Source organism: Ascaphus truei, chromosome 1 (genome assembly GCF_040206685.1).
Source record: "Ascaphus truei isolate aAscTru1 chromosome 1, aAscTru1.hap1, whole genome shotgun sequence".
Lineage (NCBI taxonomy): Eukaryota > Metazoa > Chordata > Amphibia > Anura > Ascaphidae > Ascaphus > Ascaphus truei.
The window spans coordinates 410,995,560-411,139,738 of record NC_134483.1 but is presented as its reverse complement, the minus strand read 5'-3'; the positions used below and the strand labels follow the sequence as shown (position 1 = coordinate 411,139,738).

The following is a 144,179-nucleotide window of genomic DNA, read 5'->3' as shown; positions in this document are numbered from 1 at the left end:
ACTTTTATCTCTTTTCCAATTTCTTTGTTTCCCCTCATCATAGTCTTTTTTATCCCTTATAAACTTTTTCTGTTTGTTCATTTTGACTTCCTTACTTAGTTTCTCCATTCTTGAGATAGTTCTTTCCTCTAAGGTTTTATACTCACTAAGCTCCATAAAGGGTTCTAATTGATCTTTAATTTTGTTTATTTCTTCATCTAAGATCTCCAGGGTAACACTTCTGCGTTTAAGCAATAGTGCAATGAGCCCTACTGAACAGGTATCTAAGATGTTATTCCATTCATCTAGAAAGATTTTGCTATCTTGGTCGCTAGTGGGTGGTTTTTGGACCCTGAGACCCCTTGGAATTCTCTTGTGTTCTATATATTTTTTAAGAGTGAAAACTTCCCATTTTTGTCTTACTTCTTGATTAAGTAATTTTTCTAATTTAGTGAATTGTGTGTCTAAACTTTCAGTGTCTGGATCCATGATTTCATTGGAATCTTCAATGAATCCCTGGAATTCCATATCAAAAGTGCTCTATTGGTGAATAAAGCCATAATGGCTGCGGTAAGCTGCTGGTGGGTGTGAGATATGATCAAATGAATTAAAAAAGTGTGAAACCCTAACTCAAGCGCTAAACCTAGATAAGTGTGATTACACGTGAAAAACAAATACCAATTGTGGTTAACAAGAGGTCAAAGCTGCCATAGGTTTCCCACAAAGCAAATATCTCAATTTGCATAAAGGACTGTGAAAAATGAAAGGAGGATATCTGGCGCTTAAAGAGTCACTGTGTCCTTATGAAACAGTCTGATCTTTAAAGAGTGTCTCAAAGTCCAAAACTTGAAGTGGATGGCTGTAGCTTTTCTTCACTGCTGCTGTTCTTCAATACAACTGAAATTGATAAAAGGGTACACCATTGCGCAGTACTACTGATGTTTGATGTTAACCCCTTATTGCCAACTTCCCCAGTGTGGACTGAATACACTTACAGGAGTGCTTCTTTCAGGATACAGTGGAGACAATCTGTGCTTGATTCCCTTTCCGTTCTTTATACACCACGAATCCCCTGGGTGCTTCCTTTGTCTCTTGGGATTTCGTGATTCCCAGAATCACCCAAACTCCACGAGCCCCCAGACAAGGAATTTGAACAATAGCAAAGAAGGTGGTCACAAATTTATTAAAAAAACGGCTTCAACAAGCCTAAAAAAGGGCTGATTTGCCTGCACTAAAAACAAATGGATGTTTACTCACATGTACTCACATGAATACATGCGTGACAAAACTTCATAAGGATGCCGTCCGCAGCTTGTGTCTCCTGTGTTTTGCTCCGGATGAGAAGGGCTCTCTCACAGCATAACTTCTCCGGTTAGGTGTAATAGAGTCTCTCCCTCCACTGGGCTGCGTTCCGGATTGCAACCGAGGGTTCTGGCAGACTCCTCACCTCTCAAAACACAGATGCTGCACTGAACTGCTCACACGGGATCCTAACTCCTCCCACCCTAACGCGTTTCGTGACGTAGGCACGCCACATTCTCAAAGGAATGAGGAGTTACAACTGATCTCTCTTTAAATACCCTCTAGAGGTGATTAACCTTGCAAGTAATGAACTGATAAGTATCACCTGTTGGTGTGCACTTGTCTGCTACTAACCAATGTGTATCTAAGGGAGTTAACACCTTGGGATTCAAATACAGCATGTTCAGCAGACTTACACTTACACGTGATATAACAGACTTACATATACATACATCATAATAAAATCTAAACTATTCCTAAAACGGACCAACCCTATATGAATGAGGCCAAGGGCATTAATGTAAAATAAAAAGGGCATTATGATGTATGTATATGTAAGTCTGTTGTATCACGTGTAAGTGTAAGTCTGCTGAACATGCTGTATTTGAATCCCAAGGTGTTAACTCCCTTAGATACACATTGGTTAGTAGCAGACAAGTGCACACCAACAGGTGATACTTATCAGTTCATTACTTGCAAGGTTAATCACCCCTAGAGGGTAATTAAAGAGAGATCAGTTGTTACTCTTCATTCCTTTGAGAAAGTGGCGTGCCTACGTCACGAAACGCGTTAGGGTGGGAGGAGTTAGGATCCCGTGTGAGCAGTGCAGTGCAGCATCTGTGTTTTGAGAGGTGAGGAGTCTGCCAGAACCCTCGGTTGCAATCCGGAACGCAGCCCAGTGGAGGGAGAGACTCTATTACACCTAACCGGAGAAGTTATGCTGTGAGAGAGCCCTTCTCATCCGGAGCAAAACACAGGAGACACAAGCTGCGGACGGCATCCTTATGAAGTTTTGTCACGCATGTATTCATGTGAGTACATGTGAGTAAACATCCATTTGTTTTTAGTGCAGGCAAATCAGCCCTTTTTTAGGCTTGTTGAAGCCGTTTTTTAATAAATTTGTGACCCCCTTCTTTGCTATTGTTCAAATTCCTTGTCTGGGGGCTCGTGGAGTTCGGGTGATTCTGGGAATCACGAAATCCCAAGAGACAAAGGAAGCACCCAGGGGATTCGTGGTGTATAAAGAACGGAAAGGGAATCAAGCACAGATTGTCTCCACTGTATCCTGAAAGAAGCACTCCTGTAAGTGTATTCAGTCCACACTGGGGAAGTTGGCAATAAGGGGTTAACATCAAACATCATTAGTACTGCGCAATGGTGTACCCTTTTATCAATTTCAGGTGTATTGAAGAACAGCAGCAGTGAAGAAAAGCTACAGCCATCCACTTCAAGTTTTGGACTTTGAGACACTCTTTAAAGATCAGACTGTTTCATAAGGACACAGTGACTCTTTAAGCGCCAGGTATCCTCCTTTCATTTTTCACAGTCCTTTATGCAAATTGAGATATTTGCTTTGTGGGAAACCTATGGCAGCTTTGACCTCTTGTTAACCACAATTGGTATTTGTTTTTCACGTGTAATCACACTTATCTAGGTTTAGCGCTTGAGTTAGGGTTTCACACTTTTTTAATTCATGTACCATTTCTGTTTACACATTTTAGCAATGACCATATTCAGAGTTTTCAGTATAGTATTGCACAAAAATATTTATTGTCTTCAATATGTTACAAGTCTTGATCAATGCATGTACAATACACAGTGAATTACAATAACATTGTAGAAAAAATAGAACCATAATTCATGTTACTCAGTAGTATTCCTCCTATTCTGTATTGTAAGAACTGGGGTAATCGTCAGTAAGCAACGCACCAGCTTTCACTCACTGTAAAGGGGAAGTTTGTCTATCACTAACTTGCAATAACCAGGTTTTCACTATATTTCACAGACCATATTTCAATATGCTGAGAGGCACTGCTTTCTCCTTGATTAATTCAAATTGGGGCTTAAATCTTGCCTGGCTAGGAAAATATATTTTAACAGCATATCAAATAGGGCCTGTGAAACGGAATATTTCAGATTTAAAGTTAGTTTTGTTTTTTCTACAGGGGAAAAAACACAATTTAAATGTTGTCAATTAAAATTAGTAGGAACCACAATTTACCCGTATCAATGACGTAAATGTGAATGTCATGGGAGACCAGGTTATTTACCCCTTTTTACCGGGATCATACATTGAGTAAAACAAGGTAATTAAATAAATTGTAATTTATTCGACATAAATTCGCTTACACGCAATGACATAAAAAAAAAAAGACAAAAAGACACACTTACTTTGGGAGTATAATTTATATAATTTATAAGATATTTCACATTGTGGTTTGTAATTTCACTATTTTGCACCATATTGTAATTATTATTATTTATTTTTAGCGCTATATACACCATTTTTTCTTTTAGTCACTGTTTTGCCAGCACAGGTGTAGCAGCTTTAAACTAATTATTATTCATTGGTATTTTATTTTAATTAATAATTGTGTGTAAGTCACTATAGATATACTGTATATCACATCCAATTATGAGCACGTTATTTCACTCACGATCACGGAGAAATATCAATGTGGATCTCGTTTTTAATGATCCTCATACAGCTGAGCCCAAGGTGGCGGATTTTCAGCCAATATTGGCACAATTAGAAAAAACTCTAGTTGCAGAAAGCCGGCAGTGGTGGGAGGTCACAACCTTAAGCAAATACCTAGAAAACCACCGAATTCCACGAGGACTTAGTGTCCAAAAAGTACCAACTGTGGATACACAAAATGTACCATTCATGAAGGAATGGAACAACACTCTAGATCAGTGTTCATTTTCGCTGATGAAAATGTTAATACATCAACGCAAAAAAACGCTGATACAACCAGACAATGAAATTGAGGAGTTAAAAATAAGACTTGACCCGTATCTAAATAATAAAGAATTTCTAGATATGGAACCCACAGTTAAAAAGAGACTAGATCAGATTGAACTAGAAATAGTTGGTACTAAACAGAGTAAATTCTTTAGAGATAAAAACGATTACGATACGGGTCGTCAGAGAACCTGGAATAATAAAAAAAGTAAAGATGAACAAATTAAACAACAGGAACAACGGAATAGTAATCCGTATGTGGGGACCAAGCGAAGTAGGACGGAGAAGAGCAACCCTACTTCCAGCAATAATAATAATAGGTCAAGGAAACCACACCAATTACCTCTTATACCTATTCCAGTTCCCATCCCTCAACCACAAAGGGCATTACCCCAACATGATACGAATCAGTATCTTAAACAGAAAAGAGCTAAAGAACTATATGACGCACAGATAGCATCTACATCTAAAATTGAAGTAAATTTGTCTAATAACAAATATCATGTGCTATCAGAAATTGAGTCAGAAAGTGAACCTGACAGCGCGTCATATACTCCTTTACCTACACCAGGGGTAAAAACCAACTTTTCTTTTTTAGAGTGGAGAAAGGAAAGGGAACACATCTTTCCCCAGGTAGAAATAAAGAAACCCAGTCTAGAAATCCAGCCACCCATGAATTACAAAAATAGAAAAAATGCACCAGAGGAAGAAGAGGGGGTACTAAAAGAAATAGGCTAAGTAATAGCAAGACATATCAAAACATTTTTAACCTTAGTCGACATATCCTGACCCCAGTAGAAAGAAGAGTGTTGGGTAAGGGCCTTACATTTGCACCAATATGCGGCCCCAATAGCTTCAACATCCACATTGATGTACATAAGTTTGCACGAAAACTGGCACTTAAAAAATATTTATTAAAGGATGCAGTCACCAGACAACTAGATCAGAAATCTCCGAACGTTGATTCAATCAGATCACATAACAATTTTAAAGTAAAGTCCACTTTTTATCCTAAATTTGCCCAAGGCCATCTGGTCAACTCCTTTGTGGAGATAGTAACCAGAGAATTGGAAGAGTCTAGCAGGACATATAAAATTCATAGAGACAATTTCAATACTAATGAAAAACTAGCCTTGCAACAACTGGAGGATAATAAGAGGATAGTTATAAAACCTGCTGACAAAGGGGGAGGTATAGTGGTGATGGATATTGAATATTACCTCCAGGAGTCAATGAGACTGCTTAGAGATACAGCCACATACCTCCCCCTTCCAAGTAATCCTCTCAACCAGTTTGAAATTGAACTCACTACATTGCTAAACAAAGGCCTCGAGGAAGGAGCTATAATACAACAAGAATTGGAATTTTTAGATATACAGTTTTCACGTACTCCTATTTTTTATTTTATCGCAAAAATACACAAAAGCATTACACAACCTCCTGGCAGACCTATCATTTCAGGTATAAGATCACTCACTTCTAATTTATCTTTATTTATAGACCATCACCTTCAACCCCTGGTTCATCAGGTCAAATACTACCTGCGTGATACAACACATATACTTCAGATACTTAGAGATCTGAAATGGGAGCCTGAGTACACTTGGGTAACAGCGGATGTTACATCATTGTACACTACTATAAATCATGCGAAAGGTTGTCAGGCAATATCACGCAGGTTAGAATTAGACGTCACTATATCACCAGCACTTAAAACATTTTTAGTAGATAGTATTAATTTTATTTTAACCCATAATCACTTTCAATTTAATTCACAATTTTTTTTACAGATCTGTGGAACGGCGATGGGCACAAGGTTTGCCCCGAGCTATGCAAATCTCTTTATGGACAGTTGGGAAGAAGATTATATTTGGAACAACTGTCCACTCGGGGCTCACCTTGTGCTCTGGCGCCGTTTCATAGATGACGTCATATTTGTGTGTCAGGTAGCCAGGAGCAGCTTGAATCGTTTTTTAAGTATTTAAACTTTAACGATAGGGATCTTAAGTTCACTTTTAATCATAATAAGGAACATATAGAATTTTTGGACCTCGATATTTATATTTCAGATAACAGAATAGAAACAAAAACATATTTCAAGTCGGTGCAGGTTAATAACTACCTTAGGGCAGATAGCCAGCACAATCCAAGTTGGATCCGGAATATCCCTAAGGGTCAACTCACCCGTCTGAAGCGCAACTGTTCAAATCCTGGGGAGTTTGCGCTTCAGGCAGATGAGCTTAAAGACAAATTCCGGGATAGAGGTTATCCAGAGCATCTACTTGAGGAAACGTCTCTACAGGTAGATAAAATCGAGAGGACCACTCTGATAGAATATAAAAGTAAAAAGCAAGCAAATGAGTTAGAACAGGCATTTGTCACCCAGTACAATGAGATGGCGCCAAAGATTCGACATATTCCTAATAAACATTGGCCTATGCTCCTTTGTGACAACGTATTATCTAAATGCCTTCCAGAGAAACCAAAAATTATTTTTACTAAGGCATCAAATATAAAAACACGTTTAGCTCCTAGTTGCCCCCTAGACAACTCAAAATTAAAAATAGCCAGTAAAAGTAAGGGCTTTTTTAAATGCACAAAATGTACAGCTTGTACTTTCAGTAATAACACTAGAACCTTTAAATCAAACATCACTGACAAAATATATACTATAAAAACATTGATAAACTGCCACTCCACCTTTGTGATTTATTTATTACAGTGCCCATGTGGCTTACAATACATAGGTAGGACTGGCAGGTGTTATCAGAGAATTATATACGAGCATATTTATAATATCAGACGTGGTTTACTTACACATAGTGTTTCGCACCATTTCAGCGTGCACCATAATAAAAGTCCCATTGGATTGAAATGTCAAGCCACAGAAACTGTACAAGCAAATTGGAGGGGGGGTAATCGATTACATCAGATCAGTCAGCGTGAAGCCTACTGGATCTATGAATTGAAAACCCTCTCACCTAATGGACTCAACATAGATTTCGATCTAGGTGTCTTTCTTAAATAAATATTTATTTTTAGATTTATTATATATATTTATATTAATAGTTTTATAAAATTAAGTATTTATATATAAAGTTTTTAAAACTAGATTTTAGATATATAGTAATCAAATAGTATTATTAGGTTTTAAATTGTATTTAATTATATACAATTAAATAATTTTTATAATTTTTATATTCATTGAATGAAGACATAACTATATATAGGTATCAACTGCATCATTTGCTATTTTGCACAAATTGGGTGCCAGAATGGTGCAAAACTGTGTAACATCAATGGAGGATATGTGTAATAGGTTTTAATATTGATGTAGAATCAATTCAATGATTGTCAGGACATTGTAGGTATATGTTTTTGTAGTGTGTTTTATGTTACATGTTGTATTGTGTGTATGTTAGGCTGCTGTTTTTAGCACACAACATGACTGACAGGAGTGTCAACCAATTATGATCGCCATAAGTTCAATTTGAGAGGCATTTTATTTCAACCAATGTTGTATCACCTGCCATTATATATGGTGCGCATGAACTGTGCTAAAAACTATCCCCTGAAGAAGTGTGCATGTGCACGAAACGTGTTGGGTCTTTGAGAGAATTATTTTGCCAGTGAACTCTACCAGGAGCAGACCCCTGCAGAAATCCTCAGTCTCAGACGGCAGGAGAGGCAAGTGCGGCAAGCGGCAAGCGGCTCCGCCGAGCGGGTGACGTCATTCCGGTCACAGACGGGAGACATCGCGAGAAGTGGCCTGCAGTGACGCTCGGCCTGATAGTGATCAGAAGAGGCAACTGCGGCCATTACGGGAGCACCACGCACTCAAGATCAGCTGCTAACGGACAGAGCCTCTTGTATACCACTGCCTGTTATCTCTGGATTCCTGTAAGTAGGATTCCGGTTTTACACACCGGATCCTAGACCTGCTCCGTCAGTTCACTGACATTTTAGTATTAATGTTTAAATAAAATCTCTGTTTTATAGTCAGCCTATCTGTCAGCGTTGTAAGTGGTTGTATGTTTGTGTTTGTGTGTTATTTGTTATATTTATACAGTGTCACGCTATGATTTCTCCCTTTATCTCCCTTACATTATATACCACGGTTGCTGCTGTGGAGCCTGCTGTCTAACAACTGGATCACCTTTACTGGACATTGCAGCACATCTTTGGACTCATTTATTTTCCATTTGGACATTGAGGCGCCGGTCGGTATTGTTTTTTCTGTGCTTTTCACTAACTGTGTTTGGGTTAGTTTTTTCGCAGAAGCCGTACCATATTTAGTTAATAATTTATAAGATATTTCACATTGTGGTTTGTAATTTCACTATTTTGCACCATATTGTAATTATTATTATTTATTTTTAGCGCTATATACACCATTTTTTCTTTTAGTCATTGTAGAAAAAATAGAACCATAATTCATGTTACTCAGTAGTATTCCTCCTATTCTGTATTGTAAGAAATGGGGTAATCGTCAGTAAGCAACGCACCAGCTTTCACTCACTGTAAAGGGGAAGTTTGTCTATCACTAACTTGCAATAACCAGGTTTTCACTATATTTCACAGACCATATTTCAATATGCTGAGAGGCACTGCTTTCTCCTTGATTAATTCAAATTGGGGCTTAAACCTTGCCTGGCTAGGAAAATACATTTTAACAGCATATCAAATAGGGCCTGTGAAACGGAATATTTCAGATTTAAAGTTTGTTTTGTTTTTTCTAGTACAGCAGGGGAAAAAACACAATTTAAATGTTGTCAATTAAAATTAGTAGGAACCACAATTTACCCGTATCAATGACGTAAATGTGAATGTCATGGGAGACCAGGTTATTTACACCTTTTTACCGGGATCATACATTGAGTAAAACAAGGTAATTAAATAAATTGTAATTTATTCGACATAAATTCGCTTACACGCAATGACACAAAATACAGACAAAAAGGCACACTTACTTTGGGACTGGAGTCGAAAACTAGACTTTCCTAGGTGCAGGGAACTCTTTGGGTGAGTTTTACCCTGACCGGGACTTAGCCTGGAATCTCCTGGAGCCCAAATTAGCATAAAGTTCCACACGCCACCGCTACGTTCTCTTCTGAGAACTTGGTCCCTCCTGACCGCGAGTTACTCGAAATCTCCTGGAACTCAAATCGGCATAAAATCCCAGCCGTGTCCGCTACGATCGTTTCTGGGAACTTGGGCACAAAAGTCGGGACTTAGACTCTGGCGGGCAGGCTTTTCAGGCTTGAAATCGAAGCCGGTTGCTCTGCAATTCACGCGGAAGAAACTTTGAAAAGCCCGCCCACGCTCTTACTACCGGAGAACTCCGAGTTACACACGCCACCTTCTCTTCTGAGAACTTGGACTTTTTTGACTGCAAGTTATCCCAAATCACATGGAACTCAAATCGGCTAAAGCTCTCAGCCGCGTCCACTACGGTTGATTTTGAGAACTTGGCTGCTAAAATCGGGATTTAGTCTCTGGCAGGCAAGCTTTTCTGGCATGAAACCGAAGCTGCTTGCTCTGCTATTCGCTCAAGAGCAACTTTGAAAGCTCACCCGTGCTCTTACTACCCTCTTACTACCGGAGAACTCCAATTGGCTCACAGATTCTTATAGTATTCTGAGTTTCATTCAGAAAACTCAGCAGCCAATCAACAAGTGGGAAAATTCCCCAGCAGCCAATCAGAGCCAAGCTGGCTAGAAAAGCCGGGTCAGCGGGAAATCTGAAATAGCCAAGAGACATGCGCAAGCCTGCCACCTCTCTCCCTGGCTATCTCAATGCCACCCGCTGGGCCGGCTCCACCATGTCTGGCAGAGCAAGTGGCAGACCGGAGGACTACCATTGATCTCCGGACCTGGTACTCCACCTTTCCCTGCTGACCAAATGCTATTCTCACCTCTGGGCATCTTCTGACTGCTTTGAACTCCGATGTCCAGCAGACTTACCGGCACTGGGCAGTCTGGGCTGTGCTGAAGCAGGGTACCCTAGTGGTGAGTCTCGCTTGTGTTTTCAAGGGTAGATATTGCCGGACAATGTGCCTACATGTATCCGAGAATCAGGCATGATTCCTGGGTACATTTATGGGGAAATCGACAACTCCGGACCCCAACCTCCTAGGCACATTCTGTCAACGGTTCCTCCGCAAACCCCCCTATTGAAACTCATACCCTAGCAATCCCTGCTTGCTGGCATGCCCGGAAAGGGAAAAACACAAAAATACTTTTATTACATACAATACATTGGCATGGTACAAAGTTACTGGGCCCAAGAGCTGACTCTCTTGGACCCTTATACACGGATCAGGGGTAACCACAACGGGCTCTACCTATATTTGAGAGCCTGGTTACCCCCTACTGTCACAGTAAAGTTTTGATAACTTCTTTTGAAGTGTAATACACTGTCATAAGGGTGTGATGATAAATAATTATGTATGTTAAGTGGCAAGAGAACAAATATGTTTTATTGTTTATAAAATGTGGGCAGAGCAGTATTACTAAATCTGTAATTACAGGAACTGTACTGTATGTACAGGTGTTTGAACAGAAACAAAACATTTTCATGCATCATACTGTACTGTAAATGATTACTACAGATTAGTTACAGACATAATAAGCATAACATTGTTACATTAATTTTTAATAGGCTTACTGGACCCTTTGGTTAAGAAAAAGGGGAAATAGATGAAAGGGTAATTGTAGAGTGTTGCCAAACACAACATGGAGAGGGGTTAGGATGTCAGGAGTTTATGTAAGAGAACACTTTCAAAGCTCACATTTCAAACACGAGTGCTACAAGAATATGCTTTGTAGTGTTCTGAATGCAATGTTTTATACCATAAACAATGAATTCACTTCTTCAGAGCTTCCCAACTTGCAGCCCGTAGGCTATATCTGGCCACCAAAGAACTTTGCAGCAATCCTTTGGCGATCTGCATCTGCTTATCAGACCTTTTAGTGCCAGAGGGACCGCAGCAGCAGAGTGCCACGACCCCTCTGCACAGGTCACGATCATGTGATTGCTGAAGAGCAATCACATCATTGCGATGTCACATCTGTGATGAGGAGGGTCCTCCTCTTCTGTTTAGTTCACGTTCACCTCTTCACGGATATCCCCTCGAAACTGTGTACATTTTAGAAGTGTGTATTCTTCCCCTCAAAAAGTTAAACTAAAAAACGAAACTAAGATTCCGATAACTACTTTCTTCTAAATGGCAATTTTTTTATTTATTTTTTTTAAACAACAGGTGAAGCTCACAGGAGCAATATACTGTATGCAGCCCTATGCCCTGTATGCAGACAGTGTTCAAAATTGTGTTGTCTGCATGTGAGAGAATGTCTGTACGAGAGAGACAGAGAGAGCATGCTTCTGTATGAGAGAGAGTGAGTGTATGTGTTACAGTCAAGGTACCACTAACCCCTGAAGCACTACAGACAAACAGGAAGGAAGAAAAAACACAACCAACCCGCCAACAAAAAAAAAAAAGAAAGAATTGATGAAGCATTGGATGACAATGATTTTTGACAAACTTGGAACCATCTTGATGCAAAACAGAATAACAGACATTTGGCCATTCAAAATGGTAACATTTGGAAAAACTATTTTGAGGACCTTTACTAAGAAATCCCAGAATAAACCCTGAGACAAAATCAAATCCTCACCAAACAAACAACACTAGAGAACATTATAAAATATAACTAAACCCCCCTGGTTATGCCAATTACAATCCGGGAAATAAAACAAAAATCTAACTAATAAAAACTAAGAAAGCCAATGGACTAGATAGTATTCTACACGGGGATGCTGAAGTACAGCAAGCCAGTGATACAAAAGCTCTACTCAAAATGTCAACCTGGTCCTTACTACTGACTACTTCCCTGAACGGTGGAACCAAGGAATAATAATTCCTATTCACAAGAAAGGAGACAGGCTGGACCCATCCAATTACAGAGGCATCTGTGTCAGAAGCACCCTGGGGAAACTGTTCAACAGCATCTTGAACAGCAGAATCCTCACATTCCTGACAGAGCAGAGTGCACTGAGTAAGTGCCAGACAGGCTTCCTGCCAAACCACTGCACAATGTATCACATCTACAACCTACACAGCCTGATCAATAAGCACGTCCACAACACCAACAAGGGCAACATCTATGCTTACTTTATGGACTTTAAAAAGTCCTTCCCTTCCACTACATCTGGCATCCAGTCTATTGCTGAAAATACTGGAGAGCGGAAAAGGGGGGAGAACATACTGTACAACACCATCAAAAGTATTTACTCCGAAAACAAATGCTCTGTGAAAATAAATAACAAAAGGACAGACTTCATCCGTCAAGGCCGTGTAGTTAGACACAGCTGCAGCCTGAGTACCACACTTTTTAAAATATACATTAATGAACTGGCACTAGCCCTATAATCCTCCATGGCTCCTGGGCTCCCCTTGGCTGGCACAGAGATTAAGGCTCTACTATACACAGACGATCTGCTCCTGCGCTTACCAACAGAACAGGGCCTGCAACAGAACCTGGTGATACTGGAACAATTAAGCCAGACCTGGGCACTCTCTGAATTTATAGAAAACAAGAATAGTCGTATTCCAGACAAAATCTAAAAACTACCCCCACAAATCACAATTCACAATGAATGACAATACACTGGAACAGACAGCGAGCTACACATACTGTACCTTGGTCTAACAATCAGCTCATCAGGGAGAACCAACCTGGCCATACAGTAAATACACCAAAGGAAAAGTCTTGCCGATAATTCTATGCAATAAGGAAACAGATGTACCACCTCAAACCGTAGAAACTGTTAATTACACGTTAAGTACCGCACCGTGATCATAGTAATACTAGTTCTTTCATAGGCTTATGTAATAACTATTATTGCAGAAGCCTATGATCAAAATAACATTAACCAGTGTGATGCCACTTGTATCAAGGTATACTACGGGCACCAAAGGGGTTAATACAATTAAAAAAAACTACATACCCCATTGGCCACGTTAGGGGTTAGTAAAGCATTGTCATGCACTACCATGCCATGTACTAACCACTAAGGTACCCAAGGGGTTAACCACTCTTGCAACCCTCGGGAGGCCTATCCACCCTCCCCAGGGAAAATACCCCCTTCACCCCCCCCCCCCCCAACAAACCTTCCTCCCTCTAGACTAATGGTCAATAGCCCGATTAGCCAAATGTGGCTAATAGTGCTTTTGTCCAATAAAATAAAAAAAGTAATGTAAAAAAAAACCACACTACATTTAAAATACATTTAAAATACCTGTTAACCGTAAAACCATTGATTATCGCTGTGGCTACCTGGGCCATCTCAATGGGGGCTAGATAGCCCCATTGGCAATCAATGGTAAACTGCATTTTAAAAATATTCAGATACATAACTTACCCCCTTGACTACCTTAGTGGCTAGTAAAGCAATGATTTTGTAACTGCTAGGGTAATGAAAGGGTTAACCCCTCCTGCCAATACAAGGAGGTGCAATTACCCACAATGGTGGAACTACACCCATCACCCTCTCCCTTCAGTAATGGGCAATAGCCCTATTAGCTAAATGTGGCTAAAAGGGATAGTGCCCATTCAGAGTATTAATAATAATGGCCCACCTATCAAGCTTCCATATTTGGTATTCATATATTTTTAGGGTATACAGGGAGCATGTAAATGTGGTCATCTCACCTTCTCTTCTATACTGTACCTACATCTCTAACTTTCTGTCCCTTCTTCTTCCTCTTCCCACAATATTTCTCTCTTGTAGTCCGATAAGTAATTTTTTTCTAATTAGCACCTCATCTCCAGATGCTAGGGTGAGTCAGTGCAGACATGTGGCTAATCTGATTCTTAGTGACACAGAAAAATTATTTATTTTATTTATTTATAAAAAAAGGTTCTACTAGCAAGAAATACATTGAGAGTTATCTCCCGTTTTCAACGATGTCCTGAGCACAGTGTTCTGTCCCAGGGTTACTGTGAATATTGAGTTGAGACAGGCATATTACTCAATTCCTTCTACTATACAAAATGGAGTCTTCATTTCCGAAGTATTTATTAGGAGAACAAACATAAATAAAAGGGGGGAAACGTTTTGGGAATGTATAAAAAATAAGTAATAGGTAAGAAACAAAGCTCTCTCACATGGAGAGCATTTGGGGGAATCTTAGCAGAGGCCACAATCTCTAAAAAGGAAGAACTGCAACACAGACTCAGAAGGAAACAGTTTAGTCTGAACCAAGTGAAAGGAACTGCCCAAGCCAGAGGGGTGGAGGGAGGGGGTTGCTTAGGCAACAGATAGAAAGCAGAAAGATCTAAACAGGAGACAGAACACTCCCCATCTGGTATCATTAGATACCACTGTAAAAAAAACATGTGGACATATAAAAAAAAAAAATACAATAAAGCAACAGTTTTAAAGTCCATTATCCACATTAACAACATGGTACCGGCCGGTACCACTTAGGCTTCAAAGTCCTTTTTGTGCAATGGGTGCAAAGGTATGTGCACTAGTCAAGGAAGTCTTGGTACTCCTTAATGTCTATTTTAGGTGCCACAGTCAAAAATGGGTCGATTGTTCTCATTTTCTGGAGTCCAGGTGATACATTAGAAGAATGGTCTCTGTAATGAGCCTGATAAAGGTTTTTGCAGTCCCATGTTTAGTGGTTTTTACTTCAACTTTATGGACCTTTCCATCTGCACTAGGAATGGTCTTGACAATAAGACCCATTGGCCACGTGTTTCGCTCGATTTGTTTCTCTTTGAGCAAGACGATGTCTCCTTCTTGAATGTCTTCTTTGTTAGACTACCATTTGTAGCATTGTTGGAGCGTGACAAGATATTCATGCCTCCAGCGATCCCAGAATGTGTTAGCAAGGCACTGCACCTGCCTCCACTGGCATTTATACATGTCCTTTGAATTAAAGTCTCCATCCGTGACAAGAATACCTCCCACCTTCTGCGTGAGGAGTATAGCAGGAGACACACATACCCAACAAGCTCTGAAAAACCCCTACCATTACCACATAATATATATATGTATATAAGCAGTGGTTGACAAATCACCAAAAAATCTACTCGCCACACAAAAAAATCTACTCGCCACCTAGTACCAAACGTGTGCTGCTTGGGCCAATATTTACTCCCCCGGGGGTTAAATCCACTCGCCCGGGGCGAGCAAATGTATAGGTTTGTCGAACACTGTATATAAGTGTCAAAAGGAGTACTAGCGGGTTTCTGTGTGTTTATTAACTGTGTGCAGCTGGTCTCAGCTGCTTTTCGGAGGGCAGTGGCCCCTCCCTCAAAGGTTTAAGCTTGCCCCTCCCCACTTTCCAAGCTGGCAGGTCAGTTTCATTTTGCCAGGTTACGGCAGATCCAATGTGATCATTCTTCCTGTAATTATACAGGTTAATAAGAATTTTAACCCAGGGAGTGTTAGGACCTGCTACGGTCATGCCTTGAAAGTGGCAGCAGGCTTAAGACACTTTGGCCAAAGGGTTAAACAAAATTACCCTTTTTCAAGAGATATATAGGTATTGCACTGTGTATTTTTGTCACATTGAAAGTAGCTTTGGGCATCTTTGTTGGTTTTTTGTTGTATACATTTAGCCACGCCCACTGGCACTCCTTTTGACACTTATATGCATATATATATTATGTGGTAATGGTTGGGGTTTCTCAGGGGTATCAACAGACCGGTACAACACAGGTGCACTTTACAGACTGTACCTGCCGGGCGCTCCAGCACCCGGTCTGCAGAGACTTCAAAAAGGATACGCCGATCCACGATCTCCTCAGCGGCGTCCCTCAAGGGTGGTCCCTCCCAGATAATGTCTCTCTCTTGTTGGTGAGGCCTGGTCCCAGTCCTCTCCTCAGGGATTGCAGCGTCCGCTGTGTCCCTAAACTATCACTGCAGAGCTAAAGTTCCCTATTCTAGGGCATGTCCCTGGAGCTGCCACAAACTAATTGAGTGACTCAGGGCCTATCTGGGACCTAGGGGGTATGCTGGCCTAGTGCAGAGGCTACTTGCCTCTCTGCACAGACCCTCTGTCCCCTATCCCTGCCTGGCACACATTCCATCACTTCCTGGCTGTGCACTAGTTGTATATCCTGGGGCATGAGAACTAGCCATTCTATTGGCTCCCTGACGTCACATGGTGGTCATGCCTCTGAGCACTCTGGGGCTTGTAGTCCCCGCCTACCCTCTGTAACATTGGCGCCACGTGCGCCTAGCGTGATACGCATGCGCGTCTTGGGTAATGGCCCCTGCGAATCCTGATCACCACCGCTCATGCGCTAGATGCAATGCCGCCGCCAACACGTCTGCGCATGCGTGAGCCTCGAAGATGGTGGTGCCCTCAGCCCTACCCCACCGGGGGCCCCCGGTGACGCACCCACCTCTCCTCCGCCGGCACTAACACTCCTGCCAGCTACCGCACACCTGCGCGCCCACAAAGCAGACGTCCCCCCCCCTTTTCCCACTGTAAGTTAGGGATCCAGGGGGCCTGGCTACACAAGGTATATGCAACACTCTTTACTATGGTCCCACAGTATCCCCCACAATAACAGTACAGACACAATAATAACCAATAGGTGACAATAACAACGTAATTGTCCCCCCACAGTAGTGATGGTGCCCTGGGCACCTAGAACCCGTGTCCAGCAGAACAACCCCTTCCCAAATGTACAGATGAGGTCAGCGCTATCCTGCCACGTTTAGTGTTGGCGCATGTGGGTACCTTCTTGGGTATTTGAGTACACCAGGGTATTCTTGATCCCATGATGCAGGGCCTCTGACGCAATCCACTCGCTCCTTACTTCCAGTAGCACCGCGTGGCCGTTCCACCAAACAAGGGGAATCCTCCACTGCAGCTCCGTCTGCGTCGTTGGATCTCTTCTCTGCACACTAAGGGGGCAGGTCCCTCACTACCGGCCAGCCCTACAACACTCCACTACGGTGAAGGGGAAATGGGTCTGGCCTAGTCCGGGGGCTTGACTAGCTCCCTGGACACTACCTCTCCCTTTGCAGGCTCTGCCAGGACTGAGCACGCCGCCTCCAGTCCGCGTAGGAAATCCTGAACAGCCAGGACCTCCTCTTCCTGCAGCGCCAGCCACAGATGGCCGCTGCCTTACACACAGTCCATATGTATGTGGCTGGGCCAACCACATGTATAGATAGCAGCTATGCACACCATAAGAAATATTTAAGCAAAATACTTGCGTTTGGAGATAGTACTGGTGCAACCTGTCTCAGGGATAACCTGTCTGGTGTAATCCAAATGTACAGCAATGAAGTGGGAGATCCAGGGTACTACAGATTTTTGCAAAGAAATTTATTTTTTCAGTGTGTGCCACTGAAAGAATAAATTTCTTTGCAAAAATCCGTAGTGCTCTGGATCTCCCACTTCATTGCTGGGCCAACCACAACAGGGCCGCTGCAGGTCACACAAACCCTCCCGTGCAACGGGACCACTGCCAGGGAGGAGACAATATAGGGGACCCTGATACATATGTATTGTTTTTTTATATATATATATTTATATATATATATATGTATAGCCATGTATCCTCTTAGCTACTAATCTACCCTGCCTAACACATATGCCCTGGTACCAGTGCTGGCAGCATTAGGGTTAATCTGTGTTTTCCCCTGCAGTAAGCAGCTCCTTTGAGTGACAGGGGGGGTGGAACTAGGCCTGTATCTATCAGGGGCTCAGACCTGGAACCCTCCTCCTGGGTACAAAAGGGGCTGCACAGCCTAAATTTAATGGTTCCTTCCTGGTGTTCTTTGGAGCTGGAAGCGTGGAGCCAGGGCTATGGCCACCTTCCTTCCCCTCCCTCAGGCGAGTTGGACAACTACCCCTTATTCTACCAGGGAATAAGGGAGATGAGGATAGACATCTGGGGCCTCAAGCTCCCTGTGTTGGGTCCAGGGACCATCCTAACAAGTGTACCGGTTGTATGTTGTATTCTGTTGGAAGAATAAAGACTGTTCCTGTTTTATATACTATTGCCTGAGAGTGCAGTTATTCAGGGGGAGTACCCTGCTTTCCTGCAGGGACTGCACCCAGTTCTGCTGGGGCCTGCGGTGAATGGAGGCGCTGCACCGAGTAAAGAACTAAGCAAGAAGCCTAATGCCTCTCCTGTTCGTCCCCACTACCACCGGCGGATGCTCGAATGTGCGGAAAAGAGGGATTAAGCGAGTGAGACGCAGGGGAGAGAAATACATGTGAGGCGGCGGGGGGCAGGGATTGAGAGAGACTGGGGTAATTGATGGAGGGCGGGAGAGTGAGAGGTGAGACAGAGTGGAGAGTGATGCATGGGAAGAGGGAGGGAAATATAGGGGGCCTGTGAGGTGTTAATTGGGGGGTGGAGGGGGCTCACGAGATGTGAAATGAGACTCAGAACACTGCTGACGGAAGAGGATGGGGGGGACCGGTCAGAACTGTAATCCTGGGTCCCAGGAAATCTGTCTGCGACCCTGTCCACAGGGGGTTATTTGTTCAAGAGAGCTATTAATAAGGCAAGGGAAAAGAGGGGCACCTAGAATACAGTAGATGAAACCTAGTTCTACAAAAAAAGCCCTTAAAACATGACATACAATTAGAGACAAATGAGTAACAATGAAACAGATGGTCTAAAAAGTTTGGTAGTGCTACAAATAAAACATTAACAGTTCAAACCTAAGAGTTATAGCGAAGTATGATAAGAATCTTAAATGAATGTAATAATATGAAGCCAGTAAAGACATTAAATTAGGAACGGAGATTAGTGCCTGAGGTTATCTATGTACTAAAACATTTTACAATGATTACAATTGGGAGACAACAGACAGACTATTATCACTCGGGAGATATTTGTTAGTACTCTAGAACAACAACTATTTGCTCATTTGCATGTCATTTCCCAGAGACTGACATTTACTGAATAGCCCATTATAACAATACTCTCTCAGATATGTATGTATATCTTTATTTATATAGCGCCATCCAGTTACATAACGCTTTAGAATACATGTTACTGCTCATATAAGGATACCCAATAAGAGTGAAACTATGGAAAAGCGAGAGCGTTACAGGTATGTTGTTTCGGTAGCAATCTGAGTTGATTTCAGGATGTCACAGACGTGGGTACTATCATATCACAGACAGGATAGTCCTGTGGATAGAATGGTTTCCCTAATTCACAAAACTAGTAATTTCCAGGCGCATAAGGTATCAGTATATCCCCATCTGCTACAGTTCTGAAGTAAGAAAATGAGCTGTAGAAGTACTTTATAGGAAACCGATTGGGACCTATGCTAATAGAATCATAGGGAACTGTTCTGGTAGCTTTGATAAGTGACTTATCGACAGTTTTGAGCACTTCTCAAGCAAGTATGCATGTGTAGCTATTCAGAAAGATTCGGTAACATGCCAAACCATCTCGAGAACTGCTTCTTCCCAGATCGATAGCACTCTTGCAATCTGAAACTGAGCGCTACTGTAGCTCAAAAAGTGTTCAAACTCGAATTTGTTTAAATAGCAAGCCATTCAGGTAGCTTCGTTATGCATATTGTGGCTGCAACTCGCAGGTTCTGATCTCATGGGATCTGCGATGTCACTGAAGAAAAAAAATATTCTTACTACATCGGATTGAAGCCGTGTGTCTACAGAGCATTAATACCAGCTTTGGAGACCCCCAGCTTCCATCATATGTAATAAAAATACATTTACAAGCAGCTTCGTTACCTTAGTGGCTAACCTCTACGGTAATGAAGGGGTTAAATATCAGTTCCCAGTTTACTGGGCGTAGTCAGGGTGGGTGAAGGTGGTATTTAGCCCGAGGTGGGTGTTTAGGCCTACCAGGTGGTTGTAGGAGGAGTTAACTCCTTCATTACCTTTGCAGTTACTACCGCTAAGGTAATGAAGGGGTTAACCCCTCCCATTACCCACCCGGTATGACTAAACAACCACCGTGGGCCAAATACAAACTTCAACCTCCTACTCTACCCCCAATAAACATTAAAATGCAATACAACAACCAATACTATGCAATACACCCATTGATTGCCAGTGTGGTTACTTATGTTCTCAATAGGAGCTAAGATAACCCCAGTGGTAATTAATAGACACCCTACTACCCACCCCCTACTATCCACCCCCTATACCCTCAACAGCCCTCTCCCCCCCCCATAACACATACAGTACAGTAATGGGCAAAATCCCTATTATCCAGATCTGGATAATAGCGCATGTGCCCATTAAAAATAAAACAGTACCCAGCCAGCTTATAGGAAATTCAAGCAACTGAGGATCATGGACTTCTGCGCATCATGCTGATGAGGATCATTGTGTCGTGGGGCAATAGTTGGTGCTGTAGTTGAATGAAGGGGGTGAATTTTCATCCCGGCAAAGGTAAGGAACACATTGATTGTATTTTATTTAATTGTGTATTTTTTTTTTTAGGATGGCCATTGACTGGCCATATGTTTAAATACGCCCCTTTCAGGGTATAGATAAGCAAATTGACAAGCAATGCACTTTTTAGCAAATGTTTGTTTATATTAAAATGTCTTGTCTTTTATTTGGTAGTTGGTTTTTTTGTAGGTTGTCTATTCGTTGTCATTGTGGCATTCCATGCCCATATTGGGAGCATGATTTACTACAGTCATATCAAAGAGTTTATTGGCAAGTGTAATATATTGTACTGTTATGTCAATGTTATTTTGCTGCTTATTTCTTTTGTTTTCCAAACAAATGGGCAAGCGTTCTATTAGGCCAGGCCTGCACAACTCGTAAAGTGAGAAGGGCCGAACTGCTAAAAGGAAAAAAAATTGGGCCGCACGGGTAAAATCATCATCATCACCATCATCATCTCTCCTCCAGCACCTCATCATCATCATCGTCATCGTCATCGTCATCGTCATCATCATCATCATCATCATCATCATATCTCCCCAGCACCCTTCATCATCATACTCATATCTCCCCCAGAACACTTCACTATCAACCTTTGCGATACTCCCATCTATCTATCATACCCCCATCTCTCCCCTCACCCACACACATAATACTCCCTCTCCACATCAAACACACAATACCCCCCTGCACAGCACACACATCACACACACCCCTGCACCTCACATCCCTCTCCCCTTGCACCTCACATCACTCTCCCCCCTTGCACCTCACATCACTCTCCCCCCTGCACCTCACATCACTCTCCCCCTTGCACCTCACATCACTCTCCCCCCTTGCACCTCACATCACTCTCCCCCCTTGCACCACAAATCACCCCCTGCACCTCACATCACCCCCCATGCACCTCAAATCACCCACCCTTGTACCTCAAATCACCCCCCATGCACCTCAAATCACCCCCCATACACCTCAAATCACCCCCATGCACCTCAAATCACCCCCCTTGCACCTCCAATGACCCGCCCCTGCAACTCAAATCACCCCCCTTGCACCTCAAAGCACCCCCCTTGCACCTCAAATCACCCACCCTTGTACCTCAAATCACCCCCCATGCCCCTCAAATCACCCCCCATGCACCTCCAATGACCCCCCCTGCACCTCAAATCACCCCCCGTGCTCCTCAAATCACCCCGCTTGCACCTGCAATCACCCCCCTCCTGCACCTCCAATCACCCCCTGCACCTCCCATCACCCTCCCCCCTGCATCTCACAACACCCATCACCCTCTCCCCCCCTACACCTCCCATCACCCATCACCCTCCCCCCCTGCACCTCACATCACCCTCTCCCCCCCTGCACCTCACATCACCCATTACCCTCTCCCCCCTTGCACCTCACATCACCCACAGGGCCACCAACAGAAATCATGGGGCCCAGGACAAATGAAAGGAGCAGGACCCCCCCCCCCCGAACCCATAGCGCACCTACCACGAAAAAATATCTTTAACCGCGCAACTTTTACTCAACTGCTTTCTTATTGTGATACAGAAAAAAACATTACATCTCCCACTCCTCATACCTCACCCCTCCCCTCCTCATACCTCCCCCTCCCTTTCCCTTCACCCATCCTCCCTCTCCCTTCACCCATCCTCTCTCTCCCTTCTCCCCCCTCTATCTCCCTTCTGCCCCCCCTCTCTCCCTTCTCCCTTCTCCCTCCCTTCTCTCTTCCTTCCCCCCCCCTTTATCTCCCTTCTGCCCCCCCCCTCTCTCCCTTCTCCCCCCCTCTCTCTCCCTTCTCCCCCCTCCCTTCTCCCCCCTCCCTCTCCCTTCTCCCCCCCCTCTCTCCCTTCTTCCCCCTCTCTCCCTTCTCCCCCCCTCTCTCCCTTCTCCCCCCTCTCTCCCTTCTCCCCCCTCTCTCTCCCTTCTCCCCCCCTCTCTCCCTTCTCCCCCCCTTCTCCCTTCTCTCCCCCCTCTCCCTTCTCCCTCCCTCTCCCTTCTCCCCCCCTCTCTCTCCCTTCTCCCCCCCTCTCACCCTTCTCCCCCCTCCCTCTCCCTTCTGCCCCCCTCTCTCCCTCTCTCCCTTCTCCCCCCTCTCTCCCTTCTCCCCCCTCTCTCTCCCTTCTCTCTCCCTTCTCCCCCCTCTCTCTCCCTTCTCTCTCCCTTCTCCCCCCTCTCTCCCTTCTCCCCCCCTCTCTCTCCCTTCCCCCCCTCTCTCTCCCTTCTGCCCCCTCTCTCTCCCTTCTGCCCCTCCTCTCTCCCTTCTCCCCCTCTCTCCCTTCTCCCCCCTCTCCCTTCTCCCCCCCTCTCTCTCCCTTCTCCCCCCTCTCTCTCCCTTCTGCCCCCTCTCTCTCCCTTCTGCCCCTCCTCTCTCCCTTCTCCCCCCCTCTCTCCCTTCTCCCCCCTCTCTCTCCCTTCTCCCCATCTCTCTCTCCCTTCTGCCTCCTCTCTCTCCCCCCCTCCCTCTCCCCCTTCTCCCCCCACCCCTTCTCCCCTATCCACCCCTTCTCCCCCATCTCCCCCCCCCCCACGAGCAGCCCGTTTTACACCTTCACCCCCACCCCCCACCCCTGCAGCAGCCCATTTTTTACACCCCACCCCTGCAGCAGCCCGTTTTTTACATAACCCCCCCCCCCCCACCCCTGCAGCAGCCCATTTTTTATACACCCCCCCCCCCCCACCCCTGCAGCAGCCCGTTTTTTACACCCGCCCAACCCCTGCAGCAGCCCGTTTTTTACACCCGCCCCACCCCTGCAGCAGCCTGTTTTATACACCCCACAACTGCAGCAGCCCGTTTTTTAAACCCCCCCCCACCCGCCCCTGCAGCAGCCCATTTTTTACACCCATCCCCCCCTCACCCCACCTCTGCAGCAGCCCGTTTTTCACTCCCATCCCCCCCCTGCAGCAGCCCGTTTTCACTCCCACCCCCCCCTGCAGCAGCCCGTTTTCACTCCCCCCCTGCAGCAGCCCATTTTTCACTCACACCCCCCCCTGCAGCAGCCCATTTTTCACTCCCCCCCTGCAGCAGTCCTTTACACATTCCCCCCCCTGCAGCAGCCCGTTACACACTCCCACCCCCCCTCCAGCAGCCTGTTACACACTCCCACCCCCCCCTGCAGCAGCCCGTTACACACTCCCACCCCCCCCTGCAGCAGCCCGTTACACACTCCCACCCCCCCCCCTGCAGCAGCCCGTTACACACTCCCACCCTCCCTGCAGCAGCCCGTTTCACACTCCCACCCCCCTGCAGCAGCCCGTTACACACTCCCACCCCCCCTGCAGCAGCCCGTTACTCCCACCCACCCCTGCAGCAGCCCATTACACACTCCCACCCCCCCCTGCAGCAGCCCGTTACACACTCCCACCCCCCCCTGCAGCAGCCCGTTACACACTCCCACCCCCACCCCTGCAGCAGCCCGTTACACACTCCCACCCCCACCCCTGCAGCAGCCCGTTACACATTCCCATCCCCCCCCCCTGCCGCAGCCCGTTACACACACACACACACACACCTTCGCTCAGCACATCACCGGTACTAAGCCCCGCCCATGGCTAGCTATGACCTCCAACCAATCCCTTCTATTCTAAAGCCCCGCCCCCCGGCATCCAGCTATTAAAAAAAAAACTCACGGCTGCCGCATCCTCCTCATGCTGCTGCCCCCGCGCACCGCCGCCAACTCGCACACCGCAAAAGCCAGAGGAGGTGGGGGAATCGCCGCCATTTTTTAAAAACTTTTTTTTAACTTTTTTTTTTAAGTTTATTTAATTAACTAGCACCCGGCCACAGTCATCGTGGGCCGCAGAGAGAGGCCTGGCGGGCCGCATGCGGCCTGCGGGCCGTATGTTGTGCAGGCCTGTATTAGCCATTTTTGGCTACTAGTGTTTTTGCCCTTTTATATGTGTGGTGATGGGAGTAGAGGGGGTGGGGGAGGGGAGTAGTTGCCCCATGGAGGGTGGTTAGACCTCCCGGGTGGTTAGTGGGTGGGGTTAATCCCATAATTACAATAGCGGTTACAAATCGCTACAGTAATTAAGGGGTTAGTGGCCAGTAGTTTGCTTTTTAATTTTAATGTTGCTGTGCACGGAAGACACGAAGAACGGAGATGAAGACAAGTGTGGCCTTCATCCTGGCAGGGGGGAGTACAACTTTAATTTAATATATGCTGGCTGGGTTATGTTTTATTTTTTATGGCAAATGCGCTATTATGTATATCTGAATTATAGGGATTTGCCCATTACTGTTGAGGGTGGTGGTGGGGGGTTGGGGGTAGGGGGCGTGGGTAGTAGGTCACGTGACTGGGTCATTTAAACTATACAAAGATACCGGCATCCCACATGGGGCCTATAACTCTGGAAACAGGGCGTCCCCGAGGCTGAAGTTAATGCGTCTCAGCTCCGGAGACCCCCTGTTTCCAAACGTTATTAAAATCAAATAAAAACAGTCAGATTGCCAGTAAGAGCTATGCAGAAAGATGCAGCTTTCTCTGTGAAACTCTTCCAGACTGCTGGGGCAGAACTTAGAGAAAAACTGAGCTAAAGACACTGCTATCCCGAGCGGTATTGGCATTTTCCTACCTCACAGTTTCTGACTTGCAATAACTCTTTCTGAATATCGTGATAACACAAATGTCATACCGTGAGGTAGGGTCAGTTATAACATCGAAGCTACTAGAATAGGCCCCATAGGCTCTTATGTACAATGGTAAGAAGGAGGTTAATGCATAGTTAGCTATGCAATACCATCCATTCATGAGAATGGAAATTACTGCATAATTAACTATACACCATCAAGCGTCTCACCATATTTTATATGGGTCAAAAAAGAAATAGATTCGAGAAAGCAGCACAGGAACACAGCAGGGCTTGAAAATAGCTGGAATAGGGCCAATCTATTGGATTTATCTTTGAGTGCTGGAAGGTAAACTGCACCCAGTACTCACATGAGGAAATCCAGGGTTGTGCTACTCCATGCGCCATGCTACAGGTATGTGCTCGCTATCACTATTAGCGATGTGTCAACAAGAGCATGCTGCATCTTTAACAAATCCTTCAATGACTCATCATACAATAATACGTGACTACTAATTGATTTCTTCCTGCATGCAAGCGATATGTTATTTAAAAATCCATAGAAGGCTTAGAGGAATCAGAGTACTCTTGAGATTTTACGAAGACTAACATCTAGCATCATTTATATAGTGAAAACCCGTATGTGGAACTTTTTGGGGGATGCTTAGTAATGAGTGGTAGTGTTTCATGAAGATCCCAATTTCAATGCAGGACTTTGTCAGTGCCATTAGATCTCTTAGAAATGTTCCACTTGGTGCAAATAATAACATTTTGTAAAATAAAACATAAATAAATGTAATCAATATTAAAGCAAAAAAAAAATGATTACTTTGACTTCTCTGAAAAAATTATTTTCTTCAAAGATGGTAAAAAGTCAGGTGCTTTCCCAACCACTTATTTACAAAGCAGACGAAGGGGGATTAAAAAAAAAAGAGTACTCTTCCGGTACAAGGCCTCGGTAAATAAAAAGTGGCATCATACAAATGGGAAGAGCTAAAGTGACTTAAGTCAAGCCGTTCCCAAATCTTCTATCTTTTTGTTTTCTCCTCAGAAAACTTTTATTACAGTTCACTGCATTCACCCATCCCTCATCTCATCTATAACAACAAAGATTAAAGCTAATATTACGTCTGCACATTGTGCAGAAAGAGGCAGCCAGACTATTGTCTGGATTAAGTCAGAGAGAGTCTGACAGGCCCACATCTTAACACCTATATTTAACCCTTAGAGGATTTAGGCCTAATTACCCATACACCTGTATCAACCTAGTAGAAGTCTCTGATCTGAAAGGTTGACCTACACTTTCCTTTCATCCTACATATATAGTGGAGATCTGGTAGACTGACAGTACATATGGGAAAATTAGGCTGCATTATTTATTTATTTATTTATTTATTTATTTATTGTGTTATCAGTGTTAATGGAAAGTGAAGTGGTTAAAGGTGAACCAGTAATGTAGTAAATACTTAACTAAAATAAAGGTAAAAATTATATATATTAAGAAAAAAGAAAAAATACACAATACATTTCATGCAGTATTATGCATTCTGGCGGAACAGTATTGTATAATATACACAACACTGAGAACGTTTCAGAACATGTACATGTACACCACAGAAGACATTAAAATTACATTTCTGTAGAGCAGTGCATAAAGTGTGAGAGTGCAATAATATAAATAAGAATAATAATTAAAAAAAAAAAAGTCCAAGAGAGATTTCTCATTTTATTTATCAGGCCATTGAAAGATTGCAAGTACTTTCTATTGAAGTTTAGCCACTAATTTATATCATACATGTGGGACAAAGGCAATAAAGTGGTTATTCTCTTGAACTAAATGTAGAGGCAAAGCCCTCTCTAATCTGCTTCCTTACTACATCTCCTCTAAGGCCTCGGACATGGTGCCTCGGGCCGCGCTGATCCGCGCTCCTGCTCTGCCTCGCCTGCTCAAACTGGAGCTTTTTTGTGTCCTGGCAGGCGAGGCAGTGAGCGCGCTTTGGGGGCGGGGCGGAGGCGGGGTGGAGGCGGGGCGAAGGCAGGGCGAAGGTGTGGCGGAAGCGGAACGGAGGCGTGGTGGAGGCGGGGCTAGTCCCTCACTCCCATTGGATGTGAGCGGTCACGTGACCGCTCCTCCGCTCCCCTGACCGGCAAATTTTAAATTTGCCTGTCTCCTCAAAATATCTGAGCCTCTGCACGCATGCGGAAGCGGCTGCTAAAGCCGCGCTGATGACAGATGCAGGGGGTAAGTGCATCTGCTCAGCGCGGCTCAGCACGGCCTACTGTACTATGTCCCAGGCCTAACATGGACACGGGGATACAGGTTGAGTAAACACGTGATTGACAAGCACTCCCCCATTCCGAGGCCCAATGAAAGGAACATTCTTAATTTCCAAAGAAACTAAAACAGCTAAATATTTACTATGAGTAGGATTACTAATGTTTAAGGAAGATCGTTACAGGATTAAAAAAAATTTAAAATGTTTTTTTTTTTTGCAATCTAACTGGAATCACTTTATACATTTAAGTGAAATATATAAGATACAGTTTTATGGGGGGGGGGCAAATACATTAGAGTACGTATGCTACAGGAACAATATGATCCTTAGCAATGTTCCTTATGCTGAGGCATTAAGTGATTACCTTTTGTCTATCAACACCACTGGACAATTGGCCATCAGTAGCCACCTATATGTTTGATGTATCTATGGGTGTATCCTATATGTTCTTAATAAATGTATATCTGCATACAGACCAAATGAATGACAAAGATCATGTAATAACACTATAGGTGATATAGCTATATATACAGTAGTTATAATAATAACGCTGTAGGTAAAGACGCAGTCTCTGATAGCTGATCACAAAACAACCTTTTGTATACAGTCTAACTATGTAATTGTCATCTTCAAACAAATATAACCATGCTTGAAGCAAGGATTTGACTGCTTTTCCTTCTGAAGTGAATCACATGCTTCCAGTAAGAGGGCTTAGCACAGCTCAGGAAAAAGGGTGAGACTAGAACTGTAGGTCTACAATGTATTGTTTCTAAAACAAAGAAGTGATTTATCATAGTGTTTTATCATATTTATACATAATCTTTCGACTTGCTTTTATACATATTTTATGTTGATATATATATGCCACTCATTGACACCTTGTTTATATACAGTAACTTATTTAATTAATTATTTTGGGCTTTAATTAAGTAATAATCCCCGAAGAACAGGGCATTATTGGCCAATAATGCCCTGGCTGGAAGAGTTGAAGGTCCGAGGCGAAGCCGAGGGACTTTAACCCAGCCAGTGCATTATTGGCAAGTAATCCCCTGTTCTGAGGGGATTATTACTATTATAGGCTAAATGTAGGCATTTAAAAAAAAAATCATATAGCCAATACTCCCCCCTCCGCCCCAACCCCCCCCCCCCCAATCGCAGATCAGGTCCCCTAAGATGTTCTGGGGTCTGGCTATATGTCTCTGTGTGGTGCATACCTGCTGGCAACAGGAGGGCCTGAGTCTCCCGTGATGACATGGGGGACAACAGGAACAGGTTACTGGGGTGAATGCCTTCGTTCTCGTTCAATGGTGCAGCGCCTCCATCTGTAGTAAGCCCCAGGGATGCGGGGTGGAATCCCTACCACAGAAATCTCCCTCCCAGGGATAGAGAGATTCCAGTCTCACACAAGGTTATCGTTAAAACCAGCAGTCTCTTTATTCTCTTGGGCAGTAGCAGCAGCCGACAGGTACAGTGATGCACAGTCCACTACTGTTCTCCCTTGTGATGGTCCCTGCCACCACTCTGGACCAAAGGGCATCCAGAGTGGGGCTAGCCCTTCCCTCACCCCCTAAGCTGGATGAGAGGTACTTGGTCCACCTCACTAACTATAGCTATAGCAGCTCTAATCATGAGCTGCTCACTCCTAACACTAACTCACTCAGACAGAACTCCTCTAAATAGGAAGTGACACTGCTCTATGAAGCCTCCAGTAGGCACCGCCCCTGTGTCTCTTGATTGGGCACAGGGTCACGTGACCTCCCTTCACTTACACAGCCCAGTGTCATAAGCAGGGAAAACCCATGACAACTCCTGGCAATCTGCCCTTAGCAGAGTTTACACACAGGAGGAGGATAGAACTATATCTCCGTTTCTTACCAGGGCTACACTCTCCCTCAGGTGAAAATCAAATGGTCCCCACTTGGACCTAATTTGATGGACCATTGTAACACCTGTATGCCCGCAGACCTGGCCAGTCCCCAGTACTGAGGTGGGTAAGGGTATAACATGCACCCACAGCAGTGAGGGCGTGCCCGGAGTGTGGTAAGTTGCGTTGCAGGGCCTGGTGAGAAAGGGTTAACGTTATACTTGCTGAGTCCGGGGTGCCAGAGGTCGGAGGTTTAATGTCCAAGAGCCAGAGTTCAGGGGCAGGAGAGAGCAGCGTGGTGATGTCCGAAAGCCAGGGTTCATGGGCAGGAGAAGGCAGCGTAGTCGAGTCCAAAGAAGAGTCCAAGGGTAGCGAGGTACATGTAGTCCAACAGAGCCAAGATCAAACAAAAGGAATCCAAACAGGGGCAGGGGCAGGGACAGGAACCAGAGCTGAAACAGACAAGGGAGCTAGGCATATACACTGCACACACAGGAGCTACAGGAAAGCTATGCAGAGCAAGAACTGAGAGGACAGAGTGGGGTTATAAAGGAAGAAGGGCCAATAGGAGTGAGGGGTGGAGCAGAGGTTTGTCTGGGTATTTGCAGGGGTAGGTCCGTGTGAGCAGGGGAGGAGACAGGGAGGTAATCCAGCGCAATCACCTGCAGCTGACGGGGGGCGGAGCCAGTGGATGGGGATGGCTGATAACTGGGTCAGGTGCGCGCGCCTTCTGTAAGGCTGTTATGTGCGCGCCTCGACCATGTGCCTGGGCGTGCGGTGTGCATCACGGAGGAAGGACTCGGCATGGAGGAGGTGAGAGGCAGAGGGTTAGGAGGAGCAGTGGAGCTAGGTGCAGTAAGGGCTGGGGTGATGGAGGCATGCCGAGGGGCGCGTGTCCATCGATCCATCACAAGCGATCGGGAGCGCGCGCGTTCTGTGAGGCTGCCGTGCGCGCGCCTCGATCGTGTGCCTGGGCGTGCGGCCCGTGCCACGGAGGAATGGCTCGGTGAGGAGGGGAGAGAGAGTGAGGAAGCGGGGAACCGGGGCAGCTAGCCGCAGTGGGGCCTGAGGTGACGGGGACATGCTGAGAGGCGCGAGTCCCCCGATCCGTTACAGTACCCCCCCTTCAGGATTGGACTCCGAACGATCCTCCCAAGGTCTATGAGGAAATTTCCGATGAAACTGTCTGAGGAGAGCTGGGGCATGAATGTGATGAGAGGGTATCCAGGAGCGTTCCTCCGAGCCATATCCTTTCCAGTGAACGAGGAACTGAAGTCTGCCCCTGGACCAACGAGAGTCGAGAATGGACTGGACTTCGAGTTCTTGCTGTCCTTGTATTACGACAGGATTGGGTCTCTGAGGGCGGTCTGGAAAATGGGCATTTTGGATAAAGGGTTTTAGCAGAGACACGTGGAATACAGAGGGTATCTTCATGGTAGGAGGAAGCAAAAGTTGATACACAACTGGGTTGATCCGTTCGAGGACCTTGAAGGGAACCAAGAATCTAGGAGCCAGTTTCTAGGAAGGAGTCTTGAGCTTGATATTCTTAGACGATAGCCAACTCTGTCTCCAGGTTTGTATTCTGGGCCCACTTGACGTCGCCGATCTGCTTGCATCTTTTGTCTTTGAATGGACCCTTGCAAAGCTTTTAGAATCTTTTTCCAAGAATTTTGTAGATTGGAAATGTGAGAATCTGCTGCGGGAACACCAGAGGGGAGGGAGGAGAGGGGAAAACTGCTGGGATGGAATCCATAGTTAATGAAAAAAGGCGACTCTTGCGTGGACTCGTTCTTCAATGAATTAATAGCGAACTCAGCCCAGGGTAATAGATCCACCCAGTTGTCTTGAGATTCTGACACAAAGCATCTGAGATACTGTTCCAGGGTCTGATTCATTCTTTCCGTCTGGCCGTTGGTCTGTGGGTGATAACCCGAGGAAAAGAGAAGGGAAATGCCAAGTTTCTGAGAGAATGCTCGCCAAAACTTAGAAATTAATTGAGTACCTCTGTCTGAAACAATAGAAAGTGGAACACCGTGTAACCTGAAAATTTCCTTAGAAAAAATGTCAGCCAAGGTAGCGGAATTGGGGATACCCTTGAGGGGTATAAAATGTGTGTGCTTGGAAAACCTGTCCACTACCACAAGGATCGTATTCATCCCTTTAGAATTTGGAAGTTCCACAATAAAGTCTATGAAGATATGCTTCCAAGGCTGTTCCGGAATGGGAAGAGGCAGGAGGAGACCAGAAGGTTTGTGTCGGGCGGATTTGCTCTGGGCACAGACCGGACAAGCTCTGGTGAAATCGAAAATGTCTTTGTTCATTTTAGGCCACCAAAAGTTCCGTTTGATAAGATCTACTGTCCTCTTGAAGACTGGATGACCAGCAGATCTAGACGGATGTCCCCACTGTAGTATTTTATGGCAAAAATGTGGAGCAGCGTACAACCGTCCTTCTGGCACCTTAAATCTCCTAGGAATATGAGCCTGGGCTTTATTAATTTCATCCAAGATATCAAAGTTATAGGTGGAAATAATACACTTAGCGGGGAGAATCGCCTCTGACGATTCGTTAGATCCGTCCTCCGTAGAGAACTGGCGAGGCAGAGCATCGGCTTTGATATTCTTGGTGCCTGGGATATAAGAAATCGTGTAATTGAACCGAGAGAAAAACAATGCCAAACATGCTTGACGGGATCCCAAACGACGAGCCCCCTCAATGTACAATACGTTTTTGTGATCGGTGAGAATGGCTACTGGCTCCTTGGTACCCTCGAGGAGATGTCTCCATTCTTGGAGGGCTAATTTGATGGCCAGAAGCTCACGGTTCCCGACATCATAATTTCTCTCGGCCGAAGAGAACTTCCTGGAAAAAAATCCACAAGGATAGAGTTTTTCTTGTGGGGAAGATTTCTGATCCCCCTCTTGCCCCCACCCCTCTTTCTCCTCTCTTCTCTCTTCTATCCTTTGACTTTTCACAGAGAGATACACAAGGAAGCGGCCGCTTCCCCAATAAGACTTGAAAAAGATACTTGGATCTCACCTAAAGAAAGTAGATACATAGGAAAAGAAGACAACAGTACAATGTTTATGTTTAAATGCAATGTTTAATCTTATCTCTTCCTATGACTGTGAGTTTGTATCATTAAAATGGAAACGTTTACTGTACGATGTCTATCTCTCTAAAAACAATAAAAAAAATTGAAACAAAAAATAAAAGGCAGATCCTTTGTAGAGTAATACTCACAAACATCATAAAATCATAAAGCTCATCGTATAGATGTCACAAGACTTGAGAAGGTAGATGCTGGACCTGAACGGCTGATATTTTCAAGCAAGGTAAGCATGTATTATTCCTCCGTCTGACCGCAAATCCTCAAAGCCAACCAGGCTCCTTCTTCATGTCCAACTAAATAGAAAAGAGCTGGATATAAGCTTCAGGAAGAGCACCGTAGAGAGTCTCTGAGATATCAATTATATAGCGGGACATAGTATTGGAACGGGATACATGAAATATAGAATCAAACAGTGTAGGCGCCGTTAAGAGGACTGAGAGAGTACATTATGTGGGGTTATATAGGAGACCTACCTAGCTAACCTGTAAAGTGCAAGGATATTACCCTTCCATGGTTGCAGGATCACAGGTCTTAACCAGTTCCTCACTACTGAAAGCAGGTGGGGAGCTGCATGTACTCCTGCTGTTAACCATTGCCTCATCTGCTGGATTTATGCTTGGTCAGCTGATACTGTTGATTGGGCTGTGTGTCCCGTATGCATCCCTCAAATCACGCGTGATAGCAATAGAAAAGAAAAAGAGGATCATAGTGGCCGCAAACCCCAAGGAACTAGGTATTTGAAGGGGGGGGAAAGAGAAAAATCGCCTCCCACGCGTTTCGCACCAAACAGGCGCTGGAGTACCGAGTGCGGAGAAGCTCACTTATTATACTCTCCCCACATCGTCAAACACACATGACAGTACATGTTTTGCTTGACACAGAGAAGGTGCCTGCTTGGCTTTGAGGACTCGTGGTCAGACGGAGGAATAATAATGCATGCTTACCTTGCTTGAAAATACCAGCCATTCAGGTAAATACCTTCTCAAGTTTTGTGACATCTCTATGATGAGCTTTATGATTTTATCATGTTTGTTACAAAATCAAAACATTTAACTGCCATTATTATGGTCCTGACCTAGGAGAAGCCTGTTTAATTGTATTTTATGATTGCTTTGGTTTTCATTTTATGATCCTGATAAATAAATTGAAGTAAATTGAGAAGCTTGCATTGCATTTTAAACTAGCTAATAGCTGTATTGAAAATTCAGTCCAATTAAAAAAAATGCACCATATCTACAATAAATTACTCTTAATTGTTGCATTCACACGGGATCTCCAAATCTGCATTTAACCCCTCCTTTTGGTAATGTGCGTAGGAAGCTACTGAAAAAGAGGGATACAGGCAACAAAATATGGTCTATTGCAAGCTGTGTGGGTATTTGTGCTGCTGTTTAGCATTTTTAAATGATCCCTAGTATTCATCCAGAACAGCTCACAGTCACATTGGTATCTGCGGGGCTAGGATTCGTGACGTCCAAGGTAACCGAGTTCCCATCTGGTTCCAATAATCCCAGACTCTATACAACTCTTCTTTTTGTTAGTAAGTGTTCAGATTTTGGCAGCAGTTGTGTGCTTGGGCAATAGTACTGCAATAGTACTGCATGTGCATGTGTTTTATTTTCTCCACGTATCTGGAAGGCGTCTATTGTACCTGTCTTTCACACAAAAAAAAAAAAAAAACATACAATCCAGCATTAAACGAGTTTAAGTGTTCCCTTCTCCAAGTCATCCCTGCCTCTTATTTTACTCGTCTGCCTATACATTCTCCAAACATAAACCTTCTTCCCGAAATGGAAGAAAAGAGAGGTTGGTGGGATTCAGAAGCCACCAGCAATGTAATTTTAGAGCTGTAGAGCTGAAGCCAGGAAATGGTTAAGAAACGCAATTCTCCTTCCTATGCCTTGAAGGCAGAATCTTTTTGATGTATGTGCTTGGGGTTGGCAGGGGATCCGCGTGTGCTGGGTTTGCTTTGCCTGCTCTCCCTCTTTGTTTTGAGCAAGAGGTGGAGATTATCCATCCCACCCAGTCAGAGGTCCGTGACAGAGCAGATCAGATGAAGTTGTGATCTCAGCCGTAGTAGTTCTGTGCTGGTGGTGAGGAAAGCTGGCTGGAGAGAAGGTGACTGCCTCTAGTTCTCATGCTTATACTGTATGATCTATCATACACATGCTCTCGGACCTCTGCAGACCTGTGCACTATCCTGGGTGTCAGGAGCGCCTCCAAACTTCGATCTGCAATACATGGTAATATTACACTTTCATTCCTGCGTTTGCTGGGTATTTGCTCCCTATGTAAGAGCATAGGCTGTCAACTCCAGTGCTAAAGAGGATGTGGGTTGCGCTGAAGAGGTTAAACACTCAACAAGGAAATAGCTCAATGTCTTATCTTGTTTGGATGTACATGCATATTTAACTATTGTTTAGGATATGTTTTCTGGGGTGCAAATTACGGAAGTTAATAATTAGCCCACACATTATCTATCTTTAATTTTTTGTTAACTATAGTATTTTTAAAAAAAAGAAGTAATCCTGTAATTACTATAATTAAGTGATCACTTGGAAACATTTTTTTTTTGCTGTGGATCTTGCAGGTTTAAAGCGTGTTCTGTAAATTATATATATTGCCGTGTTACAGATACATTCAAGAGCCCCAACCAAACTTTTTCATCCATCCATTACTTTTCTGTTTACAATTTCAAGGTCAAATATTGCAATTTAAATTTGGCGTCCATTTTATACTCTTCTGAAAAACAGCCACCTTTCAATTAAAAAAAAGTACATTCTGTACAGGGAACCCTGCTCCAAAAAAGGGGTGATGTCATTTTCTTTTGTCTTCTTTTTTTTCTTTGTCCTTTTTATTAAATTTTTCGAAGGCATTAGATGTTTGTATAGTATGTTACATTTGAGATTGTAAACTTTTCGGAACAAGGACCTCGTTACCTTGTTTCATTATGTTGTAAGTTGTGTGTATTTTATGTTTTGTTCTTGTCCTTACCCCCACATTGTACTGCAGTGGTTAATATTTTGGCACCATATAAATATTAGATACTAATAATGTTAGACATGTTATAGACTGGTTTTAGCTATCTGGTGCTATTGAGGCATTAGGAATGGGATACCCCCTGTCTGCTGTTGGAGATGTCTCCAACATGCTGTAAAGCAACTACCCAAGCAATGTGTCAAAGGACCTATTGGTAGAGAATTGTAGGGATGGTGAAAGTGTATATATACCATGGCTGTACAACTACTTAATTTAAATACTTATTTGTTATAGAAGATGTTGTTATTGCACACGTAGATAAAAAGCAGATGCCTCTAATATAATAGGGACCTTACTTTTGCTGTGGTTTCCTATTGTTTTACAGACATGATAATCATTGAGTAGAACTGTATAAACCCTTAGGGAACTGTCTAAAGACTACATGCAACTAGATTTTCTTGCTTAAAAATAGCTATGTGAAGAAAGTTCATCCTGAAATGGACATGTTTCCCAGAGTCACAATCCAAATATTTAGTTTGCACAATGTAACACAGCCTTCAAGAGGGGGCAAAGGAGAGAGCTGAGAGAGTAATGAAAATGTCCTAGTTAATTCTGCATCTTCTTTGTGACTGCAATATGAGAGATTAAGTGGATTTCTCTCTCTTAAAAAAAGTTATTTATCACATTAAAAAAAAAACAGGATATATTAAAGTGTGCGCCATTTTCAAGTGTGTCCTGGATATAATACAAAGAAATATGCTTTGTTATACAAAGTAAGGAAGTGAAGGAAAGAAAGATATCAAATTAGATTGTTCTTGTTAAAAAGCAATACAGTACATTGGGGGGCTATGTATCAAGCCAAAAGTGATACAATTCTAAAACAAAACAAATCACCAGATATATCAACAAAATCCTATTGATTACATTTCCTTACAATCCCTTGGATATATTTTTTTAGCCACATGATTGCACCACTTTTAGCTTGATAACGTTCCCCTATATATCAATAACGTTCCCCATGTTGCAAAACTGGAGCAAATCCGGGGCAAATAAACTGCACTACAGAAGATATATAACTGTATTGCTTGCAGCAGGACTTTCTTCTTTGATACATCTGGTGCTACTATTGTCCACGTTTTGCACCAGGCAAACTTTGAAACACATGGGGTGGTTCATCAAACGTAGTGCCGAGGTACTATCGCACAAAACAATTCATGGGAGTTTCTGTGCGACTGTGCCCCAATCGGCACTGGTGCAGTTTCATTAATAACGCCACCCTTCTTTATCTGTTTGTGCTTGTTTGTCCTTATTTGGTATGTCATTCTGTTTCTGTAATATACATAACTCTGCACCCCCTTTGTACCTCGCTGCGGAATATTTTGGCGCTTTACAATTAAACCATAATAATAATAGCTTGCCCTTTTGTAACGGTCTCATTTGAAACAATTGAGATGACATATCTGGGACTGAATCTTATTTTTGTTAAACCCTTCCATGGTGGAGGTGCTGCTGGAACTGTTTTGCAGAGTTATTTGTGTGCAGGCATTTCAGAAACAGAATGTGCCTAATGGAACTAAGAACTGATACTGTCTTCAGCTCCTTGCTCATTCTAAAGCACTAATCAATCTATCTGACAGTTCCCATCATTTCTATTACAAATGCAACCTTCAGTGTCTTAGTTGTTTTAGATACGTTCCCGCCCCCCTGCTTAAAGAGCTTTATGTCATCTTTTGCTAAACATTTTTTATTGAAAGCTTTGTAGTGTCCGCTTTTAAAGCTGAAAATCCTGTCCTAGATTTATGTTAATGCTTTATGTAGGCAAAAAGTAGTGTACGTGCAATCTACTATCTGAAATCGTTGCTTACCTGGTTTTAAACTCCTAAAATATTTGACCGATTAAAAAAAAAGAAGAAAGAAAGAAATGTGCTGCTCTTGAAAAATAACTAATTTTTTGTAAAGTACCTTTAATTGATTCAAAGCTGTGTTATTATTTTATTTTAAAGAAATTATGCCATTGAGAGTTTGGGGTTTATTCTATATCCAACGAAGTGGCCGGTCGGGCTGTTATCCGACAAAAGTTCCCGGTGAAGTAATTGGGGAAATTTGGCTATAAATGGCCCCAGCCACCGGTTTGACAGATACAGACTATACCCATTAGTCAGTAGGTAGAGAAACCATTATTTGATTTTGAAATAATAGCGTTCATGTTACATAAAAACTGTGGAGTATAAGCAGTTGTCACAGTAAGACAATGGGCATACTGTAACTTCAAAAACAGCTCGTTATACAGTATAAATGAATCCACATTATCAAAATATACAAAATATCTTTCTTTAAACAGTCTCACAATAGAAAAGCACAGTAGATACACATTGAACACAGTAAGGTATATAGTCCTATATCACTAAAGTTCCTTTTATAAGAAGCAATTCAGAGTTACTTTGTTTTCTGTGCACATGAAAGACGAGATTGGGCTAGGAATATGTTTTATTGTGGTTGATCTTTCCATGATCCTTTGCTAAACAGGAGATCTTGATTTTCACAGATCTTGGATAACCCTAAAAGAAGATCAGCAATACATGGAACTCAAGGGAATATTTACTGTTTCAACTTTTTCATTGTAACACAGTTGAACTTAACACATATCCACTGTGTATGCATGAGCTATTTTACTTGCAAATATTATAATGGTTGTGTTTTCTATTTCAGGTGATCAGCTGAAAGGCAAACGGAGTTAGAACTTATTCCATCACATCTGTTGGGCTTTACAACAGACATCAAGATGGGAGCGGTTATCCTGAGATTTTCTGTGCTGTTGCTGTTAACTGGACTTGCTCTGAGCAATGGTCTGGGAGAATACTACCAAAACCAGAGTGACGCTACTGCAGATTTCACTTTGATCAATGTGTCTCAGGTTATGAGAAGAATAAATGGAAGTTTACCATTATGCCCCGAGAAGACTAAAATCAGCTATGCTTTCAAATACATCAACACCGTGTTATCTTGTGCTATTTTCATCGTTGGAATGGTTGGAAATGCAACTCTGCTCAGGATAATTTACCAGAACAAGTGCATGAGGAATGGACCAAATGCCCTGATAGCCAGCCTCGCTCTGGGAGACCTTATCTACATTGTCATTGATATCCCTATCGTTGTGTTTAAGGTAAGATGCTATTTTGAGTTAAATAGCCATTCAACATCTTCCTTTTGGCTATGCCTCTGTTTTTTTATTATCAACTAGCAGCTTTATAAGGAGATTGGAAACAGAACTTTACAGAACTATATCTGCATTCAACTTGCGAGATTGTGTATCCTCTCTGAGGGATCACCCTCATAAACATTTCAAGCTCTGTTTTTAGAATGTGCATTACTCCCATGTCACCATGACTATAAGAGATGTTTCCCATTCTGAACTCATAAAAACAGTCCTTGGAAAAATGTGACTCTTAAATATATTTAATGGACATGTGTAGGGGAAATTCATTTTTATTTGCACATTGCCTCACAGTCACAGCGATGCTTTGTAAAGTTAAAGAAATACAGGTATTTCTCCCAGACATGGGCATATTCAACAGAAAATCAAAAGCAATAAGAGCAAAGTTTCTGCTGAGTACTTTGTAGGTAATAAAAACAGTATATCTAACCTATATTCAAGTATTGTAACTAGTGAAAACCACCAGTCCAAGCTTTAATGTACGGATCCCATTCAAATGACAGCCTGTGAAATCTCTGTCCTGAAATCATGCACAGTACATTATTTTTGTAAATTGCACCCATGTAAGGCTGTATTTAGAACATTAATGTAGGACGTGCATCGGCCATAAAAGTATCACATCGCATCTGAGCATTTCCCAATTTACAATACATCATGTTCGAATGGCCAGTCATGGAGGTCACATCTGTACTAGGTTAAGTCACCTCCTATGCATATGGAGCACATGTTTCACTGGGCAACAGCTGTAATTTCAAACTTTTGTTCAGTCCCACACTCAATGGAGCTCTTTTGCTGCTAAATGGAAAATCTTGGCTTCCACTGCCAACTACAGTATGCTAATCTGATGTGTACTTCCCCAACTTTTCATTTATAATTTGGTAGCATACAATTACCTTCTATGTTCCCTTCTGTTATATCTTTATTTGCATAATTCGGCAGGCTACATTTGGTTCCACTAAAAGAAAAGAAAAGGTGCACAGAGAAACATACTGAATAAAAATAGATAGTACTTTATGTAAAAAATACACAATATTACACTTACAATTTAGTAAAAAAACGCCTTCCGTTGTCCCCGAAACCGGGGCTTAGATGTTTGAACTCAGCTCAGTCCTGTTTGTTAGTAACCAAGACCCGCACACATGGGGGGGAGGAAAAAGCTGAAAATAAGTCCCGGCACTCAGTATGAGGTGCAGCAAACACCAAAGCAGCTGTCCGCGGCGTCCTCATAGGGCAGTGTGGACTGCAGGCTTCCGTCATCACGGTCCCAAGCGTCCTACTTCACGGTGCGTGTGAACTCTTTGCCTCTATGCGTTTCACGTTGCTCTAATGCTTCCACCCCCTGATGAAGCGTTACAACAACGTGAAACGCGTAGAGGCAAAGAGTTCACACGCACCGTGATGTAGGACGCTTGGAACCATGACGACGGAAGCTTGCAGTCCACACTGCCCTATGAGGACGCCGCGGACAGCTGCTCTGGATTTTGCTGCACCTCATACTGAGTGCCGGGACTTTTTTCCAGCTTTCTCCTCCCCCCCATGTGTGCGGCTCTTGGTTACTAACAAACAGGACTGAGATGAGTTCAAACATCTAAGCCCCGGTTTCAAGGACAACGGAAGGCATTTTTTTTACTAAATTGCAAGTGTAATATTGTGCATTTTTTACATAAAGTACTATCTATTTTTATTCAGTATGTTTCTCTGTGCGCTTTTTCTTTTATTTTAGTGTTTGTATTGGCCCGTGGATCGCGGGAGAGTTATGAGCTGCAGGAGTTACTACTACAAAGGTTTATAAGGGGATTCGACGGTCAGCGCACAACTACTACTACTACTAACTACATTTGGTTCAAATTATTGAAACAATTACAGATGTGCATTAAACAGCTCTTGGCCAGTGCAACAGACCACACTTATGTCTATCCTTTCCTTGCACTGAAATACAACGCACTGTCATTTGAAAACATGAACTATTGAAATCTGACACCCCCCTTAATAGTTATAGTTAATCTGTATCTGGCAGCTCATGAATATTCTCCATAGGAGATTTGTTGTGTTATTGTTAATGCTCGATTTATTGTGTGGGCATCACCAGTCAGCAGCCGTTGTGTAGCATTTGACTAACTAAACACACATGGTGCTAGTACTTTGTTAGTTGTCCTGCCCAACATACGTCACGTATGGTTTGTCTAGTTAAGCTCTAGACACATAAGTACCCAATGAAAGAGTTTGAGGGATTACAAATGTATGGTTGGTCCACAGATACCAATATTAATAATGATTACTATCTAACTGAAGCTGCTGAATTTATTTAGAAGGACTGTTGATAAAACAATAGGCTGTAAAATATGAATTTGACCTTGATTTTTAACATGCACGCTAAAAAGAATTTAAGTTAGCTTCGAAAACGCAATGATCAGTATCAGACCCGCTATGCATACAGTACCGCTGATATGGAGCACAGAACATGTTTTAATCCTGTTCACATGAGGAAGAAAGCATGAGTAAATACATCTGAAAATAACCACTTAACTGTCCTTTGTAAAAATCGATGCATACATTTTATGGCACTGATACTGTATGTGCAGTATTGACTCATAAAGAAAGGCTTAAAACGTAGGTAGAAATGTATATATTAAAATGTAAGAGGGTTGTTTAAATGTCCATGAATGATGTCAGCACAAGATACCCTAGGATGTAGAAATACCCAACTATTATACCGGATAAAAGGTAACTTCCTAACGTCGTATATTATTAGTCAATATTGTAATTCTATTAGGCCATATTTGAGCATTGTTTTGCCAGTAATGTAGGTATGTGGGTACTTGCATATTAGATCACTTGTATTATTGCAACTGTGCTATTTTGGAACTCACCCATCAGACAAATAAAACTGTTATAATTACACCACTTTAGAAGTTTTGTCCTCATAAACATTTCACAGTTGGAGAGCAAAGGGAGGAATATAATGGTCATGATATTTACAAGTGTTAGTGATACAGCTGTCCAGCTTTATCATACATTTGATATGAGCAGTATAATGATACACTTTGAATATTACACGAACACTAGTGCAATAATGGGATGAAAGTATGGAGCTGTATATTTCCCATATGAAAATTGCATGAGATACATATATGCACATATTATATTGTTGTATGTTTCCCATAAAGTAATAACATTTATATTTTACATACTGCTGTAAAACATTGAAAGAGTTTAACTTTCCAAGTAGCTGGAGGATAATTGTGTGTCTAAATTAGCGCAAATGCTTCAGAAATGTCATGGTTGCAGTGATCAGCGTACAGTTACATAACTGTTATTATAGAAATTCACAATAAAGTAAAAATTAAGACAACTCCAAAAACAGAAAAACACCGGAGAATTTCACAGACAAAAGTATCTTGTCAAACAAACAAACCATTATATTGAGTTAGTGCGACTGCAATATGCATATTTCTTATTACCATGATGCAAATAAAGAAGGGTTTTCTGCTTCGAAGGGAAAAATGTATATCTTGCTTGCATTCAGTAATAGGGTAGAACAAAGGTTTATCCTAATGACCAACTCCTTCGTCTTTTTGTGTTTGATCTGTGAGCGAAGGCATTGTATGTTACTTCAAATCTGAATACTATTTGCTGCAGCCCTGTGAAAATAATTTTCTCTTCCAAAGTTTTCACTTCGATAAGAGGAAAGTTGTACTGTTGGTGAACCTGCGTGCGTTTGTCATTTGCGATTTATGAATAAAACTGCTGCCATTTTTTCACTTTGAGTTACGTACGCCATGCTTCACTGATAAGATTGTGATTCATTGAGAAGTTTGCAAAATAGAAAAATAAATATTTGTAATATTCTGTAGTGAAGCAACTCTCAACCGAAGAAGAGCACACTTAGGCAATTTGCCTACTGTTGGGCTATGAAATGTAAACTTGTATATGAGTAGACTTATTATATATATGTACTGCACCGACACACTTTATTCGAGCAAATACCCAGTATGTACCTGGCAGATACCTGGAATGCGCCGCTACTCACCTCTGACAAGCCCCGTTGCGTTTGCCTTCCCAGCCTGGGTTCATGCCTGGCTGACGGGCGGCTGATCTGTTAAATGATAATGATTAGGATTTAATAGGCTGCAATGCTTCGCGTGTCTACCAGATGGCATAAATTCATGAATTGTAATGCAGTATATATATATATACTGTGCAGTATAGCAGCCAGCGGGAATAAAATGCTTCAATTCCTGCCTGAAAATACCTCAATGCACTCGGGCAGAAAACAGTCACAAACCTCAATACACCCAGGTATACCCGAATTCGTGGGACTAGCCGAGCTCGAATAAAGTGTGTCGCCAGTGTATGCAGGGATGGACAAATATCTAACAAATCTTAGGAGCCCCCTCACATTTTAGGAGCCAGAGTGCATGGGTGGCAGGAATAGTGGGGTGGGAGTTATCTGTCACAGCACTTCCTCACCCCACCGCTACCAGCGGCGGCTCTGTGTCACAGTGTGTGTCAGTGTCTGTGACACACATTGACACCCACACACTAACACACCCACAGACAGACACCAAAGCACAATAATTTTGTTTTAAACAATAGTTAGGAATATGTTGGTTTGGCTACCAAAAACATTTTCTTCCCTTCAAGTTTATGTTCACCAATCAATTGTCAATATACCTGAAGCCAGGTCCCCTCTTTGGTCCCCGTTTGCCCCTCTTACCTTCGCAGGGCTGGGGAAGTGCGCGGGTGCACCCGGGTCAGTGCCATGGGTTGCGGTTAGTTGGAGTGGCGACCCGGTCACCGGAGCTCCTCAGCGGGACGCCGGTAAGGGCGCCACCATTTTAGTATTAGTCTCGTATGTGCAGAAACACTCGCGCATGCGCAGTAGGCTCACAAGTTGGGGTGGCCATTTTGCTACACCTTGCGCATGTGCAGGAGGCTTTGCAAGTGGCAGCCATTACACCCATAGCTCCACAGGGGAACTACAACTCCCATGAGCCTCTGGGAGCAGAGACACATGTTGCCAGGCAGCCACCAGGGCTAGGAGAATCTTGGCAGTAGGAAATTGATACATTTGGCGTGCTCAGACCTTGCGCTTCAGTCGGAAGAGGGACCTCAATTGAGCAGGTAGTGTCCAGGGAGTTCTTCCATGGACTAGGCCAGATCTCTCCCTTAGGCCCCGATTCACACCGGATTGTGGTTGCTACAAGGAAAGCCCATAGCTAGGGACATCTCCACAGTTGCTGGTAATAGTCAGGGTATAGCACCGGTAAGACGCCACGCGGTGATTGCGGCCTGTAGTCTGGACCAGATCACCTACATCCAGACTCAAAGTGAGACCCTCCTACCGGAGTTCACACAACGCAGAGGTTGACGCCATCGCAGACGATGACGTTGCTGGATCAGCGGATCCCATTTGTAAATCTGCAGTACCTGGGAGCTGGTATCTCAACCAGTGCACCAACATCCCACGGGATAGCGCTATCTCCTATACTTTTGGGTGGGCCCTGATATTGGGGAAAAGGACATCAGCAAGCACCCTATGTACTTTGGGGTACACTTCACTGGTGCATTGCGGTTGTGTGTGTGGGACTATATACTGTGGGGTACAGGTTTTACCTTAAGTTCAGTAAAACCAGTTGTCATATACCCTGTGTGTGGTTATTATTGGCATTGTCCTGTGAAGGGCTTAACCCAGCACGTTGGGATCCCTCACAGGTGGACGCGCTGTACCGAGACGAACGAGATATCACCCCAGGCTCCCAGTGGTGGAGGCTCAGGCCTCCTGGTTGCCAAATAGGTAATGGCAGTACTGGTAGTTTCGTCCCAGGTACGGGGGAAAGCGGGCTTCATACCGTTTTTATGTAAACCGCATCAACAGCAATTACAATTACTCACTTGAAGTTATCAGGTTTGAAATTATACTAGAAAATCTATTTGACATTCAGGAAAAATGTCTGAAATTACCTCAGTGCAGAATGGACTTTTATGTGTCTGCTAATTAATTGGTTGCTAAAATGGTTGTTGCTCATCAGATTATTGATATGGGAAATGTAATAACCTTAATACTGAGTCTTAGTAACATCCTCTCATTCCTGCCACACTGCTCAATCATTTGCCTCCAGAAACACAAAAGATGACTTTACTAGTCATTCTGAGATCATGTCTGGCGACATGTACAGTCAAAATATTAAAAAGACAAGTGAATAAAAACATCCCATCTTGGACCTTAAGACTTGGACCTCCACAGATGAGTATAAATATATGAATAACTGTGGCCCATATTTACATTCAAGTAGCCCCTGTACCTACAGGAAGGGGTGCATAATGGGGTGGGGGGGGGGGGGGTTAGGCCCAGAGGGAAAAGGATAGCAAGGGTTAAGGAAATGTGGTTGTCGAAGGAGGTGGTGGGGGAGAGCTTAGCGGTGTATAAGAAAGCAAGGGACAAATTACTTTTGCTCTGGTGGCCACAACGATCAGCATGCCACTGAAGAGGTCCATCAGCACTGCTAATGCAGCTCAGCCTGTCTGGACGGTCTGCAGTATAGGAGCACCCCAAGCTGCTGTCTGAGCAGCAGCTCCTGGTGGCCACCTATAAGGGGGCAGCGCACTTCGGTGCTGCTTGGCTGTGGGGGGGATATATGTGCGATGAACAGGAGATGGCAGAGGCAGAAGAGGCTGGTGGTGGTGAGAGGCAGGAGGGAGGGGACGTAATTTCTCCCCCCAGAACGCAGGTTGATAGACCAGCAGGGAAGAGGGCCTGTGGTGCCCCACAGGGCCCGAGGAAGGCACTGTCAAGGATTGGACTTCGGCTGAAGTGGATCCCAGTGGCAGGAACAGCAGGGAGCGAACTAGGGGTCACAAGCAGAGATCAGAGGCAGGCGGCAGGTAGCAAAGTCAGGAAACAAGCAGGGGTCCGAGGCAGGCGGCAGGTAGCGGTCAGGAAACAAGCAGGGGTCCGAGGCAGGCGGCAGGTAGCGAAGTCAGGAAACAAGCAGAGGTCGGCAACGAGGAAACTGGAACAGAATGATAGCAATAGCTAACACAGCAGTAAACACAGGAACCTTGCAGGAGCTAAGAACCAGTATAAACAGGCAAGGAGGAACAGGAAAGGGAGGTTTATATATGCAGGCTGAGAGGTGGAGCACAGGTGCAGAGGTGTCAGGTATCAGGTTCTGGAATGTTCCTAGTTTAGCAGCAGCAATCCCGGTGGACAAGTTTAGGTACTGCAGGCTAGAACAAGACATTGAGAGTGGCAGCAGTCCCGGTGGCCAAGCATGGGTACAGCAGGTTAGAGAATATGACAGGCACGACCTATGGAGCACCTGTATCCAGAAGAACCAGCAGGAAGGATAGGAAGAGGTCCCCGGAGCACACCCTCCCCCCTGCAAAGGATAGGCAGAGTCATCTCTGTGTGGTGTGCGGTGACGCCTACATCCTTTGGGCCTAGAAGAAGGCAGCTCCAAGGCCGTACCGAAGCGGAGGTGTTGTGGTTGGGACTTCAGGGTATGTGCTCAGTTCAGATGCTTCCTGAGCTGTTATGGATAAGGAGGTCGCTAGCAGAACCAACTGTTCTAATATTGCATTGTGGGGGATATTACCTAGTGAAGGTTAGAACAGTTTATTTGTTTTTGCGAAAAGGACGGATCTAGGACACATTTATCTGGCTTTTAGTTCTTACGTGTTGGTTTGGTCTGAAGTTCTGCCTAGTCAGGTATGGCAGGGAGCACAGATGGTGATGGCTGTGGAGAGAGGTAGGAGGAAGTTAAATAAAGGGCTGGCCACTTTGCTATAATGTTTAGAGGGTATCTCTAGGAGACACAGGAATTTGGAGGGAGAATGATCAGGTTTGTACAGTGAGGTTGGTAATTACTTGGACATAATTTCTTGGACATAGGCCTCAATATTTTTAATATTGGTTGCAGAATATGGTTGGAAGAGCTGTTGGTTTAGTGGGGGACCAGACACATTTTAGGAGTTAAAATTGCCCAGCTTATGTCGTGGGTTAATTTTCCATTTGCAAGTGGGAAGGATAGATCTGTGATCCATTTGGAAATAAAGTGGGGAAGTGGTTACTGGGCTGTGGCGGTCAGTTTAAGGATTTACTCACGGTTTGGCTACTGCTATTTTATATATCTCCTGCTAGGCTGGTATGCTGGAGGGCTTAGGCATTTATAAGACGCAGACTGGAGGGCTTGGGCATTTATTAAATGCAGTTGAATTAAAACGTGTGGGTTCAACCTGATGCTGCTGGTATTTTGGGTATGTTTTCATAATAAAAGCTGCAGCTATTTTACCCCAACTTTGGTGTCTGACTCCATTGGTTGGGGGTTGGGTCGTCAAGGGACAGAGGGAGTTAACTCGAGACCTCTTGCGTCAAGTACAGTAGCTTCTTGTACCCCATTATGGAGGTATAGGAAGGCAACTTTGTGGCCACCCCTCTCTCTTGCTGGGGTGGTCACAAAGATCCCACCCTCCCGCCCTTGTTATTGGTATTTGGTTATAAGTGTTAACCTACTTAATTATGATTATTATGATTATAACTTTATTATAAAAAAAAGAAGAGAGAACTATGACAAAAAAAAGAAAGAGAAAAGAGAATATAATGGGTGATTCTGTTTCTTGGTCACAACTGAAAGGGAGATAGAGGTGGGGCGAGAGAGGGAGAGATGGAGCGAGAGAGGGAGAGATGGAGCGAGAGAGGGAGAGGTGGGGGTGAGAAAAGGAGAGGTAGGGGCAAGAGAGAGAGAGGGAGAAGTGAGGGAAAGAGAGGTAGCGGTGGGGGCGAGAGAGGGAGAAGTAGAGGCAAGAGAGAGAGGGCGAGGTGGGGGCAAGGGAAGGTAAGCAAAAGGTGGGGACGAGAGAGGCAGAGAGAAAGATTGGGGCAAGAGAGGGAGGTTTTGCAAGGCCTCCGACACTTGGGGGGGGGGCAAGGGTCCCTGTGTAAACTCTAGTCCTGGTCCCTGAGAAAGCGGTGTGCGGCCTTGGGTGAAGGTGTATTAGGGCTGTGGCTACTGCAGACGGTTTGGCTGGGGCTATTTTTATATATCTCCTGCTAGGCTGGTACGGCTGGTGGGCTTGGTCGTAGGTGGCCATTTTACCCCAACTTTGGAGTCTGTGTGTCTGATTAGTTGGGGGTTAGGTCATTAAGCAACTATGGGGTTAACTCAAGCCCTCCTGACATCATATGCAGGATGGTGCTTTATGGCATAGCACCTCGTAGCATGGCTCTCTCTGTACCTTCCACGGAAATTCAGCATATACTTAGAAAGAACGGCCATTGCAATGTCAATCATAAACAAAAATAACCTTGCTCGCGTAGCATCATGGGCAGTCACAGATAAACTGCAATATCGGTTGAGCTCAAATCTATGCTACACTTAGGCTAACATTGACTTGAATGCATTGTCATCTACTGTATTAGAAAGACAACCGTGGTGAAGATCTGTTGGTATACAGTGCACTTGTCCATAGACATGGGTTATTCTGAACTTCAGGACCATATTTGTTAGTTTGCCTTCATTTAATCTGAAATATTTATTGCGTAGGGCAGTGGTTTCCCACATTGCTCTCAACAGATGCATTTAGACCAAGTTATTTTACTAGATAGTCTCTAGTAGAAAAATTTTCAGAACAAACTGACTCAAATATTATGTACATTATTAACGCTAAGCAGTTTATATACATGTTTTATTCCGTTCCCAAGCTGCTTGGTCCAAGGGAAAGAATATAAGAAAAAATGTCATATATTTCTTATGATTGAAACTCTGACTCACAAATGCCGCTTTCATCTGGTTGCTTGCATGTTTCACACGTCCTGTGTGAAAAGCGTGAGGCATTTTATGATCGTTCCACTGACACCGGTTTTCCAAGAGAGTAAATGGCTGAAAATGGGCCTGGAGCTGGGAAAATACTCTTTTAAATGACCGAGTGCGATTGTAAGGCAACATAAAAGAAGCCCAATACACCTGCATACATAAAATTAGTAAATGACCCCCATTAAGCATATAAATTGGTTTTAGTGTGTGATCTGCGAATATTATACAGCCAAACGGTCATATTTTCTTTTGCAGTTTTTGCGGGGAAAAAATACTGAATCAATCAAAAACAAGAAGCATAACAATTATTAAACCATTCACTTTGTAGATAGAACTATAGTTACTAGAATACTGTAAGTGTGAAGAAGGTTGTTAATACAGTATATACAGCAACCATAGCTAAAGTTATTTCATCTCTGCAACTTCCCCGTTATTATACACTGCTACATGGGTCTATTTGACGTCAGTGATTGGTTGAATTAAGGACACTTGTTTTTCTGCACAGCGATGCTAGGCTTTTTTTCTCTCATGAGGTCAGATAAACAGGATGCTATTGTCATGATTAAATTACATTAAATAGACATGAACGCTTTTACAAAATGTCTGTGAGCACTTTACGTGTTATCCAGGCCATCATCTTCATAGCAACAACATTACTTTCTTTCAACATTTTTATGGTAAACTATTTTGTGCAGTGCTGTTTTTGATCACGGCTTACAGATTTCATGGATAAATTAAGAGTAAGGCCATAGGATGTCCGATCTTCCTATTTATACTTTAATCATTGTAGAAGCTCAGGATATTTTGACTTTGTATTTCCTGTCTTTCAAAAGCTTTTTACAACGGACAAGGACTGTCCCGACCACCACATGGTCATTTGTTCTGTTTTATTGCCAATATGTAAGTGTTTACCCAGTTAAAGGTAAAATCTCTCCAGAAACTAAAATAGTTCATAGCACTCGCTCAGCACATGCAAGTATAAGCAGACAGCAAAAACGTCGGAGTGCTGCAAAAAAAAAAAAGATGTCAGGAATGTTTGTCTCCTTAATTCTATTTAAGGAAGTTTTTAAATTATTTTTGCTTCTGAGCCCAGTAGGTTAAACTGACATTTTAATGGGGGTAATCCAATCTGGATACATTGAAAGGAAATATCATACATACTGTGGAACACCGGGATAACCGCCTATCTAACAGGCAATCCGAATTTGCACAAATGGTTTGCCGAGCAAGCAAAAATAAAATCAATGCTAAGTACTTTTATACATTAACATTATTGTAAACTCATCTATATGTTTAGAGGACAATAAACTCTCTGCAGCAGGCATCTTGAACTATTGTAGATGGGCTTTGTTTTGATATTCTATGCCCTTGATATTCTCACTCAGTGTTGCAAGGGTATGATTGGCAGGCTAGTCATGTGTGTTTTGTTTTGATCGCAGAGAATTTGCATGTTGAAGTAGAAATGATGGTTAGATTTAATTAAAAACAGCAGTGATAAGTTCCATGAAGAACCATTACTTTTGAGCTCGAGACATGTTTCGTGCCACAAATTACTTTTGTATTACTGGTAAAGACTTGACAAATAGCTCTAATTTACAGGCAAGTGTTATTGTCATACATTCCTAACAGCCCTGTTTGCATGAATAGAACTTTGATGAATCCCAGCAACTCTCTTTCATGGTTTCTTGTATTTTGTATTGCCAAAGCTGAACATAAACGTTGTAATGAAAATATTGCATCACTTGAGGGAAGGGATTAAGGGGCATATACCGTATATGTCCAATTCACTTCCAAACAGAGCAAAAACTTGCATTTGTGTGACATATGTATGAAGTTTGTTAATCTTGCTTCTTACATTTGACACAGATTTCATAGTAACAGAGGTTGGCATGCCCTAAACCTGCCACATTTATTTAATGCAGAGAGGAAAACTGCACTTTATAATATTGCACTGACAATATCCTGCCCTAACTCCTCCAATAGCCAGTGCCCAAAACCCTCATGACGCAGGTACAGTTGGGAAGACAAAATGGAGATAAGCAACTTCATGCAATATACACCTGGTTATGGAGCAAATTGCTCCAGTACTTAATACACATACCCTTTAGAGTTGATAGCTGGCTCAAGAGAAAATGTTAATCTGTGCAAGTGTTAGGGAAACTTTACATGCATAAGACCCGTGTATTTCCCTCAATAACACATTTTCTAAGTGTAACAGGGTTTTCCCCACCCTCTGGGAGATTCTGCAATTACATGGTGTATGATGCAGGACGCTGAGTTGTCCGCTGGTGGTTGTGGGGACTTCTGGACAGGCTTTTGGGTACATTACTGGTCTTTATCTCTGTTGGTACAGCGCCTCCATCTGCTGCAGGCTCCAGGAAGATGAAGGCAATCTCCTGCAGAAGAACTTACTCCATTCCCCCCAGACAGACTGCACTCTAGGCAGGAGTATAATTAACTGGAACCTTTTATTGCTCCTCTGCATACACAGCACACAAACTGCATCTGCTTCAGCATAGTATAATACAGGTCCCCAACCTCAGGATGGTCCCTGGACATCCACCCCTGGCCAAGGGCACCAGAGGCAGTCCTTACTCTTCCCTGACTCCCTAATAGAGCCAGGGGAAAGGTATCACCCCACTCACCAATGGGAGTGGACAGTGGGTGCCAATGCAAGATACAGCCATGTGTTAGTACCTGTCTCTCTAAGGGGTAAAGACAACTAATTAAATTAAGCTGTGCCACCTCTTAAGTACAGAGGGGGAAGGTACAATGTCTAAGCCCAGGATTGGGCAGAACACAGGCCTTGTCCCACTTCCTCCCCTGCCACTCAGGAGAGCTGCTTACTGTGGGGGAAATCCCTGGATTGGTCCTGATATTGCCTGCACTATTACCAGGGCTTTCATGTCAGGGAGGGCAGACTGGTAGCCGAAACAAGGCATGGCTCCATAAGAAAAAGGGTTACAACACAAAATAAGTTATTCATTAAACTGTGATAGTACTGATTAGGATTAGCTATTGTGTGATAATTTCCATTAATTTGATTGCATAAACCCTTAGGCTTGGTCACCACTTGCTGCTGCAGCGCCCGTGGGGACAAGAACCGCCCCTCAATGGGGCCGGGGCCGCTGCAAGAGGTGGCCACCGCGCGGCGAGTTTTTCTTGCCGACCCGAAAATTGAGATTAACACTGACGATGAAGCACTAGGCCACGCCCCCCGGCGGTTCAGTCAATGAGGGCGAACCTGCCGGGTGATGTCATGGCCGTGCTCCCGTCACGCTCCCCCCCCCCCGTCTTTCCTCCTGCAGTTCACTGCAGACATTGGAATTCAGCTGCACACGCTGCCAGCCCAGCAGGCGCGCGTTTAGCGCAGACAGTGGGGCCGAAGTCTAAAGAGTGGATGTGGTGTTGGATTCTTTGCAGCTTAACTCAATAAACACCAAATACTCTAAATGAGCTAAGGTAAGTAAAGTAAGCACTGTAAGTAAATACACCCCAAATGTCAGGTTGTCAAGAGAGCAATCTGACAAAAAAAATATTTAAGTATACTTACAGGTGCCTATTTAAAAGGCATGAGTTACAGCAGGGGAGCGCAAACATTTGCAGCTGCGCCCCCCTTCCTTCCCTCCGCTGGTGCTCGCGCCCCCTCCCTTACCTTGATGTGGCGTCATTTGACGCCGCGTTACCATGGACATGAGTGACGCCAGTAGAGTCAAGGTAAGTAATAGCGTTGCAGAGGCCTCACGTGATCCCCCGGCATTTAATTTTAATGCCTCTGGAAGAGCACTGGGCCCCTGCAACGGCCCGCGCCCCCTGACCCCCCCAGAAAAATCTCCCGCCCCCCACTTTGCGCATGCTGAGTTACAGCACCAGGATTTGTCTCATAACTCTTGACTTTAGCACTAAGGGGAACTGCAACTTTTAAAGGTTATTAATGTATTCACTTGGAAAAAATATATATTACAGATTGTGATTATCACACATTTCAGGACAGCATAATTTACAGATAATTTTCTCTAAATGTAAGTGTATACTACAATGAAAAGTAGGAGAAAAATCCCCAATACCGTGCTCAGCTATATGGTATTCCTTGTAAAGATATATATCATGTATTTATAATGACAAAGTGGAAAAGCCGTCTTCACAATATAAGTGCCGTGTGTTCCATTGAGTTAACCCCTTCCTCTCTGTAGCGGGCGGGACCTGTATCTAATGGTAAAATCAGTAATAAATATCTGATAACCTAAGAACAGTTTGAAGTCCCCCTAGGAAGTATATGGGTACTAGGAACATAACCCCCAGGGCGCAGGTGAGCGGACTGGGGTACTCACGGTTGGAAGGTATCAGCAATTCCTTGGGCGTGCATCACGCTGGTAATAGACAAGTAGAGAAATCCTGCAGGAGGTAAGCGGAGCACAGCAGAGCAAATGCAGGGGCTATACACCAGAATGAATAAAAATCCTTTATTGCATGATCGACATCATGGTAGTGGACAAGTAAAATCTCTTACGCGTTTCAGGCTTCTGCCCTTTATCAAAGAGATAAAGGGCAGAAGCCTGAAACGCGTAAGAGATTTTACTTGTCCACTACCATGATGTCGATCATGCAATAAAGGATTTTTATTCATTCTGGTGTATAGCCCCTGCATTTGCTCTGCTGTGCTCCGCTTACCTCCTGCAGGATTTCTCTACTTGTATACTACAATGATTCTGTACTTTTTAAGACATTTCAGGTGTGTTCAGGCTAGATGAACAGAACCGGCAGATTGCATTAGAAGCTTGGCAATGTCTGCTCAACTTTTGAGAACATACAAAAAAACTAAATTTTGACTCCTGCAATCATAAATTCATGCTTACTTCTAAATTACATATTAGCTTAGATTAATATTTAGGTTTAAAAAAAAAAAAGTATTGATGATGACTAGCTGATCCATATAGAGAAGCTATTGGTACACACTCACTGCTGTGTGATATGTGTATTTTCAGTCATAGAAATCATAGAAGTCAAAGAAGTTTACAGCCATAAACCCCCCCCCCCCACCCCTCTATGGGAGCGGCCCCAACACACACCTTACCTTCTATGTCAGTGGCCCCAACACACACCTTACCTTCTATGAGAGTGGCCCCAACACACACCTTACCTTCTATGAGAGCGGCCCCAACACACACCTTACCTTCTATGAGAGTGGCCCCAACACACACCTTACCTTCTATGAGAGTGGCCCCAACACACACCTTACCTTCTATGAGAGTGGCCCCAACACACACCGTACCTTCTATGTGAGTGGCCCCAACACACACCTTACCTTCTATGTGAGTGGCCCCAACACACACCTTACCTTCTATGTGAGTGGCCCCAACACACACCTTACCTTCTATGAGAGTGGCCCCAACACACACCTTACCTTCTATGAGAGTGGCCCCAACACACACCTTACCTTCTATGAGAGTGGCCCCAAGACACACTCCCTATGCATTTCATGATTGCTTTATCACTTTGTCAGAGGATTGACTAATGAACGTCCCAAACCTATTTATATGCAGCACCTTCTCAATTACAGGTAATTAAGGATTCATTGGAAAGGTATATAAATGGGTTCTGGACATTGGTTGGTTAACCCTCTGATAAACCTTTAATGTAGAAAGTATATAAATGGGCAGTGGACCCTGGTTAACCCTATGACAAGTAGTAGGCGTGTGTCTTGTGACTGCTCTCTACGGATTTTCACAAGTTGCATGATTTTTATTGTCTTTTGCAATCTCTGGAAGCTGTCCCCCTGTGGAATTGTGCAGTATTCCTCTCCAGCAAAGCGCTCAACACACAGACTGCACCATCTCCACGTCAGTGCAGAGTAGCGGTAACAAATTTAAAACAGATCCAGGAAGCTGTGGTTGTCAGATTAATTTTTTTGGAGTCACGTCGCAGAGAGCAATATTCCGAAGACCCCCTCTGCTTCTTATGTGAAATAAAAATAATCTTAAGTGAACTTTGCTCCCTCTATTGCTGTTTGTCTTTCTCGAGAATTGCAACACTATTTGGCTTCAATTGGTTTCCAAATACTTGAGTTATACGTGAGGGAGTTTTTTTTTTTTTTTTTAGTAATGAATCTCCAGACATTTATTACTCTAAATCTCCCTGCACATCCCAGAAGCGTATGAACTGAGTTCTACTGAGTTATTGTATTAAAACAATATTCAACCATATGAAATGTATAATAAATATTTTCACATGGAAAGCAAATGCCTTGTGAACCCCACTGAATATTCCAACAAGCACATCAGTTATTTCCTGTGGCTCCTTGTTATGACAGTTTTTTTTACATTTCCTATGGACACAGTTGCATTTATGGGTACGTGACCTTGATGTAACACTACTTTTTATACATATCTTAATTATGTATGGCAAACATTACCAAAAAATTGGCTTAAAACAGTTGTGCAAAGGTGCATGCTTCTCTAAATTGCAGTTCACAATGGGGTGAATTGTTAGGGTATTCAACAACGCACAAAAGGATCACACATCCTTGTGCGTCATGCAAAACTCCATTCTCCCTCCTGCAAAACTATATCTCACCTCGTTCAAAACTCCATCTCTCCTCCTACAAACCTCCATCCTACAAAACGGTCCTCCCTCCTGCAAGCCCCCTGCTCCCTACTACAAAACTATATCTCCCCTCCTACAAAACTGCATCCTACAAAAACTCTGTCCTCCCTCCTGTGATCCCCATGCTCTCTCCTACAAAACTCCATCTTCCCTCCTGCAAAGGAAGTTTTGTAGTTTTGAAGGAGAGATGATGGAGTTTTAAACTAGAGATAGGCAAAAACAATTGCAAAGTTTTAATTTGCCACAATAACTTATTTTTTTTTTTTTACATTTACAAATATTCATGAAATCAGTAGAGTTCTTAACAGAACTGCTAGTGGGTTTTTTTTAATGCAAAAATGTCCCAAAATATATACAGTATAAAATTTTTTTTTAATATTTTATTATGTTTTTGGAAAAAATAAAAAATGGCAGGACAGCGTTTTTTGTTGCACAAAAATAGTGAATATTGTTTTGTACAGCAAGATTGCAAAACCGATACAAACTGTAGTGAGCAGACATAGGTGAGGAACTGCATTTATGTTATTTATTGAAGTATTATTGAGTATATTCAGGTGTTGAATGATTAAAATAGAAGTTCTGGGGATATATATCTCATACATTTTCCTGTCAGTCCAAGCCCATAACATGAGGGTCACACTAAAGATAGGGGACTGCAAAGTTATTTTTTAAAAAGAGGAGTCTTCATACAGATGGTTGTGCTGTGCCCATATTATTGCCCATACAGGTATGACATCTAAAAGCTAAATCTACAGCTTTTCCTCTGCCTGAAACTCAGGCAGAATGGCAGATATGAACAGTATCAAGTGTCACAAACTGGACCTCCTATAACAGAGACAGATTGTGTCCTTTCTGACTGCGTGACTCTGCGACAGTTCTTCGCTTCATTTTTTTGCCTCTGTTTGCCCCATTCATGTTTTGAGGAAGGGTTATAGAAGGAGTTATAGAAGGTTATGGGAGGAGTTATAAGAGGAGAGATTCAGGGCACTATTCTAATGACATGTAGCACAAGTTGTGCCCTGTTGCGGTTTTCCTGTTGCAGTTTCCCTCTTCCTTTGCGTCAAATAAATCCGCCATGTTTAGGTGGCATTGGTACTGCTGCAAAGAGATCTGCGCCAAATGATAAATCCCGAGTTCAGGGCCGAACATAGCCATTTCACACCTGCATTTCTCTACCCCTCTGTCTCACATGTACCCCTCACTTCCTCACTCACTCTCCCCTCTCCCTCTCTTACACCCTCTCCTATCATTCTCCCCCCCCCCTCCGCTATCACTAAATTAGCCCCTCTTACTCAATGGTGCTCCCTCAATCCCCCCTCCTCACATTCATTTCCCCCTCCTCCCCTGGCCAGACACACAATTCCCCCCAATACCCATATAACCCCCGCACACACACACAATTACCCACCTACAATAATTATTCCCCAATACAAAACATCAGTACCCCCCATGAAATACAGGCAGCACTATTCCCCCCCCCCAAATACAAACAACACTACCCCCCAGATGCAAATACCACTACCCCCCTAGATACTGTACAAACACCACTACATCCCCCAAATACAATTACACCCCAAAATACAATTACTACCACCCCCCAAATACCATTACCCCCCAATACAACTTCCATTACCCAGCTCAAATACAATTATCACCATCCCCAAATACAATTACCCCCCTCCAATACAAAATGATCACTTAGCTCCGCGCTCCAGCTCTCGACGATGCAATGCGCCGGCTCTACCCAACTGCTCTGCCTGCCTCTTCCCACACTGAGCCTGCCTCTCTGCAACCAGTGCATGCCAGATGCTTCCAGCACGCACCGGCGGAAGAGAGAGGATAGCCTGGGAAGAGGCAGGCAGGGCAGCTAGGGAGAGCCGGAACCCAGCGACAGCAACCAGAGGATCCCCACCGCCTCCAGGCACAGGACACGCACCACAGTGCTGGCTTTAGGGTAGATCGATAGGTACGTTCCTTCAGCGCGCCTCAATTGCTTAGCGCCCTGATCGAGCCAATGTCAATGTAATAACACAAACAAAATATGACGTTGTTTAGCCACTGTCGTGTTAACGTTTCTTCCAATATCTGAAATAACTGCATGTAATATTTGTGCATTGCCAGTGGAATTAATAATATTCACGAAATGTGTCACATTGATCCATTAGAGCAAGGGTGCTCAACTCCAGTCCTCAAGACTCCCCAACAAGTCAGGTTTACAGCTTCAACACAGATGGCTCAATTAGTGCCTCAGATTTGACTGAGCTGCTGATTGAGCTACCTGTGCTGAAGCTGGGATATCCTTAAAACCTGGCCTGTTGGGTGGGGGGGGGGGTCTTGAAGACTGTAGTTGAGCACCCCTGCATTAGAGTTACAGTGGAATTTAGAATGCCATTTCCATGTACTGTAAGTTTGAGAGGGAACTAGAATCTGTTACTAGAGGCAGATGCTTCAGGGCACAGGTGAGTATTGTACTTTCATTTCAGATGGTTAAAGGGTTGATGGGAGAAACTATTCCTACATTCTTCAGGTCACATTGTGAACCTCTCACACTTCCCAGTACCAAACGACGCATTCATTTCACAAGAAAATCTCAACAGATATCCTGCTCCGCTTGTGTCTAAATAATTTACTCTGATGTTTAAATCTGAGAAAGTATAATAACAAGGTTGTGTAAAAGTGCATCATGTTGCAAAAAGGATTGTCAACTCTTACAGCATAAATATTGCATACCCCACCTACTGTATTATGAAACCTTTAACCAAAACGAATTCTTTTTATTTGCACTGTACGTGCATTTTAAGTCAAAGTAAACACGCTCATTTCAAATGTTTACTAAAGAAGCAGTTTGTGAATACATCTGTTTTCGTGTTTCCAAATGTCACAGGGCTAAAGAAAAGTTGCCTCTTTTTATACCGTTTCCTCTTTGTAGATCACTTGGGAACATTTCTCATTTGTACTTGGTACAAACATAGCTAGCAAAGGTTACGCATTTTCCCTGGGTGTGTTCTCTTTCCCGACAGAAACCAAATAAATGCGAACATTACAGTAATGCAGAACTGTTATGCAGATGCATCAAATGTAACCTTATTAAGGCAGAGTTGAAGCGTTGAAACAGTTCTGTGGAAAGTGTTCGCCAAAAAAGCAAACTTCCTTATGGGCGTAAATCACAATACAACATAATGCAGAATGAAGCTGGAAAAGTGCAATGAAGAAAGATACAGTATTACAGGCACTGTTACAAGTAGCACAGATGCAGCTTGGGAAGACACACATGCTTTGACTTAAGGTTTGATAAGTTACAGATTTTAGCATTATAGTCAATGTGAGAAGCTCAGTCCTGTACATCTGAAAAGAATATGTGCACCAAGATGCCTTTGGTTCTCGAGGTCTCTCCACAGTTGAGGAGGACATGTTGTTTTGTCATTTGGATAATGCAGGAGAGAGTTTTCATTCATAGCACGAATGTAAAAGACCAGCATTTGGTAATATATTGACAGTGAAGAGGGGGGCTATTGGGGCTGATATGTATACATTAAGATACATTTTATTTTTCTATTTTGTGGTAGAATGACTTCTATTCTTTCTAGATTGCTTGTCTGAGTTAAGCGGGCACCAATACTATAGATAGAAGAGGCATTAAATGGTTAAAAAAAAAATGACCCAAATGGTTGAAAATTAGGTCGTTCTTAGTACTGGTCTGTACTGCAACATTCATGTCCACAAGGTCCCAAAGTAGCAATTCACCTTTAAAACGTAAGTTCCTGTTGTGTGATGTACATTGGTAACTGAGTAACCAGCCGCAGCCAGCAACTTCTCAAAACCCCTTTTGAGAGTTTGGAGCAGGGCCCGAGCAGAGGAGTGGAACCCCCATACCTGCTCTCCATTCGCTCATAAAGGGGGTTGGACAGGAATGAATGGGGATCAGTTATGGGGGTTATGGCACTGCCAGAGCAATCAAGTGAAGGAGTCCCACTCAGGGGTCCCACTCAGAAACATGGACATCCACAGTGTTAATCCTTCTGGGCCGCAACTGACACTGTGCCCAGCACCGCAGACCTTTGCTTGTTTGTCCACGGTGCCTGGGACAGTAAGTCTGGCTATATCTGTATTCATCCCAAGGGCAGTACAAGCGACACACAGTCATCCCTTAAGGTTACAGGAAAGGAGATTTCACCAGCAACAAAGGAAAGGGTTCTTTACAGTAAGGCAGTTAAAATGTGGAATTCATTACTCATGGGGACTGTGATGGCAGATACAATAGATTTGTTCAAAAAAGGTTACGAAGTCAAATTACGAAGTCGGGACAAATGGCAACACGACGTCACATGACGTTGCTACGTCAAATGGTGCCGCGGATACTGGAGAAAAGATAAGGGGGGGGCAGGCGCGAGCAGAGGGGGAGAGCAGCCAGGGGGGGCGCAAACAAAAAAGTTTGCGCACCCCTGCCATAAGCCAGTTTTTGTTGTCGGAAGACACCTTATGGCCATTTCCCTTGGCCTAAGTGTTTTGTTAAACAAATAGGATTTGTACTTCTTTTCCTCTGTATCAGGCACTAAGAAGAGCATATTCTGTAGCACATTAAAACCTTTAATACTATAAACAATATAAAAATAATCTTCTGACCGCAAATACCTGAGCTGGTCTTGTGCGCGGTTCGGTTTTTGATGTAGTAGAACTGTAAAGCTGCTAGTAATCCATCTAAAATGAAAGGTATTTATAGCACACCATTTTATTTTTGTTTATATCCTACCCTTGTACACTTTGTTGCCACCACAATGTTAACATATGTTTATCATGATGAGAAGGTCTATTTATATCACTCATTTATCATATACAATTAAATTAGGTTTAATTGATAAGCATCGAACTCACGGTAAACAGTTGTTAATGTTACTCTGAATGTGTAATACGAAATAGTGCATCTATGTACCAAACCATCAGGTTACTCAAATCTGCAGGGCTATTAATGCTGAAAGGCTTATTTTAACATGCTGATCAAGCTCTTAGGAAGAAGAGTGTGTGCATAATAAATCATAGAGATACCTTGAGGATGCATTAGAAACATGTTGAGCCATTTGCTTCTCCATTATACAGTTACTTCCTGATGACATCAGCTCTTATGTCTGAGTACCTACCTAAAAGACATACCTCGCAGATGTATGCATATCCTAGTATCACATGTATTTAACAAAAAAATATGTGTATCAAATTACTGATTTTGTATGTTGTACAACCTGCTTATTGTCAGATATGCTTAACTGGCAATATGCATGTATTACAGTGCACAGATTGTTCTTGTTTATCTATGTTTTTAAGATAGAAGGGTGCTTTACAAAGCACTAGTAAGACCACACCTTGAATATGGAGTACAATTTTGGGCACCAATCCTAAGAAAAGACATGGAACTAGAGAGAGTGCAGAGAAGAGCCACCAAATTAATAAAGGGGATGGACAATCTAACTTATGAGGAGAGGCTAGCTAAATTAGATTTATTTACATTAGAAAAGAGGCATCTAAGAGGGGATATGATAACTATATACAAATATATTCGGGGACAATACAAGGAGCTTTCAAAAGAACTATTCATCCCAAGGGCAGTACAAAGGACCCGGGGCCATCCCTTAAGGTTGGAGGAAAGGAAATTTCACCAGCAACAAAGGAAAGGGTTCTTTACAGTAAGGGCAGTTAAAATGTGGAATTCATTACCCATGGAGACTGTGATGGCAGATACAATAGATTTGTTCAAAAAAAGGTTGGACATCTTTTTAGATGGGAAAGGTATACAGGGATATACCAAATAAGTATACATGGGAAGGATGTTGATCCAGGGATTAATCCGATTGCCAATTCTTGGAGTCAGGAAGGAATTAATTTTTCCCCTTAATGGGGTTTTTTGTTTGCCTTCCTCTGGATCAAAAAGTAAGTATAGATATAGGATAAAGTATCTGTTGTTTAAATTTAGTATAGGTTGAACTTGATGGACCTATGTCTTTTTTCAGCCTCATCTACTATGTAACTATGTAACTAAGAAGTAAACATGTGTTTTGCATTTGGATTTGGTACTTGCTCATTGTCTAATTAAAACCTTCTGATGAACTTTGTGTTTTTTCTCTAGTTACTTGCCGAGCGATGGCCCTTTGATCAGTCTCCTGTTGGATCATTACTTTGCAAACTGGTTCCCTTCATACAGAAGGCTTCGGTGGGAATCACAGTGCTCAATTTGTGTGCTCTCAGCGTGGACAGGTACAGTATTCATCCTTTTGTGTACTGTAACTAATTTGAAATCAGGAATATGACATTAGCCAATCAGAATGCTCAGTTCAGGAAAGCTCCTTCCCCCCCACCCCCCCACCCCCCCCACCGCCCATTTTTCTAGCTACAAGAGTAACACTAACAACTCATTCACAGAACCTGTTTTCTTCTCAAATTTGGTAGCAGCTCTTAGAATGTTCCATTCATCAACAGTTCAAGCTCATATTGTACTGTAAATACATGACAGAGTTATTGCTATTGAATAATTGCTCCAAAGCAGCAACTGCTATTGCAATTTAAAGCACAAATTCCCCCATTCATTTGCTTGCTAAAGGCTTACATAAATGTCAAGATAATTCCCCTGAAATTCCTTCACGTGTATTTACTCCAAATGTAATTAAAAGCAATAGGACAACAACAACTTGATTTAGTTAGGAATAATATGATTTTTGTCTTCATTATTTCTCCTGGAGAGACTTCATAATGACTTTCAGAGAGTTAAGGGAGAACAAGTTTTAACCAGAACACATCCGACCATCTGTTAACACTCAGACAACGACTTCTAACATGAATTTCAAGAGCGGATAAACACGAGGATGATTTGGCAGTGAGACATATATAATAGCAGTGAGACATATATAATAGCAGTGAGCTCTACAGGATTAGCTGGTGCCATGTTATTTCCTAATTATTATTTTCTTTTTTTCAACTTTTGACTAGTTTAACTCTGCATTTATCACTAAAATACAAATGTTCACGCCTTTTAATGTCAAAAAAAAAAAAAATAATCACCCATCTCTCACTGGTAAATTGGTTGTATGTCAGTTTGCAGTATATTTGGGCTGTGAAATCTACTTCATATGAACCCCTTAAATGCTGGAGAGTTCTGCAACGGACATTTTTTTTAAAAAATTGAAAATGGCGTAGAGTCAAATATAATGTAACAAGCAATGCCAATGTTCAACCTTATTTAAAAAAAAAAAAAAAACTGGCACCTGCATTAAGACGGAGGTCCCGATGGCACGTGTGAGACCTCATTACCTAGTCAGGGGTCCCATGGTAGCGAGGGGGTAAAAGGGCAACCCCAAAGAGAGACGTGGTGAGTCACTTCTGAGTGTGTTGGAAGGGGGTGGGAATCGTTATCTTCTATGCATTGTAGCTGGGAGGCCCCTTGTGGAGTCTTCCTGCTTGTTAATCAACTAATATGCAATTTCCTGTGTCTAAACCCAATTGCTACTATATGTGCTTGCATAATGCAATTCTTTAGGTCCGTCCTCTGTTAAAATCAGTTTATGTAACTTTAGACACAGTATTCAAATTGGTTGTTTGTTCTCTCTTCACTTTCCCTGTATCATCTGTTAACCTGTCTATTTTTATTCTCTCTGACCCTGGAGCGTTTTTCAACAGACCTCCCCTGTTTGAGCAACCTTCTCTTGACAATGTACCCTGGTTACTCTTTCTCTTCTTGCCTACCATGCTTCCTCTATTCCCCCTTTCTGCCATATGTTCTCCCCATACTATGTACAGTAAATGCCCAGACGCCTGCTTCACACCGCCTTTTTGTCTCTCCTCTCCCATCGCTACATAAATCTTTGTGAATTCTATACTTCGACCCTTTTTCCTGTATCCTCCTATTTGTTTGTTTTTTTTACATTTCTGTGCCTCTCTCTCAACCCGTCATGTCCTCTCCTCCTGCCACTTATCAGAGAGAGAACGACCTAATCTACGTCTCGTAAGAACCGAAGCAGATCAAGTCATATCTAACAAACATACCCCTTATGTCATGAAAACTACTGTACATACAAATGAGTTTTTCCGTAGCAATACTGTATTTTGCATCTATAAGTCTTATTGAATATGGCGAGTACTTAAAATTCTTATGGTTACAAATGGTCTTCCTTTTTCAGGCAATTTTGCAATGATTTTCTCGCGCTTTCATGAGTAGTCCCCAATGACTGGCTTTTATCACACACATAAATACACAACGTGCTAAGGTCATGCATTTCGTGACCTATTTGATAATACACAAGTCACCATTTGATAAGTCACAGAGACATTCAAATGGTGAAACTTCATCCCAATGACTCGGATAACCACACACAATTAAACATCTCAGATATTAATCAAAAACTGGCACTGAGAGATGCGATCAACAATACTTCTGTGATCTTCCTTTCCTTAAATTGAAAGAACATCTGGTTGGAAATTGTGTATTAGTGCGCCGACTGAAAAATTACTCTGCCCAGATGTGGACCAGACACAAGCAAAAAAAAGTACACTACTGGTGAACCAAATGTCAAGAAAAATGTAACTACGGATGTAAATCATGATCAAAGACATGCACACATTGTTGTAAAAAGCATTTCTTAATTGGCAACAGTAAATTGTTGCCATATATACTCCAAAACATTACTGTGCCTCATGAATAATAATGATACACTGTTATATTATTAGCTAATAATATAACAGTATTAGTATCTATATTGTGTACGTGTTACACATGTATTTACATTTTCATCATCATGCACGCAGTTATGTATTAACCTACAACTTTATTAAAATCCTTGGGATACGTTTGATTCGAGTGAGATTAAAATTGAAGCTTTGGTGACTCTGGGTCTCCCATATGTGGTGGAAATCAGAGTTGTAGCTTTTGAGTATGAAAATTGTAAAACTAAATGCTGCTTCTCCCAAAACGATGTGCTTTTTGCAGAAAATACATTGCTAAACAAACTAAGATTTGAGTTGTATAGTGTTTTGCAATGTTTTGAGATTTTTTTGTACCTTATAAAAGTTCTGATCTTTTTGCGTTCATGTAACATCAAACTACAGTATTTTAGGATTATGTTTTGTTCTCTTAATGGCCCATGAAAAAAAATGTGTCCTTCAATGAGGCCTAATCCTGGGCCGAATGGTAAGGTGCATTATACAGTACAGCACTTTTGCAACTCTCCCGGGTCTTACAACCTACCTTTGCCAAAAACTAAAAGAAAATCCCTCTGTTGTCAGAAACAGATATACAAACAGTGGTCCACTGACTTGTTTCCCATTATTATTACTATTGGTATATTTTTTTCCTTACAAATTTGTGGGGAAAAATGACAAAATTACATTTACTAATAAAGGAGATGGACAATCTAATTTATGAGGAGATGCTAGCTAAATTAGATTTATTTACATTAGAAAAGTGGCGTCTAAGAGGGGATATGATAACTATATACAAATATATTATGGGCGGTACAATGAGCTTTCAAAAGAACTATTCATCCCACGGGCAGTACAAAGGACACGGGGGATCACTTTAGGTTGGAGGAAAGGCGATTTCACCAGCAACAAAGGAGAGGGTTCTTTACAGTAAGGGCAGATAAAATGGGGAATTCATTACCCACGGAGACTGTGATGGCAGATACAATAGATTTGTTCAAAAAAAGGTTGGACATCTTTTTAGAAAGGAAAGTTATACAGGGATATACCAAATAAGTAAACATGGGAAGAATGTTGATCCAGGGAATAATCTGATTGCCAATTCTTGGAGTCAGGAAGGAATTTATTTTTCCCCTTATGAGATATAATTGGATGATATGACACTGGGGTTTTTTGTTTGCCTTCCTCTGGATCAATAAGGAAGTATAGATATAGGATAAAGTATCTGTTGTCAACATTTTAGCGCAGGTTGAACTTGCTGGACATATGTCTTTTTTCAACCTGATCTACTATGTAACTATGTAACTATGCTAAAAATGTCACGTATCTCATTTACATAGAAGTGATATTGCCATTGAGTGCCTGCATCATTCATGGGCATTTTTAACATACAAGGCATGTACATAACAAGTAATGGCATTAAAAGTGAAGAGTATGTTTAAGTATGAAATTGCTGTTTGTATCCATGATTAGCACATGGCAGTTCAACCTGATCAAACAACGCACTGTAATCTGCTTCCCTAAAAAGATTCAATCACTCCTGAAGAAACCTATTTGTATCTGTATGTATTGTTTGTAATGACAGTACCAATTACTTTGACAACAAAAGACAGAGCAAAAATAACAGATTACCTGGGTTTTTGCAGACTGGGAAACAGTCATCACCAAAATACATTAGATAAAGATTGGGGGAAAAAACACCCAGAGCATGTGTTGAGCATGGAAATGTTACATTTAAAAAAGAGATTTAAAAATACTAACATGACTTTCTTTTTTAAATGTGTCAATCAGCTACATTTAACCTACCAAAAAAGCTATTGTCCTTAGTTCACATTTAAAGCTGACTAGCAGTGAAAATGTTCCTTAGAGTAACTTTTCATGTGTAAAAATACACAAACCTATTTGAACATGCAAAGCAAGGAGTCGTTACACTTTATATTCCCTGATTCTTTGGACTGGTATCTTTAGCATCATCATGTGAAAAGACATAACAGCACCAGAACCAAACTGCAGCCTGGCCCGATTTATATCTGTCCCCTGTAGATTGTAAGCAGGGCCCGTATTTCCTTTTGTATCTGTTTGCACACGTTTATCCTTCTTCGGTATATCATTCTGTTTATGTCATTTATAGCATTCTGTTCCCCCCATTGTACTGCGCTGCACAATATGTTGGCACTTTATAGCTAAATGATTAAAATAATAATCAATTATATATGCCTTGCGAATGTTTGACTTTCTCCCTTATTTACCTCTGATGCAGCTAGTTTTAATGTGATTTTGATAGATCATTTGTAGCATCCTCCTTCATATTCTGTCCTCCTTTTTGTATTGGTGTTTTCCTCATGTATCTCTATCTGTATTCGATTTTGATTTTGTCAGTAATTTAGCAGACATGTTTCAGTAAAAATGCAGAAAGTCAAGCCTGGACCTACTAGACAACTAACCTGATTGGTTGAGATTGCTTTCAGCAAAAAAACATGTAGGCATATGTCACCAGTTCTGTATAGGATGGGTGGATTTTTTCTTTGAATTTTAACCCGGAGCCGATTGGCCAGATCCTTTCAGCTGGGGATTTACGTGTCTCAAAAGGGCAAACCCACAGGTTTGTTTTTCTATTACTGTAAAACTGAATCCCAGTCCAAATCCTAATCTGAATCCGACAAACGGAATCCAATCCAATGTTGGAGTTATGTTGGATCCGATGTTGGATTCGATATAAACACGTTCCGTGGATCGGATTTACTTTTAATTCGATGTCATATTTTTTAAGATCCTAACTCCGAGCACCAAGGGCGGACTTTAAAGAATATGCACAGGCTAATGTTGCTGAACCCCAAACTCGTATTTCCACACGCGGATCGGATTTTGTCTGGAAAGCCCAGGAAAATATAGGAAGGGCATTTGGACCAGTCCACCCAACTATAGTACTGAATAACTATCAGGCTCTATTCACCACAGTTTCACTGCCAATTCGCCACAAGTGGCGAATGGCGACAGGGTTGCCCACCCTGGCTCTAGGCCTTACGGTGGTGGTCTGGTCCCAGACCACAGGCTGCAACTGCTGTGTGGTGTCATCTGCTGTGCCCCTGACACTAATCAGCTAATGGGGCAGTGTCTCGGTCTAAGAGGCCTGTCCCTGTAGCAGCCACAACCTACAGGGGAGTCTGGGCCTAATAGGGGGTCTCTGGCCTAGTGCAGGGGCCTACTGACACCCTTCACCTACACCCGCACCCTTCCGTGTCCCAGCTCCGATTGGCGTGGTCTCAGTGCACCAAATGTATCTATATCAGGGAGCAGGGGATTGCTGCAGCCCTATTGGCTAATCTGTACCATGTGGTACACAGCCCTATGGTCTTCTGGGGGCTGTAGTTCCCCTGCGGATCTATTTCTGTAATGGTTGCCGCTCGCGCTTGCTACTGCGCATGCGCAACGATCCAATGTGCATCTTTAAAGATGGCTGCGCCCTGGGCACTCACTCCCCAGCAGAGCTCCGGCGATGCGCTCGCCTCCCCAAAAGCCCACAAGTACCCCCACAGCTACCGGCTCTCGCCGGGTGCCTCTGCGCCCCTCCGCAGTTCTATCAGAGGTAAGGGGCCATACGGGGAAGCCCAGATGGGGACCTGGCTAAATTCTCCCACGGCTGAAAGAACCAATGTCCACCCTTGACAACGACATAACCATCAAACACAACATAGTTATATACTGCTGCGGCCGAGTTTATTCGAGCATTTGCCCGTTCTCGGCCGCAGCAGTAACCTGGCGCGCGCCGGAGGGTGCCGGGCGCGCGCCGAAGCAGCGGAAGAGCGCGGCGCTCTCCCTCTCGCTGCCGGGTCCGCCGGGTCCCCCGGAACCCCCTGCCGCCGTCCCCCACATCGCGGGACACCAGGGCTCCCTCGGGGAGCCCTGGACGCGCGTGCAGGGGGCGCTGGCACCCGATGACGCGTGACCGCGCATCGGTGACGCGCGGCACGCCGAGGGAGTGGGGCTAGCAAGCCGGGGCATCCCCCGGCTTGCGGAACTAGCCCTGCTCGGATTAAGTGTGTCAGTAGTGTAATAAGAATGCATGGAGGCATATACAACTTAACACATTGTTATGACTTTACATCAGGTTAAACATCTCGGTGAACATGACAATTACAAATTTTATTTTGCTCCGAAACCACTGCTGAGACTCGTAGTGGGGTGCCCTAAATGAATCATAGGCTACCTGGTTGGGGGGGTACCTTACATGTTGCTTCGGCGAAGCTCTTCTGCAACTCCCTTTGAGGAGTAGTAATCGTACGCTTGAGGCTCAGCCTCTCTCAATGGGGGTATAACAGCCTCTGAAATGTCTTTGGTGGGTATAAAACAAGGACTTCTGGGGTCCAGAGGAGGGCTCATTGGAGGTACCAGAGTAGGTGTATGTGGCCTGGGCCCATTACCCATTGCTCCTTTGGGAGGTGCCCCTTGATTTTGGTCTGTCCCACTAGAGGGTCCTTCCATCAGATCTTCAGTTGTTTCGGTTACATTCTCTAAATTCTCTTCAGCTTCCTCCAGCTCACCGGCCAATGGTGTGGCCTCTATTTCTGGATCACCACCCCCCACTTACGGGATAGGCAGGAGATGGTTGCGGTTGCCAAACCTTTACCCGGCCATCTGTGCCTCTTATGTGGCAGACCGGGAGACTCGGCATCTGAGATTCTACCTCGAAGAATCCGTCGTGCCAACGGTCGGCCAGTTTGTGTTTGCCAGGGATCCCGAGGTTGTAGAGGAGTACAGCGTCTTCAAGACGAATTTCCCGATGGCGGACCTTATGGTCGTAGCGCCTTTTGTTACCGGCATTCAGATGAGCTGATGCTTTCTCCGCTAGTTGGTAGGTTTGTTGCAGGCTTTCTTGGAGCCCCTGTATGTACTTGAAGTGCGTCCTGTTGGGTACCACGTCGGTAGATACCCTCAGGCGTATATCTACAGGAAGTTGTGCTTCTCGCTCGAACGTTAAGAAGTAGGGAGTGAATCCCGTAGATTCGTGGCGGGTGGCATTATAGGCGTGCATCAAGGACTCCACATGTTTACTCCACTCCTTCTTCTGAGAACACTTTAGGTGCCAAGCATGTAGAGGAGGGTCCGTTTCAACCTCGCCGGCAGAGCATCTCCAACTGGATGGTAAGGGGTTGTTCGGGACTTAGTGATGTTCAATAATTTCAGCAACTCCCAGATGTGGTTACTTTCAAATTCCCGACCTTGATCCAAATGTAGGCAATTAGGTAGGCTGTAATGTATAAAATACCGCACCCACAATATGTTGGTCACCGTAATGGCCTTCTGATCTTTGGTTGAAAAGGTTTGGGCGTAACAGATGTAGTGGTCTGTGATCACTAGTACATTGCCAATGCCTCGGGCATCTGGTTCGATACATAGGAAGTCCATGCATAAAGGTCCAGGGGATCCGAGCTCTTCAGATGAGCGATTGGAGAGGCTCTGGTAGAGAATGTCTTTCATTGGATGCACCGTGAGCATCGGCGGCAATGGTGTTCTACAGGCTCTCACATCCTAGGCCAGAAGAACCGGTCTTTATTAAGCCAAAGGTCTTGTCCACTCCAAGATGCCCATGATCATCGTGTTGCGATCGTAGGACCATGTGCTGTAGGTTCCTTGGTAGAACCAGCTGCCTTCTATCCGGGTGGTTATGGTATTGAACCACCCGATAGAGTAGACCCTTGTTGATTTCAAATTTGTCCATATCGCATATTAGTATTTTGACCATGCCACTGAGAGCACGTTTCATCAGTGAGGACTTGTTTTGCTGGACAGCCTGGCAGATAGCTCCAGCCACTGGATCCTGTATCTGGAACTGCACCAGATTTTTCCAGGCGAGGATCTTGTCTGGGGTGATATTCATTCCATCTGGGTGGCAATAGGTGGCAGGGATAGCCTTGAATTGACATCCCAATGAATCTGCGACCATCAGTTCTGAGAAGGCCACTTTATCTTCCATGATGGCTGCAGTCGAGCACATAGCCCGCATCCCTGTTCCAGGGATTTTCTCCCAGAGGTTGTCTTCCGGTGTGGTACTCAGTCCCGGTCTTCTAGATAGAGCATCGGCTCCAATGTTCAGGGGCCCCGGTTTGTACATCAATGTAAACTGGTAGTTCGAGAGGGCCGCCGGCCTCCAGTGGCCGGTGGCGTCTAGTTTTGCGGGCGTCAATATGTACGTCAACGGATTGTTGTCCGTTCGCACTTCGAATGTGACTCCATACAGGTAGTCGTGGAGTTTGTCCACAATTGCCCACTTGAGAGCAAGGAATTCCAGCTTGTGGATGGGATAATTCTGCTCGCTGGGGTTAAGCAATGACTGAAGTATGCTACAAGCAGAGTCCAGCCGGGTACTTTTGGTGCAAGACCGCACCTAGACTGTTGAAGCTCGCATCCACGTGAATGATGTATGGCTGCTCGGGATTAGTTTGCGCTAGAACGCCATTAATCTTTTCTTTAGGCCGATGAACGCCTTCTCAGATGCGGCCGTCCACTTGTCGTCGAAAGGTAGTCTAGCATTGGTGGCTTTCCAGCCTGTATCCTCGGGGTATATTTTGAGTAAGTTGTTGAGGACCTTTGCTTTGCTCGAATATCCCTCCACGAAGCGACGATAGTATCCTCAGAATCCTAGGAAGGAGCGTAGCTCCATGACGTTTTCTGGTCTCGGCCAGTTCACCATGGCTTCAACTTTGTCGGGGTCGGTAGCTATTCCATCCGCGGACACTATGTGTCCTATGTAGGTCACAGATGTGCAGCACGAACCGCTTTTGTCCAGAGACAACTTCAAGCCTTCCTTGCCCAGCCAATCCAGCACTTTAAGCAGACGTTCCTCATGCTCCTCCAGTCTTACCGAAGACGATGATACCGTCCAGGTAGACTAACCATTCCCATGGGTTCATGTTGCCGATGGTCTTCTCCATCAAATGCTGGAATGTTGCTGGGGAACCACAAATGCCTTCGGGCATGCTGTGAATTGGTAGAAGCCAAAGGGACATACAAATGCCATCTTCTCTTGGTCTTCTGCACTCATTGCCCAGATCTCATGTCCAGTACACTGAACCACTTCTGGTCGGTATAAAACAAGGACTTCTGTGGTCCAGAGGAGGGCTCATTATGAGCATGCAGGCGAGTGTAAGCTTCATACCCTTTTACTATCCCTAACAAGCTCCTCGAACGTGGGGGGGAGGTCCTTGGAATAGGGAGCACCAAATCATAATGTCTATATGATGGGTGAGGATAGCTCCTTGAAGGAACTGCTTGCGTCGATATTCATCCACGGTGTGGGCTGGGAGGATATCGTGGATACGCAGTTTCCAAAGGACCAACTGTATCCGCTGTATGAAGGTGGACAGATCTTCCCCTTCCTTCTGTCGAAAACTATAGTGCGTGGACCAGAGTTCACTCTTGTCTTCTTTTATACCATAGACGCATATCAGTAGGTTCATGATACTCTTGGCCGAGATGTTATCGTTCTGATCTCGGTGCATGCTCACCGTGGTGGCGGCTGGCAGTTGGAGACTCTCCATCATTCGTTGCTTCTTCACCTGACTAGGAGCTTGCACAGGGCTATTCTTGTAGCGGGTGGTGTCTCTGGTTTAACACTTGAGGTTAATGTCACCCTGGGTATGGGTAAGTTGGCCCTGATGGGTGTACTTGAGGTCAGAGCTGGAGTCCTCCATCCCCCAGGCATGTAAGAGGAGGTGGGTGCTTCTGCCTGATAGGGGACCTCTGAGTAGAGTCCGGGGTGGACGTGGCCATGGGAGGTGATAGCCCAGGGTATATGAGGGGGTAAGCCTCGGGCAGGGCCTCTGATTAATTTAGGGCCCGAGGAGCCTCTTCAGGCATATTTCTTGCCTGGTGCCAGTAGTACAGTACTCCAGCGATAGGTGGTGTCATATTTGCGACCGAGGATCCTGGCGTCATCTGAACCAGTCTACATGGTTTGATACACTGCTTAATAGCAATTTTCCCCAGTTTACAATTTACATTCTAAACGTCAACAAGGAATGTTGTTTTTTTAGCTACTCCAACATATAGATTTGAAATGGAAGATTAACCTGAACCTATGTTTTAATATACTGTATGTATGAGTGCTAGTTCAAGGTATGTTGCTAAAGGCATTCATCTAATTTCACGAGCCAGAACTGTCTGTGGTCCAAATACAGTACACAGGGAGATTTAAACCAAGCGCTTCACTGCTGATGAGTTAAGTTATTAAAATGATGCCTAGTAACATATGCAAAACAGAGAGAGATGAGACACAAGAAGGATGAAAAGGGGTGTTACTTAATATTATTTTAATTTGCCTATATTTGCAGCCTGCAACTTAAACCACACGCCAGTGAGCATCTTTCAATTACATTACTGTTAAACTGTTTGACCATTCCATCCATGCATTTGGAATTCAAGATGTACAGTGCTTGTTGAATGCCTTAATATTGGGTCTGTCGAAAAACTATACAAATCATACCAAATACTCCTCTCTGTACCGATCCAATTAATTAAAGTTGTGGACATGCTATAGTTAAACAATAGGGGAGGGGGGGGGCAAATAGACTCAAAATCACAATTTATGGAAAATGGTGGCTATTTAGTTTCTTCTTTTCAGAGGGTGATACATCAATATAATAATTCTCTAATTCCTCTTTTTCTGTTCTGGTATCTCATTTGCGTCATGCAGCAAGTAGAGCAGACAAATAGGGGGTCCAAAATCGGTTCATTTCTCAATGTTTATAATATTAACATTGCTATTTTATTAAAATGTACTATTATAATATACAGGATATGCTGTTTGTATAGGGACCCCTGCATTATGTAATAATTCATTTACTGTTTAACAAAGATGGGTATTGTCTTCTTGAGGGATAACAGGCTGAATCAGATAGACTGTTTATTCCATGAATGTTAGCGCACAAGTTAGTAGCAATGTATATCCCAATAAGACCTTTCAAGTACACGGAATTCTTCTGGATCAGGTGAAATTAAATCTATCATCCCTTCCAATACCATTTGTATGGTCTCCATCAGTACATATCTATTGTTCTCAGGATCATAATTCTTTGCCTCCCTTCGTGATTGGGGATACTTTGGCTGATGGTTATGACTCATACTCCCATTTTGTACTTGTTCCTGTTTTTAACAGTCATATGCAACTTGGAACCAAAAATACCTCTTAGCTTGAACATTAAATTGGTCTCCAAAATGAAATTAGATGTGCCTTCCAGTAATCTCGAATTGAAGGCTGTCTAACTTAAAAAATGTGAAGCAAACCTTACTAGCACAGAACAGGTGTTAAATAATATACAATTGTCACATCAAAAGATATAGGCCGATATTTACTTATTTATTAAGCTGTGCTACTCCATAAGACTTCCGTAGCCGAAAGACACCTTATCAGCTATTCAAGAGAATGGGGACCACAAGGTGTTTTCTAGTGCTGTAAGGTGTGAAATGTATGAAATAGCAGCACTTAATAAATATGGTCTATAAAGCATTTGCTGAGATCTGTGTAGTTACACATAGATATACTTGAAATTATCATGTCTCTTGTTTTAGGTACAGAGCTGTTGCATCCTGGAGTCGTGTCCAAGGCAATGGAATCCCCCTTATCACAGCCATCGAAATAATCTCTATTTGGGTTCTTTCTTTCGTTCTGGCAATCCCAGAGGCAATCGGGTTTGTCATGGTATCTTTTGAGTATCGGGATGTACAATACGCAACGTGCATGTTCCACGATACAACATCATTTATGAGGGTACGTATAATCTGCACGGCTCGATATATTTGGCAGCAGTAATCTTTTTTTTAATATATGAATGGTGTTCATGGGACAGAATAGCAGTTGTTAATGTACTGGTACTTGTTATTTTATTAGTTTGATGGTGGTAGTATGGGGCACAGAATACCATTTTTCTTCCCCCCCCCCTCCCCAGGAATACCACCACCTGTTTTTCTATAAGCTTACAATTCGTCTTTCTTTTGAAAGATAAGGAGATTTTTTTTGGTGTGCTCTTTCAGAAATATTGTATTAAGCGTTGTTTAATAAATGAAGATTTTTTTTTTAGTCTAGCAAAACTATATTTGTTTTAATCCACTTCCATGTCTGTAGCTACACTTTGTTTTTTTATTTGGAGGTCAAGTCTATTCCAGAGCATGTATATATTTTGGCCTGTAGTGTCATAGCAATGTTAGTCACATTGCATTTTGTCGAATAACACAAATGCCTTAGGGTCATGCTACAGTACCAGCACAGTTTGGTCGCAACAAAGCATATGATACGGAAACCTACAAGAGGCAGTTTCCCAGCAGAAATAAACCAAAGTGCTCTTTTGATCATACTGGTATATGAAAAATAGGATTAAACTTCAATACAAAACAGATTTATTGGCATTATTAGACTGAGGCAAATTTAAAAAAACCTGTTTCCTATGATGGACCACGGTTTGTATGCAGCTTAACATTAAGCCAACAAAGAATAATGCAATTAGGAGTTACTTTCATGTGCAGTTCACTGTCCAGAAAATGTTCTATCGTAGAACAAAGGAAGCATGAAAAACTAGAGCCAGAAATCTAATTCCACACTTTAGTGATGACAATAAAGCACTTATTGTGAATTGTTTAATGGGAAGATGAAAGAGGAGTCACCTTCCTTACTAATGTCACTGTCTTTTTGCTTAATACACGACAATGACATTTTAAATGATAGATGTGAAACTCATGAAAGCGTTGTTTGAAAGTCTGATACCGTAATAAATGTCAGTCTGTAATCAACATCAAACTGTGACAGCCATTCAAAACCAAACCACATACAATATGAGCTTGTTATACGTCTGTAATAAACCATGATTCAGGCACAGTATAGCATTACTAATAATATAGATAGTTAGTTTATACAACTAATAAGAGCAGTTGTTTGAAAAATTATAGATATATTTACTGAATACAAGTATTATTACTATTATTAAGGAGAAATAACAAGGAGTAGTCATAGACAGTATTTATCAATGTAATTAATTTACCAGACTGTTGGAACTGGGACTTAAAATATAATTAGGGAAACATAATTTATCTTTATAGTCTGACTTTGTTTATGTTCATGCTTACAACAACTGAAAATGCCAACTATGAGCACATTCACAACTCGGACACATCCACAAACCTGCCTCTTCCCATAAACACTCAGCATGCAGTGCTTCTACTGCAGCCAGGGATTCTGGGTAATGACATGCAAATGAGCACTCACAATGCATCACTTTTATCTTCTTATCCATTTGAAGATGGACCCCTTAAAACCTATGCCTGCCATATTTCACAGCTTTTTATAAATCACAGGGCCTCATGCAGAGAGCATAGAATTTTAAAAATGGCGAATTTCATAAAAAGTAGCTTTTTTGGAGAGTTTTATTCTCCATATGCAGAAAAGTGCGAATTCTGCTATGTTTAACATGGATGCGTGTGGCGAGTTTAAATTGGCGAGATGCGCGCTTCAGAAACGTGTAAAAACAAATTCGCGCCTTTTTTTTCCCCTTTACTATAGGCGGCGAGCGCCATCTTGCCATATTTTCGTGGCGCGGCAAAAATGCGAGAATCGCGCCTTTTTTTGGCGCGAACAGCCGCTACTTGCCGTTCGCACCTCTCTGCATTCGGAGAGTTTTAAAAATGGCGCGATGGAGGTTCTCGCCAGCCGCGAGGCGAGTTTTAAACATAGAAATAAAAAAATGGCGCGTTTTTCGCAACTCGCCATTTTATGCCGTTTTCTGAGGGAAATTGAACAAAAAATGGCGAGTTTTGAAATAACGATGCTCTCTGCATGAGGCCCACAGGGCCTCATGCAGAGAGCATAGAATTTTAAAAATGGCGAATTTCATAAAAAGTAGCTTTTTTGGAGAGTTTTATTCTCCATATGCAGAAAAGTGCGAATTCTGCTATGTTTAACATGGATGCGTGTGGCGAGTTTAAATTGGCGAGATGCGCGCTTCAGAAACGTGTAAAAACAAATTCGCGCCTTTTTTTTCCCCTTTACTATAGGCGGCGAGTGCCATCTTGCCATATTTTCGTGGCGCGGCAAAAATGCGAGAATCGCGCCTTTTTTTGGCGCGAACAGCCGCTACTTGCCGTTCGCACCTCTCTGCATTCGGAGAGTTTTAAAAATGGCGCGATGGAGGTTCTCGCCAGCCGCGAGGCGAGTTTTAAACATAGAAATAAAAAAATGGCGCGTTTTTCGCAACTCGCCATTTTATGCCGTTTTCTGAGGGAAATTGAACAAAAAATGGCGAGTTTTGAAATAACGATGCTCTCTGCATGAGGCCCACAGTCTGGGTTAAAGACGTGCCTAGCCAGTAAATCTACAGCTGTTTCCACCTTTTGGTTCTCATTAGTGTGAGGATGGTTACTGACCTTGCAATGTGAAGCTGGTAGTGAACACTTTTTTACTCGCCCTAAATTACTTCACTTATATTCATGGTAACAATTTTTCAACCCTAAAAAAAAAAAAGTAATGCACAATTATAACTATTTCTTAGCACTTCTCCTGAATGCAAAAATCGATCTACTTCTGGTTCAAGATTAGTTATATCATATGTATATAGAGAAGCTGTGGTAAAATATGAAAAAAACTTTTTTTTTTTTTTTTAATTACTAATGAAATAAACCAGGAGCACATCACAATATTATAATACTTGGTTCTAACCATTTCTCTTTTCCCCCATAATCCACATCTCAACTCATAACCATGGTTGGTTATAGTCCTTCTCTCCCTGTATTCTACAGCAGTTTTAAAAGGAACAATCCAAGCCTTTTTTTGTCTTCATTTTTTAATACAGGTTTGAAGCAGGGGGTCTCTGGAGCGGAATCGCATTCATTTCAGCTTTGGGGGCCCCCTTCTTCCAGAGATAGTTATCTCCGAATGGGGTGTTGTATAGCCTGCAGTTTAAAGCGTCCGGTCACATGGGCCTATAGGAAGCCGCAGCGGATGACGTCACAGCTTCCTATTGGACCACAGGCCCCCAGATCTTTGAAAAGCAGCCATAATGGGAGCCCTGGAGTGGCTAATCGCACCCCCTACGAAGGTAAGTCTCTCCGGAAGCAGGGGGTCCCCGGAGCTGAAATGAATGGGGTTCAGCTCAGGAGAACCACTGCTTCATTCCTGTATTAAAAAACACGAAGAAGAAAAAAAACGGCTTGGATTGCCTCTTTAAAATGCTAAAATATAAACCCAAGGCCCCCCGAAGGGAGGACTGTGGCAAAACACTTTCTGTACCGTAGTCCCAAATAATGTTAACCAGGCTACATCTCATTACTGTTATACGATAGTCTTCAGGGATAGTGAAACTTTACAGAGGTTGAAAATCCCAAGTCTGAGATGAAGTAAACCGCCCTTGCTAAGCATGTAAGAAATGTGCTTTGCAAGCTTCTTCTACGTACTGTAACGCACCAATAAGCAGAAATAACTGTTGCTCATAAACAGCGCACATTTCTTTAGATGCTTGGAAATACATAGTGCAGCCCGATAATTTTCATCGGAGCGGAGTCTGAACATGAACTGCAGTTGAAAGTAGAAATTACCTCTCTCAAAATCTTTGTGCTAGACCATGAATCTTAAGGAGTATCATGGTACACAGGGAGACTTGTTTTAAATGCACATTTCCTGTTGAAAACGATTTCCATCTGGACCTGTAGGGAAAACAAAAGCACTTCTATTTCTCTTCAATCAAGCCCTGATGTAAGATGAGGGAGACGCTCAGAGCATTGCCCATATTTAATCAGTCACAGCCCCTCCGCAGACAGATTTGTTTAAGTTATGGAGTCTGCTTGGGGTAACAAATGTGCTAGGGCTTATTTTCCCTCTTATTTACGCTGCATACATAAAGGCTGCACACACATAACGTAATACAATTACTTTTCTCGACATATACATATATATATATATATAACGCACATACACCACACACATTTTAAGTTATGGTGGGTGAAAAAGGCGACAAGTAACCTCCCCCGTATAGCATGTGACCTGTCTAAGATATGTGAATGTGCTCATAAGTGATCCTTTTATTTGATATATATAAAACACATTAGTGAATGACTTTAATTATTGCATTCTGTGAAAAAGTAAAGCACAGGCAGCACTCCATTTACATCACATATGAGATTTGTAAACAAGCTCATGAGCTACAGGACACGTCCTAACAAAAGACTACAAAATGGACGAATAGCAAGCACGGAGATTGTCACTCAAGTATTAAACCGCAGTTAAAATTTGCATGAAATTGTTGTCTAATAACATTGAAATTCATTCTTGAAATGACGGTGGCATCTACTTACACTTTTCTGTGTATATTTATGCTCTATATAATTTTTTAAAAAATGGATAGGCTTAAGGAAACGCTGTGATACCTGTAAATATATTTCTGAGTGTTTTTATCTTCACTGGAATTATTCAGAATAATCATCTCAGTATACACCCGTGTGAAGAACAATGGAATAAACTGGATACTTTTCTTTCCAAGTGAACAGCAATGCTATGAACCAGTGAAACTCTTCTCACTCGCATCTACCTCAATTACTGCTATAGTACTGACAGGAAGCTCTTCAGAAACATATGAACCATTTGTTCTTGTTGACTATGAGTGATGGCTTATCCTGAAATGAAGAAAACAATACAATGCAGCACCTATCTTAGCGAAGTTACTTTATAGGTCTGCCTGGAGGTTATGTCTAAGAGGTTTTAACATTCTGGAATTCCCTGGGGACTTTAATCACTATTAGTAGAGGATCCTTAGAAGGTCACATAACAGGCATCCTTGACTAAATGAAGCATGCAGTGATCTTTCACCTCTGTCACTGCAAGAGCCACTTGTAGCACAAGCTCAGCCTTTAAGGGCTTTAATCCCAGAGGAGCTAGCAACACCCTGCTGTGCTGTACCTTTGAAGTCATCGCCAGCAGAACAAGGCTTAACCCCTTTAATGCTGGAGGGCTGTATATGTTTTTGTAGAAGAAGGGAACCAAGTGTTCCCACAAGTTCAATAACAATGGCTATAAATCATTGTCATATTGGTTCAATAAAAGGCATCACAACCTACTGTACACAGACTCTGGTGCACGGATAACAGTAAACAAATCAATTGCTTTTATTGTCTTCCAGTTTTACAAAAATGCTAAGGACTGGTGGTTGTTTGGCTTCTATTTCGTTGTGCCCTTGGCATGTACAGGTGTGTTTTACACACTAATGACCTGTGAAATGTTACACCAGAGGAAGGGAAGTTTGCGGATAGCTCTCAGCGAACATCTGAAGCAGGTAAATATTGTCCGGATCGTCTGCCATGTGATATTACAGAAGGATATTATGTTGATATGAACAATTTGCTGCTGGTTTTTGTGTCCCATAACCATTAAAAAAAAATGCTACAGTCATTTTAAATAGCTAATGTTCAAACATTGTGAGAGCTGTGAATTAGCATATTTGCTGTTAAAATCAAGCATTCAGAGGTATTTTGAACTTTTATGTGCTACAGCAATGTATGCATTGTGGGCAGTTAAATTGCCCAGGGGTGTTCAACTCCGATCCTCAAGTACCCCCAACAGGTCAGGTTTTAAGGATATCCCAGCTTCAGCACAGATGGCTCAATCAATGGCTGTCAACGACTGATTCACTGATTGAACACCTGTGCTGAAGCAGGGATATCCTGAAAACCTGACCTGTTGGGGTTACTTGAGGACTGGAGTTGAACACCCCTGACATGGACCAGTTCTTCTCAAGCATCTCCTTGTGGATCCCTGGCCATACCGGTTATAGGAATAACCAGTGCACTTATATAGAGGTGGATGCACCTAAATTGCATATGAATAGAATGTTTGGGGATTGCTTCAGAAACCTGGTCCTGCTAAGGGCCCTGATGAGAGTTTTGAGAAGCACTAACATAGAGTCCATAATATAATGTCATGAATCAGAATCGCCATCATTATTTTGCTCTGATTGCTCCATATCAAAGAAGCCTGATTTGGTGTAAACATCTCTCTTGTCAATGGAAAGAGAAAAACACATCAAAGTTTAATGTGCATCAAGATGCACTCTCAATGTCATAACGAATACTCCCCACTGTGTTTTAATGCAATCTTTTTAAAGTAACAGACAAATACATTCTTCATATCCGTTCAATCAAATATAGTGATAAATTGCCGAATAAATATTTAATCAGCAAAATGTAATATAACAGCTCATTTTATTTTGGGGGAATTTGGGGTTAAAGCATTTAAAAATATATATTAAGCAAACATATCACATTACCTCATGATAATAGATTTATTATTTATACTAAAAATGTGGTTCTTGTTGCTATTAGTTCTGGGTTCAACACTTATAGTTAATATCTGCCTGTATTGTTGGGTCATTCACTTAATGGCTGCATCTATTAAAATGTTCACGGATATGGCCATTATGGCTGCAATTATTGCTTCATATACTTGTATTGTAAATGACTGGTCAAGTAGTTTTGAACAGGGCAACCTCATTGTCTTACCAAAATCCCATGCCGTTTTGTGATGTCACTGGAATATATATACAATAACAGGCTACAAATACCATTAAAAGCTTTAAAATCATGTTATTCTTAACTCCTGGGACTCCCAGGTTCCCAAGAAATTGTATGTAGCATTTAAAGGGCGAAATGAAAACAAAAATCAAGGTGGTTGCCGTTGTCATCCAATAGGAAGCCGCAATGTCATGTCCTGATTACATCGCAGCTTCCTATTGTCCTACAGGAGTGAGTCTAACCTGATGGCCATATTGATTTACCAAAACCGTCTTCAGAGTTAAAAATAGGGAGGGTAATTCTGGAGAATTCCCCCCCTTTCAGATTATGGGGGAGACAAAATTGAGTAGGGGGGTTTCATTGCTTTAAAAGAGGATTTGAACTATACATATAGAGGAAGTCCATACACGGCTACCAGCAGGATGGGCACATCTGGAGGCAGGGAGCGGGTGATGCTTTATGTTGTGACACAGTACTGTTGGAGACAGAATACTAGGCTTGATAAACTATTTGGCTTGCTCTTTTATTTAGCTTTCCAGTGTCAATAAGGACTCACTAAACAGACAAAGTGTCCATCTCATCCTTAAAAAGTATGTTTCTCCTTGGAGAGTGAAAACAAAGAAAAACCTGGCGCCAAAAGTTCATTGGATAATCCTGTACTCCTCAGGGGATCAGCACACTTGCTTGACAGGCCATATAGGGGAAAAAACACAAACAGACACAGATCATAGTGCAACACTGTAGGGTTAAAACAGGTCTACACTAATACACACACTGCACATATAACTTAGAGACTCCTAGTGACTATAAAAACTATTTATTAAATAAAAAGAACTATGCCATAAAATGGTTTGGACAAATGAGAACACCGCTGGTCATCCAGATGTGAAAAATCAGAGCCCTACTTACAAGCAGCAAGGCAAATACAGGCAATGCAACAAAGAGTCTTCCGGCTGCTGCTGATGTCTTTGCAGAGATGTGATTCCTGCTGCACCGTGACTCTCGTGCTGACTCTCCCTCCAGGGGTTAACAGGAACAGTGGCATTGTTGGAGGCCTGCTTGTGGGGCTCACAGCTCTCCTCCACGTGAGGCTGCTCTCCTCACTTCCTCCTCCGGTTACACAGGCTGTCTCAGCGTGCCTGCACGCGAGTGTGCACGTGCCCTTAAAGGGACAGTACAAGCGTCCTGTATGCCAAGAACTAACGGCTGCAATGGGGCTCAAATGTGACCAAGTGTCACTTTGAGCTTGGTATTGGACTTTTTGGGACACTTGGTCACATTTGAGCCCCATTGCAGCCGTTAGTTCTTGGCATACAGGACGCTTGTACTGTCCCTTTAAGGGCACGTGCACACTCGCGTGCAGGCACGCTGAGACAGCCTGTGTAACCGGAGGAGGAAGTGAGGAGAGCAGCCTCATGTGGAGGAGAGCTGTGAGCCCCACAAGCAGGCCTCCAACACTGCCACTGTTCCTGTTAACCCCTGGAGGGAGAGTCAGCACGAGAGTCACGGTGCAGCAGGAATCACATCTCTGCAAAGACATCAGCAGCAGCCAGAAGACTCTTTGTTGCATTGCCTGTATTTGCCTTGCTGCTTGTAAGTAGGGCTCTGATTTTTCACATCTGGATGACCAGCGGTGTTCTCATTTGTCCAAACCATTTTATGGCATAGTTCTTTTTATTTAATAAATAGTTTTTATAGTCACTAGGAGTCTCTATGTTATATGTGCAGTGTGTGTATTAGTGTAGACCTGTTTTAACCCTACAGTGTTGCACTATGATCTGTGAAGGTTTGTGTTTTTTCCCCTATATGGCCTGTCAAGCAAGTGTGCTGATCCCCTGAGGAGTACAGGATTATCCAATGAACTTTTGGCGCCAGGTTTTTCTTTGTTTTCACTTTCACTTTCTCTGTCAGTACTGACAGTATTACTAGGCAGCCTTTATATATATATATTTTGCAATTGTCACACTGGTGTTTTAGTCTTTAGCGCTTGCGCACATTTTTTCTTTTTCACATTTCTCCTTGGAGACTTCCTGCAACCTCTGTTCTATAACTCTTGTTAGTAAAGAATGGGAAACCAAATCCCTGATGGTACAATCAAAAACTTCTCAAAGAGGATGAGCTATTCTATAGGACTTATACGGCTGTTATAAACCCAACTGAAACCAGAAACAAATGTAGGGAATTAAACCATATATAACAGTCTCTAATGCCTGGTTATGAAAAAATACCCTAAAACCAGTCCCGTTGGATAGCTGAATAATATCCTCTACTAATCAGGTGAAGGGGTGATGAATGGCAAGAGGGGGAAAGGAAGGTGGTAAAGGGGGACTGTGGAGCCCACTGTAACAACAGCCTCACACCCCGCTAACCCCAATTAGTCCACACACCTCCTAAAATTGAATAGTAAAGGAACATTAGCCCATATTCAAGTACACAGAAAGGTTTGCATGTAGCATCACAGGCAAAATGAGTGTACCCATGATAATGCTTCCCGTGTGGTTCCGAGATCCTGGCGTGCTTCTGCCTGAAAGGCAAATAAACATTCAGAGAACACTGCAGAGCGCACAGTGGTAGAAAATGAAGGCCTGGAAGCATACGATAAAATTATAAATTTAATGAAGCAACAACGAAGGTAAAGCCTCTGACGCGTTTCATGCTGTAAGAAGCGCTTTATCATTAGTACCCTTTCAATTTCCTATTTTTACCAAAATGGAAAAGCGCAGACTTGCAGAAATTTGCATAACAGCAAGAGTATGCCGTTTGTAGTAAAGGAGCTACAGAAATGTTGCAGTAAATTGCTTTCTTTTTAAGCACTGTGATCCACACAGTATAATAAGCATATGGAAGTGATAGGGATACACTGTGGCAAACGATGGGTGCTCCAACCATAAAATAATCAAAGTTTGAAGCAGCAAAAATGTTGACCAAAAACATTTACTAACTAATCACCTAAATATTTCCATTTAATGTAAGAATTTATTTAAAGCTGCAGTTCAAGCGGCCGTTTAAAAAAAATAAAAAATTAAAATAAATATATATATATTGTTGTTTCCATTAAATATGTGCATCAATACAATCTGCACACTTACATTAAGTGATTAGCTAAGCTGCAGATCGATACGTTCTCCTGTAGTCGATCGCTTGCTCCGGGTTATTTAACTCAGTTCTTGCACAGCATTTTGGGAAATGTAGTCCTGGAATATGAGTGACTGGGCAGTTACAAGATTCAATTGGTGCACTGAGAAAGAGAAGACGGGGTTCAAGAGCCAGAGCCTATCAGAAGGGGAATGGACTGTCACTTTGGAAATGCTTCCTACATTAGAAATATTGAAAAATGTCTTTAAAACATTTTTTTTTTATTTTGTATTAAATGCTACAAGTATTTTCTCATAGTACAGAACTGGTTTATTAAAAAAAGAAATAAACACATGTAGGATATTGCTTGAACTGCTGCTTTAACCCCTTTGTAACATAATGCAAAGCAACGGGTTCCAGTGAAAGGATTAGTACTTAACTCAATACAGTATCAGCGCAAATACTAATAGTGTTTCTTTAAGAATATTTATTACATTAATCTTAAATACTGTGAATAATAAACATTTTAAAATGGAATTATACCGGGGCTGACTTGAAACCTATATAAAACTAGTAAAATATAGCAGGCAGGAAAATCAGCCCTCTTCACTCTGTCAATTGTAGACATTGTTTACTTGGCAAAATCCAGTAAGTCTGCTCCACATTAGCGAATGTTCAGAGAACGGCTTGATGGTAAATGTCAGGGTTAAGGTGGATTACCATAAAACACACGTGATAACTATGCCCATACATTGTAATCCGATGTAGTCTGCACACACAATATTTATTATATACATTGCAGAATAACACACGCATGGTTTTATGTATGTGTTTTGCACAAGGTTTCTATCTGATGTCTTAACCTTAAATACCATTCTGTCGAAAAATGATTACATTTTTGTAAACCATATAAATCACTGCTTAATGTCTTCACATAGCGGCGAGAAGTTGCAAAGACTGTCTTCTGCTTGGTAGTGATATTCGCGCTTTGCTGGTTCCCCCTGCATTTGAGTCGAATAATCAAGAAAACTGTATACAATGAAGCGGACGCTGGGAGATGTGAACTACTCGGGTAATTCTTTTTTTTATGGTTTCATATGTCAAGAGATAAATAAATTTGCTTTAAAATTAATGTTTACCTTTTAGCATAAGTGGCACTGCTGCTAAATAAGTAAACATGTCTCTTGAAATATTATTTGTCCACTTGATGTACTGTAATTGGCTGAGTAGGCTGAGTAGGCAGCATTGTGAGATACAATTGTGTAATCATGGTGCAGAGCATAGGTGAGAGGTATAGACCTTCAATGTTCGTTTTGTAGAGAACACTGCACTAGTATCTCACTACACCTTGTCCTGTCTAGTAGATACAACACTGATATGGAGAGGAGAGATAGCTGTTCATTGATAGAAATGTAGTCTTGTTTTGCCAGGATGTTTATCTATGAAACAAGTAAGTATGGGCGGCAGGTTCACCTCGGGCGCCAAATAACCTTGCACTGGCCCTGAAGCCAAATAAAGATACGAGGCTTCAGAAGGTGATACGGATCTAGTTCTAGATCCTCTTAAATTTAAAGTCATTTAACTTGTTGTAGAGTTTATATGGATTTTACAGTTAGTCCTGGTAAACGTCTATTTCATGCTTAAGCTCATACATACAGATATAGCGCCCATTTTTAAACCCCCTACCACGTTAGTCAGGAAGAGACATTTTTCTCCCGTGACTTTTGCGTGTTACGTGTGAATGGAGCCTCTCTAAAATATTGCGTTATGAATTTCTCGCCGCAGCATTAGCAGTTCTAATAACAGGTGCAACTTTTGTACTCTGAACTTTATTGTGTGTTTCATGTCAATGCTACTTTAATATTGATTTTGAGGTTAAAGTAAAACGATTATAAGTAAATTGTATACATGTTAATGTCTCTATAAACCACAATTAAATATAAGAGTGACAGCACTTTATCTTAATGTTTCCGTTTCTCTTTTTTAACGTCTAGTTTCCTGTTGGTGATGGATTTCATCAGTATTAACCTAGCGGCGCTAAACTCCTGTATAAATCCAATAGCTCTCTATTTTGTGAGCAAGAAGTTTAAAAACTGTTTCCAGGTAAGAAACTCATTGTACAATATCAGTCAAATATGCTCGGCTGTTACTTTATAACTTGACTGAAATTCTAGCATAATGCCTCAGTATCTATCCTTTACTGGAAAAAAAAACCTGCTTATGGTTACATCAAAGTCCCATTGCCTTTAATGGGGCTTGTCCTGCGATAGCGCGTCATCTGCGCTTATCACACCTTACAGAGTAAGGGTCTAAATGCAGAGCTGAAGTCTACTCAATAGAAACTGAAGCACATTTAGAATCAGATCAGCACCGTAAAAGGCACATTATACTAACGTATTTTGAGTGAAATTTAATTGATTTATCTACAACACCCTACAAAGTGATTACATCAAATAATTCAGCTACACTGCCAGACCTATTTTTAGTCAATGTTAGCATAAAGAACATAACATTAAAAGTGCAATCCTTGTTAGTTTGCAAATAACATTTGGCTTTCTTTGGAAACCTGAGCAAACGTTTCTTTTTTGGAAAGGGGGAGTTCTTGGCAATTAAATGTTTATTCAAACTTTTGTCCAATGATTTGTTAAGAGCCAATAAAGATAAAGGGAGATGGACGCTTTGCCAGTGCAAACTCCATGGTTATATAACACAATAGGGGGAGTACATAGAGCAAACAAAACCCCATCTGATGTCTTTGTTTACCATGTTTAACATAAAATGATTATTTCAAATACTTATAGGCATCAGCTTTTTGTAAAAAAAAAAAGAAGAAAGAAACAAAAGGTGTCAGTCAAGTAGATTTAACGCCTTAAATTGGTTAATTTTGTTCATAGGGACTGCACCTTTAAGTTGATTATCCCGACTTCCTCCTGTCCTCACAATTAGAACGGAATGACGAATTTTATGTTTTCAAGTCTTAACAATACTAAGGCTAAGGTCCCGTTGCACGCGTCCGCACGGCTGGCTTGCTTGCCGGCGGCGCGTGCAACTCGCTGTACCGCGATCTGCGGTCTACAGGAAACTTTTGTCGGAGCGGGGGGGGGGGGCGTGGCCAAACGGGTCGGAGCTCCACTTGTAGCATTACCCTGCCAGGACGGTCCTAAACACCGGATCAGCTCCGGTCAAACATCCGCTGCCCCTCCGCTCATGGGCTGCACTTGGGGCTTTTTTTGTTCATTGTATTTTGTTTAATTCCCTCCCTCCCCTCTCTCATCCCCCCCCCCACCCCACAATGTTGCTGGAAACAGCCGCCCTTGAAAAAAACCCCAAACAAAAGCAGCTCCTGGGTGTGTGCGGCGGGGGGAACGGCTCCCGCTGCCGTTGGATGGATCGGGGTTTGCTATGGAATTAGATTAAAGGATGTATAGACACTTTGGCGTGTCAGAACTGCAGCTACTGATTGTGTTACAGGGCTGTGAGCTGCACAGTCAGGGACTGAGCCGAAGGGACAGGCGGCCGGGGCTGTGGGACTCAGGAGGCTGGCTTGCCATTGGTTGAAGGGAGCCAGTCTATGATTGGCCCCTTCGCGTACCATGTGACGCGTTGCCGCAAGAGAACACCATTCTCTCGTGTCTCCTGCTGGCTGCCGCGTCATAGTATGTCGCAAGTTGCAAGTGAGGAGGGACTGGGACCGGATCGTGAGTTCAAACCGCAATGGTAAGTTGAGCTCACGCCGCCGCCCGCGCCTACGGGCGCAGCGGGTCCCAGCCCTAAGGCCTGGGTCCCGCTGCTTCCGATGGCCCATGCGGCCGCGCGGCAGCGGACCACCAGCCCCTTTCCTGTAGTGTGGAGGTCCCCGCTGGCTCCTTACTACTTGGCTGACTGCGTGCTGTGACGCGTCAGCCGGCCGATGCTGCAAGCTCCTAATGATTTGCAGCTCTGACGCGTCACGTGGTGCGGCAGTCAGCCAATGAGGGAAGGAGGGGAGGGAAGGAGCTAGATGGGAGGCGCCTTGGGAGGGGAGCAGGGAAGAAGCTGCGTGGTATAAGTGTGTGAGTGTATATGTATGTGTGTGTGTATGTGTTGTGTGTATGTGTTGTGTGTGGGGGTGGTGGTGGGGGGGTGGACGGCACCACGGCACCACGATCTTCACAAAGTTTTACCACGCCCCCCTCTCCCACTCCCACCCCTTCCCGCTCCGGCTCCCTATAGACCGCATATCGCGGTCAATTGCCTGTCAGCGCGCCGCCTGTCTGCAGTGCGGGCGTGCTGACTGAGGGAGCGGGGCCTTAGCATAAGTCAAACATGCTCCACTCTCTAAACAAAGTCAGACGTTTAATATACACAGCCGAAAACAATCTTCTAGATACATGTAGAACTCCAACCTCACTAATTTTGTACACAACACACAATACGCCAGAAAAGACTCTTGAATTGGTTTAACAAAAAAGTATTTCACATTTTAAATTATTTGGATTTCAACAAATCTAGTGATCACCATGTCTCAGCTGCTTGACCAAACAAAGTGTTGCATGCAGAACTGTTACTATCCTGATACTCTATGTATCTAAAAGTACTGATACATATTTCATATTTGGTAAACAAATTATCTATATCTGTAAAAGTTACTCAAGTACATATTGTTTCCTGTTTATTGCTTCCAGCAAAGTGTTACCTGGAGGTGATGTATCATCAACATTTCAAAGTTGTTTGAATTTAAGATTGTCCAAATGTCTAATTGAATAAAACGTTACATATACACCAAAGCCTAATTGTGGCAGCACACTTACTATGCAAGTGTTAATACATTTCAAAGAGTGTGACAGGATTTTGCCAGCTAAAGTGGGAGCGTTCCCAACGTAGGGTTGCCATATTTAAGTTGTTATAATATGGAACCCTGAAACCCAGTATGAAAGTGTGACGTCATAACGAATGATGAATGATTGACCGCTATATTCTTTGGTTCTTATCCTTTCTGCTCTTAGCAGAGCAGGGGAAGATGCGCACTGAACTAACCATTAGTGGTGGGAGAGAAAGTTACGCCAATGGGCGGGGTGTCATGGTATGAGATGACCACGCAGTGTCCTAACATTATTATTTTAATAATTTAGTAAGGTAACATCTATGGGAAAAGGTGCTATTACACTCAAGAAGAAATCTATTTCTTTTTTATGACTAATTCAATTAGAGTAATTTTAAGTTTAGGCATTTCACTTGAAGGCAATAAAATAAGGGACAATAATGTGTCCCGACAGACATTTCCGGGCAATGAAATAAGTGACAGTCCCATCTGGCAACCCTATCCATTGACGAATCTGTCAGAATAATCTTGAAAGCCAATGTAGCTTTCCTTTCAATTGATCAATTATGAGAAAGCAACACAAGAAAAGTTTCATTTTTGACAGCTAAAGTGTTCAGAGAAACTGTAATTATTTAATGTTACAAGAATATACTTGACAAACACTTTTTCAACAGTTAGGTACCGACATCTATAGAGTAGTAAAATGGAGTAAAGAAAATCTCCTAGTGTCTAGTGGCAGCTTCTTTGTAGATGCAACTTCTGTGTCACCTCAAAGATAAATAGCATGAATGTTGTAGAAAAAAAGGGCAATTACAAGATGCACCAAAAAAAATTTGAAATTTAATGTCAAGTAATAAAAATATGAATATAAAGTGAAGCACTAAAAGCATTAATTAGAAAGCTTAACTTTATGCGGTCCTTGTTTGTAACTGCTCTCCGCTGGCTCTACAAAACGTCCAGTAAATGGGGGACTCCTCCACTGTCTGGTGTTGGTGTCCTCCTGTCCTGCTGGCCGCTGATTGTTTTTAGGGAGCTCAATAATAGCGGTGCGGCATCTGGTAGTGCATTAGGTGTCCTTCACATCCCAGTAACTGCGTTCCTCTGCGCCAATGATAGCCCGATGCATTACTACGGGTGGCCGGATGGGGGAACTCAGTTTCACCTGGAGTTCCCCCATCCGGGCGCCCATAGTGATTCACTGGGCTATCCTCGGCACAGAGGAACACAATGACTATAGGTGAGGAACACAATGACTGTAGGTGAAGGACACTTAATGCACAGCCGGATGCTACACGCTATTATTGAGCATCTTGTAATTACACTTGTTTTTTTTTTATATATATATATATATCACACATACATAAGCCTATATATATATATATATATATATATATATATATATATATATATATATATATATATATATATATATATATATATATATATATATATATATATATATATATATATAAAGACAAAAGTGGTGCAATTCTGGGCCAAGAAAACTGAACCACATGAATCAAGTGAGATTTTTCTCATGCTTTTGCTCCACACTTATCCCCGTACACATTACATTATATATATGTAACGGGTTTTCCCCCCCCCAATCTCACATTGGCCCGGGTAATCTAACCAATCCCCATTACGTGATCGTGTATGGTGGTGCACCTGCAAGTAACAGGACTCCTGAGTCTCCCGCTTGATGGTATTAGGGGATGTCATCAGGACAGGTAGCTGAGGTAGTGGGTGCGAGTCCTACCTATATCCAGTGCAGCGCCTCCACCTCATCAGGATCTGTGCTTCCGCAGGGAGATGGTCCTGGTGAGGAACTCCTTCTTGGTTGTGCCATCCACTGCTGAGTAACTCCACACTCACACAGTGGAGGTATATTCATACAGGGCATCTTTATTGATGGTTGGTATGGGCAAGCTGCCCCTCACAGATAACAGCTCAGCCACTCATCTCTTTGTAGCACTCTCTTAGGAAGGTCCCTTCTCTAATAGATCTGCTTTCCACCTCTACTCTTAAAGAGATTCCCCAGCTTCTCTGGCTGCTGTAAGCTCCTCTCTTGAGCTGCTTTGTCTCTCTCAGCTCCTCTAACTCTGCTGCGTATGCTCACTGACTCACAGCTAGCAGGAGACACTGCAACAATGTTGCAGACCTTACCGTGCCTCTCACTGACTGAGCAGCTCAACAACAGGAAACTGAACTTCTAACTTTAGGCAGTGCTGTGTCTTATATCACCCCCCAGAGAACAAACCTGCTCTGTACCACTAAGTGTGGGCACAATGCATGTTGTCACTTCCTTTGGGGATATATGACACCTCACCAGGGTGTGAGGGCAAACCTCCATTGATTGTTGCTGGCACTCCTGCACACTTACCAGGGTTACTGCCAACATGAGAAAGAGATATGTACACCAATCTTAGACCTGGCTACATTCTCCCCCTGGTGGAATCCCAACGTCCTCGCTTGGAACCTAAATTTGCGGAACCTTCCTTCAGGTAGCACTGCAAAACATAACAACACATATTACAGTACATATCTTTTCTCATAACATTATAACAGATACATCTTAACGTAGATGTGTAACACCCAGAATTATTCCCTTCTGTAGAACCCATGACTGGTACCCCCATACCCTCTCAAGGTGGCTTGCGCACAGCATGGTCCACTGGGCTTAGAGCATCAATGCGGTAACACTCTGGGTGACATACTGGACACCCACAATCAGCCCATAACTCTGGCTTGGATGCTAGTGGACTGAGAGGATCATGCCCATACACCTCCCTCAGGCATCTCCTGGAGATGTAGCATATCCCCCCTTGACTACACCACTTCTCGTCTAACCCGCCAGGATCCCAATTTTCTGCATCAAGGGAACCCATTTCTAACGTAAGTTCGCCCTCCCAGAAATGGTGAAAATTACGTACCCAATTTTGGCGATCCCTAATAACTCTTCCTGACAGTGAGGGCACATAGGGGGCTCCCCGGGCAATAGGCACCATATGAGCAACATTACCCAAATCCCCAGATGAAACTCCCAATGTTCCTGGGGACCCAAAATTTGACCCAATGCTCTTAGAATCACACCCCACCATAACAGTACGATTGTCATCATCAGTGCAGTATAACATTCTTTGCATAGCCATTTCCCTCCCCGATCCCTCATCGTATGTAAAGCACTCGCCCCAGTCCAAGTTTTCCCCAGTCCATTCTTCAGAAGTGGCTCGGGACTCCCCAGAAAACCCTTGGCTAGACTGGGCCCCATAGGAAAAAGTGACAGGGGCATGGGTTTTAACTATGGCCGGGGGTTGGGCATAAGGAAACACTGCTGACATACGCGGGGCTACGACCCGCAACTTCTCGCTACCTTGCCCAGTACCATCGGACTGGCACTCCGGTTCATCCGTGTCATTGTTCCCAGGCTTCCGCAGGGCCTGCCGGCTCTTCCCGGACCCCGGCGACCTGGTACAGCTGCTTGGCCGCGAGTACGCGGCCATCTCGCGGAACTCGCCGCCATCTTGCGTTGGGTTCCCAACTGGAACCTCTTCCTCCAGAACGACGTCCGCCGCCGGAAGTGATGGTTCTGCTCTCCGCTCCGTTCGGGCCTGGGCTAGGCCTTTCTCCGCCGTTGCCACCACCGGTGCCTGTGGAGGGTAAGGATGTATCTCACCGCTCCGTCGGCTCGGGATGGGTTCCTCTCCACCGTCTGTTCCGTCAGTCAACACGGCCGTGGGACTCCGCCTCTCAGGTTGTTTCTGTACCGGCGACACGAGACTCCGCTCTGCCGCGACACAGGTAAGTGCCGGTTCTTTCACAGCACCGCTGTAGTGGTTCGCCGGTAGGCGCATCACCACCGTCGTTGGGGTCGCTTGCTCCTCGGCCGAGGAGCCGAACTCCCACTCAGGGAGTGGCACTCCTGCAGGGGATCGACAGTGAGATTCCAGGCTCTCACCGCGGTTGTGGGCCCCTTTCTCTTGAGGCTCCTTTGCAATCATTAGAAGCGATCCCCCTTCTCCAGGATCAACTGGTTCTTGCTTGACCAAGGGCGGAGCTTCAGCCGTCAGCTTGGCTGTGTCCGCTCCCGCCTGACCGAGATGGGGACCCCTCCCCCTGGTGAAGATTTGGGGAGGATCACACAGATTCACGTTATGGCCCCTAATTGGCTCTGAGTCCGTCACAGTCTCTGAGGGCGCGGCTACAGCTTTCGCGCCATACCTCCCCGCAGGGTGTGGTTTTCCTTGTGGCGCCAATCCTGGCCAACTTTCTGCAATTTTAGCATTTGCAGCATTTTCTGCAACTGGCCCACGCGGTCTCCCAGGGAAGCGGGAACCGCCATTTTGGATCGCTCTGCAATCCATGTTAGCAGCAGTTGTAACTTCATGTTTCTCTATCTCATCCACTAGCTTCTTCCAGGAAAGGGGGTCACCCCGTATCCAGGAGCACCTCATCCTGACTACAATAGGATGGTCAGGTATTGCTCCTCTCAGAAATTGATCACAACAGTACACATTCATCTCAGTGGCCGTAATACGATCCCTTTTCCGCATCTCCCATAAGACTGTTATAATGCGCAGGAGGAAATCAGATAGCTCCTCTCCGTCTTTCTGACGAAGACTGTAATACCGCTTCATCACTTGTCCTATGTCCTCTTCACACGCAACGGACTGAGTGAGCATTACTACTGACTCCGCCACCGCCATTTTGGTTGCTGTGTTTGTTCTGATTGTACATGGAGCTCCTCTCTGCGGGGCAGCTGCCATACCGATACAACAACCATGCCTTGTGCACCACCATGTGTACCTAATGTAGATCTGACTCGTGTTTGCACTACCTCAGGGTAGGCTCACTCTTGCTGTGTCTGCTGTATCTCCTTCCTCCCAGTCTGTGCTCCCTTTGGTAAGTGATCTGGAATGGACTAGAGTACTCTTCCATGCAGTACTTGGGCGTCTACCTACTGTTGGCTAGCCTAGTGCAGATCCTCTCCAGAATTCCTGACCACGTTAACAGGCTATCCCTTCAGGCATCCTACCCCTAGCGCTACCTCAAGGTGACTAGGACAGCTATAGCCCCCGGCTCCAGACTCACTAACCCCTTAGGTCAGTCTAGGGCGTGCTTTGCAAGGTTTTTCGTTCTCCTGACTACCCCTAGATTTTCCCTTTCCAGCACAGAGCGGCAGCAGACACTCTCCCTGTTTCCTATTGTGTGCCTAGCAAAAGCCTGTCCTGTTAACAGGCATCTCAGCAGCGCCTCCAATTGTAACGGGTTTTCCCCCCCCCCAATCTCACATTGGCCCGGGTAATCTAACCAATCCCCATTACGTGATCGTGTATGGTGGTGCACCTGCAAGTAACAGGACTCCTGAGTCTCCCGCTTGATGGTATTAGGGGATGTCATCAGGACAGGTAGCTGAGGTAGTGGGTGCGAGTCCTACCTATATCCAGTGCAGCGCCTCCACCTCATCAGGATCTGTGCTTCCGCAGGGAGATGGTCCTGGTGAGGAACTCCTTCTTGGTGGTGCCATCCACTGCTGAGTAACTCCACACTCACACAGTGGAGGTATATTCATACAGGGCATCTTTATTGATGGTTGGTATGGGCAAGCTGCCCCTCACAGATAACAGCTCAGCCACTCATCTCTTTGTAGCACTCTCTTAGGAAGGTCCCTTCTCTAATAGATCTGCTTTCCACCTCTACTCTTAAAGAGATTCCCCAGCTTCTCTGGCTGCTGTAAGCTCCTCTCTTGAGCTGCTTTGTCTCTCTCAGCTCCTCTAACTCTGCTGCGTATGCTCACTGACTCACAGCTAGCAGGAGACACTGCAACAATGTTGCAGACCTTACCGTGCCTCTCACTGACTGAGCAGCTCAACAACAGGAAACTGAACTTCTAACTTTAGGCAGTGCTGTGTCTTATATCACCCCCCAGAGAACAAACCTGCTCTGTACCACTAAGTGTGGGCACAATGCATGTTGTCACTTCCTTTGGGGATATATGACACCTCACCAGGGTGTGAGGGCAAACCTCCATTGATTGTTGCTGGCACTCCTGCACACTTACCAGGGTTACTGCCAACATGAGAAAGAGATATGTACACCAATCTTAGACCTGGCTACATATATATATATATATATATATATATATATATTATATATATTTTTATATATATATATATATATATATATTATATATATTTTTATATATATATATATATATATATATTGTGTACGGGTATATAAAATAAAAATCAGCCTTTTAGAATATGCTCAGACTGAAGGAGAGAGCCGCCATACAGGGGGTGGGAGGGGAGGACAGCCGGGACTCCTGTCTTGACCCGGTGACTATAGGGGCCCAAGCCTTGCAGAGGGAGCCTGTATAAAGTGTTGCAAAGGGGGCTTGCTGAAGGCTGACCTTGGAGGTGCCTATCTAATACAGCATGCTGCAGGCAAGTAGAAGGGAGGCTCCCCTGACAGGCACCTCAGTGGGCCCCTCCACTGGCCTCCAACAGGCCCGTCCATTCTCTAGGGCAGCAGATATTCAGTGAGTCCCTCTCCCTCTCCACTTCTGTGCCTCTCTCTTCCCCCTCTTTCCCCCCTCTCTCTCTTTATCCCCCCCTCTTCTCCCCCCTCTTCTCCCCCCTCTTCTCCCCCTCTAGTTAGGGTGACCAGATTTTGAAAATGAAAAACCGGGACATTTTTTTTTTTACATAACAGTTTATTTATTGTAGTACACTTATACTTACGACCATTAGTCTTTGTTACATAGTTGTGTGTGTGTGTGTGTTGACCTCACTAATCGAACAAAAAAAACCCAGATGTGAATGATTCGGAACCCCTTAACCAGTGTCTGGATGCCCCCTCTTCACAATTTCTAAAGCAGCAATCCCACCTGGGATCTTACCTGATCCGCAGTCCCTCAAGGTACTATACTGGAGGGGAGGTGTTCCCTACCTGTCTTTCGAGGTCTCCCGTGTGAAACTTGAGTCAGATCTGGAAGAAAGAAGGGTAGGTTACTTCGGTGTAGGTATACGGCAGTTAAAATAAGACAGGGAGGGTGAGAGAGACAGAGAGAGAGAGGGTGAGAGAGACAGAGAGAGAGAGGGTGAGAGAGACAGAGAGAGAGAGGGTGAGAGAGACAGAGAGAGAGAGGGTGAGAGAGACAGAGAGAGAGAGGGTGAGAGAGACAGAGAATGAGAGGGTGAGAGAGACAGAGAGAGAGAGGGTGAGAGAGACAAAGAGAGAGAGGGTGAGAGAGACAGAGAGAGAGAGGGTGAGAGAGACAGAGAGAGAGGGTGAGAGAGACAGAGAGTGGGTGAGAGAGACAGAGAGTGGGTGAGAGAGACAGAGAGTGGGTGAGAGAGACAGAGAGTGGGTGAGAGAGACAGAGAGTGGGTGAGAGAGACAGAGAGTGGGTGAGAGAGACAGAGAGTGGGTGAGAGAGACAGAGAGTGGGTGAGAGAGACAGAGAGTGGGTGAGAGAGACAGAGAGTGGGTGAGAGAGACAGAGAGTGGGTGAGAGAGACAGAGAGTGGGTGAGAGAGACAGAGTGGGTGAGAGAGACAGAGAGTGGGTGAGAGAGACAGAGAGTGGGTGAGAGAGACAGAGAGTGGGTGAGAGAGACAGAGAGTGGGTGAGAGAGACAGAGAGTGGGTGAGAGAGACAGAAAAGTGGGTGAGAGAGACAGAGAGTGGGTGAGAGAGACAGAGAGTGGGTGAGAGAGACAGAGAGTGGGTGAGAGAGACAGAGAGTGGGTGAGAGAGTGGGTAAGAGAGTGGGTGAGAGAGTGGGTGAGAGAGAGTGGGTGAGAGAGAGTGGGTGAGAGAGATTGGGTGAGAGAGAGTGGGTGAGAGAGAGTGGGTGAGAGAGGGTGGGTGAGAGAGGGTGAGAGAGAGTGGGTGAGAGTGGGTGAGAGAGAGTGAGAGAGAGTGAGAGAGAGAGGGAGAGAGGGTGACACAGAGAGAGAGGGTGACAGAGAGAGAGAGGCAGACAGAGACAGAGAGAGGGTGAGAGAGAGAGGCAGACAGAGAGAGGGTGAGAGAGAGGCAGACAGAGAGAGGGTGAGAGAGAGAGGCAGACAGAGAGAGAGTGAGAGAGACAGAGAGAGGGTGAGAGAGACAGAGAGAGGGTGAGAGAGACAGAGGGTGAGAGAGACAGAGGGTGAGAGAGACAGAGGGTGAGAGAGACAGAGGGTGAGAGAGACAGAGGGTGAGAGAGACAGAGGGTGACAGAGACAGAGGGTGACAGAGACAGAGGGTGAGAGAGACAGAGGGTGACAGAGACAGGGTGACAGAGGGTGACAGAGACAGGGTGACAGAGGGTGACAGAGACAGGGTGACAGAGGGTGACAGAGACAGGGTGACAGAGGGTGAGAGAGACAGGGTGACAGAGGGTGACAGAGACAGGGTGACAGAGGGTGACAGAGACAGGGTGACAGAGGGTGAGAGACAGAGAGACAGAGAGGGAGAGAGGGAGAGGGACAGAGAGGGAGGGTGAGAGGGAGAGGGGGAGACAGACACGGGTACACACACACACTGGTACACACACACACACACACTGGTACACACACACTGGTACACACACACACACTGGTACACACACACACTGGTACACACACACTGGTACACACACACACTGGTACACACACACACACACTGGTACACACACACACACACTGGTACACACACACTGGTACACACACACTGGTACACACACACACACACACACACACACACACACTGGTACACACACACTGGTACACACACACTGGTACACACACACACACACTGGTACACACACTGGTACACACACACACACACTGGTACACACACACACACACACACACTGGTACACACACACACACACACTGGTACACACACACACACACACACTGGTACACACACACACACACACACTGGTACACACACACTGGTACACACACACACACACACACACTGGTACACACACACACACACACACACACTGGTACACACACACACACACAGTGGTACACACACACACACACTGGTACACACACACTGGTACACACACACTGGTACACACACACACACACTGGTACACACACACACACACACACAGACACTGGTACACGCACACACACACACACACACAGAGACTGGAGTACAGACAGAGGCAGCCACGAGCAGGTGGCTCTCCGCCTCCCCCTGCACCCACCCCCGCGCCCATCTCCCGCACCTAGGGGGGGGGGGGATAGGAGCGCCGGGACACAAAGGTAAACTGCCGCCCCCCCTCCCCCGGAGGGCAGCCACGGGCTCCCGGGGCAGAATGGGGGAACACCGCGCAGCCACAACTGCCAGCCCCCGCGCCCATCTCCCGAACCAAGGGGACAGGGGGGGGGGGAGGGAGGGAGCGCCAGGACAGGAGGCAAAGGATAAAAAACCCACCTCCTATCCCCCCGGGCGGGCAGAGGGGGGGAAACACCGCGCAGAAGAGCCAGGAGCCGTGGGCAGAGACACACACCACGTGTGCTCTGCCGCAGGAAGCGGAAGCCCCGCCCCCAGGCACCCTTCCTTCCATCCATTCCACATGCCGGTCCTTGGTGAAGGATGATGCCGGGGGGTGGGGCTTAATGCCGGGACGCTGGGGATTGGCCAACAAGGTAGGAAACTGCCGGGGGGGGGGGGTTGGCATTAAAAAAAAAAAAATACTTACCAGCCGGGCTGCTGCAGTCTCCTCCTCCGCGCCGCCGCAGACTCGCGCACAGCGCACAGTGCACGGCAGCTTACTCGCGCACCGCTGGCGACAAAAAAAAAATGTGGACACAGTGAGGAAAATCCGGGACATTTCCGGTACACACAGAAAACCGGTACAGCTCCCGAAAAACCGGGACTGTACCGGCAAAAGGGAGATGGGTGGTCACCCTACCTCTAGTCACCCTCTCTCTTTCTTCTCTCCCTCTCTCTTCTTCCCCCTCTCTTCTCCCCACTCAATTCTCCCCCTCTCTTTTCTCCCACTCTTCTCCCCTCTCTCTCTCTCTCTTTTCTCCCCCACCCCCTCTCTCTTTTCTCTCCCCTCTCCTCCCCCTCCTCTCTCTTTTCTCCCCCTTCATCTCTGTTTTCTCCCCCTTCATCTCACTTTTCTCCCCCTGTCTCTCTCTTAACCACCTTTCTCTCTTTTCTCCCTCCCTCTCTCTCTTTTCTCCCTCCCTCATCTCTCTTTTCTCCCTCCCTCTCACTCTTTTCTCCCTCTCTCTCCCTCTTTTCTCCCTCCCTCTCTCTTTTCTCTCCTCCTCTCTCTTCTCCCCTTCTCTCTCTTCTCCCCTGTCTCTCCCTTATTCCTGTCTCTCCCTTTTTCCTTTTTCTCTCTCATCCTCACTTCCCTCCCCCCCCCACTATTCCTTCCCCCCTCCACTCATCCCTCCCCCCCTCCACTCTTCCCTCCTCAGTACCCCCCCTTTCTGCTCCCCTCCCCCAGGTCCATAAGTACCCCCTTCAGGCGCATACCTCCTTCCCTCTAGCCACCCAACCCCCCCAGGGTCATGTCTCGTTCTCCCCCCTCAGTGACCCCAAGTGTGCTTGCAGGGGGAGGGGTTAAAACAGTGATTAAGAGGAGGGCCCTGCTCCCTTAATTTGCCTGTAACCCAATATTTCTATTGGTGGCCCTGTTGATAGCCTCCGGGAAGCACCACTATGCTCTTCAGCCATAGATTTACACAATATGAAGTATACAGTTTACTGTACTAGAGTTTTCTTTAATGAAATCCATTAACCAAAGTTATGCACTCTTTACATGCATGTCTGCTGATTTATGATTTCATTTTCATTTCAGTCATGCCTGTGCTGTTGCTGCCAGTCCAAGACACATATCAATACAGTTCCAGTGAACGTAACCAGCGTTCAATGGAAAAATCATGATCAACATTACTACATCACCGACCGGAGCCTCCGCAAGGACAGCACCAACTAGCTACACCCATGAACAGTAACGATGCATTGAACCACATCAACAAAAATAAATAATGGTTATTTCTACAGAAAATCCATTGAGTGTCTCACGGGAAAAAAAAGATAAAGTAAATCACGCTGCCGTTGTTTGATCTTCCATTCCATTTCAGAGGCTACATGACTGGAGTGTCTGCAAATCTGAATTCCACGCACCTGGTCTTCTATTGGCTGTAATACAGCCCTTCAGTTTCACACACAGCATTGTGGCTAACTGGACTGTTCTATCAATCTCCCAGGCTGTGGGCTTACTCGGGAGTGATGTTAAACCTGCCTCCAGTTAGGATTGACTCACTGTTTTTATTTCCATGGTAAAACCCACAGGAAAGATTGGAGGCAGCAAGCAATGGAAATGGTCCACTGTGTCCCTTTACTCCTTCACTCTTACAGGATCAAGCAACAGAGTGCAATTGAATGCTTTGCAGGACCTACCATCAGCCGAGGGTTTAAGATCTAAGCAGACAAATATTTCCATTGAGGGAGAAAACTGAACGAGTGAACATTTAATTTGTATAAAACCATTTTTATTTAACAACATATCTCCAAAAATATTTTTAAATATGAGCACAATGGAATATGATTATTATTGTATTCTAGCATGTGTTGTACTACAGTTTTGCCAAGTGCAGTAAAATGTCAGGCGTATAATATGCGTTTTGTAGCACTTCATTATTTGAAGCCTTGCTTCATGTAGATAGTGGGATTTTTAAAGAGCATGCCAACGAGGCCCATTTAAATGTTCAAAGCCAAATGAAGTAATTTGCAAATACCATTCCATATATGTGTGTGTGTGTGTGTGTGTGTGTGTGTACATATATATATTATATATATATATATATATATATATATATATATATATATATATATATATATATATATATAATCAAATGAGTTATATATATATATATTTTTTTTTTAAATAAAACAAATCAAATTAGATCCACTTGTAATGACATGTCCTAAACCATGTGTTTTTCATTCAATCTGGTTTATATTTTCAGCCATATGAACCTATTCTATATATTGTGTATATGGATCAAATTATGCAGCAGTCTAATCAGAGAAGAAAGTTCTCTGACCTACAGTACTTGCAACAGTACTCAGCAAAGCTCACTTCAAAGTGAAAATCCACGTAATAGTTCTGTTCTTTAGGTAATTGCTCTGAATCAACATTGGAGCTGGCGCATAGCATTTATATGGAATTTTCAAAACATGCTCTCCGTATTGAATTATATATGTTTATGATGTTGGTACATTTAGGCATGCAACATGCTCTTTATTATCAAAATCTGTGTGATTGGTTTCCATACTCACCCACTATAAAGGAAGCCAGGAACTTCAGTAATACATTGTATCCTTGTTTTGACTTTTTTTTTCATGAGAAAAACATACTTTTGTGGATTGTAGAAATACCCCACAAACAAACTGCACAGTGACCAAGGTGAAAATGTACTTTACGAGTAAGAGCCTCACTCTGAATTTATCATTTAATCCTCTTGCAGCTAGCTGCGGCTAAGTGTTATGTACAAAACATAAGAGACTGTTTAATTATGTAAAAAATATACTAAAATATAATTTTGTAAATTACTCTATGCATTTTAAACATATGTAAGTATATGTATATACCCATTCTATTAGTGTTAATATTTAACATACTTATGTATAATCTTTAGACGGTGCTCTAGAATAGTGCTATGGGGCATGTTTGGGAGCCGACTGATTTATGTATTAGATTATTTCTGAGCCATTTCTACAAATTACTTAAATATACCAACTAAAGCCCTGGGGTTTATATAACATTACACATAATCACTAAAGCAAGTCACTAAAAAGTACTCTCAGTTGAAGAGATTATGCAACATATAATACGTTACTTATATAAAATATACTGTATTCTTATCACCATCTAGATAACAACTTTAGTGCCCAATAGGCTAGCAACACAAAAGCCCCTACAGCTTAATAAACTGTAAAAATTAATCCATGGTTGTAACCTGGCATATTTTTTATTGTGGCTTATTGAGAAGTGATCCAAACCCACAGCGTATTATGCTGTTGAATATTATCTCATTCAAAAATGATTCTGTTAATTTCCAGTGGTTTCGGCAAAAGTATCCCAAACCTTGAGGCTCTTAACCAAATATGCATTTTTGTACATGTCCAATTTGATAAATGATTGTGTGTGTTTCCATGGACTTGTGGTCTTTTAGAGCATATTTTGCTCCAATAAAAAACAAAAACATGGCCTATGGTATGTTATTTTTTTGGACTTTAAATGTATTGTTATAATGTAGTTGTTTTTCAACCAGGACTCAAGGGTCTGCTTTTTATTAAGCAATCATGTTTGGTTTGTTTAGCTATGCATGGGACTGTGTTTCCCTGAAGCCTCCCTAAGGTTCACATAATGTACACAGTGTGCAGTAGAGCAAATCAATAAAACTGTTTTGCAATAGACGGTATACAGATGCAGCCGTTTGTTTCTATCAGCCTCCACGGATGCCCCGTTAGCATTTTTTGAAGCAAGTAATGCAGCTCCGCGGCATTTGAACTTTGTTAGTAAATAAAAAATGTCTTTCTCTAATACTACTTTTTGGTGTTTTCAAGTTTTTACATTTTACATTTATTTTGAATACCATTCAATACCATTAGATACAGCATGATAGTGTGTGATATCGGATCATGCGAAAATGAACGGTAATAAGTGACAGGTTACATTGCATTTCGATTTTTAAGACACAATAGCACGCTATCACCTACACGCGTTTCTGGCCGTTATTGTGAACAACGCTGAAATTCCGTGTTCAGCCCTCTGTCACACAAATTATTTACAAGCAATGGAAATACCCGCATACTGTAGGTAGACAGTCTTACAATATAACAAAATTATATCAATATGATTACCCTAGCAACTACGGCTGTGCTTATAGTGTCACCGTTGCGTGCGCTAATAGTACGCGCGGAGCGACGGGAGCGACGCTGGCGGCGCGAATTCTTGAAGCCGGTCAAATTTGATTTTTCAGAGGCTGTCGCCACGTGACAGCCTCTGAACCAATCAAAGACCTGGTCGCCTGCGACGTCGCTGGAAAGCAAAATACAACTTTCGCTAGCGCCGACGGCAACGGGTGACGTCATGCATCACCGTCGCGCAAACTATAAGCGCGGCCTAAGGAACAACATATAGGCAATGATAAAGGCTGGTGTTCCTCCCTATGGCAACAATGTGATGCAAACATAGGAAGCAATGTACAGTTGGGTCCGGAAATAATTGGACACTGATACAAGTTTTGGTATTTCGGCTGTGTACCAAAATAAATTGAAGTTACAGCTAAATAATGAGTATGGGCTTAAAGTGCAGTCTGTCAGCTTTAATTTCAGGGTATTCACATCCAAATTGGAGGAAGGGTTTAAGAATTACATCTCTTTAATATGTAGCCCCCTCTTTTTCAAGGAACCAAAAGTAATTGGACAATTGACTCAAAAGCTGTTTCATGGACAGGTGAGGGCTATTCCTTCGTTATTTCATCACCAATTAAGCAGGTAAAAGTCTGGAGTTGATTCCAATTGTGGCATTCGCATTTGGAAGCTGTTGCTGTGAACCCACAACATACGGTCAAAGGAGCTCTCAATGCAAGTGAAACAGGGCATCCTTACTCTGCATAAAAAAAAAAGAAAATCCATCAGAGAGATAGCAGGAACATTAGGAGTGGCCAAATCAACAGTTTGGTACATTCTGAGAAAAAAAGAACGCACTGGTGAGCTCTACAACACAAAAAGGCCTGGACATCCACGGAAGACAACAGTGGTGGGTGATCGTAGGATCCTTTCCATGGTAAAGAAAAACCCCTTCACAACATCCTGCCAAGTGAAGCACACTCTCCAGGAGGTAGGCATATCATTATCCAAGTCTACATAAAGAGAAGACTTCACGAGAGCAAATACAGAGGGTTCACCACAAGGTGCAAACCATTCATAAGCCTCAAGAATAGAAAGGCCAGATTAGACTTTGCCAAACAATATCTAAAAAAGCCAGCCCAGTTCTGGAACAGCATTCTATGGACAGATGAAACTAAGATCAACCTGTACCAGAATGATGGGAAGAAAAAAGTATGGAGAAGGCTTGGAATGGCTTATGATCCGAAGCATACCACATCATCTGTAAAACACGGTGGAGGCAGTGTGATGGCATGGGCATGCATGGCTTATAATGGCACTGGGTCACTAGTGTTTATTGATGATGTGACAGAAGACAGACGCAGCCGAATTAATTCTGAAGTGCCAAGTAGAAGAACAATGTTCAAATATAGTGCTCAAGTGACATGCTCTGTAATTAACAATGATTTTCTTGATTGAAGGGAATAGGCTGGGTATAAGGTATATAGTTGAGTGAGGTATATATGGGTGCGTGTGTAGTCTGTGACCTGAATAAATGTCCTGGTGAGTGTGGGTGATGGAGATATATGAGCCCCACCCCCTCACTGCCAATGTGGACTGGTACTACTTGTATAAACACACCAATAAAATACCTCTATGTACTGTTTAAAGGTACAACTCACGTGACCTTGCCCATTGTGCCTTCTGGAAAGCGTGCTCCTGCTGGTAGAAATGATTCGGGTAGCCACAGATGTAGAGGTGCAGCGCACAGCGATAAACTGGATCCACGGGACAGCAGCAGTATAATGAAAATAAAAGTTCTTTATTGAGAAGTCATGGTGCAGACAGGTATGGGTGCAGGAAAAAAAAAAAACCTCTGTCTCTAACGCGTTTCACGCCTTGCTGGCGCTTCGTCGGAGAGTACAGTGTGGTGTGCTGTGGTTGCCCTCTTATAGAGATCCCAATTATCATAATTTGAGACCTCCGTGTAAAATTTGAAAACCGGAAGTGACGCGACTCACTTGGTATACCGGAAGTGACGTATCGCGATATGCGAGTCACTGTTATTTGCCGGCTGGGTATGGTATTGGATAGCGCGTCTTCTAACCTCATGGGGAGGGGTTATCTGGGAGTGTGGAGGTAAAGCAAAGCCAAATCTATCCGTATTTAGGTGTATACTAAACCGGAAATGACGTGTCGCTATGGCACATATTTTTAAACCGGAAATGACATATCGCTATGATGCCCATGACAATGATTTGTTTACATAATAAATATGTAGTCATGGCAACCCGTGGATTAACCCTGGGGTGAAGACTTTATACAGATGAGGGAAAGCACAGCACAGATATCTTTGCTGAATAGTTGATAACTCATTTCAAGCAAGATATATTAAAAACAATAGTCAACATATACAATCCTATCAGAGGACATCAATAGATATTAATGAAAATAAAATACAGTAATTATGATACTTGGTATGACACAGAACTGGATTAGAGAGGGAACAATATATAATACATTCTATTGGTCAAGTTCAGAGAGATACAAAGAGATAACCATATAACTTGTGGTACACAAAATTATAAAAATATGTATAATATAATATATACATGACCTGATATTAATAATACCAATAATTTTATTGCAAAAAATGTTTCAATTCCCAATCGGTATTTATACCCCCGGGTGCAAGAGACCCGAGGGTATAAATCCAAAACATTTCTCTCTGATTCAGAGTCAATTCTCTATTGCCTCCCCTAATGTGTTTGGGGATATGTTTGTCAGAAATTACCAATAAACATACAGGACAGAAATATAAAATTAATAATTTCATGACATGTAATACAAATTATGTGGTGTATAAAATAAATTGTCAATGCGGTAAAGTGTACATCGGAAGGACAATTCGTCCGTTAAAGATTAGAATTTCTGAGCACATACGCTCTATTAAAAAGAATCATATAGAATTACCGGTAGCAAAACATTTTCATGAATGCCCACAAGGCTCGTTAGAAACTTTCAAATTCCATGCATTGGAACATATCCCCAAACACATTAGGGGAGGCAATAGAGAATTGACTCTGAATCAGAGAGAAATGTTTTGGATTTATACCCTCGGGTCTCTTGCACCCGGGGGTATAAATACCGATTGGGAATTGAAACATTTTTTGCAATAAAATTATTGGTATTATTAATATCAGGTCATGTATATATTATATTATACATATTTTTATAATTTTGTGTACCACAAGTTATATGGTTATCTCTTTGTATCTCTCTGAACTTGACCAATAGAATGTATTATATATTGTTCCCTCTCTAATCCAGTTCTGTGTCATACCAAGTATCATAATTACTGTATTTTATTTTCATTAATATCTATTGATGTCCTCTGATAGGATTGTATATGTTGACTATTGTTTTTAATATATCTTGCTTGAAATGAGTTATCAACTATTCAGCAAAGATATCTGTGCTGTGCTTTCCCTCATCTGTATAATTCTGAAGTGTATAGGGATATAGGGCCTTATTCAGAGAGAGTTGATAAAAAAAATCACCAGGGAATTTAAAATCACTGTTTTTTGGGTGTTGCTATCACGGTATTCAGAAAGGCTCGATTACCAGTGATAGCAAAATTCCTAAAACGGGCGAGTTGCTGCCAGCGAGAGCATCCAGCCTCTGAAAAGGCCTGAACCGGCGATTCATTTCTGCTGCAGAGAAAGCTGCTCTGAGAGAGCCGCCTCTCACAGCGGAAATGTCGCCCGAAAATTACTTATTTAAATATACATTTCTTCAATAGTGTAGAGGTGCAGGGGGTCTCCGGAGCTGAACCATGTTGGTTTATGTCCGGGGACCCCCTGCTTCCCGAGGTACAGGCACCTTTATGGGGTGCCGGTATCTCCTATGCAAGGAAATGTCCCGGTCACGTGACGCGGGACATTTCAATGCAGAGCGATACCGGCTCCCCATAAAGAGGCCTGTATCTCGGGAAGCAGGGGGTCCCCGGACATAAAACCAATGTGGTTCAGCTCCGGAGACCACCTGCACCTCTACACTATTAAAGAAATGTATATTAATAAATATTTAAAAAAAACATCAATACACGCCCCCCCCTCTGCCCAAACCCATATAATACAGTAATGGACAAAATAACTATTATCCAGATATGGATAATAGATTATTTGCCCATTATTAAACACTGCATTAGCATACATAAATAAAGTAAATAAATAAAGTTATACTTACCACAACAGCAGGTCCCTCTGTCCTCCGTTGCCAGAAAGCATATATACAAAATGAATACATTGTAATGGCCCCTAACCCCTTAATCACCTTAGCGGTTACTAACCGCTATAGTCATTAAGGGGTTAACCCACCCTGACCCGATACCAACCCGGGAGGCCTAAGTACCCACCCTGACTGACTATACCCACCCTATACCCATTGAGTAGTATAGTGGTACCCATATAATAATAATATGGGCATGATAAGCCTCTATAGCACTCAATGGGCACCCTAATCACAATACAGTAATACACAAGACACACAATAATAAAATGTAACTAAACTCCAAAACATCACACGTCACTAAATACAAACAGTAGCCAGCTAATCCAATCAATAGAAGCAATTACAACATCAACAATGAATTAATTCAACCATTACCCAATCAAACCAATTAATTCCTAAACCAACTCAAAATGAATAGTAACACTAACCAATCCAAACAATGAATTACTCCAACATTAATGAATGTAACCATTGAAACTCAAAAAAATTAATTAAAACAATCTCTGAAGTAACCATAAAACATATTAGCTAACATAATATAACATTAAGTACAAGCGAACACCAATCGCAAACCTTTAATTACATTAAGCATGAAAAAACAAGCAATGACATCCACATAATACATGAAATGCCATTTCTACTATCTGACCAGGGGTCAGAGTTATATCATAGGCAGCCGGCCTATTTTCTAGGACATAGCGCTCCCTTTTTTTTCTTCCCATGATGCCAGCCAATCAGAATGGCTGTGCTTAATTTCCCTTTAACATGACGTCACTAAATCCAAGATGGCCGCTGTGTCAAAAGGCAGTTCAGCCAATCAGAGTGTGGAATTGGTTCCCACGATCTGATTAGCTGAAATACCATCTGATGCCGGCTTCGTGACGTCATCTTAAAGGCAAATGAAGCACAGCCATTCTGATTGGCTGGCATTATTCCCTTTAAGTGTCACAGAAAAAAAAAAAATTAAGTCGGAACATGGTTTTAACAGCCAATCAGGTGGCTGTTAACCATTTTGAGGGTAAATGTGACGTCACAAGCCATATGTGAGGCCGTGACCCCTCATTTGAGCCCAAGAAGCCGACGAGACAGCATCGGCTGGGATTTAACATGGGGTAGTTTGGATTGACAGATGAAGAAAGAAGATAAAGAAGAACAAGAAATGGTTACAGATGAAGATAGAAGAAGGGGATTAAAGAAAGAAAAAAGAAGATTGGGGTACCTGAGCCGGATCTTCATGGCGGATGGCATCAGATGCTGTTGGAGGCCTTCAAGGTACGTGAGCTTCTTGTTTCCCCGGGAGTCGGAGGGCCACCGCTTCTTATGGTTAGTAATATATTCAATGTTTGTAAATGTCTCTTTTTACAGGTTTCATCTTTGGATGTGTTTTTTGAATTTTTGGGGGAGGCACATTGACTGATAATATATTAATCGGTACCTCTTTAGGGTACAGATTAATACATTATTATGCCAATATTTGGGGGGCATTTCTCGCTTGGTATTGCTGTTGCTTTTTGGCATTTCATGTATTATGTGGATGTCATTGTTTGTTTTTTCATGCTTAATGTAATTAAAGGTTTGCGATTGGTGTTCGCTTGTACTTAATGTTATATTATGTTAGCTAATATGTTTTATGGTTACTTCAGAGATTGTTTTAATTTATTTTTTTTGCTTTTTAATGGTTACATTCATTAATGTTGGAGTAATTAATTGTTTGGATTGGTTAGTGTTACTATTCATTTTGAGTTGGTTTAGGAATTAATTGGTTTGATTGGGTAATGTTTGAATCAATTCATTGTTGATGTTGTAATTGCTTCTATTGATTGGATTAGCTGGCTACTGTTTGTATTTAGTGACGTGTGATGTTTTGGAGTTTAGTTACATTTTATTATTGTGTGTCTTGTGTATTACTGTATTGTGATTAGGGTGCCCATTGAGTGCTATAGAGGCTTATCATGCCCATATTATTATTATATGGGAATGATGTACCACTCTACTACTCAATGGGTATAGGGTGGGTATAGTCAGTCAGGGGTGGGTGTTTGGGCCTCACGGGTGGGTGAAGGGGGTATTAGCCTTAAGGATGGGTGTTTCGACCTTGCGAGTGGGTAGCGGTTGGGTTAACCCCTTTATTACCTTAGCGGTATTAACCGCTAAGGTAATGAAGGGGTTAACTCCCCCCGCATTCCCCCCGCAATGCCTAAACAGCAGCTAAGGGCTAAATTCCCCCTTCACCCAACCTCGCTAGCTACAGTATTGTATTGTATTGTATATTTCTTACAGTAAGCCTGGCACAGGTGTTTAACCCCTTCATTGCCTTAGCGTTTAGCCGCTTAGGTAATGAAGTTGCTGTACATGCATATTTCCTGCCTCGGATGCATGCCGGGGGATCCGGAGCTGCTATTAATGGCATCAGCTCTGGAGACCCACGGCATCAATCCGAGGCAGGAAAGGGGCCTGATTTTTTCTAAGTCCCGACACATCACTGCTCATCGAGGCATCTCCCCACCAATTGACAAAAAAAATTGTGGTGAATTAGATTTGGGGAGAAGATCGCCTTTTAGGGCTGCGATGGGCTGCGATAGGCCGCGACAGCTGACTCGCGGGTCTCTGAATCGCGCGAGTTTATCAACCATCCGATCGCTGCTCAGTCGGCGAATTTCGGATAGCGATAAAATTTTGCGGCGATACAGGCCATTATCGAGCACTTATCGAGGCTATCTGAATATGAGTACCCATTTTGGGCGATAAGTGCTCGATAAGGGCCTTATCGAGGCTTTCTGAATAAGGCCCATATTGTCTGCTCAGATTCAGCCAAATTCAAGGACAATGACCCAAAACATACTGCGAAAGCAACGCAGGAGTTTTTTAAAGCAAAGAAGTGGAATATTCTGCAATGGCCGAGTCAATCACCTGATCTCAACCCGAGCATGCATTTCACTTGCTGAAGACAAATCTTAAGGCAGAAAGACCCACGAACAAACAACAACTGAAGACAGCTGCAGTAAAGGCGTGGCAAAGCATCACAAAGGCGGAAACCCAGTGTTTGGTGATGTTCATGCGTTTCAGACTTCAAGCAGTCATTGCCTGCAAAGGATTCTCAACAAAGTATTCAAAATGAACATTTTATTTATGATTGTGTTAATTTGTCCAATTACATTTGAGCCCCTGGAATAAGTGGACTGTGTATGAAAATGGTTGCAATTTCTAAACGTTTCAAACAATATTTTTGTTCAACCCCTTGAACGTTTCAAACAATATTTTTGTTCAACCCCTTGAATTAAAGCTTAAAGTCTGCGTTTTTATTGCATCTCGGTTGTTTCATTTCAAATGGATTGTGGTGGCGTACAGAGCCAACATTATGAAAATTGTGTCAGTGTCCAATTATTTCCGGACCTAACTGTAGGTGACTGACGTGCGACAGGCCTTCCTTACCCAGTCAATCAAACACCTTCAGGAGGTGTGCCTCGTGCTTTTCGAGAGTTCTTCCGAACACGATGATGTAATCGAGGTAGATCACTTTATATCACTTAAGAAAGACCACTACGTCGAAACATTGTAATGTTTTTGGTTTTAATAAATTAGTATTCAGAAAATCCTTCAGTGCTCTGCGATTTCTTCCTCTGTATGTTCCCGGGTATGCTGCAGGCTATCACCCTTTCGCATGGAGCACCGGTAATTTTATCATCCTCCTTTTTTACTATGTAGGTGTGCAGCATGTACCTTTGTTTTCATCGAGGTAGACCAGACACTTACGGGATTCATATCCCCAATGGTCTTCTCAATAAGCTGCTGGAAAGTCGCTGGGGCACCGCAAATGCCTTGGGGCATTCGGGTAAACTGATAGAAGCCGAAGGGGCAGACGAACGTCATCTTCTCCTGTCCTCGGGGCTCGTGGGTACCTGGTAGTACCCACATCTCAGGTCCAGCATGTTGAACCACTGGCTCCCTGTCAACGTGATGATGACATCACTGTCATCTGTCTAACAGCTAGTTTACAACAAAGGTTGCAATTTGATTTGACCTAAGATACTTTCTAACTCTTAGCTAGCATAACAAAGATGTGGACCGTGAAGGAATCCACTAGCAGAAGGTTTGAGAGACACATACGTACCAAAAAGTACTATAAAGATAAACAGCGCAAATAGACAGAACGCCTTAAGAGGATTCATTCAGCCTTTTCTCAAAGATACAGCTAAAGGGCTTTAAGGCTTTCTTGTATATTATCAGATATATATGCATATATGTGTTGACATAAATAGCTAATGGTGATGTAATCACAACTGTGACTTATATAAGGAAAATAAGACACCATTTGGGTCAACCACATAAAATATATATATATATAACTGGTTGGTAAAAACGCAGACCAGTGCACCCAGAAGGAAGCACATGGTGTTTGCAGCACTTACCTGTATTGAATGTATGCGCTTCACTGATGCTGACATTGATAGCAAAAAACCAGAGTATGTATCGTCTCTCTGACCTATATTAATAGGAAGTAAAATCAGGAGACTGATTATAAATTCATCATTTATAGGGAACAACTGGTTGATTATACACTTTTATGTAACACATATCACTCCTTGTATATATAACTCACGTTTGTAATTTCTCACAATAATTATCACACACGATAACACTTAAATATAATTTATTACATTGATTTATTTACACTATCATACCAATCCCTAAACTATGAAGTACTTATGTTAACCCTGTGGGGACGTATTAGCATCAACACATTGTGTATCAGTAACGGTCATAATTATCAAATTATTCCTATTTATCTATAGGTCTATTTTGACATGCTGTTTGAAAATAGGTTTTATTAACTTTTTTGTGCAGAATAAAATATATTAGTGGAGATGAATATAATCTCTTTTAGAAAAAATATAAAATTATAGTTCTGATCAAGAGGTAGAGTGCACGCATTAGAGGGATCCTTTCCTTTCATCTATTACCTGGTGGTACCCACATCTCAGGTCCAGCACGTTGGACCACTGGCTCCCTGTCAACGCATTGAGGATCTCTTCTATTCGTGGCAGAGTGTACTGATAGGTATGGTACGCCTGTTCTGGGTCCGATAGTCTACGCACAAGCGGACTGACCCATTTTTCTTGCGCACCACCACAATCGGAGAGGCGTAGGGGCTATGGGATTCAGTCACGATGCCCGCTGTCTCCATCTCCTTCAGGACATCTCTCACGTCCTCCACATCTCTGGGATCGATACGTCTTGAACACTCTCAGAAAGGCGTGATATCATTCAGACGGTTAGTGTGCTGGGCGTTCTTGCTGCAGCCCACGTCCATCTCACTAGTAGAGAACACCTCCCGGTTTTCCTCCAGCTTGGCACTTAGCCGTCTCTTCCAGTCTTCTGACAAGGTCGATTCCCTGAAATCACACAGCAACCCGGCAGGCTCATCTCGCACAGTAGCAGCGTTTATGTGCGCCATTGTTTCTACAGTGGTGACTGGGTATATCCAACCCAGCCTCTGACCGACGTCAGACGGTACCGTGTGCGGTTAGATGTTAGAATGATCACCGTAATTTTCTTTGTAATGGAGGCTCTCCACTTCCATATCTCTGGGACCATCTTGTACCCTCTCTTGATGTCTTCCGCGGCTGTGGTCTCTAGAGAGAAGTATCGATCAGCTTTGTCACATCTTAGGTAGTTGACCACTGCGGCCATGTGCCTCACTCCCATTGGTGGAATCTCGATCAACCCCATCTCGTGATTGAAGATCTCACCATACTCCTCTTGTGCCACGACCCTATAGCACTCGTCTTTGAGTACCGGATGGATTTGCAGAGAGGAAAGGGGTAATCACCCGCCTCGTGAAGATACACCTGGATCACAGCCCGCACCACATCAGCGTTGGTCCCCAGTATAATTGGAGAACTCGGGTGTTCCTGAGGCTCGGGACATATCAGGGCCTCCACTTCCATGGGATGGGTCTTGTTGGTGTTCAGTTGCGATATGTATAACCGTACTGGCACCGCACCATCGATGGGGTAGCCTTCTTTGCTGAGACCCCACAGCTTCATCCTCTCTACGACTGCAAGGGCAGATGTTTAAGGTGCTTGTCATAGAAGGTTGGTAAATAATGGTCACCTGGGACCTGGTATACAGCAAGGCCGAGGAATATATGCCTTCCACGAGGACTCTGATGATCGCAGCCAGCCCTACCCTACTGTAGGCGTCCTGTTGGGGTCCAGATCACTCTCATCTGGTATTGTGGGGAGTAATCGCATCCCCCATATGGGGAAGGACGAGGCCCCAGTGGTGGCTTTTCTGTGCTTTGGGCAGTCTCAGGAGAAATTACCATTTCGGCCACAATTGTAGCAGCGAAAACAGGGTTGGCATTGAGGTCACGATTAAGAGCCGAGTTCCTAGGCACTTTGGTGGTGGAAGCAAGCACCACTAGAGTAGAGGTATCTTTGGTACTTTTGACCTCTTTAGGCTTCAGAACCACCACCTCTTTGGTCTCTTCCTTGCGAGATTCCTTGTGCTTCTTAGGCTGCGCTTTAAGTGCCAGCGACGCGACATCATGTCAAAACAAATGTATTGACTCTGTCACGTGTGCTTATTGTAGATGCGACGGCACGAAGGCTTGGTTGCCATCACTGGAAGTCACTTCAATTTGATTTTTCCAGCTACCGCAGCGACGTCAGCATCGCCGTCGTGACGCTTTCGCCGGCACTATAAGCGCAGTTTTAGAGGTGAGCAAACACGTATAAGCTTCATGCCCTTTCACCATGCCTAAGAGGTCTTCCAGCGTAGGAGGATCCCTTGCAGTAAGGAGCACGGAATAATTACAACGATGTGATGGGTGGGTATAGCCCCCCGCAAGAATTGTTTCGGCGGTACTCGTTTACTTCTGAGGCTTTGAGGATTTTATGAGAGCATAGGTCCCACAAAACCAGCTGGATCCGCTGAATAAATTCAGATAGTTCTTCCCCCTCTTTCTGGCGAAGACGATGGTACTTGGCCCAGAGCTTGCTTTCGTGTGTGTCAGAGATAGTAGGGGAACCCCTGCTGCAGCCTTAGTTAAATGATAATATGAACGGTGCTTTGGGTATAAACTGTAGTGGACATAGGAGAGAAGGAACCCAATATAGCACTCAGGTTCACACTCTGGAGATTAGTGAATGAATTAAAAACATAATCTTTATTAAACAGCATATATAAAATAGTTGTCCAACGACGTACTGAAGGTGAATTGATCCTAAATAGATAAAGCCATATTGGCTCTGGATCAAGGTAAGTAGTGTGTGCCAGATGATTTTAATAAACCACTGGTACTGATGCAACACAGTAATCCTAATGCGGACCTGTGTGGTAGGTGATTATTAAGGTGTGTCTGGGTAAGTACTGAAATTGTAGGTCACAAAGGTATAATATATTCTTTTATTTTGTGGTAGGTGTGACCCAACTGATGGACATGTAAACAAATATACTATGTATATCAGTGATGATGAAAATCAATCAGCTACGCTTCTAGATATATATGCCCACCCTATCCGTGTTACATGACCTAAGGTAACCCTCTGGGTACTGTACTCCAGGGGTGTGTGGACCTGTGTTAACCAGCGTGGCTAAAGTCAGAGATAGGTGTCCTGACTCAGGTCGTGAAAGAGGTCGGTGTCCCAGTCTGGGAGACGCTGATAATATGGGGCAGGCTTGTGACTCAAAAATAGACAGAAGGCTGGATAATGGTAAGAGCTGAAGGAGACCTCACAGATGTTAAGCCGCACACCAACACGGCAGGGCAGCTATTGCGTGCTGCAGGTATGTTAACTCAGTACTCGCTATGGACCAACAGATCTCGCAGATTCTGACAATCAGGCAATAACAACACATAATTTGAGTCAGATCTTTATTTAGTAGTGTGCTGGATATGTAGTTATAAACATTGGCATACTCACTGTGCTTGATCACAGGACCAAGCATACCATGGCACACCAGGGGTTAACTCATGGCGTCATCACTGGGGGCCCTATATATACCTGCCTACCTGCAGGGTATCCTCAACGATACTAAATATTTGCCTTGAAAAAGCCCCTCGCGAAACGCGCGCGTCGGCTCCTTATACATACGTGCACGCGCAGATCAGGACTGTCTCCGCATGCATTTCTGTGACCGCGAGTCCATGCGGTAGTCTGCGAGTGCAGTCTTATATAGGATAAAAGTGCCCCGACGGTCATTTTTAGCCTCATTAAGGTGGTTACAAGGATAGTGTTCCCGTTTTTAAGTACTGAGTTAACATACCTGCAGCACGCAATAGCTGCCCTGCCGTGTTGGTGTGCGGCTTAACATCTGTGAGGTCTCCTTCAGCTCTTACCATTATCCAGCCTTCTGTCTATTTTTGAGTCACAAGCCTGCCCCATATTATCAGCGTCTCCCAGACTGGGACACCGACCTCTTTCACGACCTGAGTCAGGACACCTATCTCTGACTTTAGCCACGCTGGTTAACACAGGTCCACACACCCCTGGAGTACAGTACCCAGAGGGTTACCTTAGGTCATGTAACACGGATAGGGGCATATATATCTAGAAGCGTAGCTGATTGATTTTCATCATCACTGATATACATAGTATATTTGTTTACATGTCCATCAGTTGGGTCACACCTACCACAAAATAAAAGAATATATTATACCTTTGTGACCTACAATTTCAGTACTTACCCGGACACACCTTAATAATCACCTACCACACAGGTCCGCATTAGGATTACTGTGTTGCATCAGTACCAGTGGTTTATTAAAATCATCTGGCACACACTACTTACCTTGATCCAGAGCCAACATGGCTTTATCTATTTAGGATCAATTCACCTTCAGTACGTCGTTGGACAACTATTTTATATATGCTGTTTAATAAAGATTATGTTTTTAATTCATTCACTAATCTCCAGAGTGTGAACCTGAGTGCTATATTGGGTTCCTTCTCTCCTATGTCCACTTTCGTGTGTGTCAGCAACGCCACCAGCGTCTGTGACATCTGCATTTTGGTCCCTATACATTCTCACCATCGTAGATGCGGGGGTTCTTAGACACTCCATTATCCGCTTTCTTTTTACAGTGTTGGGGCAGGACCATTTTTCTAGAACCTTTCAGGTGTAGTCCTTCCAGGCTTCGAAGGAATGTTCTCCTGCTGGAGTCGGCTAGACCACTAAAAAGGTTTTCAGCTTATGGCAGTCCCTGCCAAATGCTGTATGGATTCCGCCAGCATTTGTATGTCATCTGAAACGTGGGAGTTGGGACTGCCATAACTGGAGCGGCGGCTGTGGCAGGACATGACACTGGCCTCGCTCCGGCAAGGACTCCCAGAGGAAGATGAAGACATACACATAGAAGCCTCCTGCATGTCAGTGGTGTGACTAAGGGGCTCTGCATTCACGTGAGTTTTGGGGTAGACGATAGGGCACCTGCTATCTAGCGCTCCATGGAGCCATAAGGTGGGTGGGCCACCTTCTTCTACTAAGTCGTGTCCGCCACTGACAAGTACTGCGCTCCACTCTCTGTCAGGGTCGGTTCGGCGGCCTAGGATCCTTGCGTTCCGTAGGCCTCGGTACTGACCTAACAGTAGCTATATATCATAAGAGAAGGTGTTGGTGGGGACTTGTCCAATGGCAAGCGCCTTCAACGCCCATTCATAAACCGCCCAGCGGGAAGGTAGTAATAGGGGGAACAACATAATTTAGCAAGCTGAGTTTGGGCACCCCTGGTCTGTATCTCAGCAGCGCCCCCAAATGTAGCCCCTTTTCCCCGTACTTAAAGGAACCACTAGTACTGCTGTTACCTGTTTGGCTACCAGAATTCCTTAGTCTCCACCACTGGGAGCCTGGGGTGGTCTCTTGCTCACCTCAGTGCAGCGACTCCACATGAGAGGGATCCCAGCATAGCGGGATAAGCCCCTCACAGGAACCCAAATAGTAAATACACACAGGTATATAATAACGCTTTACTGAACAATAGCATACAACCTGTACCCCAGAGTATATCACACACCACCCCAATACACAAAGTGAGTGTCCCCAAAGTACATAGTGTGCTTGGCACCAATACCACTGATGTCCTTTTCCCCCAATGTCAGGGCCCACCCAAAAGTGTGTGGAATAGCGCTATCCCGTGAACTGTTGGTGCACTCATTGAGGTAATTGCCTGGGGGCTCCATCTCCCAGGTACTGCTGAATAATAAACGGGGATCCACTGATCCAGTGACGTGGTCATCCGCGATGGTGTCCGCCTCTATGTTGTGTGATCTCCCGCTGGAGGATCTCACCTTTAAGAGTCTATTTGGAGGTGGTCTGGTCCCAGACCACAGGCCGCGGGTCACTGAAATGTCCCTATCTGGGGCCTTTCCCTGAAGCAGCCACAACCTAGATGTGAGTGGGACTTATCTGGGTCCTATGGGGAAATCTGGGCCTAGTCTGGGAGCCACTGGCACCCAGACACTACCTTCCCCTTCTGTGTCCTGGCTCTAACTGCTCCTCGAGCTCCTTTGCACCAAACTCCTCTCTCCCCTCACGTGAAACTTCTTACCCTATTGGTTAACACTGCCCATGTGGCTTGGCCACCCCAGAGCACTCTAGGTAATGTAGTTCCCCAGCGGAGCAATACAGAATTTGGCTGCCGCTATCTAGGATTCTCCTGCGTATCCGCAAGCTGTGTCCCGGCAATGCGCGAGAAAATGGCGACACCCTACTGGCGATCAGCCTCCGAGCACCGGAGCCCTGCCGCACTGCTGCCGGCACCCGCTGTAACCCACTATAGCCTCCCTGCACGCCACCAGCAGCCGTAGTAGCCTCCCCCTTCCCTTGCCTGCATCGAAGGTAAGGGGGGGGGGACAGGGGACCCTGCTACATATGTAACCCCTCTAATTTTCCTCAGACTAGCACCTACTGCTGAGGCGGGGGCCTGAGTCCTCCTTCTATACACCTTACCCCCCACATGTGACCGTAGGTCAGACAGAGGGATATAGACTACAGTAATGTTTATTACATAATAAATACCCTTATGTAATTATCACTAGGCACCAATATAACAATATGATCCTCAAATGTGAGTACTCCACTTTCTTTTTCTTTCTTTAACATTGCAACCCACATTGCTAAATAAGACTACACCTTTTATATTGTGAGATATATTTTACACAAAAAGAAAATGTGAATGAATGGTGGGAACTGTTATCTGTTTTAACCTCTGCAATGCTGCGGAAGTGAACAGCGTAGTTGAAAGGAGCATTATGCGGGCCGATTATAATCTGCAAGGGGCAAAATTGTGGCGCTTACTATTGGTCCTCAGGAATCAGGATCTTTATACAGACATTTTCCGTGCCCTGCTGAGGGTACTACCGGCAGCCCTTCTAGAGGCAAGTATCTCGGAAAGCAAGGGGTTCAGCTCCGGAGACCCCTGCTTTCCACCTAGTCATTAAAATGTCAAAAAATAAGAAATTAGCGCCACTAATCCTGTAGGTGCCCCAAGTGACTACGTCATGCCCAAAAAGTGCTTTTATTTCAGATATGATCGCGTCCTGCGTTCCCATGGAGCGCCGGACGTGATCTACAGTGATGGGAAATGGAAGAGGAGGACCCCTTCTGGGTTAAGGGCCACCACGATGTGCCAGGCGGACTGGGGCACTCTGGTGCTGCAACCCCTCCAGCACCCACAGAATGATTTTTTATTATTATTATTATTATTATCATTTATTTATAATGCACCAACATATTCCACAGAGCAGTATGTTTAAAATGCAGGTGGGGGAAGCAAGCCCAAAGTCTTTTGTCATGAAGTTAATGCTCATTCAACTTGTATAACAATTTGATAATTTTTCTGTAGTGCTTGTTTGATATGACTTCTCTTGGTGGGGGTTTAAATGTAAAATGTATCATTACGTTTATCTGTAATGTAATGGTTAAGATATAGTTCAGTTTAAACAATTGAGTGTATGTGATTTTATTCTCTTTGGATTTTGAAGGCAAAAGAGTTTTCCCAAATTCTACTACACCTCTCAGATCTTCTCCATATTATCTATGCAATTTGATATAGATCAATGTCCATGTCTTCTATTTTTGGGAGGCATATTTCATTTTTGCATAACTTCATCCACACTAGGTTTGATTGCAATGCATTGTCTTCATGGGTTACATTAATTTTTATTTGTACATATAAGACGCATATATTCTAATAAATTAATCATGTAGATCCCCCTTTTTAATCAGAAGGGGCTTCACTGTCACCATTTGAGTTAGCCCCATACATTGTAAATTCTTATTGTGCATAATGAGATATTCAGAGGCCCTCACATCCTTTAACTTCCCTCTTTACTAGAACCAGACAATTCCAAAGAGCTCTGATTGAACTTCCTGGCAACAATCCAACCAGCTGCACTTAAGGGGAAAAAAGCCAAGATTATTTGAATCGCTGCCAGCATATCCAATCAGACATCAGGAAGAGAAACACTTTACACCGTGGCTCCCAAAAATCAATCTTGGATTGTTTTTGCTAAAAAAAAAAAAAAAAGAGAAGTTGTAGACTGCGGTTCAGCCATCCTCAGACTGTCGTAGTTAAGTTCAAAGTAGTCTTCTTATTGATAGAAAAAGCCTGCTTAAACATGGATGAATCAATATAACATTTAAGCAAACATTTTTGTTCACTTCCTGCTTACTGCTGTTTCAAATGTAATTAAACTTGATAGCCACATTTTTGATAATGATCTATCAACGAAAGGTTTGCTCCATATTAACCTTCTGGTAACCCTATTGGATGTACCACGTACGTCATGAGGGCTGGCACGCAGTGACGCTCATGGTGCACATTACCAGGTACACCTCTGCCAGCTGTAACAGCTCATCAGCACTTCCTAAAAGTAATCTTAAATTATTTGCACTTAAAAAGTGAAAGATGGGTCTCTCCTTCCTCCTCCCACAACTCCAATGTTCCCCCAGTGGCTTGGAGAGGGGGATAGTTTGAACTTCATTGGGGGTCAGGATGCCAACCTTCCATGTCCTTTGGGTCCGTTAAGGACGGCGATCATTTACTTTGACAGTGGAGCACAGGGCAGGCTATTTATATATATATATATATATATATATATATATATATACAACATACATCATAATCCTAATGGCTACTAATCTGTCCTACCTAACACATAAGCCCTCAGACCTAGGGGCTGAGACCTAGGACCTTCCCCTGCGTGCAAAAGGGGCTGCAGATCCAAATTTAGTGAGTCCTAGAGAGATCCCTCTCCCTCAGGGGAGAGGGAACCACTACCCCATATTCCACCATGGGATATAGTAGCTAAGGATATACCTTTGGGGCCTCAAGCCCCTTGGGTTGATTCCAGGGATCAGAGAGAGAGAGAAAGTAGTGAACATGTTTGTATGCTCTACTGCTGTGCTGTTGAAGAATAAAGAACTGTTCCTGTTTCATACTCCTGCCTGAGACTGCAGTTAATCAGGGGGAGTACAAGATGGTTTTACTGCAGGGACTGCACCCACTTCTGCTGGAGCCTGCTGAAGATGGAGGCGTTGCACCAAGTGAAGAACTAACAGGAATCCTAACGCCTGTCATGTTCGTCCACCACTAAGACCGGCTGACACTCAGTATCCTGTAAGGCAAGCCTAGCAGGTGAGCAGCACAACAACACCAGGTAACAGTGAAATCTCCCTGAGTGTGGGGGAACACCTGTTACATTTGGAGGCACTGCTGAGATCTCCTATCAGGATAGGCTTTTACAGTAAGAGAAAGGAGTTATGCTCCTGTTATGAACAAGGAGGAGGGGGCAGGTGTAGTGTCCCAGGGGACTCTTGCCCAGCAAGGGACCAACTTCCCCACCAGTGGAACTGCAGCCTGTGCTGCTCCCTAGTGTGTGCTAGTTCATGCCGTCCTAAGAACTGATGTGTAGGGTGCCTGGATGGGGTGTTTTGGGATCCTAGGTACCCAGAAACCTCAGGAAGGGGACTATAGCATCACGGTTCAAATGAATGGTGTTCACGGTATGTGTGGGTAGTTTCCGAGGGGGGGCTCTTGAAAGTCAGGGTGCCAGGACCTCCATTTGAGGAGCTACAACAATACTATTAGCGGTTCCCAGCACAGGGAGCCGCAGTGTGCTATAATTGAAATGTCCACGTGTGTAGTGTCCTAGGGGACTCTTGCCCAGCAAGGGACCACCTTCCTCACCAGAGGAGCTGCAGCGCATGAAAATGGCGGTTCCCGTCAAAATCGGGACGACAGCGTGGAGGAGTTTGCAAGAAGCAAGCATTTCCTTTACAAAATTGTGCAAGGCTTGGCACAAAGCCACGCCCTAAAACATATTCGGCTCAGCCCAGTTCTGCTGGGGCCGGCTGTAGATGGAGGCACTGCCCAAGTGAAGAACTAAGAGGAATCCTAAAGCCTGTCCTGTTTGTCCCCAACTAACACCGGCGTACACTCCGTATTCTGTAAGCCTAGCAGGTGAGCAGCACAAAAACACCAGGTAACAGTGAAATCAACCAGAGGGTGGGCAACACCTGTTACATATATGTAACACAGTTTGCTCCCCCCAATCGCAGATAGAGTGCATGTGAGGGAATCTATATGTATTACCAGGTGTGGTGCTTTACCTGTCAGGTTCACAGGAGGCCTGAACCTCCGCCAGTGAGAGCCTGGTGTGTATCCTCTGGAACAATCTACATAAACATATAAATAAAATACAGTGCCTCCCCTTGTGTAGGATTCTAACGGTAGAATGACCCCTGACACAGGACCCACATATAGTAACCACATACACCGGTGTATATTGTATATAAACAGTTTACTATAGGGGCAGATAACACAATACAGCATACATCAACAATAAGACAGTGTCCCTCTATAACACTACTTGGCACAACTACCCGGTCACCTCGCAGGGCTTTAACCCACACACCCTGTGTACTCAGGAGTCCCAACAGTCACCAATAGTCCTGCACCCCCACCCAAGTGTGGAACAGCGCTGCCCACTAAGATGAAGTGTATAGGTGGTGCACTTGGTGACTTGACTGTTACCTGCCAGGTGTGTCCACACCTGGGCACGCAGATGCTTGCTTGGAATCCCTTGCTTCAGGAGATGATACAAGATGCCTCTGCCTTTTCCTCAACGGTGGGTAGCTCCCGCATGGAGTGATCCACCTTTAGACAGTCTCTGCCTCTGCTCTTGCAGAGAATGCTTCACCTTTACAGCAATGGCCAGGATATTTAAGTTTCCTGGCTGGACCCTCACTTGTGTAGCTCTACAGGACCCTGTCCCTATCTCAGGGGAGTCCCTGCAGCAACCACAAGCTGAGGTGAGTAGGGCCTAGCTGGGGCCTAAGGAGAAGACTTCTGGCCTAGTGCAGGAGGCTACTTCCCTCCCTGCACAAACACACCCTCCCCTCTCTGTGTCCCAGCTCGCATGGTCTGTGCACAACAATGTATCTTTCTCCAGCAGGATAATCTTGCAAGCCCTATTGGCTGCTGTGGCATCACCTGACCTCCAGCCCCTGGAGCTGCTGGGAGTTGTAGTTCCCCATGGGCCTCTTTAGCATTGGAACCGCGTGCGCGAACTGTAATGGCCACTGCCGCTGCTAACTGCGCATGTGCAAACTGGGGGATGTCCCTGACTATGGTGCGCCTCTTCTCACTCCCTGTAATGGCCGTCGCATCGCATCTGCGCATGCGCGAGCCTAACGCCAAATACAAGATGGCCGCCATGTCTCTTCTGCGCATACGCAACACTCCACGCATGTGCGGACATGAAAAACATGGCGGCGGCCTGCAACTGAGGCTGCTGGGACCCGCGGGCAACGTGACCGCCCCTGCAGCTCCCCAACATACCACGGGGGTCCCCGTTCTCCTGCGGAGGTAAGGGGGGCCAGGGGGAATCCTGCTTAATATATATATCTACAAAAACAGAAAAAGAGAACAGGCGCACTCCTAGTGTATTAAATTTTAACAATTTAATAGAACTGGACAAATAAAAAGTGCTCACTTACAAGCGACGCAAGAAATCAAGCAGTTTTTGCTTGTAGTTAACACATAAATAATCCCTTGGTGGGTTGTTGGTCTTCAGATACACCCAGGTGGAACCTCAGTGGTTCACTTCAAAGTAGGATCCAAGACTACACCACAGTGGCTAGTCATTTCAATATACTTCTGTAGCTGGTTGTGGACACTCTTGGTCAGTTTCCTTGCTCACAGATATTCATAGCTTTTGTTGAGCATCTACAGCTCCTTGCTGTCATTACCAGGCAGACATTTAACTGCTGGTCTATTAGCTGAGGACTCTCCTGTCTTCAGATGGTATCTATATTCCTAGATTACTTTCACTTCTACACTAAACATGAGCTTATGTAACTACTTAGAAATAAAACAGTAACATTAAGTTTAACGGAGATCTAAACTGAAACTTGAAATAGAACTTTCTTTTTTAATAGGGTTGCCAGGTGTCCAGTATTGAACCGGACTGTCCTGTATTTAGACACTCTGTCCAGTAAACAAATTGAGGTAATACTGGACATTACGGTATTACCTCTCTGGACATAGTGACCTGACTGGCTTTGGGGGCCGGGGGATTTCCCCAGCAGGGAGAGAGCAGGGCTGTTGCTAGGGGGCTGGGCAGCTTCCTCTATCCTGATTGGCTGCTGCTGGGTAATGCAGCGAATGAGGAGGAGGTGTCAGGAGCCTGGGGGTAGGGCCAAGGAGAGGAGGAAAGAGCATAGAGCGGTGAGAGGGGTGTACAGTATATGTGTGTCTCGAACACGTCGCACCTTTCACCATTGTGTCCAGTATTTTTGGAGATGCCATCTGGCAACCCTATGTTTTAATGTGTGTGGATGGCAGCGGCCATTTTAAATTCCATAGTTGACACATTTTCAGCATACGAGATCTCCAACAGCAAGTTTACTTTACAATTGTAGTAAAGGAGACATTTATATTTTATGGCGAGTAGAGGGGATTTCTGCTTTAAATCTGAGATAAAAGGAGGACAATTTTGAGAGGCACACAATACATCCCTCTATAATATCAATTGCTTATCGCCTGCTCTTATTGGCACTCCAAAGTGTAAGCTGACACACAGAGAACATTAAATGCAAAGTCCTTCAACACATTGACATGATTTCATTTCAGTAGCTCCTTTACAAGCACCATCATAAATTTTTGAACAGCAACAACACACATGAACATTGGTCCATTCTACTGAGTGTAGCTGTAACTGAGTGAAATAACACTGCTGTGCCTTGATGCAGAGAGGCCTGTCTTCAAAAGCTGCAATCAGTGAGAGAGGGAGAGAGGTTCTACACAAAAAGAAAATCCCATTTTTAAGAAAAGTACAAATTTGTAACAGTGATTCTCTGTTAAAGTCCATGATACTGCTAATACTTATGTAGCACCCCATGTGGGATTTCTACTTATTTAAGGGGTTAATGGGCCCTTGAGGGGGTTAACAGTATTGGCAGCTACAGCGTTACAGCCTCTCATCACATGGTGTGGAGTTACTGGGCACAAACCTAGCACATCCACCTTCTAGAAGGTGCCTGACGATGTCATTTAGTAAAGATATTAAGTAGAATCAAAACCCTTCCCTTAGTAGCCTTAGTGAATAATGATGTCAGTATGGGGTATATATAGTGGGGATGGGATATTCTAGTTCAGATCCCAGGAGGAGACCAAGTAGGGGGATCTCAATGTAAATAAATTAAGTCTGTAACCATGTAATTGAGTCTGTAACCATGTGTTAGTATCAGGCCCACTTTGTTATTTTCTAGTTTAGGGAAAGTGTCACTCCTAAATACTAGCACCCCTCTATATGACCCTGAATCATGTTCCACCCACAAAAGAGGGGATGAGAAGGTACTCTATATGAGGTTCTTCAATTAGGGCCTCAGAGTATCACCCCAGAGAAGCTCTGATAGGGTGGGCATACTCATGCAAGAGGGCAACCTGCCTAGGAATCCTAGTGGAAGAAGGAACAGCCCACAGCCAGGAATTGCCACAGATAGTGACAACAAAGGGAAAGAATGTGCCTCTTTGGGGACTGCAAGGAAGAAGTTTATATATTTGTTCCTGTAAATAAATTAAGTTAAAAGAAAAGTTCCTGACACCCTCTATCATTTATTCTAATGCTTACTCAAATCTTACCTTACCAGCCCTGCACGAATGCCAGCACCCTTAGAAATAAGGTAAATAAGTAGACATTGAGCATCACCTGTCCATAAACACCACTGAATAGACATTGGATCACTTTGGAGTGGCCCTCTTCTTTTGGCCAGCAGAGGGGGGGGAAGAGGTGTTACACCTAAAATGTTTGTAGATGCGTATATTGCAAATAATCATGCTCATATTTCATAGCATCAATCAGTGCGCAAATTCCAGCCATGTAAGCTTAACGTAGCCTATCTGAAGTGATAAAAAGGGGAAGTGTACGTGGGTGTGAGATGTAGGGCAGCAATTGTGCGGAGCATGTGTAAATACTGAGCGTTGAGTACAGGTTTTTATTCTCCTGATTTGTAGATGAGTCAACCCCTTTTCATTGTCAGAGCCAGAAGTCCTTTATTTCACATTTTCATAGCATGTTTAGTTTGGCACAGTTAGTATTCAGGAAATTATTTCTCTAATTCACATGTTAAAATGTCATGAATCATAATAATTTGGCTCTGAAATATTGCATGTTTCAGTATATTTATGATAGCAGCATATTTTTCCCCTATCTAAAGAGGCGTTGACTGGCTATTCCTAAGTGTGTTCACTGGTACAGTTGGTGGAACAGAAATTCTTAATAAATATAAGATTGTTTACTAGGGCCTCTTCTCCCTAAGGTTTATTTGTCCATGTGTTGTTGGTTAAAGCAGCAAAAAAATCATGATTTTTTTAAAAATAAATCAGTTCTGTATGGACTGTTTTGCTTTTAAATTAAATTCTTAATGCCATTTTTAATGAGTTTTAATATACTAAGCATCCTTTGATTTCTATAGCAGGCTTTAGCACATCTCCCCAGCAGTGCAAGATTCCTGTTTGGGATCATTTGTTGGAAATATTCCCAGCAGTTTGAGCTGTAAACTGTAACAATAGTCAATGTTGCCTTAGTAATATCCAGATACATTGCAGCTGTGGAGTTTCACTGACTGAAGGATTGATTGGACGTCTTGGTCAGTCCTCCACAGTACCTCGGCTCAGCACACTCTCTTCCGCTTGTTGTATTGCCTTACCCCACAGCACAGTACGTCGTGCTAGTTATAGCAATGGGTGTCCAAGGGTCCTTCAGCATCTTGCAAGTTCCCTGGCCCCAACCTTTCAACAGGAAGAATGTGGATAAAGTAACAGTGCTCCCCGGTAACATGCCCTCGGTGGGTCACCCTTATAATGAACAGAAACGTGGGGGTCACACTCCCAGAGACACTGATCCTGGTGTGCCTCCCCCACAGCACAGTACGTCGTGCTAGTTCACATGAATAGGTACCCAAGGGTCCTCCACGGTATGTTGGAAAGGCCCTGGCCCTAATACTTTCATCAGGATGTATCTGGAAGGGTATATAATCCCCGGTGTCGCCTCGGGAGAGCTTCTTCCTCCCTTTACATAAAATGGGTACCCAAAGATCCCTGGGGTAGCATCATGGGCCCTGGCCTGGCCTCTTTTAGTACACTCCTGCAACTGCTGCAATGCTGCCAAAGCGTTGCTGCTTTATGCATCTGAGATCTCAGCAGCGCCTCCAAATGTAGCACAGTTTATCCCACGCTATGGGAGATGTGGCGGCTACCGCGTGTATGTGGTGCATTACCTGTGGCTCACAGGAGACCTGAAACTCCGCTACTGGGAGCCTGGGGTGTACCTGATCCTCTGGTGACAGGGTCCCCACCTATGAGGATCCTAGCTATACTGGATAACCCTGTCACAAGACAATATACCCAGTAACACACACCAGAGTATAGTATAACGGTATTTACTAGGCACAAACAGAACACACGTATAACAACACCTTATAATACGTATATTGATATACCCACACAGTATTCCCACAGTGCTTGGGTGCAGGGGCACAAGTGTCCCATTGTCCAGCCCACGATAAGCACTCCCACCCCAAGTGTGTGTGAAAGCGCTGCCAACAGTAGAATGTTGGTGCACTTGTAGATAGGGTTTACCTGCCGGGTACTCCAGCACCCGGTATCGCTGACTGAAGACAGAGATCCATCCGGTCCCACGCCATCTCCCTCAGCGAGGGCGTCCGCCTCCACGTGCGGTGGTATCAAGCTGGAGGGTCCCACCTTAACAGTCTATTTATATGTTGGTGGTCTGGTCCCAGACCACAGGATTGCCAGTTCGCCGCAGCGTCCAGGCTGTGTCCCTCACGCTTGGCACCACAGAGGCAGTGTCCCTATCTAATGGGCATGTCCCTGCAGCAGCCACAAGCTTAGGGAAGAGTCGGGGACTAGCTGGGGCTGATAGGTGATCTCTGGCCTAGTGCAGGGGTCACTGACACCCTGCACACACAACCTCACATCCCTGTGTCCCAGCTCCGACTGGCGTGGCTTGCAGTGCACCAAATGTATAAATTCCAAGGTGCAGGGGAATCCAGCCGCATGATTGGCAACTTCGCGCCATGTGGTACATCTCCCCTGTGCATTCTGAGGACTGTTGTCTCCACTGAGCCCTCTTTGTATTGGCCGCCGCTCCTGTCACTCTACTGTGCATGTTCGCTTCTGTAATGGCCGCCAGACCTCAGATGCCACTGCGCATGCGCCGGGTCTTGCACATGCGTCATCCTATACAAGATGGCGGCGCCCTCGAAGCCCCAGAACGCTCCCTCCCATGCCCTCACTCTTCTCTTCCCCCCCCCCCGCCGAGTGTCCGCGCGTCCCTGCCAGCGGCACCCGCGCTAGCCGAAACTTCCTGGTCGCATCAGAGGTAGGGAACCCAAGGGGGGGAAACCAGGGAACCCAGGCTATATACAGTACTATACAGAACTTGCATGACTGTAGCAATAGCCTCAGAATGAACCTACACACTGGCATCACTTCACATTAATTCAACGAACTACGGATGCCACAAGGCCATGACATGCAATAAAGTGCTGAGGCATTTTATTTTTGTACCTGCGGTCATGGGAAAAGTAAGTCTTGCTACATCTGTAATGTTCTGACATTGGAGTAGGTATTTAATTGTTATTGCACATTGTTACTGCACATTTTCCTGTTCTCTTTCGGAATTCTTTTTTCACTACTTTTAGACTCTAAAACCTTTGTGCGTGTACTTTGTGTACATATATACTGGTTGTGGAAAAACACAATTCCCGATAATGCCCTTTACAATGTTCAGTCACTTTCTTATTCTTTAAGTGCATTTTTGTTTGATTTTTTTTAACAAAAAGATTACCTTTGATTCTGGCACTATTAAGACCCCATTATGCACCAATATCCACAACAACAGACTATGGTGGGTATATTCATGTGTAATTTTGCTGTATAGGTGCATTTTATTTATTTGTAGACAAGCTGTTTCCTGATTCTTCTAGACACAGTACTCTTCCAGCACCAATTATACAGACTGTCAACTGAAATTGGCACACTGTGCATTTCATTCATATTAAAATCATTAGGGTTGGACTGTCACTCCTCACGTGTCTGTGTGTAAAGCTATTTTCATAGGAACATTCTCCTATATAAAAACATTTTTTAACTAGCATTCCTCAAATATGGTCAATCATACTGAGAAGTGGTAATGGCAGCACATACAGTGAGGGACCATTTCAAGCACCGGACCCCTGGGTGTAACACAGATCATACAGTTTAGTGCAATAGGGCAGAGGTTTTTTGAGATAGACATTAAAAGAATACAAATGATCACAGCCCATGTTTATTACGCTGTGCTATGTCATAAGACACCATCCAGCGCTGTAAGACACATAACGCCCATTCAATTTAAGCAAACTGGCCATAAGGTGTCTCCCCAGCACCAAAAAGTGTATTATGACATAGCATGGTATAGTCATTATGGACCAAAGGTTGGAGCTGAACTTCTTCTCTTCAAACAAATGAATATAAATTGAGTTTTTAGAACATACACTATTTATTTAGAGGCGCATGATTAGAACGAGAATAAAAGCTGTTCTCTTTATCGAGTGGTCAGAAATATTCTGAATAGTGTTTATGTACAAAGCAATAAAAGAACTACTCTAGATCACCAAGATGGTGTGTGCCAGCTTGCAATCTGGAGAGTGTCAACAGGAAGAATGATCTGGTGCATAGATTATAATGCGATGCGTGTATAGTAGTTCTGCCTCTATGTTTTATCATTGTTTTAATTTTTATTTCTGCCAGGTGGCATAAACCTTTCTGATAAACAATTTGCTCTAGATGAAAGAAACTTGAACAAGCTTCTTAAATTTGATGCTACAAAATGCGAAGAATGCTCACTGCACCAAAGCATACTTTTATCCCCATTCATGCAAATGTATATATACACAAACTCTGGCAACACAGGAAAAGGCACTTTCAATATCCCACCAGCAATTCCCAGCTGTATGGAAACTATGTAAGGCTAGATCTGTATACATACATCTGTATACATATTTCTCTCTATTTATCTATACATTATATTTGTAGCACATTTGATTGGGTATATCAAGCAGCAATTTTGTTACTACACACAGTAGCAAAATTGCTGTGCGATCTGTTGTTTGGTCACCAACGGTTTGTCAATTATGCACTAGTTAAATAGTGGAAAAGATCCTATAGGTATAGACTAGCAGTCTGAAAAAGCAGAGAAATTACTGAAAAATAAGCCGCAGAAATTATATAAATGTAAATTAGTCCTTATTTCCTTACTTCATGGTTTTTTTTTTTTTATAGATTTTCATTGCTGCAGTACAGAAATAAGAGGAGGGAAATACTTAAACATTATTCAAAACCAAGAAACAATTCCATTTTTTTAAAAGAAAATAAGGGGGGAGAAAATTCCAAAACAGTGATGGGTGAGATATTTCATTTAAAATTGCTTATGGTCTGTAATGTGCATTATTATTTTCTCCAACAATCACAAAATATTTTTAAACACAAAGATGTCTGTGGGTGACAAGAAATAGTAAACCATTAAAAGAAGCTTACTACTGAGCCTAAGTTGTAACAATCTCTATGTCACTGCCACGGTGCGCAGAACTTGTGAGATTTTGCTTGTATATCTCTGAGAAAGTCTGTAAATCTTTATATCATCATAACCTGCCACAGCCCTTTCTTTACCTGTTAAAGAGTAGGGTAGGATTGCTGTCTCCAGGCGGCAGCTAACATCATCTGCATTGCCGAGAAATATGGTTAATCTGCTTTATTTAATTATATGTTATCTCGGGTATTAGTCTGTTTAGAAGGCTTGATCATTCGTCAGGGATAACATTCAGGCCTAAGGCTCACAAGAGATGATGAGGCAAGAATGTGGCAAGACTACCAAGTTTGAAGCATACAGTAGATCCTACTAGGCCGTATTTTGTAAAACACAATGGAGATATGCCCTTGTCATTTTTTGCCAGTCTGGACAGAGTTACGTACCATATATACAGTAGCTTCAAAGTGTTTTCTTTGATAATTATATATATCAGGTTCTTAGATATTGAATCCCATGATTGATTCACCTATGTCTCTTGTCCACTTTTTAATATGGGAATCATTTTCTGAGGATTCTGAGGGCCGTAGCCACTGATAAAGCTAAAATATTAATGCTTTAGGGAAAGGGATAAAATGCATACAAATTAATTATAATTAATCACCCACTCCCTCAAACAGAGTGCTGTGAATATGATTTCTAAGCAGGGAGTAGTGTGGCAAGCAAGGAGAATTAAAAACAAAAGTGCTGGGCAAGAACTAGTTGCAAGAGATGTTTAGAACAAAAGAATGTTCTAAGCAAAGAACTTTGGTCAAAAAGCATCACAAAGAATGGTAGGGTATTGAAGTTGCAGTTCATGGTGTCGGTTAATTTTTTTTTGTTTTTCATTCAATATGTGCATCTGTACAATCTACACATTGACAAGTGATTAGCTAAGTTACTGATCGATCCGTTCTCCTGTAATTGATCGCTGAAATTCGGCTAAGGGTTCATTAAATGCATTTTGGGTAATCTTCGGCTGCACTGACAGCCAAAGTTCTGTGAGGAAGATCATGTGACTAGGCAGGCACTAGATTCAATTGGTTCACTGCTACACAGGGCTGGGCTCATAAAGGTGATGCTTATTCAGAAAGGGAAGACGATGTGAATTTGTATATGGTTGCTATAGGAACATAAATGCCTGTTACATTAGAATACATTAAAAATGTCTTTTTTTTTATTTAAATGCTACAAGTATTTTCTCATAGTACAGAACTGATTTAATTGAAAAAAAATACACATTAGGATATTGCTTGAACTGCAACTTTAACAAATTCTGAGTACAAATGTGTTATATAAGGTGACCTGGGGAACTCCATTACGTAGATCACAAATACCTCCAAACACTTAGCACAGTCTGTCTCTCCCTGACACTGCCTGTTCTTATCAGGACTTAAAGTGTTGAGGCCAGTAGAAGGCTGTAGCCAGGGGCACTTGGCTACACTTACATTTCATTCTGTGACATCTGAACTATCTGTACTAGCCAAACCATGCAGTTTGGCAATTACATATTTGGAGCTACTAGAATAGGCCCCATAGATTCTCACAAACAGCAGATTAAAATTTTCAATTTTATTATACAAAAGATATGCAGCAATTAAATACCACAGTTCTAGCTACTGTAAGAAAATCTCAAGAGATACATAAGAGATCTACATAATTGAGTAAATTATATATGGATAGAGTCTAAAGCAAGCACACAATCCATAATGGATTAAAACAAGCTATATTAACAACTAGTGACTTATTATTAACAGCAAGAAAAATACATTTACACCACACAGAACAAATAAGGTTTATTGGTACATATAGCTCTAATTGGGAAGCATTGCATAGTATCATGCCTAAACATTGGCATGTATTACAACTAGACGAAGATCTGAAAGTAACAATTGGTGATAAAGGACTCAGACGTCGTAAAATTTGGGGAACACCTTGGTCTGCAGTCACTATGAGTCCAAATTCCGAGATTCACAGAAACTTCGAGGATCAAATCCATGTGGATCATGTAAATGCTGTAGATATAGGATGCCAGCAAAAACATTTGGAAGTTCCAATGGGGATACAAAATTCTCTTTTTTTTCACCTCTATGTAGGAATTACTACAAAAGTTTTAAAGAAAAGGAAACTGGAACACGCATGAAAAAGTTTCAATGGAAAGACCACAACATTGCAAGCATATGGTATAGAGAGAGTGATACTAAGGGTTAGAGGAGGACCTATGAAAGGGCACTGCTGAAGAAGAAGACTTAGTGGATTTGCCAATTAGACACTTTACACCCTAAGGCTGCGGTCGCAGTCATCACTGTGGCACGCGCGCCCGGCAGGGGGGGCGGCGCGTGCACAGCGCTAACCGCGATCTGCGGTCTCCAGGGAGGGAGGAGATTGCGATGGGAGGGGGCGTGGTGAGGCTTTTGCGGGGCATGGCCATGAACTCATGCGGCTCGTTCGCCCTCATTGGCTGAACCGCCGGCGGGGGCGTGGCCACGCCTCCATCGCAAGTTCCACATACAATTTTTTTGTATGTGAGAAAACTTGCAGTACAGCGCGGCTGCTAAATGCGCGCTGACGCTTGTACATGGCCCAGATAGATTCGGAGGCGGTGCTTGTGCGCACAGCGCACGCCGAGGCGTGCGCTGTAGAACGCACTGGGACCGCAGTCTAAGGGATTAAACAAAGAAATGTGCTTTATAAGTATTTTATAAAGTACTTTCATTGTATTTTGGGTCACGTGATGCTGCTATTTCTTATATGAGTCTGCCTCTGATACACCACTGACATGCCCCTGATGAAACCAAAGATGACAAATGCACCTCGGGTGCAAATGACACGTGTGATGATCATCTGATCGCGACCGCTGGTGTAACCACTATAACTGCTAAAGCAGTGAGAACATTTTCAGACACGTGCTAAGAAGAAAAGAAAAGCGCAAAAAAAGCCATATCATAAAACAGTTTTAATTTAAAAAATAAGTTTACGATAGGGGGAATACAAAGTGGGAGGAAACGGCGGTGCATCTGCTGCTGCTGGAGATCACTTTTGACCAAAAAACTGCAAAGAACTAGGTGCAAAAAAGTTTATTAAAGGCACATTAAAAACAGCAAAAAATACCTCTGACGCGTTTCACGTGGAACCCCACGCTTTATCAAAGAGTAAGTATGTACAACCGATCGTATGTTTAAATACCCATGAATCCCTCCCTTCACTTAATGACGCTCCGCTATTTCCTCCAATAGGACGCGTCACGCCCCCTTGGTGACGTATTATGCACCAACCCAAGGGAACCGCCGGCTGTATTGCATTGACTGCATCAGTGAGAGGTAAGGTACCCTCCCAACTGTGACGTGACGGCCCGTATTGGCCAATCACGTAATAACTGAGACGAATTGTAAACAACATGGCATGATCGAGTGTATAGAATGATCGTAAGGGAGAGAAAACATGGGTATATAAATAAGCAGTTAACAGACTGAGTCAAAGTTATATCCATAATTGCGTAATATGGACAATCTCAATTAGGAAACCTTGACCCACATAACAATTTTATACTATTAAAACACTATCAACACTATAGTGAAAAATATTAAAAACACATTGATTGCTGAAAGATATCCTCACAATACATGAACAATACAAAAAAAAAAATATATATATATACCCAAAACAAAATTTTTAAACAAGATTTATCATTATCTCAAAATCACATTCAAGTATAATACTTCATTTTATAAACAAGATGTATCATTATCTCAAAATCACATTCAAATATAGTATTTCATTCATTTGTATATATGTACTCGGCAAAGCCAAATATGTAGATATTTTTGATATATAGATTTTTTTTTAAATCTGATATTATAACGTATTGCCATGTTTATATATCTAAAAAATGTATCTGAAAGATATATGTTTTATTTAATTTTAATTTTATTTTAAAGATAGGATGTTCATAAACAGGAGACGGTCCTATATAGATTATTTTAGGTAGTTTTGTAACTTAATCATTTCTGCTCTTCTCAGGAGTAACAAAAATCGATCAAAAAGCATATTTACACAGTTATACAATTGATTTCACAAATTTGCACATTGTTACAAGAAGTGTTGTAATTCCCAATCTACGTTTATTCCATGGGGTACCATAGTATTTAGAGAGAACATCCAGAACATTTCTCTTTTGTTCAGAATGTTTAGTCTGTCACCTCCTCGTTTTAAAGTCTCAATGTGCTCAATCACCAAAAATTTAAAATTTGTAAGCCCACCTTGGGGGCATTCTACAAAGTGTCTAGACACCGGGTGTCGTTTGTCTTTAATCCTAATAAACCTGATATGTTCCATTATTCTTTGTTTCAGGGGTCTTATAGTTCTCCCAATGTATTCCTTAGAACATTTACACCAAATGTAATAGATCACAAATTGTGTATTGCAATTTATGAAGGATCTGATCCAATATGGTCTTTTTGTTTTCTTTACAATAATTCGTTTGACTGGGCATGCATATCTACAAATTTTACATGATCCACATGTAAAGAAACCTCTCGTTCTAGTTAGTGATGTTCCTGGTTCAATGGATGAAAACAGGCTGGGTGATAGATAATTGGCCAATGTTTTAGCTTTGGTAAAGACAGTTTTTGGACCTTTTTCAATAAACGGGGATAGTTCGCTGTCAAGTTTTAACACATTCCAATGTTTTTGTAAGATCTTTTTGACCTGTTGTTCTTGATTACTAAATTTGGTAATAAAGAATGGAGTATCAAAATTTTTGTTGTTATTTTTGTATGTATTTCCCTTTGACTTTTTGTTTCTTGTTTTATCTCCACATGTAGCGATAAGACTATCTCTATTTAATTGTAATGCATTGTCATACGCACACTTTACAGTCAGTTCATCATATCCCCGCTCTCTGAACCTCCTCGCCAAGCCCTCTGCATGGTGAATGAATGTCTCATCTGAGGAGCATAACCTCCTTAGTCTCAAAAATTGACTTTTTGGTATTCCTTTTTTCAATGGCCTTGGATGACTGCTGTCAAATCTCAGAAAGGTATTTCGTGAATTGACCTTCCTGAAAACCTCCATCTGGATGCTACAGGATAAATCAATATATAAGTATACATCTAAATAATTAATACTTGTGGGGTGGTTCTCAAATGTGAAATTTAGATTAAATTGGTTGGTGTTTAGTATATCGATGAATGTACCTAACATATCAATATTACCATCCCAAATAAGGATCAGGTCATTGATATATCTTTTGAAAAAAATGATGTGATCCCTAAATAGATTGTTGCTACCATAAATGTGAGTGCTCTCCCAAAAACCCATAAACAAATTTGCATAAGATGGGGAATACAACTCACAATATCTCTGTGTCACGGTTGTGCTCGCCACAAACCGGGACCGGACCGCGGGGCTGAGGCTGGGTTATGAAATCACCGACCTTAGACTGCGCAGACTGGTCCAGAGTGCGCAGTTCATAGTCAAACAGGCCGGGTTCAGGACTGGAGATAACAGCATAGTCATTGGACGAGCCAGAGTCGGGGTAGGAGATATCCGGGTAGTCGTAGTCCAAGCAGGGAGTCAGCAACAGGAAATAAAGTTGGTCATTTTGCTTCAGCGCAATCGCTGCAGGTCGGGAACGAGGTTTGCGCGAGTGGCGTCCACGACCCATGGCGCTGGTCTAGGAGAGGGAAGACTGACCGCAATGGGCACACCGCCAGGCAGCACTAGTAACCCTGTGTACAGCGCAAAGGTAAGCAGGTCTCTAAGAACCAGGAACTCAGGAACTCAGCGTAGCAGCAGCAGGCCTGGAGGAAACTGGACGAGTACAACGAACTGGAGCAAAACAGAGAAATACGTAACGAGAGAACAAGCCAGGGCTTGTGGCAGAAACACAGGTAACATCCCATAAGGATCTATGCTCGGCAAGGAAGTGAAGGCAAAGCGATATTTAAAGCGACAGTGACCAATCCGGACGAGGGGCATGGCGGAGGCGTGTCGAAGAGCTGCTCGTGAGTGGCTGAGAGACCAGGAAGTAGTGGAGCACAGCTGAGAGTCTGTAACACCAGTGCCAGAATCCAAGATGGCGACGGCAGAGTTCAAGGTATGCACTGGGCGGTGGCATGGGTAGCGACGGGGGGCAGGGGCAGCAGCCGCTGCAGTACTGGTAGTGGGTAAGGAGGGGTCACGCCGCAAGGGATGTGGCCCCCGATTCCTTACACTCTGCTAAAAATAAGCATTCACACTTTAAGTAAGTATGGACCTGTGTATGTAACGAGTGCTCACCACAAACAGGACAGGACCGCAGGACTGAGGTGGGGATGTTAGAATACACCGACCAACAACCGCACATCCGCATCCAGATTGCAGAGTTGTAGTCGGGTAGCTGGGTCAGGGAAGGAGAGGTCAGAATAGTCGTGATACTCGTTGTGGTCTAGAATTGGAGAAGTCAGATGGTCATTGTGCGTAGCCGGTGTCAAGGAGTACAGAGGTCAGAATGGTCATTGTACGTAGCAGAGGTCCAGGGGTCAGAGAAGGTAGAGGTCCGGTACAAGAGATTAAGACAGAATGCGCAGAGGCAACAGCAGGGCAGCAGGATGCTTGAGGCAAGCACTTCATACATAAATACAAGTTTATGCTCAGCCAATTTGCATATGGGCTGGCTGAGCATATAAAGCACAAAGAGCCAATGGGAAGGCTGCAGGCCTTGAGTCATCACAGGTAGACTGTGTACTAATTGGCAGGGTCAGAATGTATATCAGCTGTGGAATAATTAATGTTGTCAGCATTAACCCCTCAAGAGTTTCTGGTCATGCGACGCCGACATGTAGTGAAGACAGGAGTGTGCTCCATTGTGCCACGGGCCATGGTGTGGGAGGCAGAGCCTAGATCCGGTGCCGGCAGGAGTACTGTGGAGATTGCGCGAGGAGCATCACCCAATGCATCATGGGATGCGTCGCGGGGGCAGGACCAAGGTCCAATTCCCACAGTACCAATCCCCCCTCCTCTTCAGGGGCGATCTCCAGGCATCCCAGGGATAATTTGGAGGGAGGAGCATGTAGTTGGTCCCTGGGGATCCAAGAACACTCTTCGGGGCAAAAGCCCCTCCAATGAACCAGGTATTGGAGCTTTCCCTGGTAAACCTGGAGTCTAGGACCGTCTGAACTTCAAATTCCTGCTGTCCCTCAACAAGGAGGTGTTCAGGAGGGGACACCGAGGCAGGATAGTTAGGATCCTGTATGAAGGGTTTAAGTAATAAGGTGTGGAATACAGAAGGTAGGCCACCGGGTTGACCTTCTCAATGATAGGGAATGGGCCAATAAATCGGGGTGCCAATTTTGCTGTAGGAACCTTCAGCCAGATATTCTTGGTGGACAGCCATACCTTTTGTCCCGGATTGTAGGTATGCTTCACGGCGATGCCGGTCGGCTTGCTTTTTCTGCATGGAGACTGCCTTTCTGAGATTCTCCTGAATCTTTCTCTATGATTCTTGAAGATGCAGAATGCTAGTGTCCGCTGCTGGTACCCCGGATCCAGGTCCTGCAGTAGGAAGAGCTGAAGGATGGAAGCCGAAGTTAGAAAAGAATGGTGAGTCCTGAGTCGACTCATTACACAGATTGTTATGAGAGAATTCAGCCCACGGCAGGACATCTACCCAGTTGTCCTGGGTATCGGAAATGAAGCAGCGGATAAACTGTTCCAGTGATTGATTCGTCTGCTCCGTCTGACCATTAGTCTGAGGATGATAACCAGAAGAAAAGTGAAGGGAGATCCCAAGTTGTTTGTAGAAGGCCCGCCAGAACTTTGAGATAAATTGTGAGCCTCAATCTGACACAATGACTTGAGGGACACCATGAAGGCGGAACACTTCCTTGATAAAGATTTCAGATAGTTTGAGGGCATTGGGTAGACCCTTGAGGGGAATGAAATGGGCCTGCTTAGAGAATCGGTCGACCACCACCAGGATGGTATTCCTACCTTTGGATATAGGTAGTTCCACGATGAAGTCCATGAAAAGATGAGTCGATATGGAATCGGGAGGGTTTGCAGCAACCCTGGTGGTCTGTTAGGGAGAGTTTTGTTCTGGGCACAAGTTGTACATGCGGTGACGAATTCCTTTATGTCCTTACATATTCCTGGCCACCAAAAGGTCCTTACCAGAAGATCAAAAGTTCTCATTGTACCTAGGTGACCGGAGCTTTTAGATGAATGACCCCATTCCAATCCCTTTCGACAATAAGCTGGTGTGGTGAAGAGACGTCCCTCTGGAACTTTGAGACCCTCCGAAATATCAGACTGACCTCTCGTGATGTCTTCCATAGCATAAAATGTGTTAGCAGAAATGATACATGATGGGGGAAGTATGGTTTCCTGTCGGCCCTCTGCCTTGTCTTCTACAAGAAATTTGTGTGAGAGGACGTCTACCTTCACGTTTTTAGAACCTGGTAGATAGGAAATAATGAAATTGAAGCAAGAGGAGAAAAGGGACCATCAAGCTTGTGGCAACCCCAAGCGACGAGCGCATTAGATGTATAATTGTGAGAGAATCGGTGTTAGGACCCGCCCCCGCGACAGGTCCCATGACTACACAGGTAATGCGCTGCAGACCAGGGAAGCTACCCATAGGCGCCGCACTACCAGGCAGGGGGATACCTCCAGGTTTGGGCTTAGGCCCTGCCCCGCATTATGTCCCGTGATGACACGGGTGACGCATCACGCCCGCAGGAAACATTGCACCGGTGCCGCGCCACGAAGAGCATGCAAGGGTTTAATCCTTAACTCCACATTAACCCAGGATCACCTGCACCTGCGGCTCACTCCGCCTCCTGCCTACCAATGGGTGCTTGCTACCAAGTGGGCGGTTCATGTCAATCTGTGGCAGCTGCATGCTGCCTGTTCATTTGGTTACCTGCCCTTTATATGCTCAGCCAGCCGTCTGGCAAATTGGCTGAGCATAATTCTTCGTTCCTGAACATAGTGTTTAACTCAAGCATCTGCTGCCTTGTCCTGTTGCCTTGTGCATTTTGATCCTCATTGTCTCAGTGTTTTGACCTCGACTTGTCCCTGGACCCCCAACTTCTCTCTACCTTGATCTTGGCTTGCATCTGGACCTCTACCTTCTCCTCCCCTGAACCCCAGCTACCCTTTACAACCATCCGACTTCTCCCAACCTCTGACAATGGCGAGTATTATGACTATCCTCAGTTCTCCAACCCTGACCCGGCTATACGACTATCACTCTGCACTCCATGTGCGCTACGCGGCTGGAGGTCGGTATACGCCAACAACCCCACCTCAGCCTCGCGGTCCCATTTTGTTTGTGGTGAGCACCCGTTACAATAAGAGGTTTTTATGATCCGTCAGTGTAGTTACAGGGTATCAGTGCCCTTGAGCAAAGGCGTCCATTTCTCCAAAGCCATCTTGATGGCCAACAGTTCACAAATGCCCATGTCGTAATTTTGTTCGACAGGCGAGAATTTTTTTTGAAAAAACGCACAAGGGTGTAGCTTGGCTTGTGGGGTTTTCTTTTGGGACAAGATTGCTCTGGCCCCAACATCTGAAGCGTCCACCTTGAGCGTGAGGGGTAGTCCTGGATCTAGCATGGGGACCGATACAAAGGCTGTTTTTAGCTTCTCGAATGCTTGAAGGGCTGAGGGAGACCAAAGTGCCAGGTCATCTCCTTTCTGTATCAACACCGTAATGGGTGCTACTACGGATGAAACGTTTTGTATGAACCTTCGGTAGTAGTTTGCGAAAAGAGAGCAGTTCTGTAGGCAGTATGAACTCCATTGAAAAGGCTGGTCTTCTGTCCAGTCGATCCGAGGGTTATGTAGTTGAAGCCATGGGAGGCCAAGAATGAAGTCGACGGTAGGAGAATAAATTATGTCAAATTGGATCCTTTCGGTATGAACCCCTCCTGTCTGTAACTGGAAAGGGATAGTTTGAAGGCAAATAAAGGTGGGTTGTAAGGGTCAACCGTCAATCGCCTCAAGCCCTTCCGGGTGACTTTTACGTGTCAAAGGAATTTTGTTTCTTTCCGCGAACCCTTGGTCCATGAAATTTCCCCCTGACCCAGAGTCCAGAAAGGCCCGAGTTGTGGCCTTGAAGGTGTCACCGGTTAGGGTGATAGCTATCAAAAGCCTGGTCTGCATCTTGGGAGGAGAAGTAACTAATGTACCTAGTGTGATCCTCCCGGCTCTAGCTGGGGACTTGGCGTTTCCCAACTTCTAGGGGCAAGCAGTTACCTGGTGTCCAACATTACCGCATTAAAGGCAGAGTCCAGCATTACGTCTGCGTTGTTTCTCACTAGGTGATAGCGGGTTGCCTCCGAGCTGCATGGGTTCTTCAAGATCCGGAAGAGGAGAGTCCAGTGCCTCTGTGTAGTGGCTGCGGAGGGACTGCATACCTTGCTTGTGTCGATTTCTCTCGGCCCATCTTTCCTGTAATCCTAAGTCCACTCGTATGCAAAGGCCAATGAGCTCCTCCAGTTTCTGCGCATCAAGTTCGTCCTTAAGGTTCTCGGATAGACCTTGCCAGAATGCTGCCGCCAATGCCTCATCGTTCCAGCCGGTTTCAGCGGCTATGGTCTGAAATTTGACTACGTACCGGGCCACGGGACAACTGCCTTGGGAAATATGGAAGAGATATGAGGCAGCGGTTTCTTTGCATCCGGCGTGTCGAATACTCTGCGGAACTCCTTGGTGAAGCGGCCTATGTCGCACGTGAGGTCCGCCTTTGTTCCCAAATGGGTGAAACCCACGCCAAGGTGTCATCAACGAGCAGGGATATGATATAGGCCACCTTAGATCGCAGGGATAAAAAACGTGATGGTATCATTTCAAATTGAATAGAACACTGATTAAGAAACCCGCGACAACCAAGAGGTTCGCCGCCAAGCCGTTGGGTGTAGGGAGTCGGGGTTCGGAGACTCCGTTCATGGGAACGGTTGTGGGGGCCGACACTGCTGAGGGGACAGGGCCAACAAGGGCACATTTAGCCTGGTCAGTCAAAGCTTGTACTGTAAGTAGAAGTTGCTCCATTCGCCGACTATTCTGGTCAAGATTTTTCTCTATTTGATTAAACATGTCAGAGTGCATGGGCAGAACTCAAACCACATCAGCAGGGTCCATGTTTGTGGGGCTGAGCATAATGTAACGAGTGCTCACCACAAACAGGACTGGACCACAGGGCTGAGGTGGGGATGTTAGAATACACCGACCAACAACCGCACAACCGCGTTCGGATTGCAGGGTCATAGTTGTGTAGCTGGGTCAGGGTAGGAGAGGTCAGAGTAGTTGTGATACTCGCCATGGTCTAGGATTGGAGAAGTCGGATGATCGTTGTACGTAGCTGGGGTCTAGGATTAGAGAGGTCAGAATAGTCATTGTACGTAGCTGAGGTCAAGGGGTCAGAGAAGGCAGAGGTACGGGTACAAGCTGAGGTCAAAAGGTACAAGAGATCAAGGCAGAATGCAGAGGCAACGGCAGGGCAGCAGGATGCTTGAGGCAAGCACTAGTACATAAACACAAGTTTATTCTCAGCCAATTTGCCTAGGGGCTGCCTGAGCATATAAAGCATAGAGAGCCAATGGAAGGCTGTAGGCAGTGAGTCATCACAGGTAGACTGTGTACTGATAGGCAGGGGCGGAGTGTATCGCAGCTGTGAAATAATTAATGTTGTCAGCATTAACCCCTCGAGTGTTTCTGGTCATGCGACGCTGACGTGTAGTGGAGACAGGAGCGTCCTCCGTTGCCTCACGGGACGCGGCGTGGGGGCGGAGATAGGTCTGGTGCCGGCAGGAGTACTGTGGCGCTCGTGTGCAGTTTCACACGCGAGGAGCGTCACCCAATGCGTCACGGGACGTATCACGGGGGCGGGACCGAGGTCCAATTCTCACTGTGTAGATGCCTTGCAGAGTTCGTCTCTTCCGTCCCAGCAGATCGAATCAAGCGGTCGCTTTAATGACGTCACCACACAGGCTCACATATCCATCGAGTGCAGGGGAAGAAAGTCCAAGAGATCGTCTCATTTGGCAATCAGGCAGTCATGGGTAATCTGTATACCCTACGCTTTTCGTGAGAGATCTCATTTCATCAGGGGTATGATTTGGCCTTAGTCTCTAGCTGTATTTATAGGACCTTCAATTTAGTAGTCATAAGTTAATTGATGTGTAGTAATTCTTAAAGATATATTCAGATTACTATTTAGCCCAATGCAAGAGGACAACATTAGGTAAAAAATCATACACTACAGTATATATTTCACAGTATACAATATAACACATATTTAATAATACATATTAGATATAAAAAATATATATATTCTATGGAGACATTTTTAATCAAATAAATATTTAATTTTGCAAGATTATAGATTAAATGAGTAGCGGTATATTTCTTAACTGGAAAATAAATATATATATTAGGAACAATGATAATATAGATTTTTTTTTTATATGGGATATGGCAGAGAGATTTTTCAAAGTCAGACTGAGGAGAAGAAACTTTCATATATACAATAAAGACATATTTAAAGATTATGGAGCACAGTTCAATGTGAACAGTATAGGAACAGAATATGTCAGTGTGCGGATAGAGAGGCTGTATCAAAGGGATATTATTACATAATAGTTTCTGGATTTTTCCTGGTCCTTTCATACACTGAAAACTACACTACTGCAGATAATCCTCTTAATAAAAAAGTAATAATGAGTATGGCGCCAGAGAGTGAAGTCACATCCCCCTGAGCTCCTGCAGCCTCACTACTCCTACACAGATCAGCAGCTTAAGCAACCAGGACAAATGATTTAAGGCAGTAACTAAAAACTCACTGAATGATCCTGTGAACAGCCAAAAGCAGGTAGACTTTGCATGCTCCGATACATGTGTAGGCAGTCTCTGCGGAGACATCAGGCTGAATGTAGCCTTCGCTGTTTCAATCCAGATGAACAGAGGGGGAAAAGCAGGAAAAACTCCATAGCAGGACAGTAACTTGAAAAGTATGGAGAAGCATTTATATGGAGAAATTTCTCTCCAGGCAGACACAGATGCCCCCAGATATCAGCAAAAGCAGGTGAGAGCTGGGAGAAAGTCCAGGCACACCAAGATGGCTTCCAAGCACATGGAGGAGCTGCATGCAGACCCAGAGGAATCAGATAAGTCTAACAAACATTGGGTTTGTAAGACAGCTGGAGGCTATTTAACCACACTGAGAGAGAATATACCTTTTTCTCTCAGCCGCATCTAGTTAGACGAGCTACACACCCAAAACACATACTTTGGATGCGTAAAGCTTCAGGTGAACTAGCATCAGCTCCTGAAGAAATATGTTCAGTGTTTAGGGACTTTTATTAAAAATTGTATACTACTAGTGAGCAGGATGATGTAGCTCAAGACAAAGTTTTACAGAGATTAAAGTTCCCAAAAATAATGAATGAAGAGCAACTAGAACTTATTGCTCCAATTACCAGGGAAGAAATAGAGGCTGTCATAAAGAAACGTTAAAATGGGAAGGCACCAGGGTCTCATGGCTTTACGGACGAATTCTATAAGATATTGGGGCCAGAAGAAGGACTACACATGCAAAGCGCCTTCAAAGAGATAATAGGCAGAAAGGAATATTTGGAAACAGGGAAAACAGCATTCATCAGAATTTTACATAAAGAAGGTAAAGACCCTCTTGTGCCAGGTTCATATCGACCAATATCCTTATAAAATCAGGATGTAAAAATTCTCTAAAGAAATTTGGCAGAGAGGCTGGCCGCAGAATTACCAGGTCTGATCCATAAAGATCAGACATGGTGGTTTGTAAAGGGTAGATCTTCAGTGAAGAACATAAGGAAAGTATTAGGAGCCCTTTATTGGACCAAATCAAATTCACAAGATAATAGGAACAATGTAATTATTTCAGTAGACGCAGAAAAAGCCTTTGATAATGTTAGATGGGAATTTTTATTTGATATACTTCAAAGAATGGGAATATCGGACATGTTTCTTAACATGATTAGAACTATGTATGAGGGTCCAAAGGCAAGGATCACGGCAGTGGGAATACTCTCCAAGGAATTCAATTTATACAGAGGAACAAGGCAAGGGTGTCCCTTGTCTCCATTGCTATTCAACATAGCAATGGAATCATTGGCTATGTTCCTTAGGGACATGGCAGACTATAAAGGCATTGAAATAGGAAATAAGGAAGTGAAGTTGGCTCTTTTTGCAGATGACCTTCTGATGTCTGTCTATAACTCTAATTCAGAAACAGCGGTTATATACACATTGCAGATGCTGCCTATCCTGGTTCGCCATGCAGACATAAAATTGATTCATAGTGCAATAAATACATTTATATGGAACAAAGGCAGAAATAGAATTGCAATGTCAAAACTATTTCTCCCAATGACGCTGAAAGAGTTCCTACACATGACTTGGGGAAATATACCTTTAGTAATTAGAGGGAATCCACTGATAAAAGGTACATGGGCCATGTGGAAGACACAGTGAAAAAAGGGTGGAATGTCCTACAAAATATCCAAATTTCTGCCTATACAAGGAAATTTGAACCAGGTCGATCTCAAAATATGTTTAAGACATGGGAAACCAAGGGAATCAAAAAATATAGGGATGCTGGTAGATACTGTACAGAAAGGGAAAGCCTAGAGAACTATAAGAAAGAGATATTAGAAAACAACATGTTTGATAGCTACTTTAGGACTGA

General features: G+C 43.6%; 1 protein-coding gene across 1 annotated transcript; it reads left to right on the top strand.

Annotated features, from left to right (window-relative positions):
• The first annotated feature begins 34,395 nt into the window (after positions 1-34,395).
• EDNRA (endothelin receptor type A) lies at positions 34,396-99,283 on the top strand. Its single transcript, XM_075613899.1, has 8 exons — positions 34,396-34,733; positions 38,179-38,632; positions 61,217-61,344; positions 73,345-73,543; positions 78,930-79,082; positions 84,330-84,463; positions 85,386-85,494; positions 98,999-99,283. The coding sequence occupies exons 2-8, from the start codon at positions 38,252-38,254 to the stop codon at positions 99,134-99,136; spliced, it is 1,242 nt and encodes a 413-aa protein (XP_075470014.1). The 5' UTR covers positions 34,396-34,733; positions 38,179-38,251; the 3' UTR covers positions 99,137-99,283.
• Positions 99,284-144,179: the final 44,896 nt, after the last annotated feature.

What these genes read in the sequence shown, in the direction of transcription:
- EDNRA (XM_075613899.1), top strand. Translation starts at nt 38,252, where the DNA reads ATGGGAGCGGTTATCCTGAGATTTTCTGTGCTGTTGCTGTTAACTGGA. An exon ending in TGTGCTCTCAGCGTGGACAG is followed by an intron (nt 61,345 to 73,344) that starts GTACAGTATTCA and finishes CTCTTGTTTTAG; the next exon opens with GTACAGAGCTGTTGCATCCT. An exon ending in TCAGCGAACATCTGAAGCAG is followed by an intron (nt 79,083 to 84,329) that starts GTAAATATTGTC and finishes GTCTTCACATAG; the next exon opens with CGGCGAGAAGTTGCAAAGAC.